Here is a 144,179-nt window from a genome sequence, read left to right on the forward strand (position 1 = left end):
ACTTCGGTCTCTGGACTTGCAGCAGCACAAAAACCAACATTTTAACCATTTATAAAAAATTAATCACTTTCTGGCCATCGGATTTCAGACATGGATATAAAAACATATATTGCAATGGTGATTTTCAAAAGTATTACATCGCTTTGTAAATGTTTATTATAACCATTTGATGAGTCTCACCATACAGCACTTGGACCCGAAAGCCGCTTCGCATGACGTCACACTTAACAAGCGGATTACTTTGTGTGTGGAGTCACATGACCCCACTTTGTTAAGGCTGCTTTATACCTCGACGTCGAACGCACAGGTATGGTCCGATGCAGCCTTCGTGTGGTCGCAAATGCATGCACCTTTCAAAAAAATGTGACTACATGTCGCACATTTGCACTACATTGACGATGTATAAGCTGTGCCACCCTTCATTCAAAAATCTCTCACTTGTAAGATGTGAGCATATTTACTGTACAAAACTTGTCCGTGAACTATGAAGGCAATTTTTTTTTTATAAAAAATAAAACAATCGTTCATTAATCGTAATGAAAATGCTCAATTAATCAAGATTTAGATTTTAGGCCAAATCGCTCAGCCATACTCATATAATTCTGTAATAATTTCTGGGTGAACTATTCTTTTAAAGCAATAGTCCACCCAAAATGCTCAGTTCTGTAACCATTAACTCACCCCAAACCATTTCAAACCTGTTTGCATTTAGTTGTTGTTCATTTCTGTCTGTGTAAAAGAAAAGAAGAGATTTTGAAGAACATTCAAAGCAAAATTTAGCTGTACTTTTATTTATATATATATATATATATATATATATATATATATATATATATATATATATATATATATATATATATATTTATATATTTTATATATATATATATATATATATATATATATATATATATATTTATATATTTATATATATATATATATTTATATATATATATATATATATATATATATATATATATATATATATATATATATATATGAGAGAAAGAAGGAGCAATTGAGGGTAAGTAAAGTTTTGGTGAACTATCACTTCTGCGAGAATGTAAAAAAATCCTGTTACACTTACTGGAATAACTGCACACTATGAATTTGATAAGCATTGACTACATTAATGTACGTTAGTAAGCAGTTTATAACTACAGATACAAATGCTGTATTCTTGACTCATAAGCACAATAAAAATGTGCTTAATGATTGTTCTTTCATACTTTACTGATTAATTTTTCATGACTAAATTATTTATTGCATTATTTACAAATCGTTTGTATTTAAGTATAGTTGGGATTTTAAAGATCAGAGTGAATTAGTAAATGAGTAATAAACTATTTAAATCAACATTTATATATTATTATTCAGGCATATACTGATTGTTAATTTGTATGATAATAAATGCTTTATTAACTCAACTTCATCCAGCATTGTGAACTGTTCTAGTGAGTACAATTTATGCTTTAATAATCCCTAATAAATGACAATTAAAGGCTCAGTATCAATTGATCCATACATCTTTACAATCTTATGTAAAGAGTAAAAATGACTGTAAAGTTTAAACATTGCAAAATAACAGGAGTGTAAAAAATATAACATAAAATTAGAGAAAAAAACAACGATATAATACTTTAACAATATGCAACATTTCTATGTTATTTAGCGATGTTTAAACTTTACAGTAATTTAGTTTATTTAATAGATTTATTGTTAATTTGATGCAGTTTTATTTGTGTATCTTCAAATGAATAGAAATGAATACAGTCACTTAATGTTATTTTTTTCCTGTTTGTTATATAATTGAGCCTTTAATAGTCATTTATAAGGGATTTATAAAGCATAACTAGTCCTAACTTTAGATTAGGTCTCGAAACTGGATGCATTTATTAACATGCAAATTACCTATTAAAATATGCCTGAATAATAAGAATTGTATATGTTAATTTGAATAGTTTATTAATCATTTACTTTCTTATTCTGAATACCTTTTAAAAACAGCAACTTCTCTCAAATAACTGGTTTGTAAATGGTGCAATACTCAATTTAGTAATGAAAAAATAATTATTAACAAAGTATAAAAATACAATCATTAAGCACATTATACATGCACTTATAAGTCAAGAAAACAGCATTTGTATCTGCAGTTATAAACTGCTTACTAACATCTGTTAATGTAGTTAATGCTTATTAGATAATGAATCCAATATTTGCTCATGCTTAATAGATGATTCATAGTGTATATTTATTATAAAGTGTTAACAAAAAACCCTTAAGATGACACAAGTAAATGAAAATGAGGGGATGTGAATTTAAACAGATTTTTGTCTCTTCTGATCAAACAATTAGTGATTTATTCTTATAGTTGTGAGTGTGAGAAGAAATATATGTGTGATGGGTTTCTACAGATAATCTTCATGTCTATATAAAAATAAATCAATCAAGTAGAATCACACAGCAAGTGAATATACTTCCAAGAGTGAGCTTGTGTGCAGGAATGTTATTATACGTGCACATCATCATACCATCAGCCCTCCCTATATCAAAAAAATGCTTGCACGCTAACACTCATACTGTGTGCAGACCCAAAACTGCAATTAAGTAAGGCCAGTTTAAAGGGGACAGGGGAGGGGTGCACTAGTAAACAGGGTATAACATGTCTCTAATGCTAATCTTTAAGGTGGGCTCTGGACAGTGGCTAGCTGACGTGGGCAGTGATGGACTGTCCCCCTTGATTTTTTTTTTTCTTACCATACACGCCTGCACTTAAATGTCTGGTAAGTTTTTTAGCCTTAAGCTACTTAAGCTTTAGCGTGAAGCCTGTTCTTTTCACAAACAACCGTAGGCCAGATATGCTCTGGCTTTATCTTACCCCTGCGATGCACGGATGCAGGCTTGTTTACAGGAGAGGAAAAAGGGCAAGAGGTGTAGGCAGTGGTACATCCTCGAGATCCTGTTCCTTAATGATGTAACATGACCACTTTTTTTCCAGTGAACTCTCCCTCGAAAAGTCATCAGGATAGGCCCCCTGGTCAGATGCCTGGAAAATTCTCCAATGTACATTAGTCTCTGCTTTCTCCAAAGTCCTTGACTAAACTTGGCCTTATTTCCTTTCTTGGACTCTCTTCTGAGTCCAACTCATGACCCTGAGGTCTCAAAGGCCCTTATCAAAAGCGTTGGAATGTCCCCTGTCCCCTTTGGGTCTCCGTGAATTCTCTGAAGCCACATGGTTCTCATGCCCAACACTCGGGCTACTTCCCAGTGGGAATAGACAGTTCTGACCTAGCAGCCTTTGGGCAGCTTCCAAGTGGTTGGTGGCCCCCTGGTAACCACCAAGCCGAGGCTTGGAGCTCAGGCCACCCAGTAGGCGATCTGATGGGCCGCTTTCGCGCAAGTGCTCCTCATCATCTGTGTCGGCATCAATGTACTTGCTGATAGATGCGTCATGAAAAGTAAAGACTGTAGGAGTGAGTACCTTCCTCTCAGGTGTCTTAGGTGGAGTCCTGGTACTGGCTGTTGTGTAGACTGACACTTCTGGGCTTAAGATGGAGTGGTCGGAAAGAATAGAGCTGTCAGACAGAGGGCCACCTGAAGGACTGCTCTCTGCACAATTGCGAGGATTCACCCTAACTGAATGCATTTTCTGAGAGTTTCCAAGCAGACCTTGCTGCCGTGAACCATCAGTGTTGAGAGGTTTAGCACCAGAAAAAGGGGGAGTGAGCATGGTCTCGTGTTCTAAGGTAGTCTGCAGACTTGGATTTGCACTGACTCGACTAGATAGGCCAGAACCGGGGCTGTGGGAAAACCGAGAGCTCTCTGGGAGCGACAGACCCCCTGCCGGACTGTAGTGGAATCGTGGGTTCTCCTGAAAGTCTGTTGCACAGCTGATATAACTGTCAATGCTCGACAGACTTTTCATGTCTACCACCCCTTCACGGCCCCCATTCATTGGGTCGCCTCCTTGACCTGGCAAGGCTCCCAGCTCAATTTCATCCCTTCTATGGCCTGCTCGGGATGAATTTCTGTCTTTGGTGTTTAGGTTGGGCTGTGACTGAGTCTTTGCCATCTGGTTGTACATGTCTTCTAGTTTCTGTGCATTGAGTCTCTGTGGACTAGAAGCTCTTGCCTTGCTTGGGGAACCTTGGTCTGGGTTAAAGGAACGATTAGAACTGGTCTCTGAAGTTCCCCGCTTTGATGACCATTTCCATCGACTGGGTGAGAGATGGTTGTCCTGAGATCTCTCACCCTTATCCATGACTACAACATCCAGAAGATCTGTACCTCGGGAAAAGGCCTCTCTAACATTCATGGAAACTATACTGCCATTGCGTTTAGCCCGCTCTAGAGCCTCACGTCTCTTGATGGCCTTCTCTTGTCGTTTCTGTTCCTTGTAGAATTCAGAGAAGTTGTTGACGATAATAGGAATGGGTAGGGCAATGACTAAAACTCCAGCTATGCAGCAGAGACCACCAACGATCTTGCCCAGAAGCGTCTTAGGGTAAATGTCTCCATATCCAACAGTTGTCATGGTAATAGTGGCCCACCAGAAGGAGGCAGGGATACTCTTGAACTTGGTGTCATCCTCATCCTTCTCCGCGAAGAAAACTAGACTGGAAAAGATCATGATCCCCATTGCTAAGAAGAGGATAAGCAGGCCTAGCTCATTGTAACTCCGACGCAGCGTGAAGCCCAGTGATTGCAACCCAGTGGAGTGACGAGCCAACTTAAGGATGCGCAAAATTCGCATGATACGAAAGATTTGCACCACCCGTCTTACATTCTGGAATTGCAGTACACTTTTGTTGGACTCTGTCAAGAATATGGTGACATAATATGGTAGGATGGCAAGCAGGTCGATGACATTAAGAGGACCTTTAAAGAATTTCCATTTGTTTGGTGAGGAAAGGAAGCGAAGAAGATATTCCATGGTGAACCAAGCAATGCACACTGCCTCCACGTGAGCCAGCTGGGTATTATCAGTAGTTTGACCAAATTCGTCTGTTTCTTGAAGTTCCGGGAGAGTGTTGAGAGACAAAGCGATAGTGGAGAGCACGATGAATAGGATTGATATGATGGCCAAGATCTGAAAGACAAAAATAAACAGAAAGTCCAAAATTAAAGACAAGAAAACCTTAACAATAAAGAAACACTAAGATTTGAAAACCTCTAAAATATAATCATATATACAGTACATACTAGATACTTGTGATATTCTTGTGTAGCTGTGGCTTGACAGATCATTCATACATTTTTCGTCTACTAACCATAAAAGAAATCCTACAATGGTATTTAAATCAAGGCAGCTGCACTAAAAGTCTAATGAAATTCACAGTGGCATGGAATGTAAAATTTCCACTAAGGAGTTTTGTCTTTAGTTTTCTCTATTGGTGCATAGCCAGGATTAATTCCCATGAGACAGACCAACAAAGAGTGAACTTAAAAATGTGGGGAGTAAGGTATAGGTACATCAAGTGACAATACTGTTTTGCTTGCGGCCATGAATAAACTACTGTTAGATTAGTATCTTACCCTTGTGAAAGCACGTTCTATACCAAAAGAAACTGGTTAGACAGTCCCATGCAAGTTGCTACATCGTCAACCAAACCATTTGAATGAATTCCTGGATGCTAAACCTAGGGGTGTAAACCTTCACTGGCCTCACGGTTAGGTTTGGTTACGATTATCATGCCATCGATTCGGTTCTATTCGAAATCATGGTGAATTGATGATGCTTTCCATACACAAAACAATTTGTTATACAATTTTGTACTAATAATGCAGTAATGTATATGAACTTTCCTTTAATTTTACCTGCTCAAAGAAAACATTTGAACTCTATTTAAATGTATCAAACAAAACTTAAATAGCTACAATCACAGAAGATGGCAACATGAGCATTTAAAGCAAATAAAACAATGTAGATATTATTCTGCTTGCTTTTTGAGCGCTGTCGAGCGAGTTTTTAAACACCTATGATTGGTCATTGTGCTCACACGCTCAACAGAAAGGGCTGCGGTTGGCTTTAAAACTGTCAGCGATGTTCATCGATGAGTGGCGCAGGAAGAACATCTGCGGTTACAATCTATATGCGAATAGTATTCTACTACAACACAGCGCATTGGAGATAAATGATGTCAGTGTGTAATAACCGGTTATGATCTATTACTGAACCGATATCGTATTGTCCGCATATGCATCGTGATGCATCGAATATACAATTAATTTTGATACCGCTACTAGACAGTGAAGTAGCCGAACAGCTACAATGTATGTAAAGACATTGCATAATAGCGACTTTAAGTGAAGAAAACAGTAAAAAAGTAGTAGATTAAGTAATACTGAGAGGGCTGGGCAGTTCTGGGAAATACCTAATGTTGCAATAACCAGATTAGATCTTGTCGGCTTTCTAAACACAGCTCACTGTTGAACTTTCCTGAAAGAAAGAAAAACTGTAATGCTACAAATGTACAGAAAAAAAAATCTGTCAAGCTTTAAACCTCCCACAGCACAACATGGTCCATAACAACGAAATGGCAAAAACGTGGCACAATCCTAACACCGCTAAGCCAACTAAGAGGCTTTTGTACCAAATAACTCAATAAGAAAGGCAATTGTCAGAGAAATGAACAGTGAACAAGTAGGCAGAGCTTTCTGGCTGAGATAAGAGAAACTTGGACACAGATACTCTCAAAAATCTTTTCACAGAGGAAGTGGAAAGCAGGAGGACACTTCTGGCAAAAGCCTGGAGCAACTCAGTTTGCTGTAAGCACTGAGACAAAAATATCATGCTGCCTTATATGACTACAGATGAATGTTTTATTGGTCATAAAGCAAAGAATCATTTAGAATTTATCTAAAGAGTCAGTTTTGGGTGTATAAACAAAATTTAAAGTGGGCTATTCTTAATATTGCTGATGGTTTAAGTATATTGCTTTATAAAATATGTTAATTAATGGGAAAACAGGACATTTACATTCAGCAGTTCATGACATGTCAATCCACATGCTGTTAATGGAGAAATCCATCACCTACAGCCTGGCTGTTGTTATGCTGACTTGACAAAAACAGAATTGTAAATCTCAAACTTCATCCTCTATCTCCTGTTTTAGCCTTCTTTGTCAGTATTATCAAATGATTAGCCTTTATATGAATAGGATGGAAAATCATTTGTGACTCACTGCATATGTAGGTGTTTTTCTGTGTGTATTAATGTGTCTAAGAAGAGATGATACCCTGCAGTCACGTGAGTCATGATGGTACCGATGGAAGCGGTAATAAGATTAAAAACAGCCCATAACCCATAAACAGCAAAGATTAGCCTTTATTTATAAGATTGCCAAAGCTTCAACGACATTACTTTTAAACCAGCATCAGCAACCACAATCTCTTCAATGATGCCCCTCCTGATTTATCGTTTATTCTGACAAACGTTTAGGAATTTCTTTCTTCTGTTGAAAACTAAACAAGATAGTACTATGGAAGTCTATACGATGCAGATCAATGGATGTGGCTTTCCAAATTATCTTCTTTTTTTTTTTAATAGAAGAAACTTAAAACAGGTTTGGATGGAACAAGTGGAAGGTGATTAAATCATTTAAATATCTTAAATTAGTAGTTCTCAAACTTTTTTCATCAAGTACCATCTCAGAAAAAAATTCTCTCTCCAAGTACCACCAAAATGAGCAGTATTGAAATACAGTAGCGTAGTAGGCCTAGTAAAGCAGCTACAACTCTGCACAGTTAAAAAACATGGCAGATAACCTCAGAAATATAGCCTATATGCAGGGCTTTACATTAACACCCGCCAAATGCGGGTAGATTTCAGCTTTGGTGGGTAAGACAGCCGCTCCCACTAGCCACTTTGGCAGGTTGGAAATAATTTTGACATTGTAGTTTTTTTAAAGCAGGGTTCGACAATAAGGATGGCCCAATATACTTGCAATTGTGATCTTAGGGTGCTTTCACACCTACACTTTTGTTTCGGAACGGATCTCGTTTGCCCAGTTAGCGCGGTTCGATTGCCATATGTAAACAGGGCAATCGCGCTCTGTTCCGCGCCAAAGTAATCGCTCCGAGATCGCTTGAATGAGGTAGTCTCGGCTCGATTGAAACGAACCCTGGAGCGGTTCGATTGCAGTGAGAAAGCGATCCGATCCGAGCGCGGTTATATCACAGTGTTTTATGGATATGTAATAGGCTTACAGCTATATGAAGAGAGAATTATGAGTAGGGCCGGAAGTTTCGCAAGTCTCCGGATGCCCGCAAACGAGTGATGATCTCCCGATAATCTTGTATCTCCCTCCCGGTCCTCAAATAGGCATCGTCGTGCACCCTTCTCACCCCTCCCCACCGTGTCTCTCCTCAGACATGTCGCGCACGCGCACCGTGTCAATCACCACCAAACCACCACCTCTCCTGACAGCTTAGCGGGACGCTTCAAAATAAACCCTGACACTGACCAATGTGAGGAGAGTTTACTCGCACGTGACGAGTTTTAGCTCTTTTGGTCCGATTAGAAACTTTGCAGTGTGAAAGCAAACCGCTCCAAGAGCAAAGAGCAACAATGTAACATTTGTAATCTCTGTTTCGGAATAACTGAATTGATTCACTGGTGTGAAAGCACCCTTAGAATCGAGAAACAGCATGACTGAAAACAATAACTGTGTTCACGCGAGACAAAGCAGGTGAATACCGTATAAGACGATTAATACTCGCGCGCACAGGTGATGTGATGCGCTCCAGTTTACTTGCGCTTTTTTCTGTTCACTTGCTATCGGTTCTATTTGAAAAAGACTAGACAAAAAACGATGCTCGTGTACCCACAGTCCTGCTGCTTTTAAGAGCTCAAGATTGAAAAATATATATATTTGTAAGCAACAGCAGCAGTCACTGCTTTTGTTTAAATGATTCTCAGGCACCTGATCATCCTTTCATTATCACTCGTAGAATTTTTTTACCTGCTTTCTTTTGCTTACAGTTATTTTTGTTAATATAGTTTAATTATCATCCCTTACAATAACATTTCTTTAATATGAGATTAACCAACCATGTGTGTGTAGTAACTGCTGATCTGGGACAACACAACATCTAAATCAAGTCATTTTAGCATGTCAAAGTCACATTTATTTATATAAAATATATTTTCCAAACAACAAAATTGTGGCTAGTGAAAATGGCAAGTGGCTAGTAATGTTGGAAATCTACTAGCCACAGTGGCTGGTGATCAAAAAAGTTAATGTAAATCCCTGGATATGTCATATATGGCATATTAAATACATCATTTTTGATAAATTTTGAAATATATCTAGCATGTACATGACATATTTCATTCCTCCGTGTACCACTAGAAGAAAATCTGCATACCATTAGTGGTACACGTACCACAGTTTGAGAACCACTGTCTTAAATGATTTTTGAACTACTAAACTATCCTTTTAGCGTTTCTTAAAGATATTTTTTTTAAGGCCAAACTATCTAAGCTATGCTATTCCAACTTAATTTATAGCTCTTAATACCTCCTCCTGTAATTGCAGTGCTTTAAGGCTCCGGTGCCAAGTTGTCTGACCGTATTTAATTTAAAATAAAACATTTGCATTTTTTATTATTTCGCTTAAGGGAAAAAAAACATTAGTTGAAACCTACAAGAAGCCCAACTGACAACTCCATTACGTCCTCTGAGCTATGAAAGAGCAACCTCTACGCAACAACAATTTACTACAGCTCTGAGTGATTCTGAACCCTGGAGGTAAGAAAGAATCCTTTCTAGGTCATTTTCTTGGCCTTTTTATGCATGTGCACATGTGCGTTGCAGAGTATTCTTAATGTTAAAAAGTGAAAAGGGCAACTTAAAAAAGACAGTCCGCTACAGCGTTAATGAATGCTAAATGCTAAATACATTTTTAAAAGGGTTCAGCACAAATTCTCAGTGCACAATTATTTGAGCCAACGAGTGGTAATCTGTAAATAATGTCTGTAAACTCAAGCTGGGGAAGGCATAACAGGGTCAGATCCCTGTGTCGAGATTCACTGGGAGAAATCCTCGCTTTTCTGCATCATCTCAGGTGAGCGACTCATTATCACGTCCTGCAGGGTGCTCCTATGAGCATCTACAAATTATGATCTCTGGAGATCACACAATAAATATACGCATATGCATACAAACACCACACACACACACACACACACACACACACACACACACACACACACACACACACACACACACACACACACGGAGGCTCCAAAAGCTGCTGTGCACAGCAGGGCACCCCATAAAGGGCAATTCAATTGCATGCAATCCCACAGGGGAAAAATCACAAATGAGATGTCTTTAATATCTCTATGATTCTATAGTCTCTTGCTTTTATATGATGTTTTTATAAATGAATACAGAAATATATAGCTTACATAGGCCTACATGTTTATGTAGCACATATAGTGACTCTGCAAAAAATGAATCAAGACAATAGAAAAAAGTAAGCAGGACCAATATTATCTACTCCAAGACTGAGGCAAAGTTGGTTTTATATTAGCACATTCGTTCATTTTTGAGTAGTGACAACTTGTGACATGCTGCCTATATTGTACTTTCAATATTCGGTCTGAAATTGCATGCAAGTATGACTTTAAAACAACATTAGCACTATTTGACTGTGAACAGTGTAGTACTTTGATAGTCATTGGCTGCTTATATGATTTCCCTATTTAGAATTTGTTTCTGAAGTGATATTATTAAGGCAAAAGTCTGAATGTGTCAATATTAAATCAACTGTACATATATATATATATATATATATATATATATATATATATATATATATATATATATATATATATATATATATATATATATATATATATATAGTTGAAGTCAGAATTATTTGACCCCCTGAATTATTCGGCCCCATTTATTTTTCTCGCCAATTTCTGTTTAACGGAGAGATTTTTTTAACACATTTCTGAACATTATAGTTTTAATAACTCATTTCTAATAACTGATTTATTTTATTTGCCATGATGACAGTAAATTATTTTACTAGATATTTTTTTACTTAAAGTGACATTTAAAGGCTTGACTAGGTTAATTAGGTCAACTAGGCAGGTAAGGGTAATTAAGCTAGTAATTGTATGATGGTTTTTCTGTAGACTATTGAAAAAAATATATAACTTAAAGAGGCTAATAATTTTGACCTTAAAATGGATTTGAAAAAAAAACTGCTTTTGTTCTAGCCAAAATAAAAAAGACTTTCTCCAGAAGAAAAACAAATTATCAGACATACTGTGAAAATTCCCTTGCACTGTGAAACATAATTTGGGAAATATTTAAAAATTTACCATTAGTAATGTAATGTATATTTATATAGCGCATTTATTGTATATATATATATATATATATTTTTTTTTTAAATTTTTTTTATGACAACTTTCATTGTCAAAATGTCATTTTCAGTAAATAAATAATTTAAATGCATAGTATTCATATTCACTTGTAACACATACAGCTGAAGTCAGAATTCACGAGAAGTCAACTTTTCGAGGCAAAGAAACTGAATTTAATGACAATTGCCTTTGCATCAGTTTCTCTTGATGCGTTTGATTACGCACAGGCAAGCACCCAGTTCAGGTCGACGCAGGAGGAAGATATGAGGTAAGGCAGATATGAGTTATTGTTCATTTGTCAAATAAATAAATGAATAATTTAGCCTATATGCTCGTCGTTCAAGTTCATTGTTAAAATAAGAATGAAAAAAGCGATTAGAAAATATTGACGGTCAATAATAGGTTATGACGGAATTTTCAATGACAATGTCTAACGGGACCTCTGAGATATGTATGTATATGTATATATATATATATATATATATATACACATACACACACACACACATATATATATATATATATATATATATATATATATATATATCAATCAGTTATTAGAGATGAGTTCTTAAAACTATTATGTTTAGAAATGTGATGAAAATTTTGTTCCCAGTTTAACACAAATTGGGGGAAAAATAAACAGGGGGCTAATAATTCTGACTTCAACTGTATGTATGGTAAACATGGATATGAATCCATAGTGACTTTTAAATACTCTTCTATTTTTTTTTTTTTTTTTGCATTGCTGTGTATTATACTGTACATTATATATTATGCTGCATAGCCCACTTGTTGTGCAGATGTTTCTGCGATTCTTCTGTGAAAACTCCTTCTTTGACCTTGACCGCTGACATTCAACCACTGCTGCAGCATTGTCATAGCAACCTTCTTTAAGCTCGATGGGAGGCAGTCACATGAAGAGGTTTGTTTGAAAAGTGTACAAGTCTCTGTCCCTCTTATCAGCAACATCAGCTCTGTACTCAATGTTGTTTGCTTCTTACAAACATACAGCAGTCTGCTCTCAAGTTGTTTATAGGGAAATGACAGCTGCCGCCTCTACTATTCTATTTTGCCAGTTTAATTCACACTGGATACGTTTGTTAGCTTTTATCTTAAGGTTATGTATTTGCCAGCTTTGGCTGCAAGGTAGGTTTAATAATCTGTGACTTTTTTATTTTAACACGTGGCGATAAAATGGGATGTTTAAGGGAACAGTTTTAGAAAATGTCACAAGCTGCATTTGGTCATGCATTACTTGGCATATTAGAAGAATTTGTAATAACTATTAGGTCAATGGTCGGCACTGTGGCTCAGTGTTTAGCACTGTCACCTCAGAGCAAGAAAGTCACTGGTTCGAGACTGGCTGGATCAGTTGGCCTAGTGTGGCGTTTACATCTTCTCCGTTTGTTTACGTGGGTTTCCTCTGGGCGCTCCGGTTTCCCCCACAGTTCAAAGACATGATCTATAGGTGAATTGGGTAAACTAAATCAGCTAGACTGTATGTGTGTAAATCTGAGTGTATGGGTGTTTCCCAATAGAGATCTGCATGGGACTAGTTTTTGTAGAGGTGTGAACTTATACTGGTCTTGCGGTTCAATTCGGTTTAAGATTATCATGCCATCGATTTGGCTCAATTCAATATCTCGGTGCATTGACCATGCTATCCATCCACAGTGTTGTATTTTGAGGGGTGGTTATAACAAGCTGTCTATATAAACATACACACACATGGACAAGCAGCACCACACTGTCTCTCATTCACACATATACACAAACATTCTCACACGCACACACACGCTTGCTGGCTTGCTCGCTCCATTGCTCACTTGCTCGCTCCATTGCTCGCTCGCTCGGAAGCGATATTGTGAGACCGCCCACTCCTGTTAAAATTACACCAGAGTTACCGACTGCTCCCGCGCTTTATTCGGAAATTTATTCCTGCGCCGCATAAAAATCTGGTCAGGTCCCACGACAATGCACAGGTACAGCCGTGGGAATGCATACAGCCGAGAGGAAAAGAGAGGGGAGGAAAAGTCACACCAGCAGGTGAAATGGGCCACATTGAGAGAGAGAGAAATGGAGTTCACTTTCATTACCTCAATCGAAGAGAAATAGGGGCTTCTGCTGGAAGTGTCAGTAAAAAACTGTTCAAAAATCCCACACATGCAGTAAAACTGTGCACAGTGTCTGCGTTTTTAAGTAGTTGGCGCCTGGAGTATTGTAAATACCCGCACTCTCCTCCCTCGCAACATTGCGCATATGAGATAAATGACGTCAGTACATAATAACCGCTTATGATTATTATTGAACCGATACCGAATTGTCCGCGTCTGCATTGCACCGAAGAAACAATTAATCTTGACACCCCTAAAATTTTGAATCCCGCTTCCGCTAGGTTTTAGTCCGAACCCGAAAGCTCCCGCTTATATTCAGCATTTGTTGTTCCGCCCCACCCCGTTTTCTACCCGCCGCACCCCATCCCACCAAGCTCTCTCTCATTCACACACATAGACAGCAACAATTAAGCTAAACACAGCATCACTCTCTCTCATTCACACACATACATATGCGTGCTCGCTCGCTCGGGAGTCGGAAGCGATATTGTTAGACCGCCCGCTCTCGTTCAAATTACACCAGTTACCGACCGTTCCTGTGCTTTATATGGAAATTTATTTCCACGCCGCAAGAAATCTGGTCGGGTCCAGATTTGCAGACCTCTGTTTCCCAGTAATGGGTTGCAGCTGGAAGGGCATCCGTTGTGTAAAACATATGCAAGAATAGTTGGCAGTTCATTCCGCTGTGGTAAACCCCTGATAAATAAGCGACTAAGCTGATGGAAAATGAATGAATATTAGGCCAATTTTGGCCTCTTTGCTTTTTAAAAAAAAAAATAGTAATACAAATTAGGGCTGCACAATTTGGAGAAAAAATCTAATTGCGAAAATTGTGTTTTAAAATGCGATTTACTATAATTTTTATAAAAGAGCTACAGGCTTGATGTGGTGGTTTTAGCAGCACCAAAGCAATACCTAGCATAATCACAAAGCACACTATGCTACTGTTTATTTAAAATAATTTTTTCCAATAAGTTGTCAGTTGTCATGACAAATTAAGAAAATAGCAACAGTATTTTAAATTCAATTAAATAATTTCTATATAAAATCTTATACATAGATATATAAAGCCTGTAAAACCTTTATAGTTAGACAAAGCTTTCATACACAGTTTAAGATTTTACTTCACAGCACAAGAATTCTTGTATTATAATGTATAATTTATGAATACATTTTTATTTATATATTATTTGTAGGCCTAATACAATGTTGTCCTTTAAAGCAGTCAGATATATGTACTGTACTTTTAAATTTACTTGCTCAAAGAAATACTCTTTGAATGTATCAAACAAAACTCAAGGACATGCACAGAACAACATGAGCATTTAAGGCAAGTAAACAAATGCAAATGTTATCCCACTTGCTTTTTGAGTATTGCCCAGGGTGTTCTTAAACGCCTGTGATTGATGTAACAGTTGTCTGCTTCTTAAGTACTGTTAGTTGGATTGTTTTAATTACTCGCGCTCGCCTCCCTCGCCATAGTAATAATCAAAGTAATCACAGCTTTTGCTATTTGAAAATCGCACCTTTTCAAAACGTGATTCAGTTTAAAATCGATTAATTATGCAGGTCTAATACAAATCCTGGTCACGTCTGAATAATTTATTGAGAGACCAGAAGCTATATTCAGTCCCTTCAGGATTTTACAGAATTTTAAAAATATATCTGTGGTCTAATATTATTGATTTTTAGCATTGTTTGCTTAATGTGTTTTGCTGCATAATACACAAAAGTTAATTTAAAAAAATATCATTTTTGCCTTTACCTCACTAATAGCCAGGCGTCGTATTAAAAAAGGTTAGATGCTCTGGGAAAACTAGTTACTTTTTAAAAGTGGCAATGTTTTATAAGTACTTAAACTCTCTTAAGGTATTGCCTTCCATTTAATAGATGCACTCTCCTTCCTTTTTTAATTTATTTCGTAGTAATTTAATTTGTTTGTTTTATCTAGTACTATTTTATACTGTTTAATTGTAAATATTTACTTTCAACATTGACAATGTATCTGAACATTTGATTGTGATATTTGGTTGTAATTCTTTGTACACTTATTACTCTTGTTTCCATTTTTCTTTTCCTCTTTTGTTATTATCATTATTAATATTTCTCTATTTTATTTTATATATATATATATATATATATATATATATATATATATATATATATATATATATATATATATATATATATATATATATATATATATATTATTTTTTTATTATTATTATATTATTTATTATTATTTTTAATCTCTTTTGTAAAAAAAAGATAATGATATGTAAATATATGTACTGATGTAGTGTTTGTTTTTTCAGAATTAACAATTTAAACAAAAATATATCATTTTTTTTATCTCAACAACTATTGAACTAGCAAAATCCTGGAGTGACTGTACATTACAGAAATGTAAGGGCACACAATTTGTAAATTTTTTGACTGCATGTATGTATATTTATACAACAGTTGTGTTTGGTTCTTGAATCTGATTGGCTGAGAGCCGTGCAATATTCTGCAATAACAGCACTTGTACAGTCTCCTCTCTCTTTTCTTTATTACTCCCCTAACAAAGAGTGACAGCAGATCAATAATCTCACTACAGTTTGACATATTGCAGCTGTTGGACAACATAATGTACTTTTGAGGCTTTTTTAGGTGAGAATGTAGTTGTTTAGATCGGAAGAAAAAATCTGCATATTTTCAATCTACAGCTGATCAAATGATTATAAATCTGATAAGTGACATTCTAAGTGGATCTCTCTCGCTTTTGTATGTTGTAGTGCTGTATTTATACAATAGTAATTGTAGTATATTGAGTGTGAGATGGGACTCGCATATCAGGAATGTATGTGTTTTGTGTTGGCCACTCTTTGTATAACCCTGAGTTACTTTTTGTGTTGGCCATCTGTTTCGTTTTCATTACTGCAGACTAGTTCAGTAAAAAGAAAGAAGAAATGCCTGCATGTGTTTAGCATTTAGTAATCTGGTAGTGTTTGCACTGCTTTGGCTCTTTTGGGGTTAATTATTGTGACCTCCTGATTGCAACAGAGAAATACTGGGAAATCTCTGTAGACTGATGGCATTTCATGCCGTTCAGCCTTATAATCTTAAAAATGTCAGCAAAATCACCTGTTTTGTCATCACTTTAGACAGTACGCTAGAGAATTATTCAAATACAAGCTCTAAAATGATGTTGGTGAATTAGAAAAGGCTTCTGCTGTTCTGACGGCAGCTGCAGATGTGAATGAATGGTGGAAGAAAGTAGTTCCTTATACAAAAGGATTTCAGCTTGTTGATTTTCTTTTTTATATACGCTATTATGCCTGAGTAGCAGTGCGATATGGCTTTATCTTGGCACTGGTGGGACACCAATGCACACCTCCCGTCATACAGCCATTTTGCACTGCCACTAGAGTGATATTGCTCATATATATATATATATATATATATATATATATATATATATATATATATATATATATATATATATATATATATATATATATATATATCAGTGTGCAAGATTTCTGTGCATGATCAAAGTTTTCAGATTGTCTGTGTAAGGTTTGCATTTATAGTAAATACATTTCTGTTTTTGGATGAACTACGCCTTTAAGGCTTGGAGAGGACTCAAGTATAAGATTTCATCATCATATTGACTTGCAACCACCCTAGCAACTGCATTTCAGTGTTTTTGCACTTGCAGCCACCCACAGTGGTCTAGCATCACAGCTAGGAGTTTTTACTTCTTCTTTGTTGCATTCCTTTATAACCATTTACATGGATGCGAGCAAAAAAATACATTTACAACAGTGCAAAGCCAGACTTGCTGCTGTTATGGGTTGACGTAAGGGAGAGAGATGAGCTTCTGATAGTGTTGCCGAACACGCCTTCACGTCCCTCTGAAAGTGACACTGTCACCATGGTTACCAGAGGAGACCAAGTCTTCCACATTTTCCACCAAATGATGGCATGACAAAGCACTCAAACACACATGCACACATGTTCTCATGAATATCAATGCAAAACGAGTCATTTTAAATCCTTCATGAAGTGTATCACAGTCTTTGGAGTCGCCCTTGAAAGAAACTCGTCCTTGTCCTCATGTTCTGTTTCTCTACCGAATTGGCTCTGACCTGAGCTGGAAGACAAGGTTCGCCTGAATCTGCGAAGCCCTTGAGATACACAGGCAACAGCTGTGTCCTCGCCAATGCACACGCAGAGCTAGATGACCCGAGTGACTGGTCCTTGGCAGAGTCCCATTTTTTTCGTTCATTATTCATTTGTCTGCAATGAGAGGGAAAATCCAGTCGCAGGGTCTATATATAACCCTGCCCAGCCCCTGACATAGTTATTAATAGCTCCAGTCGGGCAGCTTTGGGATCCTACAGGAGTGCTCTCTTAGAATACACAAACACACACACACACGCGCCAGAAAATGATCCAGCAGCAGACAGCATGTGGGGATTTCACGCTCCAATTTCCAGGCTTTCATTAGCTTGTTCTGCATTGTAGTCTATTAGATAAATTTTGTTACATTTTTTTTTGTTTTGTTCGAGGGTATTTCTAAGTAGTTGCTATAGGGTGTTCTGGTGGTTGCTAGGCAGCTGCTAATTGTAGCTGTGATGGCTGTTGAAATAACCACATCACTACAGAGATACAGAGATAAACAAATTCCCTTTGAAAACATCTGTTGTTGGAAGCTATATGGGATGTTTTATTTTGTCTCTGTTAAGATGCACAAGGTCACAATTATGAGCCTGTTTGCTTTGAAACCTAATAGCAAATATCTCCTCCACAAATCACATTATTTGAGGTATCATTAATCTCTGTTGCACAAGCAGTCTAGGATTAGTTACACACTTGAAATCTAATATTTAAAGGGACAGTCCACCTACTAGTAATGGCCATCTTTATGGTTTTAGGTCAGGATAGTCTTGAGCTGGATGCTATTTTGTCCTCACTTTAAGATGATGAAAATGTTAAACTTTATGTAATATTAAAATTAGTATGTGTAACCTTTATGTGCTGTTGGGGGTGTTTTCAGCCACTCTGGGGTGAATTTGAGTATTAATTTGGCCATAACTTTTTCTGTGTTTCAGCTAGAATGATTTTTGGTGACATCATATTTTGACACATTTTGAGAAAATGCTTTGAGTAAAAAAAAAATAAAACTCCTCAACAGTACACTCTGCACAAATTTACTAGCCTTTTGGGGAAAACATCCACTAAATTTAACTGCTGTAAAAATACATCAGATAAGCGTTGTTTTTATTTTTTGCATAAATCTGTTAAACAACCTCAGTCCTGATCAAAACTACCAAATTGCTTGGAAAATTACAGGATTTTAACTCTTTAATTGTCAAATTCATAAATTATTTCAGTGATTTGGTAAAAAAAAAAAAAAAAAACACAAAATGATGTATTTTCAATATAAAGCGTAATTACGGACTGTTTTTTTTTTTTAACCTTTTACCACAGTCTTGGACATGTGAAACAACATTGCCTTTGCATTATTTTTGATTGATTTTAATTTTTTTCTCTCCAATTAACTGTTGATGGCTGTTTTTGCTCCATTGACTTCCATTATAACCAAATTTTTTTGGTTGCAAAACATGACACTATATAATCGTGCAATTTTAATTGTTGATGGTTTTCCCTGTTGGGAAGAGGTCAAATTTGTCATTTTTACTGTTGATCATCAGTTGGCACCATTAACCCTTAAAAAAAAGCTTAGTTTCTGGATTTTATATGGAGTATAACAGCAAAATAAAGTGTGTTTGTCTGTGAGAATGTGAGAATGTCTTGCGCACTTACCTTGATGTGCCTGAGAAATCTAAATATGCAATTCAGCTCTCAGAACTACACATAACAAAGACTGTATTTATGCAACATCAAATGTGGTGTTAATGGAGGTCAATGGGGCAAAAACAACTACCAACAGTAAATTAGAAAGAAAAAGAAGTGAAAATCAAAGTCAGTGTTGTTACTAATCGTTAACATGTACAAGACTGTGTTAAAAAAAGATAAAAAAAAATCTGGTCCACAATTACTTTCTATGTTAAAAGATAAGACGAATTGTGTGTTTTTTTCACCAAATCAGTGACATCATTTGTGAACTTGTGAAGTTAAAGTCCTGTCATTTTTTAAAAACATTTAGTATTTTGATCAGGACTGAGGTTGATTAACAGATTTATGCAAAAAAATAAAATAAAAAATTTAATCTGATGCATTTAACAGCAGTATAAGTCAGTGGATGTTAAAGAAAACAAAAGGGCAGTCAATTTGAACAGTGCATAAGGGTTAAGAAACACAATATCACAATTGACAAAAAATAATTCCAACACAGTTCGAGCAGAACCACTGCACCTCCAAACATTTCTGAATCAGTCATTGCTGTAGAATGAATCGTGTGGATCAGTGAATCAGTTACCAATTCATTAAGAAAGTGATTTGCTTTGATCCTCAATAAACAATTCCTGTTGAATGAATAACTCATGGGCAACGCTGTGATGCTGTAGGCAGTGCTGTTGCCTCACAGCAAGAAGATCGCTGGTTCGAGCCTCGGCTTGATCAGTTGTGTGGAGGTGAATTGGGTAGGCTAAATTGTTCGTAGTGTATGAGTGTGAATTAGTGTGTATGGATGTTTTCCAGAGATGGGTTGCAGCTGGAAGGGCATCTGCTGCGTAAAACATATGCCGGATAAGTTGGCTTATTCTCCTGTGGCGAGTTCAGACTGCATGATTTTCAAAGTAGTCGTGTCACGGATGTTTTCACACTGCGTGACTATCTGGGCTAGCGTTTTGCCGCTGCTTTGTTTACAGTGCAAGATGAATCGGCAACAGGGGCTTTCACACTGCATTAATTTACAATAGGAGGAATCGCCGACAACTTCGTCCAAACTACGTCTCGCAGCCAAAAACACATTGTATATCTCTTGTTATTAACAACATTACGAGAAAGAAGCCTTTAATGGGGTAGAAAATGTACATATTTGCTCACCTGGGTTTGAAGGGAATTAGCAATTTCCAGCCTGATCTCACGAGAAAACGTAAGTATTTTACGTTTTGCCAGTTTAGTGGCTAATTCGTACGAGTTCAGTCGTACGAAATGGTACGATTTTAAAAAGGAGGCGTGGCACCTGACCCCACCCCTAACCCCAACCGTCATTGGGGGATAAGCAAATCGTACTAAATTGTACGAATTAGATCGTACGAATTCATACGAATTAGCCACTAAATGAAAAAGTTACAAATTGCCGTGAGATTGTGTTGGCAATTTCTCCTCAACTTTCTTTTTTTAACTCTCTGTATGAAACTTCAAAGAGACACTGGTGTTCCTGTCAAACCTCCACTAGTTTTTCCTTCATTTTTTGGTACTGCGATTGTCTGCGATTTCTCAAAACCTGTCGATGAGTCAAAATCTGGGCTACAATTATGCAGTCTGAACTCGGCATAAGCCATAATGAAAATGAATAAATGAATGAATAACTCATTCACTTGTAATAAAGTGAAAAATTTATTTATATTTTTATTTGTTTATTACAGTTGCATGAATTAGAATTGACATAAATAGGGTCACCATTGTTTAAAACACTTGGCCTGTTTGGAAAGCAATAAATGGAATATTTTTAAAGAATGCTCTCATCCAAACAGTTCTGGTTGCCTTTGACTCTAACCCTACAGTCAAAACATAATGAAAGTCAATGGGCAGTCTAGCTGTTTGATCTTCTTTTGTGTTCTAAAAGCAGTCGTACAGGTTCAGAAGCACAGGAAGGTGAGTGATTATTTACAGAATTTTTCATTTATGAATGAATTGCCCCTTTATCAGCTTTCTCCTCCGTATCCGTCCATGTACATCTCATCTCTCATTTCTGTCATTCAAGAACATTTAACGATTAGAGATTAGAAATCAGACACTTTCATATCTTACACAAATACGCCGTTATGCAGCAGTGACACTCAATTGTCACTCACAGACACACCCAACCGCACAAACACAAACCAAAAAACGAAAGAACACAGCAGTACACAAAGTAAACACACGCACATACACACGCCACTGCTTATCCTGGCAGAGACAGCTGTGAGTTCAAGCGTCGCACAAGACACAGTTGCTATGGTGACAATGACGACACGCTTTTTAGCATTGCAGGGATGGGAGAGAGAAAAGAATGTGTGTGTGTGTGTGTGTGTGTGTGTGTGTGTGTGTGTGTGTGTGTGTGTCAGTGGAAAAGCAGACAGTGGCAAAGGCATTTACAAAAACAAAAACGCAACAAGCTAGAAAAAAGAGCTCAGACAGCAAAAACACATCTAAACGTGGGAGACCAAACCCTTGAAAAGATTTTACAATGTATGAAATTGGAGCACACACACCCAAACGTCAATCAGCAGCCCAACAAATCAAGTAATGTGACTCTTGACATGAATGTTTAAAGTTTAAACGCAGCCACACCATCAAACAAAGAGCCAGAGTTCAGGATTACACTTAGGTCAAGGGAAAAGGTAATTAAGAGAGGTGTACCACAGCAATCACATTACCTTTTAATGTTTCTCAGAGAGAAGTCTCAGTTATTTTCCACATGGAACCTACATTAGTGGTAACACAAGTGTGACAACTACCAGTTGACTTAAGGATACTTCTATTGCTGATTGTTCAATTAATATAATTTAATATTTTACAGCATAGTCATCGTCACATATTTACATGTGGGAATTTAGAATTTGACTGTTAAATCCAGTATTTTTTTTAATACCATTATTAAGTAAAAATTTTGGTTTGGACTCCATAGCAGGTTTCATAAGTCAACTGATAAGGCAATGCTGTCTCATGGCAATTTGTAACTTTTTGATTTAGTGGCTAATTTGTATTATTTTGTACAATCTCATTCATACAATTTAGTATGATTTGCCTATCCCCAATAATGGTTGGGTTTAGGTGTGGGGTTGGGTGCCACTATGCCTCCTTTTAACAATTGTACATTTTTTACCACTGAACTCTTACGAATTTGTCTGAATTAGCCACTAAAAATAAATAGCCACGTAAAACGGATACATTTCCTCATGAGATCAGGCTGGATATGGTTAGGAACTATACTATATGTGTCTGCATTCCTGCAGCTGTACCACAAAAATTACCAAGGTCTGTACTATTGGTCTATTTGAACAGGAGCGGGTGGTCTAACAATATAGTTATAGTCCCAATGTTATTTCGAAACAGCATATCTGTGATTTCATCATTCCTATTGAGCACTGGTACAGCCAGTGCTCACGACTGTTGATGACTGATGATGAAAGCATGACTAGAAGATGCGCTGTCCTTGAAGGACATTCAGCTTGCATTAGAAAATGGTCAGTTTACTGTTAGGAAACCCAGATCAGGCAAGTCTGATGTATGGCAGTCTTTGTCATGCGTCATAGACACAAATAAAAAAAAAAAGACTCTTTGCAGGATGTGAGAACACCTCAAAGTTTTACCTTTTAGCAGTCACAAGACTGGAACCTCAGGTTTTAGGCGGCAATCATGTCTCATCACAAAGAGGCAAACAAAACTGACATTTAGCCTACAATCCTTGATTCCTTACATAGCCTACAGTTTTATTTCTTATCTCTCTCTTTTGGTTGTACCCGATTTAAATGTAAGATCTTGCAAACCAGATCTAAATTTAGCGGGAACAGTTGGGTTGGGTAGAAATAATTGTTATCGGTCAGCTGGTGAACAAAGGCTGAATATACAGCGGGAGTTGGGCGTGAAATAAAACCGGGCAAGAGCAGGACTACAAAACAGTCCCGCTCAGACTTCTTCAACTTTCTATTCTGGTGTACTAATCAAGGAACTGTACTGCCATACAATGGCTGCAGCAGGTGCAGTGATATTGCACAGTGCATGAAAATAGTCCCCAGCTACAGTAGGTATAACAGCACTGCATAATATTAATTAGCCTGTGCGTTGATATTAGGCTTGGACGGTATCCAAATTTTGATACAGTCAAACCTCTATTTTACCTTATACCTATTTTACCCTGGTATCCAGTATTACCGTGCATAATAAAAATGACGTAAGGCTCAGACAGCGTCACCACACTGTTGGCTAGTGCCTAAATCATTAAGAAACTGATACCGTATATGCGACCTTAGGTTCGCAGTCACCTGTTTGTTTTGTTCTTATTGAAGATCTGCGCAGGAAGCTCTCTCATTCACACGCATACGCACGCACGCACGCATACACAGAGAGAGAGAGAGACACAGCACTACACTCTCTCTCTTTCTCTCTCATTCACACACACACACACACAAAGAAACAGCATACACGTGGATGCGTGCGTGGTCGCTCACTCGGGAGCGATATTGTTAGACCGCGTGCTCGCTCCCTTTCAAATTACACCAGAGTTACCCACCGCTCCAGTGCTTTATTCGGAAATTTATTTCCCCACCGCAAGAAATCTTGTCGGCTCCTGCGCTACAGCAGCGGGAATGCAGACCTCTAGTTCGTATTTACCACGTGTCCCTTCCTCGTATGGTCGAAACTGGAAATACTGCCAAACTGCAGGTCACTTGGTGCGCGACTCGCCACCTTACCTCTCCCTCTCTCTCTCTCTCACGTCCACACTGTCCCATGATGACAATCACGCATACGCATTTGTTGGCAATAAATAAATAATATTTATTATTTAATACTTGTCTCCTATTTAAGTACAATTGCTATTTTTATATCCCGCGGTATACCATATTACTGTATAACCGGCCAAGCCTAATTGATATAGTTCCTGTAGCTATATTGACTTTGAAAAATGCAGCTTTTCATTTTCTGTCAGTCTTAATACACTGTGTAACTAAAAAAAGAGTCAAACTTAAAATCAGAAAATGATCAAAACAATTTAAAAAAATTTTTTTAGTAAGGGTCTAATGGCTTAATCTGAGTCAATAATTTATGCTAAGCTAAGCTAAAAGTGCTCTTGTCAGACCTGGAGATTGGCTGAATGGATTTAAATGGTAAAGCTCAACTGTTTTAACTCCTGGAGAGTAATAAAATGAGGCTGTGTTCCTTTAAGGCCAGGTGCAGCAGACCCTTTGTATGGTTTTTCTGGATTTGTGTATCCTCCTGTTGGTGTCTTTTTGTGATTTGTTGGAGCTTTATGTCATAGAATATCTGAAAAGTGACGAGTTGTAATCTGGCAGCTGTCAATGTTTATCATCGTCTGTCAGTGTGGTGTGAATTGTTCTGTAAAGTTGTGAAAATATAAGGCTGACTTCCCAACAATAACAGACTGACATGTAAATCTCTTAAAGGGATTTTAAAGAGATCATGCCATAGAATACACATACTTTTACAACTCACTGCTAATTCTTACAAATGTGACAGCTTTTATTCACACTTGTAGTGTTTCCAGAATTGTGTGCCATCAGATGTCCAGCCTTTGAACTTTGAATAGTTGAGCTGTGATAGTATCTGGTGATATATTAATAGCCTGGCCAAAACAATAGTTGCTGTTTGAATTTTTGTATGCAAACACTTACTTTAAGAGTCAATGGTTGCTTCTTAATTACATAAACAACAGTCAGAAGACGTATCCCATGGTTATATTCCAGGATGACAATGCAAATATTTATCAGGCTCAAATTCTGGAAGCAGGCTTCATTTTCACATATCAGTTGACCGCCAATTGGCCTGAAGCCAACTGAAAGCCTTTGAGATGTGTTGGAGGAGATTTCCACAGTATGAGAGAGTTATCTTTCTTTGGGATGATATTTCATCACATTTGATTCATCGTCACATTTAACTACAATTAAAGTCAGAATTATTACACCCCCCCCCCAATTATTAGCCACCTGCTTAAACGCCTAAATATTAGTTGCCCCAGCTTAAATCGTGTGTCCTGGATTGTGTGCGGTGAAACGTGTGTGGGTCTGCGAGTCTGTAGCTGGATATTATTGCACAAATGAGTAGGATAGACCTTTTATCCCATAAGAAATGCATGTAAACTATGATGGAAGCACATTTACAAAGTAAATTCCAGCATGTACAATACAAAAAGTAATGCGATTTTGTTTTAACAGATCATGTTATAATAAAAATGGACAGCATTGATGGAAAACCAGCAAACCAACCACATTGTAAAACATCCAACATATTTTTTTTGGGTCATTCTAAAATATAATTTCCTCTCAGAACTGTCTTGAGCGGCTGTGCTCACATTCGCACATCCAAAAACTACCGCACCGCAAAGTGGCGTCTTCTACCGCATCAATTTTCTTTTTGGCATTTGCCGCCAGTTTATCAGGACGTGACTATTTTGTTTTTATTGACTCATTGGATGAAAATATTGCTTAAATTGTTGTTTTACGTTTTAATGCCACATTCTAGTTTTGCACATAAACTGTAAAAGGGAAGCCCCTGTTTAGCTAACTAAATGTTTTCCAGCACATCTCAAAGCAGGGTTAAAGTCAGTACAAAGTCCTTTTGCATTCTAAAATATAAAGACGGTTTCCATACGCAAGTGTGGTTCTAGCCTCAGGACGACTTTCTCACTCATGTCTTGTAATCACACATTGCTTTTAATAAACCTTTCCCATCTTTGCAAGCCATTTATTTGTACCCCTAGCCTTTGCTTCTCTGTCAAATCCATTCCAGCGGCAATCCAATCTCTGACACCCAGAAAAGGGTCTGCACTAAAGATGCCCTCCGTGCTTCAGCAGGCCTTGTGTAGTGTGTTTTACGGTCGTGTCTATTGATTGCACCGACTATAACGTAGCACAGTGAGAGCTACCTGTCACTATAAACATGACAAGCCAAGTGGCAGGGACAGAATAAAATAAATAAAATGTTGAACCCTGTTCCTTTCTATTTGTCGTTCCTGTGATTTATTAGCCTGCTGCTCATCCGACTGGAATTTCTATGCAGAAGAATAAGAAATGGAGGGATTTCTTAAACTATACAAACTTAAGAGTCAATTAATTAAAAAATTAGATTATATCAGTTATGAAAAACAATTAGTATCGCTGAAAAATGACTTCGGCAGATTAGTCAAGCATTATAGTATAGACTTTAGAATTCATTTTCTGGTCTTTTATCCATATATGCAGAGATTATTACATATTTAAATAGCCTTATTTTTTTAAATAATGAAATAAATGGTAAGTTGACACCATTTAGTCATTTGAATCCTCTAATTAGAAGTTAGTCTTTCTGTCTCAGTAATATAACACAATGTGCTTGGAATTAGTGTCACGATATGCCGGTTCTAAAATGGTATCGAAGTTCTCAAAATGATACGATTCCTTATTTTACTAGTAACGTTTTTGACTGACAGCTGTACTTCCGAGTGTTCAACAATAGGGGGCAGTGTGGGCACACTAAGGCCCAATCCCAATTCTATTTTTGTGCCCCTGCCCCTACCCCTTCCCCTTGACTCTTGGAACAGAGTGTGAAGGGGAAGGCCTTCAAAATTTACCCCTAGGAAATGGGACAGTACTACAACACCTGCACATGTCATCATATGTTATTGCAAACTCTTACTTCACATGATATTGGCGACTGCTGTAGTTATTCCAGTTGCGTTATTATTTTGGTATTTATCTTCAAAAAATCACTGATAAATATTACGTTATCATAACGATATAATGTGGAAATAAGCTCGTAACTGTTCTGTGTTGTTACATTGTGGCCATATTCATCTGTATGTAGACACATGAAAACAACCTTAACGTTATACCAGACACTGTAAAAAGCCCATTCGTAGCCACTAGACTTTTCTGACAGGGTATTTGAGTGTCAGTTGTAAAAGTATGTTGTGTAACTAGCGAAATTTAGTGGTTTTTATCTTATCATACCTTCCCCTTCATGTGAACAAGCAAAACGAGGGGTAGGGGCAGGGCTTAATTTGTGCCGTAACAAGCTGGTTCCTAATCCGGTACCTCTGATTTTACCGATCCCCCTCCTCACACACATCCTCTCTCGTCACTTTCTTCTGCGACTACCCAACCTACTTTGTTTGCGACAACCGCCCATTAAGCAATCCCCCCACCCGGGTTCTTCAATTTCGTCTAGTAGGTGTAAGGGGAAGGGGTAGAATTTGGATTGGGCCCTAGTCTTTCTGTCTCAGTATAACAAAATGTGCTCTGAATTATTGGTACAGTCACTAAAATGGTATTGCAGTACTCTGGTTCTGAAAATGATACTAATCCTTATTTTATTAGTAACGTTTTGATTGATAGCTGTAGTTCTGAATCTTGTGAAGACCGGTCTGGCCAAGTTAACTTTGAAGAACAAACTTGAGAGACCGCGAGAACAGAACGCTTCCTGTGAGAAATGAGATATGCCTTTTTCCTGATGGTCACATGACCTTCACACGTTTTAATGGAAAATATTTTAAACATTACAGCATTCATACAGTGATTTGTTTGTTTTTTTTCCTTTTCACAATATATACCATTCATAAAGACAAATATACATTGGACAACTGAATAAAACTGATTTTAATACGAATTTCAGCAAATAAACACTCTTAATGTGTTTATGCCTTTATTAAGATTTTTATATTAATGTTTATATTCACCGTTTCATTTAGGGAACTTCCTGAGATAAATAAGTTATATCTCTGAACTTTAATAATTAACCTATATAAAATGCTTCGCTTCCCACCTCCAGTATGATGACTTCTTGGACTTTACGAGCGAATTCAGTGCGGTCAATGCTCACTTGCGGCCTTGAGTATTGAACTGAACCTTGGCAGCTGATGATGACTTAACACGAGGATGCAAGATTGCTGAAGAACGCATATTGAGAAACATCCTGTGATTTTATTTTTCTTCTTTTATTTTCTCTCATTTCAGATGCATTCTCCGGCTGCATAGATAGTGACTGCCCGATATGTGAAGTGAAATATCGATGCGTGAAGTGAAATATGGAACTATTTGTGCATGTTTCTGGCAGTCAGGGCAAGCCCATGGACATCACAAAGCCTGTGGGTATGGACACATGGATTTTATAATTTTTTTTTTTAAACTACAAAGAAACTTTTTTATTTATATTAAAACATTTTGACTATACTGCTATTATATTCATTTTTTTTGGCTTAGTCCTTTTATTAATCAGGGTTCACCACAGTGGAATGAACCACCAACTTATCCAGCATATGTTTTATGGAGCTGATGCCCATAAATCCTTGCATTCACACACCTACACCATGGCCAATTTAGCTTATTCAAATCACCTATAGCGCATGTCTTTAGACTGCGGAGAGAAACCGGGGCACACAGAGGAAACCCATGCGAACACGGGGAGAACATGCAAACTTCACACTGCAATGCCAACTGACCCAGCCGGGGCTCGAACCAGTGACCTTCTAACTGTGAGGTGACAGTGCTAACCACTGATCCACTATGTCACTCCTAGTATTGGTATCAAGATTTTTAATTTAGGTATCGTATCCAAATCCAATTGATATTGTGACAACAACTCGCAATAGCCAATCTATCAATTTTGGCAATGTGAATTCATTTTCAAGACCTTATTACCTCCACATACATACACCTTCCTCTGTTTATCACACACTCACAGTCTGTTCCTGTTTCCGTCAGCTCATGTCTCGATGGAGTATTAACGACCTGGGAAAGACTTCAATAGAATGAGACACCATGTTCCTCTCTGATATGCTGACTGAAACCATCTTTGATTATCTCTCTCTAGATTAGCCTTCTTTTGTATGCCGGAACCTTCTCATCATTTCATAATCGCTTACATACAAGATGTGTCTGCTAATTTAGCCAGAGCTCATATTATAAGAGCTACACAAGAGTTTCAAACCTTGTTATTGTATTGTCATATATCTGGGAGTGGTGGCATTACCAAAAAGCAGACATATATCGGTATTACGTTGGAATTATTAAATCCTATTTTTTTATATCACAGAATTCAGTTATTCACATTTTATTCTGTGACAACATATTTGCATTTTGTTTGTATATGTACAGTTTTGTACATTTTGAGACTTTTCTATTAGATAACTTGATTCCCATATAATGTTTCCCAATTGGAACAGTCCAAATGTACAGTTACTTTTAATGTGTTAAAATGTCCAGTTGAAGGAGATTCTGTTTTAAAAAATAGTTGCCTGATAGACAGCAAGGCATTTTCAAGTGAAGTTGAGCTTTATTGCCATTCTGCTATTTGTGTGGGCATACAGTGAAGCAAAATGTTGTGTCTTGCAGGACCATTAGTAAACATAGTCATAAATAGGCATGGGCTGGTATAAGATTCTGACGGTATGATAACCTTGGATATAAATATCACGGTTTCACAGCATCCCAGTATTGTGATTACTGCTCTAAAATATATTCTTTTTAAATGTCTAAGTAATAAACAAAACCTTTTTCCCCTTTGTACACAATATATTTTAACGGAGTGGCTATTTGCACTAAGTGTAACTAGCCGCCTTGTTGGCAGAGGCCATTACACTAACTCTGTCCACGGTAGGTTTAACCAAGATCAAAACTGTCACGACGTGCCTCAATCGTGGTCAAATGCTGGTCAAATTAGGAGCAAATATTCAAATTTTGCACGAGTGGAATCATGGGATTGATCTGACGTTGGATGCAGTGAAGTGAATTGAAGGAATGCGTTAACCTGCTAATTTCTTGGTAAGTTCTGTTTTTAACTTTATTGCATTTTTTATAGTTCTGTTATATGCTTTTTTAAAAGACCATGGATGTTACAAGTGGTATTATATGTTTAGTTGGTTATTTCCACGTCATGTAGAATTAATGACGTCTCATGTTTTGTAAAGTTATGCTAATAATAGGGATGATAAGAATGGTGATTTGCATTACTGAATTGGCATATCGCTCCGATGTACCATCTCTTGTATAACTGCAGAGTAATACGTTTTAATTCAAAATGCAGTACCTACTGAGTAGTAGGCTGTTTCGGACGCAACCAATGTTTTCTTTTTTTAATAGAATCTCAGTTAAGTCGCTAAAATAAGCTTCATAGTTACCACAAACTTAAGACACTTTCACGTTTTATTCTACGACATAAAACACATCAGTTATATCCCACTCTTGATTTTTTTAATCGGTTATGCTTCTTTTAAAAGACTGTTGCTATCAAGTTGCTAAATGGGATTACAGGCAATGTTAGAGATATTATACATCATCGAGCTGAACTGTCTAGATATAGAATAGCCCACTTTAAATATCCAGCTTGCGTCAGGCATTTGGATTTGCCTTCTATTTGATTAAGTATTTTACAGTTTGTAGTATTTTTCTAATTGGGCATTCATATTGTGTGTAGAAAATGCTTCCACTTGTAGAGACAGATTCATTTGTTGATCGTTTATTTTAATAAAATGATTTTATGTAGATGCTGCTTACCATTGCAGCCTGTCTGTTTCCTGCTCTCAATAATGCAAATGTGTGAATAAATTTGTAAAAATGTATAGATATTTTAACGTCTTCAAAAGACATTTTAACAGTATCGTTTTATATTAATGTACATCTAATGATTTTTCGTCGTCGTTTTGTTCATCTGTCTACATTTGACTGTATTTACACTCCTTAAACTCCTTTACACTCACCTTAAAATTTTTAGCACATGTATTTGGGCGGTTGCTTGCTGTATCTTTGGGAAAAAAAGAATATTTAATGTTGTTCTCTGTCAATAAAGGGACTTGAAGGCATTTGATAGACTTGTACCTCATTTCTGCCGTCTATGAAAAAGAAATAGGGTATTTATAATTGGCAGATATAGCTTTTTTTTCACCACGTTTTTAATTAGGTAGGCAGGCTGTATGCACATGGAAGGTATGATAATAATATTAGGCATATTTATAAAACATACAGTGCGTGTTTTAAAACTTTTACAACAAACGTAAAGCAAATGTATTTCCCACGGGAAACGTATATATGCATGTTTAATAGCTGTAATTACTGTACCTGTAATTATTCTTATTTTGCTTAGTTTTTCTTGGAACAAAAATTCTCAATTTATTCTAAAAAAATGTTCAGTATTTCTCTACTTCTATATGTAGACATATACAATACATTGACCAGATGTAAACAATATAACATTGTTACCTTCGGGTAGTAAAATGAAGGTCAATAAATGAAAGTACTTGATGCATCAACATCACATAGACCTTGTGTCTAATGTCATTTCAAAAGGTTAAGTAAGACGGCAGAACGGGAACATTTTCACCATGCCAGAGAAAGCCCTGTTATTTTGTTGTGGGTCTGCTATTACTTATTCCTCCTGACAGTATTGCAGCTCTTAGAGGCCACAAAAAATGACTCGTCAAATCGTGTTAATTAAAAGCAGTGCTTCTGTATCAGATTTACTGCTTCTGTTTATTTTCATATACGATTTACAAATTATGAAAGGAGCTCTATTATGCATTATGCAAGTGCTCACATTTCTGGAGGTGGCAGATAGTTCTTGTAAGGCAATTAAAGGCGTACGCTGTAGGCGTTTTATTTGGAAAAGCATGCGTAAATTGTCCTTTCCACCTGACAGATCACTAGTTGTGTGTGTCCTGAGAAATCAGACCCGTCCTTGTAACAGCCAAAGGCTTTGTTAACAGAAATAAATTGTCAAGATGTTGATCTGCAGCTTTTTAGCCAATCAAAATCACCCCCTGCCTGTCAATTTCAGCTTTCGAGGTTGTTTACATCAAGGCATATTTTTGGAGGGTACATTTTAGCAAGTGTGGATCTTTTTTTTTTTTGGTAGAACTGTACATTTAGAGAGGGTTTAAATATGCAATGTGCTCATTTGCATCGATCCAGCTGTCGCAGTATAATGCATGTGTTGGAAAGTACATTAGTGATGCAGTGGAAAAGATATGTGTAAAGTTAGCCTTTGAGTGTGAAATGTTAGCTCATGCTTCAAGCAAAATAACAAACAAATGACTGATGCCGTATTATATTTGTTTCCATATTTGGAACTCAACTTTGCTACTCAGCAAATTTCAATAAGAGGGAAAAATCCAGCAGTACTGGAAACGGTCTGGTTAGGTTGTGCTGTCCTTGGGCATTGCGGATGCTAAAAAAGAAAGTGCGAGCCCAGCCCAGTCGACAGAGATAGCGCAGTATTATTGAGACAGCATAGTATTGACGTATTGTCTCCGGAGACGCTGAGCACAGGGCGACCAGGACCGATTGCGAATATGAACCTCTGCCGACTCAGTCTTTCTTAATTTGTTTTGTGTTGGTTTAACAATGCTATAGCACAGTATCAATAACCTGTACATGTGTAACGTGAAAAACTGGTGCAGAAAGAAGTTTCACTCAGTAAATTACACAATTTATTTCAAGAGATCATATTTAGTATGCCAGCATACAGTAGACATGGAGAAACTGAAATATATTGATTAGACTTTTTTTGTGTTTGATGTTAATATGAATGTGCTCTATATTCATTTATTTAGAACAAAAAACTATTTTTATTATTATTTGGGGAATATACACAATTAAAGAAAGTATTTATACGTATATAAAGATCCTCCATAATTTACTTATGCATACAATTTTAAACAGGATATTTCCTTCTACGATTATTGAATATGAGTGTGTGCATATATAATGCCTAGTATGTAAACTTAGCGTCCACTTTATTAGGTACACCTGTCTAACTGCTTGTTCACGCAAATTTCTAATCAGCCTATCACATGGTATCAGCTCAATACTTTTAGGCATGTAGACATGGTCAAGACGATCTGCTGAAGTTTAAACCAAGCATCGTAATAGGGAAGAAAGGTGATTTAAGTGACTTTTTAAACGTGGCATGTTTGTTGGGCCAGACAGGCTGGTCTGAGTATTTCAGAAACTGCTGATTTTCACGCACAACCATCTCTAGGGTTTACAGAGAATGATCTGAAAAAGAGAAAATGTCCAGTGAGTGGCAGTTCTGTGGGCACAAATGCCTTGTTGATGCCAGAGGTTAGAGGAAAATGGCCAGACTGGTTCGAGCTGAGAGGCAACAGTAACTCAAATAACCACTCGTTATAACCGAGGTATGAAGAAAAGCATCTTTGAATGCACAACACGTCCAACCCGGATGGGCTACAGCAGCAGAAGACCATATCAGGTGCCACTTCTATCAGCAAATAACAGAAAACTGAGCCTACAATTCACCAATGCTCACCAAAATTGGACAATAGAAGATTGGCTGGTTGCCTGGTCTGATGAGTCTCAATTTCTTCTGATGGCTACTTCCAGCAGGAAAACGCGCCATGTCATAAAGCGCAAATCTTCTCAGACTGGTTTCTTGAACATGACAATGAGTTCACTGTACTCAAATGGCCTCCATAGTCACCAGAGCTCAATCCAATAGAGCACCTTTGGGATGTGGTGGAAAGGGAGATTGGCAACATGGATGTGCAGCCAACAAATCTGTTGCAACTGCGTGGCGCTGTCATATAAGTATGGCCCAAAATCTCTGAGGAATATTTCCAGTACCTTGTTGAATCTATGCCACTGGATTAAGGCAGTTCTGAAGGCAAAAGGGGTCCAACCTAGTACTAGTAAGGTGTACCTAATAAAGTGGCTGGTGAGTGTACATACAGTATATAATATCATTCATTATAACAGTAATAGTTCATTATCATAGTGCAGCCCCAAATGCTATTTATGTTTCTTTTTGAATATTTTAAACTTTGCCAATACTGTTCCACTAAGAGAATTCGTATTTTGTTTTATAAAGGGCAGAAATCTAATGAGTACATGCTGCTGAACGGAAATCTAGGATGAACCACAGTAAAACTTAATGACATTATATTGATTCCAGTCATCTTCAGAAGGTTAATGACTGTTTAGAAGAAGTCAGTACCTGTATGTGTAATGTATTAATCATTGAGAACAGCAAATAGTGCATTAATATGATTCAGTACCTAAGCATTATGACTACATTGCTAAATGAATCATGAAAAATCTACCAAAAAAAAAAGAGGTTGCTATAGTTTCCCAATTGTTTTAGCTCCTCCTGAAGGCAAGAAACTGCAGGCAGAATTTATTTCCATGCACCTGTCAGTTTTTAAATCATGGGCTTTTTGCCTTACCATAAAGGGGAAGGTAAAGAAAATATAAAAAATAGACTTTTAAGCATTTCTTTTGTCACACTATCTCAGTTTTTGTATCTGTAAAATCCAAATACAACATACATTTGTAAAGGCTGAGTGTTTTTCTCAATCGCTGAGCTCTAAATCTCCACTTCAGCAGCACTTACAGTTTTATTCCTATCTGTATCCTAAAGGTTTTTACAGAGAGACATGATGATCCATAATTCAACTGATTGTAGACAACATTTGTATTTTTTCCTGGCCGTTCACAGTATTTTTGAATTATGTGGTGATAAAAAGGATCCACAAATTCCCTCTGTAAAAGCCATTGTCTACAAAGTCACAAATAAATGACAAAAATTTTGACCCTGACCATCCAGTGTTCTGATTTTTGTGCTAAAATGTATGCAAATATTTACTATAGTTCGAATATGCCTCATTTGCATATATAAACATTTTAGAAAGCATTTAATAAAAACAAAAAATCTGGAATCTTTAATTCTTTTAATCAATCAAATGGGTAAGTGTGCTGAAAACTGTTATTTTTTATCCTATTCCCTGCAGTTTCCTGCCTAACAAGCAAACACTAGACAAACGTGTGACAGTGATATTTCATACACGATGCAGAATTTCTGACTTTTGCTCTAACTCGCAAGTTTCAATTAGGAAATCAATATAAGCTTCATTATGTACTCGCTGCACACTACATACTCTTACTTCAACACAGAGAAACAAGCCATTGCCCTGGAAACCGATGGAGTTTGCCATGGCAACAGAGGCTCTGCTGCCAATTGTGTAGGTGAATGGGAATGCTGTGATTAGGGATGGATTAACACTTACTGTATGTAGACGTTTAGATAGTTAAACTGTTTATGGGAAAATGCATTGTTTTTAACGTGGTATTTGGATACTTTTGCATATGGTTAAACTGTGATAATATAAATAAGCGCTGGTAAAATATAGAAAAGAAACTTAATGAGGGCTTTGATGTGTGAAATCATTTCTAAAAGGAGAATTTCGCTTGCAATGAAGCACAAAAATGTCACAATTCTGCATAGATAAACATGCCAGCATGCTCAATTAAAGAGACGGTTCATCCAGAAATCTAAATTATGTCATCACTCAGAAGGCACACAACATTATAAGATGTTAATACTAGGTTAGATTTACAGATGTCACTACTTCAATTTGTTCCCTTTGCCGCCGTTCATACAGCTGCAGCGGCGGTAATTGGTGCGCCAGCAGCTTTTGACCACTGGGTGGTGCTTTAACCACAGATTTTCAGCTTTGCCTAATGCCTAGTTCAGACTGCGTGATTTTAGCCCCGATTTCGGCTCACCGACAGGTTTTGAGAAATCGCCGACAAATCCCTGAAATCACAGGCAAATCGGTTCTCGTGCACGTGAGTGACAAACACACAGTATGAACTATCAACGACGCGATCTGAGAGAATCACCGATGAGTCGCCGATGCCTGCGAGATATTTGGCGTGCTAAATATCTGGAGCTGTCGGCGATTCAAACTTGTGTGTGTGTGTGTGTGTGTATAACTGCTGCAGGCCAGCGGGAGGCTGGGGGAGAAGTTAAAAGCACTCTTTTTCGGTTTATTTGGACCCACGAAATGGAGGAAAAACCAGTGGAGGTTTGACAGGACACAGGAGCAACCGTGTCTGTTTGACGTTTAATACAGAAAGAAATTAGTTTATTATCAACGTTAAGGAGAAATGGCTAATTCCCTTTAAACCCAGGTGAGCAAATATGTACATGTTCTACCCCATTAAAGGCTTCTTTCTCATTATGTAGTTAATAACAAAAGATATAATACGTGTTTTTGGCTGTGAGACGTAGTTTGGACGACGTTGTCGGCTATTCTTCCTATAGTAAAGTCATGCAATGTGAAAGCCCCTGTCACCGATCCATCTTGCAGTGTAAACAAAGCAGCGGCAAAACGCTAGTCCAGATAGTCATGCAGTGTGAAAACATCCGTGACACTACTACTTTGAAAATCATGCAGTCTGAACTCGGCATAAATAGACGGTTCTGTATGTATACCTTAAGTGATGTAATGTGTTCAATTAAAATATGGTTTTGTTTTAGTTTTCTTAGTAATAAACATGCTTTCTACTACTGTATACTGTATGTTTTAGAAAAGCTACAACACATGGTGAGAAGTATTGCCCTAGGCTGCAAAAAGCAAATATAAGAATTAAGTTCTTTAGCCTTTATAGTGTCCTGCTAAATTGCGTTGGCGTGAAAAGAATGTTTTGGTTTCTTTGACCATCAAGGCGATGTTATTACCTTAAATCTTAAATGTGCACATATGAAAACCGCGGCACAGCACACACTACAAAATAATATTAAGATTATTGTGCATGTGAAGCACATCACCTGACTGTTATATAACTTACTTTATCAGTAGGCTATTTATTATTATTTACAGGCTATGTTACAAGTATTTGACCAACTGGCACTACATGTAAAACACTCTCATGCCATCAGAACTTGTGGCAGTTATGAATTAAATAAATGGACATATTCGCACGCAAAGTGAGCCGCATATTATTTATTGTCTGTTCATTTTCTATGTTCATTTCTCTTTCACGCGCATTCAGAGAAAGAAAAAAATCAGCTTGTTTAAAAAAAGAGCATTATGTCCACTAATGTATAATAATTCTAATAATATTTAGCTAATATATCCATAATGCCGGGATGCGTGGTGCTTTGACAGAATATTTAGGTCAAAAGCAAAATTGTTACCTGTTGCATGACATAGGCTGGCCTACAGTGTGGAAAAATATAATTCACAACCTGGGATGCATTTCCTAAAACCATCGTTAGCCAACTATGGTCGCAAGTTCCGTCATTACTAACATAGTTAGTTAACTTGCCGTTTCCCAAAACCATCGTTTCAACGAACATTCGCAAACTGCCTCGCAAACTTGTGCACTTGCAACCACACCTCTGGAGCTGTAAAAAAAACACAGTTTGGCGGTAATGGCCACATTAAACTCTCACCTACTGTAGGTCATGACATCAGGTGACCAAGATTTAATGTCTAGCCAGCATCTAAGGACAACGCTATTTTAAGGTCCAATAATGTCGTCAAATTATGGTGATATTTGTTTAGTTTTTTTTTTTTTTAGTTTGTGTTGGAATAAAATTAAAATCCAATGTCTGATAGATGTCACAGTGGTAACGTGCACACAACGTCAAGCTGTTTCATCGTTAGACATTGATACTTGGTTGATTTTAAGTTAAATCTAGGTTGGACGTTGGGTTCTGACGACATTGGGGGTACATTGAAGTATAACGCCAATATGACATCATGTTGACGTCCTGTGCCTGCAGGGCCATTCACTCAAATTTATGTCTTTAAACTCATACAGTGGATGGCAAAATGAAAGAAAGATGTGTTTGTGGTTTTCCATGCAACAAGGAAATTTGAACTAGGTCTTCACTGAGCCTTCTGACACTAAATATTATTTTGTGTCAGAAACAGATTGTGATTTAAGTCAGTGTTATGTTCCATCTGATAATGTTACATTTCAGTGAGTCAGTCAGTGCGTTTCATGATTCTGATTCATTTTGGCCACACACACTGCAGCTAAATTCAGTTGTCAGTTCACGTATTCACTTTTAATCCTGCTCTGCACACACATTTCAGTCATTTAGGAGACTGACTACCGCACTCAACAATTTAGCCAATGCTTTTAAAAAAAATCTACAGTACATTGACCTTATTCTTTCACGTTTGAGGGAGCGCAGGCATTGAAACCTTATCGGATCAAGACTTCCAGTCTTATTCACTTCCATTGATTTTTACCCATAAAAAAACAGCTCATTATGCTGCTTGATGGTGCAAACTTGTATTTTCTTATTGCATGATATTCATTTGGTCGCAGAGGCGAACACAATCGCCTCACAGCAAGAGGATCATCTGGGTCAGCCAGCCATCCAGCCTCAACCCATCACTGGTAAACACCCATACACACTCATTCACACACATTTACTACAGATAATTTGGTTTGGTTTGCTGTGAGGCAACAGTACTAACCACTGAGCCACCTTGTCACCCTATCCATGATTAACTACCCTGCAAAATTGAGTTGAAATTGCTGATTTCTTTCCAAAATAGCACTATTAAACCATCTGGTGAAATTGTACCCATATTGCAATATATAAATCACACACAAAAAAAATAACGCAATGTCTGATATTTTTTTATTTTTTATACCGTGCAGCCTTATTTCAAAGTGTAAATGTGGCCTTATAAACTTTCACAAGCATGGCCATAAATGTCTCTAGGGTTAATTAAAACAAAGCTTCAGTGAACTAGAATCATGTGGACCATTTTAGGATGCTGTAACGGTTTATTTTATGTCCATCTCCCAGTTTATATCTGCATAGAAGAGAGTCCAGCACATCCCACATAGCAAAATCTTTCTGGCCCAGCTCTGGCCCACACAATCAGGTTTTGCTTGGCCCACATGCTGCAGTGAATTACGATGCATGACTGGACCAAATATGACTTCCAAACAAGGGCCAAACATGGACCATATCTGGGCCAAGTCTCAGCCAAGTTAATAACCCAATGACACTATGCGCATGCTTTTTCCTCAAAGCAACCTGATTGGTAGAATTTGTTATTTATTCAAAAATTATTTGAATGTATTTTAAGTGTGAGTCAAAACAGGCCAAACTTACATGGCCCACATATCAATTTTTTACATCTGGGCCAAATACTACATTTGACATCCGGCCCAAATCTTGTGTGCCACCTTAAATACGGTGCCACCTCTGCCAAACCCAGGTCATGTTTGGCCCACATCCTGTATGCCAGTGCCGGAAGAATGCCTGCAGTGCCAGCTTTATGTCAAATCTGGGCCAGAATTCTTTGCTACCTGGGATCCTTCAGAATTTTAGTTTTGTATTTCGCAGAAGAAAACACTTACACAGTGTTGCAATGGCATACGGGTGAGCATATGATGACAGAACTTGTATTTTTGGGTGAACTGTTTCTTTAACTGTAGCACAAAACAGTTCTTTAATGTCAAAGCCAGACACGCTGTTCTAGAAAAGTCGCTTCTGTTCATGCCGAGACACTGACATGAGACTCTTGTATTTCTGACTTGCGGCATGTTTTCGGGATAAGTGTGCACAAGAGAGAGAGAGAGAAAAGAGGAGGCTTAAAAACAGCTTTCTGATTCATAACTATTTTGCACAGATATAGGCTGTTGGTGGATGATGGTAAACGTCTCTAGAGCTCTGCAGTCACATTTCATTTCAACAACTTGCGTTGATATGTCTGCATAAAAAATAAAAATCACACTTCTCTATTCATTAGACTCCAAGACTGGCTAGACTCCTAAATGCTACAAATCACCTCCTAATGAGGTTTAATTAAAGAATGATTAATTATATATGCAGAAATATGGGCTGTTATTAATAAGACGGGGCTCAAGCTCCAAAAAAATGTCATCTAGTTATAAAAAGAAAACACCTATATTATTCTTATTGTTTTGGAAATGCATAAACCAAAATGGCACCAGTGTTATCATTTATTAAAAATACATCGAGTCTTTCCCAAACGTGGCTATATTCAACACTGTAAGACACTTTACTGACCCACTTTTAAATAAGATGAATGAGATGTGGAAAAAGTGGAGAGCCTATTGCACAATAACAAGCCACATGGCTGGTAGCGTTTAGATGCAAAGCTCACCAAGCATTAGATGATTCATATCGCACTGTTGTGATTCATGACTACGTGATTCACAATAAAAAGTTCACTTCTTAACTTGTGTGTCACAGGTAATTAAGCTCTCCTAACCGCACAAACCACAGGTTAAGACCCGTGCCACGATGAGCTTCTGTGAAGCAGCTGCCGAGAGCAGAACCTTAACTGCAGGACACCTTCTAATAATGCATGAGTCTTCAAGATACATGCCAAAATAATTAACTGTGGTAGCAAATAACAATGCATAATCACAGGCTGTTTTGCTAAGTGATTTCATATTCATATCACGCATTGTTCAAAACTGCTTACTTAAGTATGGCTAATGTAAATTAAATGCTATTCTTTACATTTCATCTGAGAATTTACATGTTAGAAGTATTATCTAACTAAATCTCAATTCATATCAGCACGGATTAAGAGTCAAATTATTTGTAACTTTATTTTGTATTTTGGGATGAGGAACTTTTAAAGCAGAATACTTAAAATAAAACAAATATAGCGCAGCTTTTACAATGTCTGATCACGTGCTGTAAGTGGGTTTGTTTATTTAGTCTTTCTAAGCCTTTGCAAAGGTCACTGTTCAGGAGCACTTTCTGAGAAACCGGAAAGGACCATAAATGTTGTGAAATTGTGTTATGTTTTCTGAAATGTTACTGGCTTGTGTAGAAACGAGGAAAAAAGTGTCAAACAGAATTTTTGAGAGTGCCTCTGAAAAAATGTTATTATCACCGATTCGGTTCCAATCATTCCCCTCGCTGGCCAGCAGAGGTCACCATCACCGGACTATTGACATTACGTCATCCACATACACTGATTGCAGACACACCTGAATCACATCCCACAATCAATCACCACACACATATAAGCAGCACTCGCATACACCTCATTGTGAAGTCTTGTTCTGCCCTGGCTAACATTACTGCCCGGTCTCATCCTTGCCTGCTTTCGCGGTGTGATTCTGTTTCTGACCATGTCTTGCCTGCCTTGTACTCCAGCCTGAATACCTACTCTGATACTAGCTGCCTGCCCTTGAACTCTAGCCTGCTTACCGACTCTGATACTAGCCGCCAGCCTCTGACCCATGCCTGCATATTCATCCTGTGTTTACCAGCCGCCAGCCCAACGACTACGTACTACTGTGTTTGACGTGAGTTTGCACACACACAACATCTGTGTGCTATGGTTTTTTTAAACGGTGTTTAATAAAAATACTGCAAATGGATCCCTCTGTGTCAGCCACTTCGTTACAGTTATGCTAAAGTTGAATGCTTGAAAATGAGCTTCCATTAAGTTTGTAAAGCGCTAGGTGAATAAAAACTAGCTGAGGTTTAAATCTGTAAGTGCACCATGATTAAAACTATTGATTCTTTAACAAAATAGTCGACTCAGAGTCAAATAAATTAATCATGCTGAGTTCGAATCTTTTGCCTGAACGCATCAATGTCAAAACGGTACATCACCAAATATGTAGTTCCGGTAAAACGTGAACGCGCCTTTCCCTTCAGACACCAGCAGAGAGCGGGGAATTTACGGGGCTGATCATGACACAAAGATAGCAATCACTGACAGATGGAGATTAGGCTGCGGGGAATAAAGGGCTGTTTGCTATTAAAGGAAGGATCAGCAGAGACTACTTAAGTATGGGACTTTGTCGGGACTTTGTCAGTAACTGTTACAATTCATATGAACCAGCTTTTTCATCTTCTGAATCATAACATGTAAGTGTCATTAAAATTGTTGCCTCTTTCTGTAGTTTGCAAAATATGTGTTTAATTGGGTGTTGTAACTTGTAATCGCTCTGCACGGCTTGTAATCACTTATCTATTATAAATCAGTGCTTGTACTGTATCTCAGGTTAAATCTGTATGGGGCTGTTCACACATTGGGTTTTCAAAACCAAGTTGAAAACGTGACGCGTGCTTCTTCCTTTGCCCATTTAAATGCATATCCTCTGCCGATTTCCTTTGCTATGGCCACCCTCAGCCATTCCTCATGCGCGGTGCGGTCAATTTTCAAAATTATGCCACTGTGTGGATTAATTCTGAATGTGTATAGTTATTACTTAGGGTTGTGGTTAAGAATAGAGTATAAGCTGGTGTTTAACTGCATTGCTTTATTGCATTCCTGCATTGGGCTCTCATATACTCTGTGCTTCTTCATAATCATGGTAGATGTTTTTCTCTGTCTCGTGCTGAACCCAGTCAACCAATCACAACAGACTGGGTCATCTGACCAATCAGCGCACATTAGCCTCATGCAAAAAGAGGTTTAGGAACAAATGAATCGCTGAACAAATCATATGGGAGTCGTTGGGATAATTAGGTAAAAATAAATACATATAATCATCATTAAAAGTGTTTTTTGACCTAACATGCACATCAGCCTGTTGTTGGAGACCCCCAAAACCAAAATATGACCTTTCATAATGCAAAGTAGGGGCTCTTTAACACAACACTCACTCTCTTGCTTTCTTTTGGCTTATCCCATTCTTAAACAGGGGTCACCACAGCAAAATGAACTGCCAATTTATATAAAAATGGAAAAATGTCGACAGCAACATTGTCAAAACAACTCGTGTTCATACACATTCACAAAGATAACTAAAAATGCTGCATTATGCTTGCCAGACCAATAATTGGTGATGACATTTTGTAACATTATAATTCTAGTTGTCTACCATTTGTGTTTTGGTTGTGAAGAACTTGCACATGCCAACAGACTGAGCACGGAATATGCGTAATGTCACAGTTTCCAGATAATTGCATTTTTGTACTGACAATATTTCCACTGGCTTCATAAACTTGCTCTTTTAAACACAGTTTATTATGTTTTAGGGCCACAAAACATCATTTTTGTGTAAACGAATGCCTGTAATGTATATAAAAATTATAACATTTTGTCTGAATATTTGACTGCAGCACGGTAAAGGCACTCACAACTCCAGGGCTCATTCAAATATGACTACAAAATGTGACCTTCGTTTTTTAGGCAATGAAGGATACAGAAGATATACCCTTCACTGTCCGGACCACCACGAGATTAATCGTGCACCACAGATTTTGGGACGTTTTTTTTTTTTTTTTAAGAGAAATCATTGGGTTACACTTTTACATGTAACTATTGTGAGAAGGCACTGTGGCTTAGTGGTTAGCACTGTCGCCTCACAGAGAGAAGACTGCTGGTTCACGTCCCGTCTGGCCAGTTGGCATTTCTGTGTGGTGTTTGCATGTTCTCCCCTTGTTGGTGTGGGTTTCCTCCGGGCACTCCGATTTCCCCCACAGTCCAAAGATATGCACTAAATTGGCCAAAGTGGATGAGTGCATGTGTGAATACGAGAGTGTATGGGTGCTTCCCAGTATTGGGTTGCAGCTGGAAGGGCATCAGGTGTGTAAAACATATGCTGGAGCAGTTGGCGGTTCATTCTGCTTTGGTGACCACTGATAAATAAGGGACCAAGCCTTAGGAAAATGAATTAATGTTACTATTGTGTTTCAGTATACTCTAGCATCTGTCTATACATATATTAAATATAAATATTAATATTAAACTTGCAGATGCTATTTCATAGGATATTTTTGTAATGTTTACATAAATGGCAAGGCTCAATCAATGTGTTTAGATTCAAGCTCAATGCTATGTTGTTTTTAAACGGCTTAATATATTTAAAATATTATATTCAGAATATAGCACAGATGCTAATGTTGTTTGTCAATGGGTAGCTGTTAAATTTGCTAGACAACAAGCTCTGTTCTCAGTATGCTAGACTGCCCCATTTAACATTGCTCTGATCAGACACGTCCTCAAAATTTAGGCTCTTTAAAGGAGGCAGCCACAAAATTGGAGCGCAGCTGTTGTGTCTATGTAAGTGTTAATTAGTTAACAGCACTGTTGTCTAGAAGAAAGCAAGCAACTGTTTCTAAAAGTGTTCAGTATTATCATTTCATTCACCTATGATGAAAATCATCTGTTGTTAGCTGTTTGGACAGAACTGTGTGAAAGGTATGGCGTGTCCACTGTCATATTGGAGTAATATAAACCCAACAAGTCTCTTTTTTTTATTTCCTGATGTTAAAATATGACTTATCATTTTAGAAAGGCTTGAATAAACTTCACCAGAAATACATCAAATGAACTTACTTGGTATTTTTGACTTGTGAGCTGTATTTCAGCTTCATCCGAGTCTGTCTTTGTCACTGTGCTGTTTATCTGAAATCTTGCACGTGGATGCGGTGGGCGGGGAGAAGCAGCTCATTTGCATTTAAAGCCACAGGCTGCAAAAACAGCTACAGTATACTCAGCAGAGATGGGAAGTAGTGTATTTAAGTAGATTTTTCTGAGAGTTTACGGACGACATTTTTTACTTTTACTCCTTACATTTTTACACAATTATCTGTACTTTCTACTCCTTTTATTTTTAAAATAGGCTTTTTACTTTTGTTTTAATGTGTTTTGAGGCACAATCTATTTTATTTCTTGTCATTGCACAATTTATTTTTGATCAAGTCAATCTATTTGTCATTGGGCGCCTGCACGTGGCAGTGCGCAGCTTTTACAATGTCTGATCACATGCTGTAAGTGGGCTTGTTTATTTAGCTTACTACCGAAATGGCTAGAATGCCGAACGTGGGTGAGAGACAGAGGGAGTCAGCGATAAACATGGCCGATGTCATGTTTAAACCCGGTATTAAGATGCTTTTTGGTCGATCGAATCAAAGGTAAAACAAGAGACACATTCCTCTTCAAATCTGACATTTAAATGGGGTTGAAGTCTTTTGTCCACCTCAGACTATGGTGTACAGTACCTCTCTGATCTTTTAATCTAATATTTAAAAAAAAAAAAACTTTAACAAATCGTGTTTTTTATTTTTTATTTTTGGCAACGTTTGCTCAGTTATTTAAAAAATAATTAAATACTTTATGAATACGTTTTATGTTGAGATTTATTTCCTTTGTTAGCAACAAGTTCATATTTCCTAGTGCAGAATTTTATAGTTTTAACATGTACAGTTAAAGTCAGAATTATTCGCCCCCTGTTTATTTTTTTCCCCAATTTCTGTTTAACAGAGAGAAGATTCTTTCAACACATTTCTAAATGTAATAGTTTTAATAACTCATTTCTAATAGCTTAAAATATTTTGTTAAATCTTTGCCATGATGACAGTAAATAATATTTGATTAGATATTTTTTAAGAAACTTCTGTACAGCTTAAAGTGACAATTAAAGGCTTAACTAGGTAAATTAGATTATCTTGGCAGGTTAGGGTAATTAGGAAAGTTATTGTACAATTATGGTTTGTTCTTTAGACTATCGGAAAAAAATATAGCTTAAAGGGCTAATAATTTTTACCCTAAAATGTTTTTAAAAAATTAAAAACTGCTTTTATTCTATCTAAAACAAAATAAACAAGACTTTCTCTGTAAGAAAAAATATTATTAGAATTACTGTGAAAATTTCCTTGCTCTGTTAAACATCATTTGGGAAATATTTTAAAAAGAAAAAAAATCAAAGGTGGGCTAATAATTCTGACTTCAACTGTATATACACTGTTGTCTTCATTTTTTTAGAATGTAGGTAGAATTTTTTAGAACACTAAAAGTGTTTGTACTGGGTGATTTATGAAAATAAAGCGATGCCAAGGATCAGGAATTTATCACGTAAACAAAAAGATAATGCAAAAATATATTGACAGCATTAAATGACTATGACAGATCATAAAGAAACCACACAGAGTATTGAAAACCATGGATATGTAAACTTTTGTAAAGTTTTTTTTTTTTTTAAGTTTAAATTTTTGTGTAGTGAACTGTATGTAAACATCTGTCATGTAAAATATCTTACTCGGGACAATACTTAATCAAAAACAGCATGCATTTTGTATGATCTGTTTTATTTTGTTCAAATTATTTAAATTTTCAAGAGTTCACACTTAGCTGATGATTGATTATAAAGCTGGTTTGGCAAACTGTCCTGGGAGAGAGCTCCAAACTCATAAGATCCTCGAGCCCGGGGCTCCCTCTCATTTGCAAGGTGAGAGTAGAGTTTGAGCTCAGAGAACTCCCCTGCTGTAGTAGCTATTGAATAGATAGTGATTGCTCTTAAGAGATAACTACTTGTTAGGTGCATGTCTGGTGGCAATTTGGATTAGTCAATTAACTTAAGTTGCATGTTTTTGGATGGTGGGAGGAAACGGGGGAAACCCATGGGAGCATGGGGAGAATGTGTAAGCCCCACACAGAAACGTTGGCTGGCTTGGTAAGGATTGGAACCAGTGATGTTCTTGCTGTGAGGCTACCATGCCACCCATCTAGGAAAGGAGGAGGAGGGATGGAGGGGGAGATTCTTTAAAATGAAGATGGCTGTTATATTTAAGGTATTTATAATGGCTTAGAAATCGTCTGATTGGTGAATCATAAATTGGATAATGCGGGACCAGCCGCAAGCAATTATAAGCATGTGATCCTCTCGAAATTAGCTTATAAATAAACTTCTCTTAATTCTTTAAGGGGTGTGTAAACTTTTGAGCACAACTGTACATGATGCACGATTAATCATATCGCAATCGCGATGTCAGCCTATGCGATTACATTACAGCAAATCTTGTGATTATATTAAATAAACGAATGCATTTGTGGACGTCACAAGACATTCATTAAGGGTATCAGACACTGAGCAGAAAGAGGTACAGTGCAAAATTTGCCAAACTAAAATTGCTGCATCACGTGGCAACATGACATATTTATATCAGCACCTGAAGCAACACAGAGAAAAGTATGATGAATGCATGGCGATTGTAAAAATATTTAAAAAATGGGTATTTGTTTTATTTATTTGTACATTTTGACTTTTTAATTTTATTTTAAAGTTAATTTAATGTCATTTAATTCAGTAATGTAAAGATGCTACTGTTATTTAATTTTGTACAATTTTGTTTTAATTTGAAAATATTGTTCATTTCTAGTTGTTGCTAGATTGCACTGTATTCTGTGTCTCAGTTGAAAAATAAAAATGTCAGCATTATTAGTAATCTGTGTGCATTTTTCTTGATAGCAAGCAAGTTGAGTCATACCACTTGTTTATCGAATCACAATCGTAAATCGCAATTTTGACCTTAATAATCGCAATGTGATATTTTTCCCAAATCGTGCAGCCCTAATGTACAGTATAGTAACCATCATGAAACTAAAACAGGTAGTAATAATTAATACTTACAGTAAGTACATATTTCAGGCCGTACTTTACTTTTACTTGAGTACTAAAGTGTAGTCAGTACTTCAACTTATCAAAGTCGTTTTAAACATGGCATCTGCACTTCTACTTGAGTAAAGGATGTGTGTACTTTTGCCATCTCTGATACTCAGACACCAAACTGAGCAGATTCTGGAGGCTATAATAAATAATCTAATGGGTATTTTGAGCTGAAACTTTACAGACACATTCTGGAGACACCAAAGGTGTATCTTACATCTTGTGAAAGGGGTAAAATAGGTGCCTTTTAAAAGGTAACTCTGAGTAATAAAAAAGCTAGATTTTTACAGAGTTGTATAGTGAAGTTTACAATTTACCTGTTTTTGTAATGATGTATTAAAAACCTTTTACACATTAACAACACCTTTTCATAAATTACTGAAATTACTCATTCGCCATTGCTGATGACTGTGATTAATGCTCACAAATGGAGATTTAGAATTTGTTAGCAGCGATTTCATATTCGCTTCATCACATCCAGTCCAACAAATTTGCAGAATGAGATCACGTTTACCATATGAACTGGCTAAACTGCAAAGGAATTGATCCCAGCCTTGGTCACAAAAGCAGAGTCTTTCCGTAGTTTTCTATTTTTGGGTCAGCCATCCTGACACTAGACACCTTTACAGGCACTAGTCAGATATCCTCATAAATGTTGCAGTGGGAGGATAGATGGCTTATTATCTGTATCCCTCATAAGAATTAATATCCCTCGAACATAATAGTAATAAAATCGCACTAGAACATGAAGAAAGGTTGTCTCTATCACAATAAACAGGATCACCTTTGGGTATTTTTAACATGCCATGTGATGTATTAGTGTTTAAACTCTCAGATTAGTTATGATAACCATATAGCATTTATTTGATACAGTTTCAGCTCTGAGGTATCGCAGAAGGCTGTACAAACCGGAAGGAAAATGTCAATATTTCAGTGCTGCAAGGGCTTCTGGAGGGGCAGTGGCTGTAGATTGCCACATCCAGTAAGTGATTACTTCCTTTTATATCTAATGGGGGCAGTAAATAAGATCTGTGTTTTGTGACATCTCTGAGAATCATGAAATATCCACATCATCAGGCGCAGGGCCGGGTCAGAGCTGTTGGGTCTTCAATAAATGAGATTGGTTGAAAAGAACATTTGCTAATTACTTTATCTTGACCTAAACGTGCTTAAAGCTTGAACTTACAGCACCACCTTTAATTGGGTTTAATCTGGGATGATTTGTCATTTCTCTGCATTTAGCAAGGATTTTTTTTTTTTTTAACCAGCAGTTTGTCTGTCAATGTACAAATTTCAAGCATTATAATGCATATGTCTAAGGATGTTTAAGATTTGAGGTTGTACAATGTAATAGAGGGTCACACTTTATTTCGATGGTCTGTTTGTTGATTTTAGGTTACATTACAACTAATTCTCATTAGATTATACATAGACTGTTAGGTTAGGGTTAGGGTAGGCTGACATGTACTTGAAAAGTGTCTTATAGTCAGTTAAATGTCTGTTGAAGGAGCAGTATCAGCAGATATTAAGCAGACAGTCTACTAATACTCAAATGGACCATCAAAATAAAGTGTTACCAAATAGAGCTTTCATTTAAACAGTATTTTTCCTCTGTCGCCTCACAGCAAGAAGGTCACTGCTTCGAGTCCCGGATGGGTCAGTTAGCATTTAAGTGTGGAGTTTGCATGTTCTCTCCATGTTTGCTCCGGTTTCGCTCCCCACAGTCCTAACTCATGCGCTATAGGTGAATTGAATCAACTAAATCGGCTGTAGTCTGTGGTGGAAAGAGTACTGAAAAATCATACTCGAGTAAAAGTACCATTACCAGCCTAATGTAGTGCAAGCAGAGTAAAAGTATCTGTTTTAAATATTACTCAAAGTATGAGTAAAAAGTACTCACTTAAAAGTACTTGAGTATTGAGTATTATGCTGTAAAAAGGTGATGCGTTTACATACAATATGTTTCTTGATGTGTGTAAACGTAACATTCTGTAGTGCATTTAGTGATTTTTTTTTAAGGCCATTTGGCAATTTCAGTCATCATACAGTAAACATCTGTCATCTTCCCAGCAATAACATACAGCTAAAACTTGTTTGTAAAGATTTTGGACTTCTTCTTGGATATTTGTAATGCTTACTAACGGTTTTCTGCATTTATTAATCATCCATGTCTTGAGGTTGATCAGTATGATGTGATTTACTTTTCTATGTGCAATTCGATTGGACAGGAATCACAGGACTGATTTTTTTTTACTTTACCAATCCACATAGACAAGACAAAATAAAGTAGTGACTAACAATTAATTTACACCATGAAATCTCAGGCATATTTGATATAAAACTATTTTACTTCACAGAAGATACAGTTAGTACATGCTAATTACTCGTTTTAACATTTAAAATATTATATTAAAAGGTTTTGGTCATTTCTTTTAAAAATATATACGTTTTAATCATTCATAAGTAAAAAACAACAACAAATTATAAAGAATATATTACATTTCTATATTAGAGCTTCTATATGTTACTCTAGTCCAGAGTTGCCCAAATTAGGGCCAGCAGGCCAAACTTGGCCCATGATAACCTGTGATTTAGGCCACAATCCCATCTGGGAAGATAATGAGAATGATGCCTGCCAGGTTTTTTTTTTTTTTTTTTTTTTTTTTTTTTTTATACAGAGATCGTCATTTCTAATTTAATGTAACCTTTTTTTTCTGAGCTACTAAAAAAGCAAACTGAAATGAAATTTATGTAACTAAATCAGATTTTTCAAAATATAAATGCTGATAGGCGGTTCATTCTGCTGTAGCAATTAATGAAGGGACTAAGCCGAAATGAAAATGAATGAATAAATACTGACACTCATCGAATACAGGACAATGCAGCTTAACTAGTATAACTCCATTCTGTTATTTATTTTATTTTTATTTTTTACTGTAAGTTCAATATACATTCATGCATACATTTTCTTTTTGGCTTAGTTCCTTTATTAATCTAGGGTCACCACTGCAGAATGAACCCCCAATTTATCCAGCATATGTTTTACGCAGTGGATGTCCTTCCAGTTGCAATTTATCACTGGTAAACACCCATACACTCTCAATCACACACATGCACCATGTACAGTTTAGCTTACCCAAATCACCTATCCGCATGTGTTTGGACTGTAGGGGAAACCGTGGCACCCGAAGGAAACCCACGCAACATGGAGAAAATGCAAACTCTACACAGAAATGCCAACTGATTCATCTGGGTCTTAAAACAGTGACCTTCTGGCTGTGAGGTGATCGTGCTACCCACTGCACGACCGTGCAGCCCCTAGTACATACTAATTACTCGTTTTAACATTTAAAAAATAATATAAAATTAGTTTTAGCCATTTCTTAAAATAAAAATTAATAATTGGTAAGTAAAAAAAGAATAACAACAAAATATAAAAAAATTATTAAAAATCTTTATAAATAAAGCTTCTATATGTTACTCTAGTCAATTAATCTTGACTAATCTTATTATTTGACTGGGGTGCCACGGTGACTAGCACTGTCTCCAAACAACAAGAAGGTCTCTGATTCGAGTTGGACCAGTTGCGTGTTTTCCCCATGTTTGCTTGGGTTTCCTCAGCGTGCTCCGGTTTCCCACACAGGTTAATTGAATAAACTGAATTGGCTGCAGTTTATGAGTGCGTGTAAATGAGACTGTATCAGTGTTTCCCAGTACTGGGTTACAGCTGGAAGTCTATCCGTTGCATAAAACATATGCTGAAATAGTTAGTGGTTCATTCCACTGTGGCGTCCTCTGAAAGGAAGTTTTAAATTAATAATTTTGACTATTAGAGAACCTCTTGTCTAAAATGTTTTATTCTGCTCTTTTTATAATTAAATTAACTAATTAAAATAAATCATTAATGGATCACGTATTTTATCTTTACATAGTGATGATGCGTCTTTTAAATTCATAGACCATAGATTCACAATCTAGATTTACATTACAGTGCGTCAGTCCTCGTGATAAATGTCCCTGAATCAAGGCAGAATATATTGCATAATAAACTGCATGTATGATTTAATTAAAAACAGCATTGACTGGCTCAGCATTCACACCTCAACCGAAGCGTCACAACGTTCAGCAAAAGGCTTGAATAAAGCAAACTAACACTTCCTATCTCGTAATGCTATTAAATAAAACACTATTAGTATGCATTAAATAGCATGTTTATGCAAGACTAGGGAACACAGGAAAGGTCTAGCTTTGAAATATGACCAGGCGGTAATTTGCAATGATAAGACGACGGTCTGACATAATCTTATTGTGCGGTAGAGCCATGCAGCGAAATCTGATTTGAGGCAGATGTAGACAGAGCCCGTTCCACTGAGAATCAGAGGGGTGGGGAGGGGGGCTCCAAACAGAATGGGACACAAAGTCTCATGGAGGATAATTAATGTGACATTTCCCTGACATTTAGCCAGAGGTGCAGTGAAGGAGCCTGAAAAAAGAGGGAGGGAGAGATGGTAGAGGAAAAAGTCAAAAAAGCAGCACGAGTACGCGCACATGTGCCAAAACAGCGGTCCACTTCAGCCATAAACCACTCAAACACCCTCAAACACTAACTTTGTCCTTTAAAGACTTATAGTGCTTCCTTTCAAAGCGATAGAGTCATCTTTCTGTTGCCTGGTAACTGCAAGGACAGTCTTGCACTCAACTGTCCCTCCCAATCCCATGTGACTACATATCAGCACAGGTACACAATTAAGGAATTAGAGCATGCAAAATAGATGGCCGACACAGAGGGGAAGCAAAAAAGTTTACAGACATCTCTAGCAATGGCATTCTATCAATGCTTTTCTTATTGATTTACGACCCAAGATGTCATCCTTGACGTTATAGGTGTGCACTTGTGATTGACCCATGCAAGCTCTGAGTCTGAACGATTACATGGAAGTACTATGTGTTGAATTATGTGAGAAGCATGAGAGTGCCACTCAGTTGTGATTGATTACGCAACTGCAGCAATTTGGTTCGAGTCCAATGGCTTGAACTGCACTTTTTACATTGCCCTTTTAAGGTAATTGAGTGTTGATGTATGCTTATGAGGACATTGGAGTTTTTTTCTTGGCAGATGGAAGACATTTGACAAGCAATGCTGAAGGCTGTTGTATATAATACATAGTGCTAGTTGGATTGCTTACGATTTGTAGCCCACAACTGAACCAGAAAATGTTAAAAGTAAATCTTCTACAGTAACTAACTCTTTTGATTACTTTCAGATTACTTTTGACCTAAGCTATTTTAGGCCTGTCACGATACTGGAATTTGATCCAATCGGTACTGAAATTTCCTGCTAACATTTGAGTGATGTGGTGCACGTTCTTAAACAGCGCTGATTTGCCATTGTGTTCACATGCTCAACAGAAATTACTGTGATTGGCCGTGAAGGTCATCAGTTCACTGAACTCATCGCTGTTTACTGAGTGTTATCACAGATACAGGGACAATGAGATTGTATGAATTCATATGAATTAGCCACTAAATCAGTTACGTATTGCCATGAGGTTGTGTTGTAATTTCCACCACTTATAAATAGGGTTGCACGGGATACTATGGTAGTATCGCGATACTATGGCAACATATAACAATAACAATAGACCATTTTATTTTAAGTCTGTGGAGCCCTTTAAGGTTGCAAACCTGTGTAGAATTCGCACCCTTTATGGTAGCCTATTGCACATTTTCTAATGCTACAGTTCGAATGCACATCTGAATCGGTGAAATTTTGAATTACTTTGGATGGATACGTGAAGACTGAAAAATAAAATAGATGAAATAACCAAATAGCAACAGGAAACATTGAAACAATTCCTGACTACTTCATACAGCCTAATTTTGTTGGAAAAAAATGCTCTTTTGTTACAAATTGTATTTGGTATAATTTGTATCTTTATCTAATGTATTTTTGTTGGTCAGTTATCTACAAAATACACTAAAAATTATGATTCAATTGTAGGTGAAGTGGGGTGTAAATAATACTTTTTGGCCATAAGGGAATTTTGAATTAAATTCAAGAAGGCCTATAATAACATCTAAAGTATAATATTTCTGACAATTTTCTTTATAATTTCAGGTTTGAATTATAGTATTGCAATACTACTTGGTAGGGTTGCACGGTTTACCGGTGCTATGGTAGTATCGCGATACTATGGCTCCAAAACACTGGCGGTGCCACTGTAGTTTGTGAACGGTAGTATCGTCATTAATGGTTTATCTACAATAGATAATGTTGCATGTGGAAAAGTCACTTAAGTACTCCCATGTTTAAGCAACAATAGACCATTTTATTTCATATAGATTGTGGAGCCCTGTAAGGTTGCAAACCTGTGTAGAATTCGCACCCTTTATAGTAGCCTATTGCACATTTTCTAACGCTTCAGTTCAAACGCACATCTGAATTGGTTCATTTCTGTTCCTGTTCATATGATTTAATAGCTACAGCAGCTGCGAAAATCTCTTAAAAAGAACTCAAATTTTTAATTACTTTGGATTGTTACCTGATAACACTGAAAAAAAAAATTCATGAAACACCCAAAGTTACAACAGGAAACATTGAAACAATTTTTGAGCGCTTCATATAGCCTCATTTTGTCGGTATAATTTGTATCTTTATCTTATGTATTTTTGTTGGTCAGATTTCTACAAAATACACAAAAAAATAGTGAATAAATTGTAGGTGAAGTGGGGTGCAAATAAAACTTTTTGGCCTTAAGGGAGTTATGAATTAAATTCAAGTAGGCCTATTTTAACCTCTAAAGTATAATATTTCTGACAATTTTCTTTATAATTTTAGGTTTGAATTAAAGTATTGCAATACTACTTGGTAGGGTTGCATGGTTTACCGGTGCTATGGTAGTATCGCGATACTATGGCTCCAAAACACTGGCGGTGCCACTGTAGTTTGTGAACGGTAGTATCGTCATTAATGGTTTATCTACAATAGATAATGTTGCATGTGGAAAAATCACTTAAGTACTCCCATGTTTAAGCAACAATAGACCATTTTATTTTATATAGATTGTGGAGCCCTGTAAGGTTGCAAACCTGTGTAGAATTCGCACCCTTTATAGTAGCCTATTGCACATTTTCTAACGCTTCAGTTCGAACGCACATCTGAATCGGTTCATTTCTGTTCCTGTTCATATGATATAATAGCTACAGCAGCTGCGAAAATCTCTTAAAAAGAACTCAAATTTTTAATTACTTTGGATTGTTACCTGATAACACTGAAAAAAAAAATTCATGAAACACCCAAAGTTACAACAGGAAACATTGAAACAATTTTTGAGCGCTTCATATAGCCTCATTTTGTTGGTATAATTTGTATCTTTATCTAATGTATTTTTGTTGGTCAGTTTTCTACAAAACACACAAAAAAATTATGAATAAATTTTAGGTGAAGTGGGGTGCAAATAATACTTTTTGGGCTTAAGGGAATTTTGAATTAAATTCAAGTAGGCCTATAATAACATCTCAAATATAATATTTCTGACAATTTTCTTTATAATTTCAGTCGTGAAGTACAGTATTGCAATACCACTTGGTATCGTGATACTTCAGCTGGTAGAGGATCAAAATATGAATTAATGGTATTGTGACAACCCTACTTATAATACATGTCTGATTATTTATTATTCCCAGAAAGTATTATAATCATAATTTGCTTTTCTTTCCAAGTCTACTGTATGCATCCAGTTATCGACCTTCTAAAGGCCTAAATGTGTGTTTATGTCTGAGTCTGATAAGATGCTATAGTGTATATACTGATGTTTACCTTGGCTGCTACAGACGATCCCGGTTTCTCCAGTAGATCCCATAATTTCTTCCTTTTCTCCGAACAACACGTATTATCGAATTCTTCACCCTCTCGGTCCTTCAGCGTATCAGCTTCTCGCTTGAGCTCCTCGTTCATCTGCTCCTTCTTTTGATGGTATCTGGCCTGGCAGCACGACTCCAAGTAGATCTCATCCACTCCCCAGTAGTCCAGCTCCTGGCTGAAGGACAGGGCGCACATCTCCTCCATCATGTGCAGCTTCCCAGTGCGGTAGAAGTTCAGTATGGAAGTGAAGGCCCCGGGATGCCGGTCAAAAAAGTACTCGTTGTCCTCCAGGTTGTAGTCGTCACATACTTCCATGAGGGATTCGTGGGTTTTGCAGTCTCGCAGCTTGCCCAGTCGCGTGCGCGGCAGTCGGTCCAGGGTTCTCCACAGGACCTCATGCGGCAGACCACCTACGTTCAGTTTGACACGCCGGTAGCAGGACATACTCCGGATTATATCCACAGGCTCCGGGGGCAGAGAGGCTGTCGAGCGAGAGCCAACTTTACTCATTCCTGCCGAGGGTTTCTCCATCTTGTGTGTTTGTGTAGGGCTACACTATGAGTTTGGCCGTGGGACAGGCGGTGTGGATAGTGGTTTTCCGAGCTGTTTCATTCTGTTTGAGCTGTCAAGGAAGAAAGGAAAAAACAAGTTTACTTGGTTGTCTTTTCCTTGTATTGAAGAGTTTATTTTTTATATTTTGTCAATTTTTATTTTATTTTATAATTGTTTTTTTAGGGGTTTTTCACCTTTAATTGAGATAGGACAGTTGAGGTTACAGACAGGAAAGCACTGGGAGCAGAGAGAGGGGTAGGATCGGCAAAGGACATTTAGCCGGGAATCGAACTCGGGTCGCCATGAAAACCATGGTGCCATATGTCAGTGCACTTAACCACTAGGCTATTGGCACCAACAAAACAACCCGTACAATTTATTTTTTAAACACACACACATGTATATATTTGAGAACATGTGTATTTTATTCATTCATTTTCTTTTTAGCTTAGTCCCTTTATTAATCAGGAGTCGCCACAGCGGAATGAACCACCAACTTTTCCAGCATATATTTTTCGCAGCAAATGGCCTTCCAGCTGCAACCCATCAATGGAAAACATCCATACACACTCATTCACACCTATACAGTGAATAAGTCCAGCCGAGGCTCGAACCAGTGACCTTTTTGCTGTGAGGCGATTGTGCTACTCACTGCGTCACCATGATGCCCATTGTGTATTTATAAATTAAATATTTATATCTATACAATTATATCTATACTAAAATAATTTGTATCTATACAAATTAGATACAAATGTGTAAAAATTTGTTTTGTATTTCTTTATTTTTATTAATATATATACACAGTGAGTAGTACACATACATTATGTAAATACAAACTATAATTGTGGATGCAATTAATCCCTATTAATCGTTTTGACAGCACTAGTAATTTCAAATCATTCAAATAAACTAATAGAATATGAACCACAGGCTCATTCCTAAAACGTAGCCCTATATACGTTTCTAAAGATTGCGAATTATGTAGCCATAAGTATGGCTGCATTTCATCTTTAAAATGAACGCTACCGGGCGGTATGTCTGTTCCTTTCAGGTTTACCAGCTGACCAATTGCCTCCATGTGAACAGCTTTCTCGCTGTAACCAGTGTGTCCAGTTATCTCGACATGTGCGTTGACGGACTTGAGACACAGGGAGGAGCTAACAACTACGACGGGGTTTGAGTCAAGCGAAGAACAGTTCCAGAAAGTGGGTAAGACAAAAACAATAGCCAAAAGATAAAATAAACAAGTAAATAACAGGGTGAGAATGTGGTAAAATCTGAAAACATGGTAAGATTAGGCAAGGGCTTTTCTATTTCTGGATTTACGCGAGAACAGCTGACACTAATGGCAATCGCAAGGGAAATTAGAGATCTTAAAAAGCGTAAACAGCGGGCTCTAGTGGATTCGCGGGAACAAAAACTGCAAAAAAAGCATAGCTCCTGGGATGTATTTGGCATTTTCCAGAAATGTATATACAGTAGGGGTACGTTTTCAGAATGAGTTATTGCAATACTCATTTCTCTAATGCATGAACATGTTCTGTGAAATTCTTATGTCTTGACAATCTTACATTTGTGCGATGCATGTCGTTAATTACATAATATACGTACACGCATAATAGTTGAATTAATATTAACTTCAAGTCATGAAATCAAACCTGGTTTATCCTGCTAATCTAGATAGATATTTGCAGATGTTTACTAAAACACTTTATATACAGTATTGGAAGTAAAAGCTTTAATAAGTAAACTTTATTTTATGCATTCATTTTAAAATGGCCTATTAGCTCTACTATAAATTACTGCATTTAGTGTTCATTTGTTCTATTACACACAGATGAATAAATGTATTTTATTTGCATTGTTCATCATTTTTAGCTTGCTTTCTAATTTAGTTGTCATATAAAATTCATTTTCAAAACATTTGAGTTCATTAATACCAACTCAAAATCCCTATAAACCTCACCTCACAGGCAGATATTAAACTCTTATAAGACTTTAAAGTTGAGTCAAACAGGGCCATGAAGCTTATTAAAACATTTAATAAGTAAGCGCTTTACCAAACACAGAATTATTAAGTTAACAAACAGAATTTCTCAGCAAAACAAAGAAAGTTAAATGAAATGTTTCTCACAAACTTCTTTTTTGTTCTTTGATTAGAAATAAAAGTTACTGCAAAACACCTTAGAAACTACATTCTGAATCAGACCATCTAGATGCTGTTCCTGCTGCTGAGAGCAGTGTGTAGATAAATGTAAATATGTGCTGTGCTGTGTGCTCTTTCCTCTCAATAACAAAATAAACACACCTCTAAAATGACTGTGATGAGATGAAAGCAGTTATAAAAGCATCTGATCATAACAATGTGGATGTGTTTGCACAAACTCTGCAGTTCACTGTTGAACATCAGATTTCAACTCGGAAATCTGGGTTTAAGCAGTTTCAGTTTACTAGAACTTCTATGTTAAGCTGCTTTGACAATCCACATTTATAAGCGCTATAGAATGAGATGAATTGAAATTGAATTGAATGACATAATTAAAATAACAGTTACGATAGGTTGATTATGAACTATATTTGAGATTATGACCTATAAATTGAATCATGTGATATCATAATATGAATTTTTGTGTGTGACGTATTTGACTTTTACAGTGCTGAATAGCTCTTTTGGCATTATACTGAGCATTATAAGCATTCGTTTCATGTGTCATAGAGCAGAAGAAAGGTCCACAGGAGTGCACGTTAACATCACATTGATTTTCAATGCAAAAACATCCTGAATCCCTTATATAAAAATCAATCAATAGGTTTTCGTAATTAAGTTCATAAAGAACAAGAAGGTCTCATTTAAGTTTTGTTAGAAGCTGTCCACATGTTGGCAATAAAAAAATATGGTTACTAAGATTCTTATATGGCCTCTTTAGGTGCTCTGCTAAGTTTTATAACTATGCAACTATAAACTACATTACAATATATTATCTCAAATCTATTGTTACCACTACTACTACTAATAATAATTGATTCTTAATCAAACTAGCAGAAGATTTTTTTTTAACAGCAAAACTAGCAGAACCGAATCAATATGCTAGTTAGGATTTAAGGGTTAGGAATTGAACCAGTATAGTTTAGACCCTAAGCGAATTTAGCAATTTCTTTTGCATTGATCTGACTTAGTCACTTTTCAATGAATCCAAAACGTACAGCGATAATCTAGTAACTTGTCTGTCCTCATTTTAATGTGAAAAGTCATTAAATGTCTGTGTAAACTGGACTATAGCCTATTAGAAATATGCCTATACTGAGGGACCAAACCCACTTTTTAAAAAAGGAACACTACATTAAATTAAATTATGTATTACATTGAAAATATCCTGATATTACAACAATTTTTGATTTGATTTAACGCAGGAAGTGCAATACGACTTTTTATAATATTGGGTAACACTATTTAGATGGTCCATTTGAGTATTAGCAAACTGCTTAATATCTGCTGATACTGCTCCTTCAACAGACATTTAACTGACTATAAGGTTCATGTCAACTTAGACTAAACCTTACCCCAACCTACCAATCTACTTATCATCTAATGATAATTAGTTGGCATGTACATGCAATGTAACTTAAATTCAACAAACGGACTATCAACATAAAGTGGGACCCAATATTGAGCTACTAATTGAAATTAAAGTCAAAGAAGCGTCATTCATGGAGCTGTTAAAGGAATCGGAATCGTTAAGATGAATCACACACATTCAATTCCTTACGAGTCCCTAAGCCCGATATGTCGCTGTCCACTGGCGTGGTGCTGAATCGCCTGCTGCTTTCCTGAAGGGAAATATCTGTCGAAGTTAAACGCCTGTTCGTCTCTTGAAACTCCCAAACCATAACAAAAACATTTGACTTCAAATATAAGATACTGAAACGCGCGCGCTCCACCTGTAATCCTCTGAAAGCAACCGGCTAATAATAATCAACATCATTTCAGTACCTCTGCGGTTTGAGAACTCCCCGCAGTTTATAGAAAGACTCCATTACCTATTCAGTAAAAGATTAAAAGGTTATATTGAATTTCAATACCTTGTAACTAAAGAGTTAAGTGTAACGTCGGCTGGAGCCCAACCGTACAGCTGCTGCTGCAGCAACAACAACATGCGAAACAGCAGGAAAACATAATGACATGATGGACATGTCGGCTTAAACTGTATCACACACCGCTAAGCTAATTAAAATAGGTTTTAATAAGCATCGCGCGTCTTTTTTGGCATATAATACTATTAATCGCATCAGGCAGTCATCACTGGCATCAATGTGTCAATGCAGTTGTGCTTATAATATGATTTTCATGCATCATCCAGTAGAAAAAGTGACGCTATACTAGAATATTCTGGGTGTATAACAGAGGTTTAAGTCCAGACATCATAGCAAAGTGTCATCGCTAGACATTAAAATTATTTAAACGCTGTAGGAGTGGCAACCAGTATTGATCCTACATCATGCACAGAAAAAAAAACATCTTCAGACGCCACAAAACAATATCCCAATGGCAGCTGTAGATGTTTGTGTAGTGCACAGAAACTGTGCGAAAATAGTGTTTAGAACAAGCGTATAGCTAATTTGCAGATCATATCACACTTTTCAGAAATTTCCAATTCGATTTATATCACTTAACCACGCGATAAACAGATTTAAAACTGCATATATTTAAAAGCAAAGCTACACAAATGCCCACCTTAATTTGTGGAGACTCATTGCTGACAGCGGCGTGAAATAAAGCGTTTAAATGGAAGAAAGCGCAAGGACGTCACAGTTCAAACACAGCCGGCGCACAGCAGCTCGTGCGTCTCCTCCACACAAACACATACCGCTCCGCTCGTTTCTCGTGGAAAAAAAAGATCAACAAGTCTTGGGGCGAATCCACGCTGTTTTCATTCACTGCTATCTAACGTGTCTTGCGTGAAGTCGACAGCTGCTTTCCTTGCAGATGGCAGGATCTCCATAGTCTCGCCGCCCAATGGCAGAGAGACGGCGCGTTTAACCCTTTTGCCACCCGCACCGAGAGGCTCTTGGAGCAGCTCCTTCTGTGTCGTTACGAGTAACCTGTGTGAAAATGGCGCCTGAAGAGAGGGCAATGCTGAAAACTATATCCCTGCTTTATTTGATATGCGTTAGGGAGGACGGCATCAGCTCCTTGGAGCAGGTCTGAAGCAGCCTCGGTTCAGGCGTCGCTGCAGCTCCTTGAATGTGTGAGATTGATTTAATATTTCGCCGTGATGAATCACAGCAGCTGTACTGAGATGCTCTTTGGTCTCCAATCATCACATTTGAGAAGACCTTCTATTAAATTTGAGCCAACAGAGCAAATAATCTATCCTGATTTACCTTCATGATCTGTTGAGACAGTTTTATAATCAGATCAGGTGCCCCTTTCATAGAAGTAAAAACATAATACTGTATACTTTTTAATTTTAGTATCAGAATTGTTTCATTTCCGCTGCTTAAAACGTGCTGGATAAGTTGGTGGTTCATTCCGCTGTGGCGACCCTTGATAAATAAAGGGACTAAGACGAAGGAAAATGAATGAATGAATTATTTTATGTAACATTTTATGGTATTAATATTTATGATAGTAAATTATGTTTATGCAACAGTTATTATTTATTTATACCTGAAAATTTCATTTGGCGGCATCTTAAATCTTTTAAGGAACAGATGCAAGTTGTGAGACGTCTCTATTTCAGACACTAGAAAGATTATTACATTCTAAGTTATGAAAAGTGCAAGTTTTATATAAAATGTATATTTCCTGAAACATGATTACTAACACATACCTTACACAACATTACCTTACACATACCTTACACATACCTTACACATACCTTACATTACACAACAGATGATTTACTTTAAACTGTAAGAAAATCAAAGAAGGATCTACACTGGAACCCCAACAGTCATCTTCATCAAATGAAATAAGTGTAGTTTACTTAAAATTTACTAAAAAGTTAATTCTACTCATTTGAAAAGAGTTTTGAACTTGGTGTTGAAGGTAATAAGTTAATTAAATACCTCATCACTTTAGCTTAAATGGAGTAAGTTTACAGTACTCATGTAGATACATTTTTTAAACTCATGGATGTTTTTAATCCTCAATGGATTGTGGCAATTGGTTTTCTCAAATGGTTTGTGTTGCCTTAACTTATTAGGTTTTACAGTACTCAACTGAATTGTTCTCTTCATTTTTTGGGTTTAACTGTGCTCAAATTGCTTTGTTTACTCAAATGGATTAAGTTCACAGTACTCATTAGGATCAGTTTTTGAACTTAAATGGTTTGTTGCAATTATTTTCCTCAAGTGGTTTGAGTTGCCTTAACTTTCTGGGTTTTACAGTGTAATAAATCTAAGCAAACTGTCAAAATGTGAGACTTGCACATTAAACAATTAATTAACTGTGGAGAGGGTTGATTTATTACATTTCATTGTAATTACAAAACTTACAATCAACTTCAGATTGAAAATGGTTTCTAAACGTTTTTTAAAATGTAGATGTACACTACTGGTCAAGTTTGGAGTTTTTTTTTGTTTTTTTTTTTAGAAAATGGTTCTGTTCATCAAGGCGACATTTATATAATGTAAAATAATTAAGTATTTATAAAATAAAAATTAAATAACTGCTTACTCATTGTATGTAGTTTTAAATGAAATTATTACTCCAGTCATAATTGCTTTTATTACTATTATATTTAATGATGATACTATTAATAATAATAATAAATATTAGAGTGATTTCTGAAGGATCATGTGTCTCTGAAGATTGGAGTAAATGATAAAAAAAAATGATAAACTACTTTTGGACAGTTTTTTTTTTATAGCAAAATAACATTTCACAATTTTACAATTTGTGCTGTATTTTAGATTAAATAAATGCAGCATTTGTGAGCAGGATAAGCTTTTAAATTTTTAACATTTTAAAATCCTACTGACCCCAGACTTGTGACTGGTAGTGTGTGCAGTAGTAACCTAGAATAACTGGTTATGATAAACTTATAAATGTATTTTTTAGGTTTGAAATGATTTCTCTAAACGTTACTGTTATCATTTTAGGGATTCTCGTTTAAATCACCAACATACTTTATTATACATTTTACATTATATGAATTCAAAACATTGGTTAGTATGCATAACTTTTTTTAAATAATATCTTTCAGGAAACAAGTGGTTAGGACAGTCATGAGGTGGTGCTCGTTGCTGCAGTGTTTTGAGAAAAAAAATCCAAATGCGTTTTGCCCTGGGGTGACCTATGTTCCTTTAACCTAGTCAAAACACTGTAGACAGATCGAAGCTTTAACTTTGTTGTATAACAAAGCAGGCATGCATGTAATGTGACCATTTGCTGTAGTAGTATTCTAACTTTTGTCTTTGACAAACAAAGAATACGACCATAGAAGTAATTTAAAGCATGTTATGAAGTTAAAAGTGCATTAAATGAGAAAACAAAATCATTCATTTTCCTTCAGCTTAGTCTTTATTCACCAGGGGTCGCCACAGCGGAATGAACCGCCAACCTATCCAGCATATGTTTTACACAGCAGATGCCCTTCCAGCTGCAACCCAGTCTGGGAAACATCTGTACACCCTCATATGCACACACATACACTATGGCCAATTTAGTTTATTCAATTCACCGATAGTGCATGTCATTGGACTGTGGGGTAAACCAGAGCGCCCGGAGGAAACCCACGCCAACACGGGAAGAACGTCCAGCGTGCTGCCCCAAAACAGAAGAATGTAAAGAGGGACATCTTTGATGGAAAATCAAAAGCTGATGCTTATACATGTTCTAGAGAATTCTTCAGAAAACCTTAATGAGATCCAGAGAGACAATGATTGACTAAACTAGAGTTTATTAAAAAACAATATTTATTTATTAAATACAATATTTATTTCTGCAAATAGCACGCAGCATGCACTCAAAAAAGGCTTGTTGTTATCTGTACAGTTGTAAATAATAATAATTATTAGTATTTTTATTAATCAGGTTTGGCATATTACCGCTGTCAAAATCTTATTCTGTAGCGTATCTCTAGATCACCCGCTGGTTGGAGAATGCCAAAGCCATATCGACTGGGATCCACCAATGGCACCGTTGCATTCTTGTCACACAGTTCAACATCAAATCGAGTCAGGATGGTGAACACAAGCCTAAAGAGATTAGAAAATGACAAAATAATTCCAAATGTTATTATAGTTGACCATTCATTCATTTTCCTTCGGCTTAGTTCCTTTATTTATCAGGGGTCACCAAAGCGGAATGAACTGCCAACTATTCCGGCAATTTTTTATGCAGCGGATGCCTTTTACACTCCTACTCTTTACGAGAAGTGGGATTTTTAATGACTACAGAGAGTCAGAATCTCAGTTTATCGTCTCATCGAAAGATGGCGCTCACTGACGGTATAGTGTCCCCTTCACTCTACTGGGGCATTAGGATTCACACAGACCACAGGTTGAGCACCCCCTGCTGGCCTCACTAACACCACTTCCAACAGCAACCTAGTCTTCTCATGTGGTCTCCCATCCAGGTACTGACTAAGCTCAGCCCTGCTTAGCATATTACAATTGAGAGATTTCTGAATGAAGGGTGCACCACTTGATTTTAAAATAATGAAGGAAACACACACTACTATCAATGATTATTTATTGTACATCAACATTGATCAACTGAAATTAAAATACACTACTTAAAACCAACAGTCACTTTTTTCTTATAAGAAAGTGAAAATAAATAACTTGCACTTTTGGAAACAAAATCAATGATTTTCAGTTTTGTTTATATTAAAAGTATAAAATAAGGAGGATCTTCTCTAAATAGAATTACTTCTGTAAACAAATATTTTAATGTAAATAAAAATGAAATGCAATGGATAATATGCTATTTCAAGGCATCTCTGACAGCTTTCAATCATTGTCAGGGAAGAGCAATGTAAGGCTCAAGAGTCCATTGTTCTACTTGATCAGAGATCAGATGTGGCTGCAAAGTGGCCAAAGAAGTAGAAATCAGCCACAGCCTTTAACTGTACAGGGACACGTAAGGGAAGTAATTTTAAAAATTGTCCTGGAAAAATTAGATCGATTAAGTTTCTGAATGTCAATATTGATTACTTTTCGATTAATCGCCCAGCCCAATGCTTAACCCCCAACCTAGAGGACCAGGAAAATACACACATACACTGCAGACAATTTAGCTTACCAAATTCACCTATTTTCATGTCTTTGGACTTGTGGGGGAAAATGGAGCACCTAATGGGAACCCACGCCAACATGGGGAGAACACGCAAACTCCACAGAGAAATGCCAACTGACCCAGCTGGGGCTTGAACCAGTGAACTTCCTGCTGTAAAGCGATTGTGCTACCCACTGAGCCACCGTGCTGCCAAGTTTTGATTTCATATAATTTAAAATGTACAATGTAGTATGTTGCAGGTTCAGTTGAGAATCCCTAAAATGATAACAGTAATATTTAGACCAAAGATGCCCAAAGTAGGGCCCATGGTAGCCTTTGATTTGGCCCGCCATCACATCTAAAAGAGAGGGAGTATAATGGGGAGGTGGTGTGTGTGTATGCCTTTGACAGAGATCGTCATTTTGAATTTAACGTAATGCTTATTTCTTTGTTTTATTGCTCGAACCAGCGACCTTCTTGCTGTGAGGTGACAGCGCTACTTTCTGTGCCACCCCCAAACATACATTTAGTAAATCTTTTGTCTATGTTCGTTTGGATTTTGATATACCTTTCATTTTGTTATATTTACAGCTCATTTGAATGCCTTGTTTTGGTAAAAATCTCTTACATTTTGGTAATTTTCAGTCAGTAGTTGGTAATTTGTTGCTGTTTGAGTGGATTTGACTACATCGGTGCTTATACTATAAAACAATGTGATTAAATGCATTTTTAACTAACGCTGGATGTGTTAGAAAGAAAAAAACACACACATTCACATCTAGGCATGGGATGATAACTGTTTTCAAGGTATACTGCGATTTGGAAAAGTCAAGGTTTTAAGACCCCCAAATATTTCTGTGATTTCATTCCTAAGGTATGTGTAAGATTTTTTTATTTACTTTTTTTTGTTTGTTTTTCAGGACAACAGTATCTCCAGCAGAAAAGATATCCAAAGACACCATTTTAAATGGTAATGAAATCTGTTTTTGAAACTAATGAAGACAGCAGAAGTCAATAATTTATTTGAATTATTAAGTCTGACATGTTTACTGCTCCCAAAATATTTTTAAAATAAACATATTGTGTTCAAACACCAGTTATTACAATAGTTAGAACAATACCATGATACTGCGATATTTCTATTCAAGGTTATCATACTATCAGAATCTTATACCGCTCATGCCTATTTGCATCTGTATTTACCATCAACCTCTTGACACTGGATTGACAAAAAACTAAAATCTTAATGCCTGGTGTAAATGAGCCCAAACAAGTGCTATTAATCAGTGTTGGTATAGTAGCAATGTACTGTATATACGTACTGTATATCTGCTAGTTGACATATTGAATCTGAATGGCCAAGTTAAACTTTTCCTCCAACAAAACTCGATTCCAATTGAAATGATTGGATTTTGCCCACAAACTTGTTTCGATGTTTGAAACCATACTCACTCTTTAATTGCATGAACTGCAAAATGGCGTCCTGGACAGAGGTTATCTTCGGTTCCCCAGGGCACAGAGGGATATTTCACCCTTGCCCCATTCTTAAAAAAGTCCTTCTTCTCTGTCCTGTCTGCATTAAGAAAGCGGTCAAACTGGAACATCTGTTGGATTACAAGGAGATAAACATAATTAATGACTGAGTTTTTGATTGGTGTAATGATATTTGTTGTACGCAACAGTCAAAACAGCATCAGATTGTCTAGAGATGAAACATTTGTAAAGCAATGGTATGTTCGCTGATCATTTCACTGTAATCCACATGGAATGATTTAACATGGAAGCTTGGATCAGATCTTCGGTTCTGGGTGCCAATGTACAATGTCAGCATTTTGGCCTATGATATGTTTATGTTGTGTGCGCCTGTTTCTCACAGATAGCAGCAGCAGTGACTATAAAATGTGACCCCTTCCCCCATTTTGTCTTTGTGCCAGTGGCAGCACTTGAATGGCTAATCCCAGATATTTTACTAGATTAGTCCTTTGACCTGTGCAGAATGTAATTCAAGCCTGATTATAATAGTGGATGTCAAAGTTCAATATAAACAGGTTTAGGTTAAGTCAATAATGTGAGGTGCGCTCTAGCCATATAAGAAGCAATTAATCATTGTCAAAAATAACTAAATAACTGAAATTCTATGGATTTACTGAATTTATTAGGTTTAAAGAGCCCATATTATGGGTTTTTGAAAATTCCCCTCCATGTAGTGTGTAACACAGCTCTAAGTGAAGTGAAGTATCCAGCTAAGGCTTAAATCTGTAAGAATACAGTGTTTAAAACGGTTGATTCATCTATAAAAGAGTCGACTCATAGTGCTTCAAACGAGTCGCCTTGATACCGACTCAATAGGCGTTTCGCCATGACGTACGAACGAAACCAAGTTATTCACGTGCACGCGCAAACCCGGGAGATTTCAAACCTGAGGCCCCGCCCTCTGACGCAGAAACCCAGACACACACACACACCCACAAACACACGCACACCCACAACAACACGCACACAAACATGCCGGTCGATTGAAGTAACACTGCAGATGGACATTATATTGAGTCTCTACCCAAAGATGAAACATCAGCATTATAACCAAGCAGTTGGAAACTTCTGGAAGCTACATGCTACAAAGAATACTTCATCTGAGTTTGTTAAAGGAAGGATCAGTAAAGAGTAACTGATGGACGTCAGGATGGGTTTCTTCCATTTCTCAAGTGTAAGTACGTGCGGTTAAAGTTGTTGCCTCGTTTACTCGAGCTTGCAAATGTATTTAGTTGTGATTTGTTACTTGTAACCGCGTGTACTGTATCAGGTTAACTGGATATATTATCTTGTCGCGTGCAAAGTCACGTTAAAAACGCGACGCGTGCTGTTTGTTTATGGAGCTCCGTGCTAGAGTTCTGCTCCCGCGATTTATTCGGAAATTTATTATATTATAAATTTCCGAATAAATCGCGGGAGCGGTCGGTAACGGGTTTAATTTGGGACGGGAGCGGGCTGTCTAGCAATATCACGGATATTGCTATGCGAATTAGAAAGAGAGAGTCTGCGTGGTGCTTGTGTGTGTGTGTTAGTGCGCACGCGCGCGTATGAGAGAGAGCGAGAGAGAGAGAGAGAGAGAGAGAGAGAGAGCGAACGAACGAACGAACGAGCTTTGTGCTGTGTGTGTGTGTTTATACAGACAGCTTGGCTGTCTGGACTGTATACTGGGTGATTTTTGGTTGTGTTCTCCGCTCTAGCGGGACCGGGCGCGGCGGGCAGAAAACGGAGCGGGTTCTCAGGCTAAAACCTGGCGGGTGCGGGCGGAAGCGGGAGCGTTGTCATCCGGAGGTGTGTGTGTGTTTTTGTGTGTGTGTGGTATGGCGAGTACACGACTGTCTCCTTCGTTCGGTTATCCGTGGCACTATCCACTCGCCATAGTGTGGCAGCTAAAATCCACGTCTACACTATCGAGCGTGTATGAACTGTGATTACTTTTTAAATTGCTGATTAGCTATTGGCCATTTCCCTCTCTGACTGAAGGCAGTCGACCAATCGCGACAGACTGTCATCGGTCCAATCAGCGCAGATTAGCTCCGCGCTAAGGAGGGGTTTGGGAACAAATGAATCACTGGACGATTCATACAGGAGTCGCTGGGATAATTAGCTAAAAATAAATGCAGATTATAAGACCATGAAAGTGTTTTTTGACCTTGCATGCATATTAGACTGTTGTTGGAGACCCTTACAACCAGGATATGACCCTATTTCATGTATAATATGGGCTCTTTAAATAATAAATGTTTATATTTGTTGTTTGAAGTTCCTATAAAAGTCTTATTACATTGTTTGCAAATTCCACATAAATATAAATCATGTTTTTTTATTTTATTTAAAATAATCTAATAATACCTAATTAAACCGTGATTCTCTATTTTTAGCCAAAAAGCCTGATAGACTATTGTTGTGCAATGAAATGTATCGTTGCTAACTGATGAGGAAACACGCATGGACGCATGGTGCTTCTTCATAATTCATTCATAGAAAGAACAGCCAGAAGGGGGAAATTGAATTTGTGCCGAATATTAGGATCATTGACCCATAACAATATACTGTACTGTCAGTATGTTTGTGTGCTTTTTATACCGTTTCTATTCTAATTCGCAGTTAAGTGCAAAAAAAAATCAACTTAAGTGCAAATCAAAGTATAAATAGCAGAAGCCAACAAATAGATTTTCCTTACCAGCAAATATTAATCCTAGACCAAATATAAAAGCAGACACTAACCCGCTATAACGTTGTTCTCAATGATTAAAACTACAAAAGACTGACAAAAACATTGTGAATCGTAGTTCTGCCATGGACATGAGGGTTATAAATGACTGAAAAACAGCTGCTGGTGAAGTACAGTATATTGATTGCAAGTGCTCAGATTGTGATCACATCTCGATTATATTCTATTGATATGGATTGCAAATATACATAGCTTGAAACAGATGGAAATATGACTGCTATTAGTATGATTACTATGGCGAGAGCTTAAATGGAGAAGTGCTCATTATATTGAGCGAAAAAAAAAAAAAGAAAAGACAGCTGGGAAACAACCTGCTTTGTATTTTTGTAGGAAACACAGTTTAGATCTTTTTAGGGTAAGATAATTTTGAGTTATTGCCATCTATCACTGAATGTGTCAGAAATATCGAAAACAAAACCAACTTAACTCGCTCTTTCAGCCCCCCTCACAAAGCTTGATCCACGCTGGCATTTCTCCCTTTGGGTTTTAGGTTTTGGAAAGGGAAATAAATTCCACCAACCCGTCCAAACTTTTAGGATACTGGGTATCAGATTTGCACAATCCATATGCACAACGCTTAGGCTTGTTTCCCTTGCTTGAAAACTTGACAGACGATTGGTATGTGGGTGTTTTCGAGTGTGTCTTAGCGAAAGGTTAATAAGTTAAAACAATCTTTTCATTTGATTAAAAAGTTAAAATGTTGACAATGTATACAACCATGTCTGATTAAAAAATAAATAAATATATAAATAAATAAATAAATATATATATATATATATATATATATATATATATATATATATATATATATATATATATATATATATTGTAATTTAACGCTTTAAACTGCATTATTTTATATTAAGATGTATTTCAAAAAACAGTAGCTTACTGAACAACAACAAAAAAAAAAAAAAAAACACCATAAAAACTATAAACTGTAACACCATATATAATTTTAATTTAAAACATCTGGTTGCAGTTCACTTAATGGCTACCAATGTGGATGATAATAACGTTTTTGTATTTCTCTTATAGCTGCTAGAGCCTGAGTCTATTTAAATTGCACCTATTTTTATAAAGTGAAAATCAATACACATTTCAAATTTTTCTAAACTCTTCTCTGGGTAATGAATTGATTTCTCCCCAAGTAATTCTCATCTTTCTGCCTGGTTGATTTTAGTATGAAAGTGCACCTCTGGCTGTTGGTGAATCTGTGGGTCCATTTGCGGGCTGATGAAGGGGAAAACGCACAGCCGATCGCCCCGTCGGAGATGGTATTCTTGCCCATTGCTTAAACGAATCTTTTTGTCCTGCGTCACATCCCTAGTGATGAGGGCAGCTGCAGTTAAACGCAGCGTCTCCCAAAGAACACTATCTGTAAAAACACAACAGTTGCTTTCATTTTAGTGAAATTGGATTTAGTTTCCATCTATCTATCCATCAGTCCGTCCGTCCGTCCTTCTGTCTGTCTGTCTGTCCATCCATATATCTATCTATCTATCTATCTATCTGTCTGTCTGTCTGTCTGTCTGTCTGTCTGTCTGTCTGTCTGTCTGTCTGTCTGTCTGTCTGTCCATATATCTTTCTATCTGTTTGTTTGTCTTTCTATCTATCTATCTGTCCATTTGTTTGTCCATCTGTAGTTTTTGCACTATTATCTATATATCTATCTATGTTTGTCTGTCCATCTGTCTACTTATCTGTCAGTGTGTCCATCTATTTGCCTGTCTGTCTGCCTCTCTATCTATCTATTTATCTGTCTGTCTGTCCGTCTGTCCGTCCGTCCGTCTATCCATTCATATATCTTTCTGTCTGTCTGTCAATCTGTCCGTTTATCCATATATCTATCTGTCAGTCCGTCAATCCGTCTGTCTGTGTATCTATCCATCTATCTGTTCTTTTGTCCGTCCATCCGTAGTTAATGCACTATTATCTATCTGTCTTACTGTCCGTCTGTCCATCTCTACTTATCTTACTGTGTGTCCATCTATGTGTCTGTCTGTCAGCCTGTAATTAATGCACTTCTATCTATCTATCCGTCTGTCCGTCCATACATCTATTTATCTGTGTGTCTCTCCGTCCGTCTGTCTGTCATTTTCTATTTTATGCGGACCTGTTAGGATCATCTTAATTGTGGTCAGTATATTTATTAAATATCTGTGGCTGTATTACAAGAGTTTTATTGTAACCGTCTCACCGAAGTGACCTACCAAAGACTGGAGTGTTTTTCTGTCTTTCTTCCAGACGAAGGTGTTTTCCACCTTGGATTTCCTCTCTTACAGCCCTCAGAGCTTCAGGGTGGGTGAGTAAGTAGCCCATTACCCAGAATGCAGCAGGGCCTGCGTTTCCCTGAGGACATAAGCATACCTTGAATTACTTTCAACCCTTTCAAAAAAAAAAAATCCACACTGAATGTCTAGTTTTACTCTTTAAAGCCTGTAGCATACTTATTTAAATGCCTAAAGTGACCTGACTCATGGTGAGATTTATGATGTTTCTTATAAGCTTTAACATGCAGCATATTGGTTCTCCATAAGCGGTTTTATATCAGCAGTGCTGTCAGTGTGTGTACAGCAACGCTGTTAAACCTGTCATACAGCAATCGCTGGGGTTTAGGGGGATTCCTTGCTGACAGACAAGGTCAGAGAGGGGTGAACACTATGTTAGGTGAATCTGTCTGTCAGTAAACCTGCTGATATCATGATAAAGCACAACGAATGCTTCCTGTGAGGGGAAATTCCCTGTGCTTATGTTACTATTACAATACACGCAATACATCATATTTTAAAATGACATCACATGCTGGATTTATATGACATGACATGTCTTTTTTTACAGCACACGTTTAATAAAGCATCTAGGTTCATGTTTTACTGGGCATTATAAATCACTAAGGTGCAGTTTTGTCATAAAAATAGTATCATTTCAAGCATTTATGTTCATTAAAGTATTATTAGGCATGGGCCGATATAAGATATATAATAACCTTGGATAAAAATATTATTTTTTCTGCTAAAGATGCTGCTGTCCTAAAAACAAAAAAATAAACAACAACAACAACAACAACAACAACAAAAAACACCTAAATAAAAAATTGTACTCATACCTTAGTATTGCAGAAAATTTTGCCGGTTTTAAAACCTTGACTTTTCCAAACCGCGGTATACCTTGAAAATGGTTATCATACCTAAGTAATATGTAGTAATATTTTGAAATATAAATCATTACAATTTTAATACATTATATTATATTACAATTTATAAAATATTACAATTTGTTTAGCATTTTTAAAAACATTAGGTATTATATACCATGCTCAGCATAATTAAGTACACCCCATTTTGAAACTTAATATTTTTATCCATTTCTCAGTGAATATAGTTAATATATTTTGGTGAACAAAAAATGATTTATTAAAAAAATATATTTATTAAAATAATATTTTAGTCGCCAGACATCTTTAGAAATAGATAATACATTTAAATTAATAAATGGATAAACATGGATAAATAAATTACAAACTACAAAATTTCAACAAATTTTCATAAAACTATTTTGTTACATTATGCTCTTTAAAATTGTTATTTATTATTTTTCCCTAACATAAATTTTGGTGTAGTAATTTTGGACTGTTATCATAAGTTTCTTTGTTTAATTGGCTCCAGATTTTACTACGGTACTAACTACTCTAATGTATATGCACATATGTCATTGTAAAGTATCTTATGGAAATATTGTTTAATTGAGATATTTGTGAGGGGTGTACTCACATATGTTGAGCAATGTACATTAGGCAATATGATATTAAGCTAATTATTTTGCAACTGTTACTCATTGTCAAGCACAATGTCCTCATTACAGTCATTAATATTCTAGATTTTATGGTTTTAGTTTATTCTTTAAGTAACATAATTTATTTATTTTTCTTTATAATTTAAATTTTTACTTAGCAATTTAATGCAACTTTACTTACTTAAATAAATAAATAAATAAATAAATAAATAGGGGCAGCACAGTGGTGCAATGGGTAGCACAATCGCATAATATAAATAAATAAATAAATAAATACATAAATAAATTAGGTCAGACTTTATTTTGATGGTCTGTTTGTTGAATTCAAGTTACATTACATTTACATGCCAACCAATTCTCAATAGATCATAAGTAGACTGTTAGGTTGGGGTTAGGGTTAGTGTAAGTTGACATGTACCTTATAGTCAGTTAAATGTCTGCTGAAGGAGCAGTATCAACAGATATTAAGCAGACAGTCAGCTAATTTTCAAATGGACCGTCAAAATAAAGTGTTACCATAAATTCATACACTTCTAAATTAACGGCACACTCCTCAGCAAATTACATTATTCATTAGTAGTATTAGTAAGGTGCAAACAAGCCGATGTAAATATGAGCAGGCATACACTAATAATTATGCAGTGAAGCCTTTTCTCTTCAGTTATACTGCTCCCATGTGGCTAAATTAAAGTATTGCTGCCTGCTGCTGGCTCTGAAAATTAGATCTATGCACAAACTTAAAGAGAAGGAACAGTTTTTATTCCAAAGCCATTTAACTCTGTTCCCATTTGTATATATAAACCACCTTTTAATCTGTCTTTTTAATCTTATTTTTGATGTAACATCACCTTCTGCCTAATATTTTTAAACCTTAGAATTATTGTTGGATGAGCTTTGAATGTTTTCCTTGTGGTGTTTATTTAGATATTTCATGTGTAAATGAATGTGTTAACAAGCTTAATTTGTACGTCTCTAATGTGCACATAATTCTGTCACATACTGTGTTGTAGATTCAAATGAATCATCAACACCTCCTTTGCATAATTTCCTCCTGTAACAATAGAATCATTCAGTGTGTGTTGTTTGTCCTCGGGCTATGGCGTCTCAGGTGTACTTTGGGCAGCCTGTCAGGTTTTGTGTTCATGTACTCTGAGAGAAGTCAGGAACTGAAATCACACACTCCTGCATTCCAGAAGTGACAGGCTCTTTTGTTTACAGTAAGATCACAGGAGTGCAAAACAGCCTATCCCTATGGCAACCTCAAGGTATTAGTGTGTCAGCAGTGTAGTTTTGATTATGATTAAGCATGCTTTCAGACAAAAGGACATTTTTTTGAACGCAGTAGCTCTTTATAATGTTTATAAAAATGAACTTTTGCTTTACTGAGTAGTTCATTTAGTTCAAACCCATGCAAATGCAACAAAAGATGTTCCTACAAGGAAAGTAACTGGTTATTTTTTACTGCAGAGCTCCTAAATGGATAAAAAAGCACTATAAAAAGTATCTATTCATGAAGTCTTTTCAAGCCAAATTAGTTTTTTGTCTATTTTGGGGCCAGGTAATACAAATTATCCACTTTCCTGTTATGTAAAAAAGTACAGAACTGAGGTACACGACCATTCAAAATAATAGGCTTTTTTTTGGATAGAAATCTATTAGGAAAGCCTAGAAAGGATGCATTAAATTGATCAGGTGAGAGTAAATGCATTTATAATTTCATAAAATACTTTATTTTAGAAGTCATTCTAAATGAATCCGTTTCTAGACTTTCAAGGTTGTTTACGGACGAATAGACAGACAGACGGATAGATAGACAGACAGACAAATGGATAGATGGACAGACAGACAGACAGATAAGTAGACAAATAGACAGTGTGTAGACTGATTTTAAAGGAAGGCTTTAACGCTTGTTTTTGTATGGAAAATCAAAAAGATATGACATTAATGTGCTAAAAAAAAAGCTCTTTTTATTCTGACACATAAAATGAATCCTTAGAATGTTCAACGTAATGCCAAAATAGCTGTTTTGTACTGTTATGTCAGTTTGTTATTAAAGTAAACAGGCTTATCCAAAAAACCATCAAATGTAATCTCACTGGCCACTTTATTAGGTACACCTAACTAATACCAGGTTGGGACCTCCTTTTGCCTTCAGAACGGACTTAATCCTTTATGGCATAGATTCAACAAAATACTAAATATTCCTCAGAGATTTTGGTCCATGTTGACATGATGGTGAACTCATTGTCATGTTCAAGAAACCAGTCTGAGATGATTCGTGCTTTTTGACATGGTGCGTTATCCTGCTGAAAATAGCCATCAGAAGATTGGTACACTTTGGTCATACAGGGATGGACAGAAACAATACTCAGGTAGGATGTAGTGTTGACACAATGCTCAATTGGTACTAATAGACCCAAAGTGTGCCAAGAAAATATCCCCCACACCATTACACCACCACCAGCAGCCTGAACCGGTGATACAAGGCAGGATGGATCCATGCTATCATGTTGTTGCCCAATTTTGGTGAGCCTGTGCAAATTGTAGCTTCAGTTTCATGTTCTTAGCTAATAAGAGTGGCACCAAGTGTGGTCTTCTGCTGCTGTAGGCTTAAGGTGTAATGTGTTGTGCATTCAGAGATGCTCTTCTGCATACGTCAGTTGTAACGGGTGGTTATTTGAGTTACTGTTGCTTTTCTATCAGCTTAAACCAGTCTGGCCATTCTCCTCTGACCTCTGGCATCAACAAGGCATTTGCGCCCATAGAACTGACGCTCACTGGATATTTTAACCTTTTCGGACCATTCTCTGTAAACCCTAGAGATGCTTTTGTGTGACAATCCCAGTAGATCAGCAGTTTCTGAAATTTTCAGACCAGCCCGTCTGGCACCAACAACCATGCCACGTTCAAAGTCACTTAAAATACCTTTCTTCCCTGTTCTGATGCTGCAGGTGTACCTAATAAAGTGGCCGGTGACTGTATCTAGCATATAGTCTCAGATAGCTTATTCAATCTTATATAACTTAGTGTATTTTCATGTCCCTGCTGACATGGAAACATATCCATATTTCTACAATCAGACCTGTTGTTTTCTTACTCTCTACGTTTGTTTTGTTTAATTTTGATAAGGTGAGGATATTTGCATTTTCATCTAAAGCTTGACCTCAGCTTTGTGAACGCTGACTGGATGTTCATTATCAGTTAATCGCATAACAGGTCTTTCCAAGTTATTTTTGCTTATAATCAGATAATAAAAAAAAGCATTTTCAGTGGCTGCAGTTCACTTAACAGCCACTGATCAATCATTTTTGCAGTGTATTCAATTTAAATGTCAGTATGTTAAAAGGACAATTAATAGCTTGTTTGGGGGGGGGGAGGGGGGAGGGGGGGGGGTCAACTTTTTCTGTAGCAGTTTGGTAATAACATGGGTAATACATGCTTCAGTGAATCACATTTATGAATGCATTTAAATTACATCTAATTTATTAATAAAATGTAATGTTTTCAGTGTTTTGTGGGATATTTAGAGACTATTTTAGAGGTTACTACAGGTCAAACTATACAAATAATACAAGTTGTTTGTGTATTTTTCTTTTTTGTTAGGTTACATGCAGATATAAACGCCTATTTGTTTTGTGAAAACCTAAGATGTCAATCAGTGCCAATTTCAGACTGTTGAATGATTTTTTTTTAACCCTTGATTGGTGCGATTGAATGCATCACAGTGGTATGAACCGTTATATTACAGATTTTTAATTACTATTATGTAAGAAAGCTGATATTAAAGAAAGTTCTTTCTTACTTTTAAACTGCTGACCCCCATACATCTTGTTTTGATGTCCTTCAGGGGGATCGAACGTTAATTAAGGCGGTCAACCCTCCCCCCCCCCAAATCACACCCTGAGTACAGTACAGTATAGTATGCATTGTTTACTTCCTTTTCCACTGTCAGAGGTACCAAAACAACACCTTCTTTGACACTTTTACTAAGGTTACATAGCACAACAGTACAGTACCATAAAATTAGAGCTAGACCAGAGAATTAATACTTATGTGTGCAACAACTCAAGGGAATGAAAACACAGGAAACACCATTTTTAAATACACAGCGGAAACACAACCCTGTAATGATACAATGACGAGACCCAGCAATAACCCATGGTCGACCTGATCTCAAACAAACCTTGTCGTCTTTTTTTAACAAAAAAACACACGCCAAGTTGCAAGAACACTATCTGCTGAACGTCCTTGGGGCCGTTCACGTGTCTCATCTAAAAACCAATTCCTCACATTTGACACTTATCTACATTTGATAAAAAGAAGTTGAACTTGCATAAGCAATAAGCATATGTGAATAGGCCATGAGGCTTTCTTCTTCAAGCTAAAAATGATGTTGATCTTTACTTTTTTTGGTATATACTTCAGCAACCAAGTAAAGGTACTGTTGGAAGTGGAAATACAAGCTTGATCGGGCTGATCCAAACCGAACTGTACTGTAATAAATCAGTGATGCACAATGATAGACATGGAGGAACTGACCTGTGTGACCCAGAGTTGCAGCAGCATCGCTCTCCTCTGCATCTCAGCATCAATGCCTTCATCTTGAAGTTGCTTTACGTAGCTTCCCAACCATGACTGCTCTCTTGGCTTTCTATCTAAACCTGATGGAGTCAGCCATTTCCACAGTTTTTCTCGTGCTGCACTTGCAATTTGTTTCTCCTCTGTTAAATGCAAACATGGACAACTTGGTGAAATTAAATATGAAATTAAGTTAAAATAATGAAAGAATGAACATTTGTTTCTCTTGGTATTTTTTCAACTGAAACATCATTACCTTTGTTGATTGTAGTTCGAGCAAGTTTAGGCAAAAGCTTGTCGAACCGGCGAAACTCCTCGTAAATTTGGGTTAGAGCTGCACTATCGTTATTCTCTGCGCCAAACACTGTCAGATAGCCAGTCCTGTAGAAATAAAGTCACATAGCATAAAAAAGCAATAAAAAACTTAAGAAGTTGCCCTTAACCCTGTTAAAGTGAATCAAGTTTTTCAAGACTATCAGTGGAACATTTAAGCTTTTAATTTCACCACTGACGCAAAACACCAACTGCCTGTCCTGAAGATGAACGTGAGATAACTTCCACATCTTGGGGAGGCTTGACAACATGACTTATCTGTACAATACAGAGTGATTATTATCATGGCAGCTTTTGGGTGGGACAGTCGATGCTTTTAGCTACAGAATACATTTCGAATCAAGTATTAATAGTCAAGCAGTGCATACGTAAGCTCTTCATGATGGTCTGTTGCTTAACAGAAAATTAAGTGAGGTTTAAACTTTAAGAACCTGCTCTAATAATAACTGTAAATTATGATATGAGGCAACACAGTGGCGCAGTGTGTAGCACATTCGTCTGACAGCAAGAAGGTCACTGGTTCGAGCCTAGGCTGGGTTAGTTGGGCATTTCTGTGTGGAGTTCTCCCTAGTCCCCGGGTGCTCCGGTTTCCCCCAAAGACATGAACTATAGGTGAATTGGGTGAGCTGAATTGTCCGTAGTGTATGTGTGTGAATGAATGTGTATGGATGTTTGCCTGAGGTGGGTTGCTGCTGGAAGGGCATCCACTGCCTAAAACATGCTGGATAAGTTGGTGGTTCATTCCACTGTGGCGACCCCAGATTAATAAAGTGACTAAGCCGAAAAGAAAATGTAATTATAATATGGTTGTCATAGTGGCGTAACAGATCACAAATCTCATGGTTCGGATCACAAAATGCTTTTTTTTAGTTGTGGATCAGACCATTTTCGGATCAGCTCAAAGGGAAAGAGACAAGTGTAATTTGCTTTTCATTTATTACAAAAACAGTACTGCAAGAAACATTTGGTTTTAGCAAACTGAACTTATAAACTGTAATTTTAGTAAAGAGTGACTATTATGGGTTTTAGAAAATGACCTTCCATGCAATATGTAACAGAGCTCTAAGTAAATGAAAACATCCAGCTGAGGTTTAAATCTAAAGCCTCCTTTCCACCGCACAAGACAAACGACAAGCGACAGACCGGAAGTCATTCATCTCCAATGGAGAGTGGTCCGGGAGCTGCGTGGAGTTCCAATCATCCAATATTTTCATGTATGCAAAAAATTCGGATCCGAATTGAGCTGCGGATCCGTTGAAATATTTGAACTCCTGCAACTAGATCCTATGCGACCGGCCGACCGGATGTAATGTATTCCAGTGTTGCTCAAGCAGGTCCGTGTGATGACATGAGAAATAGGAGTTTATTTGGATTTTTTTTTAATCAGAAAAAGTCTATATATATATATATATATAAAAAATTCTATTCATAAATGTAAGTAATAAATAAAAATATAATTTTTTATGTTTAAAAAAATGCATTTTATAAGACAATGAAAGTGTTTTTTTGACCTTGCACGCCTATCAGCATGTTGTCGAAGACCCCCAAAACCAAAACCTTTTTAATGGAAAATAGGGGCTCTTTAAAAACAAAATGAAGAATCAGCTGATTTAAAATTAATTGTAAAATATATTACTGTAACTACTGTTGCTGATAACAATATATAAATCTAACATTTTAATTTATTTATTTTTAGTCTCATTTTCATTCATAAAACTTCATGTTAGTTGTGTCATTTTTGCAGAATTAATCAATGCCATATTTCTGATGGCTGGTTGTCTCCACCTATTCGTTAATGTAGTTGCTGCCTAAAACTTTCATTTTTGAGCGTCGTTAAACCCATATGACGGTGGTTTTAATATTTACCATAAACGTCAGTGGTTAAATCTAAACTATAAACTGTTATTCCAGTACTTCTGTGTTATTTGACTGTTTTAACTTCAGGACTAACTCAAAAGGCTAATGACTCAATCGCTTTCTTGATTTTTGCATTTTCAGATTTGAGTGCAGAGATTCGAAAGATTAATACATATATGCAAATCACAATCATTTATAATTTATGTTGCGTGGGTGTTGAGATCTCGATCTTTCAGTGATTAATCTTGCAGCCTACACCGAATGCACTGATGCAGGCTAAACAAGTATAGTGATAGAAAACACCTTTAATAACCTTAGAAACCCACCACATCCTGAATAACCTAACCACAACTTCTTCCATCATCATTATATTTTACAGGACAGCCTAAATGCTTTAATACATGTGATTTGAATGATTCGAGAGGCGATCTCTCTGTTATCATCACAAATTTTGCAGTAATCTACCAGTAAAAAAATGTATTAATCCGTGGGTCACATGTGTTCTGAACCGTGGGTTGTGATCTATATGAAATAATGATCAACCGTGATCCATAACACTCCTAGTTGTCAGGAAGTGGCCATTAGGTTTTATTGCAGACTAAATGACGAATGAAAGTTTAGATTGTACAGTGTTTGCTAAACATGATAATAACAGCCTGAGTATTGAAATTCTGCTTGCAGCTGTGGTTCAGCTAGATGTGCAAAGCTGTAACCTGTCAATAGTTTCGAAAGGCATGTGGTGAGATGAAAAGCGTGTATAATCTTCGTTGGTTACTGGTATGTTGATTTTAGAGGTTGGCTTACTTGAAGAGCAAGCTGTAGCAAAGATTGAACAGTCCATCTTTTTTCCACTCAGATGTTTTGAGACCCATTTCTGAAGGGGTCATAAGCAGGCGGAGGTTGTTCTGCATTGAGTTGGATAGTTGAGTCAAAGAGGCCCCTTGAAAATGCCTAATCAAACACATTAAGTACATTATTATTTCATCTTTGAAATAAATATTTAACATCTGAACTCATCAAGACAGACATACTCTAACACATTCAAAGAAGATTCCTTGGATTTACAATTTTTTTAAGTTAAGTGGTTGTAAACAATTTTTGGGGGGTTGAATTTAAACAAACAAATTAGGTTGAACATTACTAAATTCAATTTGTTTGTTTAAATTTATTTGCAACAATTTTGCAGACATCTTTTTTTTTCAGTGTAGATGTTATCAGCAACATACATCTCTGCTCGTTTCTTCTCAGATTCAGGGTTGTGACTGGGCAGAATCATGTTGAAGATTCTCTTCATGAGAACCTGAGCATAGCTGGTCTGGTCAAGAGATGCCACATCTGACAGAACGGCATCATAGCAGTTTGAGTCCAGCAGAACGGTGATATATAGTCCAGCTGCACGCACCTGAATCAAATTAGATTGGTGTGGTTAGTGCTAAAAAAAAACAAGCTGACAGAGGAGATGCTGCGAGAGCTCAAGATTGTTATCTAAGAAGCTCTAATACTCAGTTAAAAAGATTTCTAAGAAAACAGCAATCTGAGTACAGGTTATGGGAAAGGCCGTGAGACTTTTGACTGACAGACGCTTCAAAGTGAGAGGCATCTAGGGCACGTACACAAGTATATTTGATTGTCAGTTCATCTTTAAGTGCTTAATCCTGTTCTGTACACACACTGTTCAATAATTTATGGGAGTGTCAACGTGCATTCAACAACCCAATTAACTCCTGAAAAGTGCAAGTATTGAACACATTTGTGAAAAATATGTCCAGTGTGTTTAGAACGGAGTTGAACAGCCAGTTGTTATTGAAGCATTTACAGTAAATAAGCACCCAAGATATTCTGGAAGATGATGACAGGGAACGAGGTATGAGCTTGACTCATTTGTTTTTCTCAATCTTCCTAGAAAATAATAATAATTAAAAAAAAAAAAACAGCCGCAAACAAGAGCAAGCCTATAATATATTTAAAACTAATCCTTAATCTTGGAAATAAATAATCTGCTAAGCATGGGCCGGTATATGTTTCTGATGGTATAATAACCTTGGATAAATATTTTATGTGTGATTAGTGCTCTAAAATAAGTTCTTTTTAAATGTCTGGGGAAAAAAATCCCCATTGAACAAAATACATTTTATTTTAGGAAACATTTATAAAATTTTGGAACAGTAAACATGTCAGGCTAAATAAATAAAATAAATCATTGACTTCTGCTGTCTTCATTAGTTCCAAAAACACAGATTTCATGACAACACATTTAAAAACACATTAAAAAACCCTTTCATATACCTTAGGAATGGTATAACAGATGATTTTAGTGGTATTAAAACCTTCTTAAATCCAAAAACTTTCTTAAATCCAAACTGCGGTAAAACTTAAAACCGGTAAGTAATAATAATACCTTTTATTTATAGGCGCCTTTCAAGGACACCTTACAGCATATCGCAAGCACCTTATAAAAATAAGAGCAGTAAAAAAACTATCAACATTATATTAAACCGGCAAATCATTTAAAGCTATCCTAAACAAAAAAAGTTGCTATCTGAGATTTAAAATTGGAAATGGCGTCCACCTGGCGTATGTGCAAAGGCAGGGAGTTCCATTCAACTAGAAGCCCTGCCACCAAATGACTTCATCTTAAAGTTTGTAACAGATAACAATGCAGCAGAAGATAATCTCAGTGAGCTCAAAGGAGTGTACAAATGAAGAAGACCAGAAAGGTAGTGAGGTGCCAAGTTATGAGCTTTGTATATTAAGAGAAAGATTTGGTATTGTATAGGATAGTGAACCGGGAGCCAGTGCAGGTGAAAGGGAATCAGAAGCATGCGAGCAGGTAATTATCCTTGCTGCTGAATTCTGACTTAACTGTGTCTATAAAGTTGCTTATCAGGTCTATAGTCAAAAAATTAGTCTATAAAATCAGCTCATGCCTATAGTCCACATACCAAAATATCACAACCTGCATCTACATTCTGTATTAAATCTATAATCTGGATCACTTAAGACCACATACACCTAATAAGCATATGACACTGTACGTGAACTTCTGCAATGGTGTGCACTGTGAAGCTGCCTTCCAAACATAACACAAACAGGACACCTTTGTTGAAAAATCACAGACCATGATGAGCCTTTGGTTGCTGTAATAATACTTCAAAAATAGCAGATGCCTAAATACACATGAAACCGGAACGTTGGTTACGACACTGTTAATCACAGCATTTTACGGAAGTGAGTCATGTTTCGCCTATTCATAGTTATAGTTAAAGTTAAATGCTCATGTCAATTTAAAAACATTGCAAGGTGTGTGTGCCCAAAGTGCCCTGACATTCAACATAAGAGCAGCTTCTTATTGTTCTGTTGTCTTTATTAGAATGGGGATGATGCGGTGGCTCAGTAGGTAGTGCTGTCGCCTCACAGCAAGAAAGTCGCTGGTTCGAGCCTCAGCTGGGTCAGTTGGCATTTCTGTGTGGAGTTTGCATGTTCTCCCTGCGTTCGCGTGGGTTTTCTCTGGATGTTCTGTGGGGGGTTTCTCCCACAGTCCAAAGACATGCGTTACAGGTGAATTGGGTAGGCTAAATTGTCTGTAGTGTATGAGTGTGAATGAGTGTGTATGGGTTTTTCACAGAGATGGGTTGCAGCTGGATAAGTTGGCAGTTCATTCAGCTGTGGCGACCCCAGATTAATAAGGGGAATAAGCCGAATAGAAAATGAATGAATAAATAAATATTATAATGTGTAAAATACATGGATCTTTAATAGCTTCTAATTTACTGTTTATATTTGCAACAAAATGTTACATTTGGTAATTAAGATTCTGCAGACCTATCAACCCCATAATCAGCCACATGAGAAGTTGCATTTGTAAAATGTAATGTTATATACTGTAGTAATACAGTGCTCAGCATAAATAAGCACACCCCATTTTAAAAATTAATATTTTAATCTTTTTCTTAGTGAATATGGGTCATATATTTTGCTGCATTTGAATAAAACAGATGTATTAAACAGATATATTTAATAAAATAATATTTTAGTCATAGAACATTTTTAGAAATTAAAAATAATACATTTAAATTCATGCAAAGTATTGCAAAATAATGACAAACTACAACATTTCAATAAAACTTCACACATTTTTTGTTGCTTTTGATTTTTTGCTTTATTTTAAGTTTTTATTTAATTATTTCCCTCACTTTAAATTTGGGCTACACATTTTTGATCCATTATTGTAGGTTATTTTGTCAGATAAGCTCAAGATTTGGCTTAAGTACTGACTAAACTAATATATATGCACTAATATAATATTGTAAAGCATCCTATAGAAAATATTAATTTAAATGAGAGATCTGTGCGGGGTGAACTCATACATGCTGAGCACTGTACAATAACAATTACAATCACAAGACATACAATTGTGTAAGCTTTACTTTCTGGTGTTATGTGTGGAGGAAAGAAAGCAGAAAAGCGTTCATGCAAACATTATTCATTATAAAAATTATAATTATAAAATCATTATAAAAAACTATATTATTCATAATCTTTATGCAATAACTGTGGTAGTTGATTGGGAAATTCATTACTTTTATTTAACATGTTCTACTAAAACACTTACAGTCTTTTTGTTACACATTACACGTGTGTACTACTATAACAACTAGACTAAATTATGCATTATTATGCAGTAAATGTAGAAGAGCTTCATTTTAAAATTGCAAAAACAGTATTGTACGGTATAATAAATTGACAATAAGTGCTTATAGGGTAACTCTAAAACATACAAAACACATGTCATTGTTTCGCAGTATTTCCTTAAATGTATTGTAAATACAGATACAGTAGGGTACATTTAAACTATGTTGCTAGAACTATCATTTTAAACACATTATGTGACGTTTTGTTAGTTGAGTGACTATACGAAATATTCTAACTATTTAAAAACTCAAACTAAAAATGCCGAAACAACAAGAAGAAGGAAACACAGCCTTTTCACTGCACCAAAGCTACGCATGATTCTCCTTATGTCAGCTTCACTTTATGTCGAACAACTACTCTAGCATTATGTCACTGCATCAAAACATAATAACATGACCTTAGAACTCACTGTAAAAATGTCTCCGTGCTTCTCTTTCATCCGTGTCAGAAATTTGGCAGCATCTTTTCCAAACTCGAGCGCGTGACCAAGCCAAGGAATCATTCCTTTATCAAGTGGCGGTTCATTTCTTCGTCTGCAAAATTGATATTAAATGCGTGAATATTATAAGTGCGTGTTTTTAAAGTTCAGTTCTCACTGAAAGTGTCGTCTTTCATATCAGAAAGCTCGTCAGACAGGTCGGGCTCACCTTGTTCGTCTCCCGTACAGTACTATTACCAGAATAGAGAGTCCCACCAGCAGAAGAGCAGTCCACATCATGACAAGTAGCCTATGTTTGTGTTCTTCTGCCCTGGTTTACAGAAGTTAAATACTTACTAACTAACACACGTCACACCCCATTACGAAATCACAACTACAGCCATGGGCGTGTAAATGTCTGAAAATGACGAGACCTGACGAAGCCATCTAGCCTGATAGTTTCAGTGTTTAGTATGTGACGGTTCGTCATGATGATTAGCGATGAAGCATAAACAGACATCGAGTATACTTTCAACGAAACTCGCATCAAAACGATGTCGCCAGTTTGGGAAATATGCAGCGTCGTCCTCCGAGTTGTCAACTCTTAAAATGATATTCTGTAGGGATTTTTCCTGCGGTGACGTTGGTTTCCCTTACTTATTAGTGATTCACTCGTTAGATATGTAAATATATATATTTACATTGTAAATACTGACTCCATCTACTTCTGTTTTGACAAATCTGCCTCATTCTTAAAGGGATAGTTCACCTTACATTTGCGGTGAAATTATTCGATTAAATTGTTTTAACATCAATGTGTTCATCAGTGCTCGGTGGATTCATTCATTCATTCATCAATTCATTTATTTTCCTTCGGCTTTAGTCCTTTTTTTCATCAGGGGTCGCCACAGCAGATTGCACCAACACCTTATCCAGCATGTTTTACACAGTGGATGCCCTTCCAGCTTCAACTGAGTACTGGGAAACAACCTACTCGCTCATTCACACACATACACTACAGCCCGAACACGGGGGGAACATGCAAACTCCACACAGAAATGCCAACTGACCCAGCTGGGACTCGAACCAGCAACCTTCTTGCTGTGAGGCAACAGTGCTAACCACTAAGCCATCTTGTTACCCCATGCTTGATAGATGTTTAACTTTAAAAGTGGGGAAGGGTAATGAATGCAATGATTTTAAGCATTGAAAGAATATTAAGAGGAGTATCATTATCTATATAATTATTGTAATTGTTGTGAACGGGCCTTAACTTGTAACACACTCTTGTAAAGTTGTGACAACAGTAGAAACAAATCAAAAACCTCTGTTATTACATAACATATACTCTTTAAAAAAAAACTGTCTGAAGCTAAATAAAATGCAGAAGTCACTAATATTTAGCAATAATTCCTGACAGTTAATGAATCATCAGCAAATGAGATGTCAAACAAAGGACAACACCCCCACATTAAAACACTTTCCTGTTTTTACAAGTGTTTGATGATACTCAATTGTATTCTGGAATCAGGAGCCTGTGTGTTTGAAGAATCTGAAGATTCAGCTCATGATCTTTGTGTGACTTTTGTGATCTCTTTGGAACTTTGTTTGTCTTGAAACATGTTAAGTGTATCTTTAATTGCTTTGCCATTTTCAGAGATTATGGGTGTGTGCTGTCTTAATGTTCTATATTCACTTCTGATGATAAAGTCTGCATCATTGTACTGTAGAAGTGTGGCAATGCAACTTAATGTGTTCTTTAAACGCAAGAAATGTTGCTTCATGAGCATGGTTTCTACAGGGTTTATAAAAGTAAATCTTAGACTTTTTAAGACGAATGAAAGAAAATGTTTCCTATGATTGATTTTAAAAGGAAATTTATGAAAATGTTCTCTAAATGTGAACTTGTAGGTGCAAAAAATATATAAGCAACACTTTAACATTGGAAAAATATAACTTTCAAAATTTTAATTTCTTTTTGAATAAGTCTTGAATATCAAATAATCTTTTAACCTTAATTTATTTAATATTTAATCATTTTTATGCAAATGCCTAAAGATTCTTAAATCAAGAAAGATTTACTTGAGAACTAAAATGACATGGCATGAGAAGCAGTGTTTTCTATACATTTTATCAAAATTGAATGATTAATGCCAGTGTTGGGGTAACGCATTACAAGTAATGTGAGTTACGTAATGACATTACCTTTCAAAGTAACAAGTAACAAGTTACTTTTTAAAAAATGTAAATAGTGTTACTTTTTAGTTTAGTCAATTCGCTTTTACACCAATGTAGAGGTTAGTGCGTTGACACAAGCACTTTGTTGCTCATGGAGTTTGATTTCCGCCTCGAGGTCCTATGCCGATTGTTCCCGTCTCTTTGCTCACCAGGTCAATACTGTCCTATCCATTAAAGGTGAACAATTTAATTAATTAATCACTGAACTAAGTATAACATTATCTTATATAATTAAAAAAAAATGAACTAAATGAACTTGCTCCCTTGTAAGTTCTGAAACAGATTAAGCCTCAGTCAGGTCAGAAAAAGTAACACAAAAGTAACTCAAATGTAACGTAATGCATTACTTACCACAAAGACTAAATAACATAACTAGTATCTTTTTTAGGGAGTAAATCAATATTGTAATGAATTACTTTCTAAAGTAACTTTCCCCAACACTGTTTATGAACAAACAAGTATTTATCAATATGTTTAACACAAATAAACTCAATTTGAATGGAGAATAAATTTTCGTAACACCTTTGACATAATCACATAGTACATAGTAATTTTATCAGAAAAAAACATTTATTTTTCATCTCAAGTAAATGTATCTAATGCAAAATAACGCAGGTTATTGATTTATTGTATTCATTTGAGTAGATTTTTAAAAATTTTATTTGTTTAGTGCAATGCTATATAAAATGCAGTGATATGGATGTAATAACTCAATAACATAATTATGGAGGGGTGAATTATGGCTTTAAGACCTTCTTAAGTCCCACAGAAACTCATTAATCTATATAGATTTATTAATAGTAATAACAATAGTGTGAATCACAAATCATGCAAACCATTTATTAAAAATACTTACAAAATAGTACAAATATGTCACAATAGTATTACATATATATATATATATATATATATATATATATATATATATATATATATATATATATATATATATATATATATATATATATATGAACAAAGAATAAAAATATATGTTCAGTAAGTACACATTTATTGCAATGGAAACCATCAAAACAAAGTTCCTGACAGTCTATATGTCATGCCTACATCTTAACTAAAGAGACTAAATTCTTTGCCAAGAAGAATATTTGTAGCAAAGCTCATTGTGAGTGAAATCAAAAGCTTTTACTTAAGGATTATGTCCATTCAATTGCTAAGCCTTTAGAACAGAAAAGACAGCTAAGGAGCCTGTACAAAGATTACTGCATGATTCAGTCCATAAGGTGGCGACTGAGTCACACTCACGCTGAGCTTTTTATATCCAGCTTCAGTTCTGTCAATTTTTCCAGAATTTCACTGATTTAATTGCAGTGTGCTTTATGCTATTAAGCTGTATATTTGTACAGTTAAAAGGGGTCTTATAGGGTGAGTATTTTGACAGTTTGTGGTGGAGAGAATTCTTGTTTGTTAGTTACATAACAGGAACAACCTGAACTTTGTGGTATTTTTTTTCAGTAGATAACAGGCACTGAAAAAAGTTGTTTCGTATGCTTGCTGTATTAAATATTTTACACCCTAAGTCTTAAATGCAGAGCGGGCGCTAATGAAGCTTGCTGAATCTTTATTTAAATATCTATACTGTAAAATATCTGTTAATATTAATTCACTTTTTGTGATACATTGATTTTTTTTTTGTGCATTTGCTTTAATTGGATTACAAGACAACAACTGATGTTGAAAAATTTAATAAAGTGACTTTTATTGCCACTCTTAGTAGTTTGAAACTAGTAAAAATGGTTTCTACCAAATAAAACCTAAATTCATCACACCTGCTGTCTTTATACTATTATTATTATTACATATTTTAAAAAATGATGGGAAACTTAACTTTTTTTGTTGTTTTGTGTGTGTGTGTGTGTGTGTGTGTGTGTGTGTGTGTGTTTGTGTGTGTGTGTACACATGTTTTTGTGACATATCAGGGAACAAATCTGTATAATGACACAGGTATTACAAAAAGGAGGTGAAATATGAGGACATTGATGGCGTCCTCATTTCTCAAAAAGTTCAAAAATCACACAGGATGTGTTTAATCAGAAAGTAAAACTGTAAACTGACGCCTGTGATGGTTGGGGTTAGGGGTAGGGTGGGGGCAATACAATATACGGTTTGGACAGTATAAAATATATGGAAACCTATGTAATGTGTTTTTATAACTAAACATTGAGTGATTGTAAAACGTGTCTGGCTCAAATGTGCAAAACTGGTGCAAGTGTCAGTTAAAGAGTCAAAGAGATGAAAAAGTGTATAAAATTATTTTATGGCTTATACCGTATTTTTTAATGGTAAAGTTCTGGAAACCACAACTGCTGTTTGTTTAGCGTTTTACAGTGCAAGTAAATCCTAATTAAATCTCGTCGCTGATTTCCTCCATGTTCACATTATGAAAGTCTCAATTGAATATTTCTCAATAATTCTCTAGTAATTCTGTAACTTTTTCTCAGATAAGTCTGATATGATTTGTAACTCGGCTTACATGCCCAAAATGAAGAGGCCACCCGCATAACACTGGACCCTTGTGTCCTCTGGTCCCTGCAGTTCAAAGGCCACTCAAACTAATGAGGCTTTAAACTTGGCGCTGTGCTAATCGATGTGACAAAGGCTAGGTTTGACTGCCGTGATCTCTTAAAAGGAAAAAAAAAAATTCACCATGAATAAGCTGAAGAAAGCTGAAATCTTGGCAGAGCTTGTGATATTCACGACTTAGTGTCTATATCTATAAGGTCTCAACTTTGTTGCCTCTAAAGGAATTTAGTCACACTTTGAACAGCTTTAGCAACACTTAAAATATGTATACAGTATATGAATGTCACTGAATTCATGACAAAATATCAAGTGCAAAATATGGTTTAAAGATAGTTTTGACAAAAAAGGATGTGCTTTAAAGGGCACCTATTATGCAAAAATGTATTTTATAATGGCTTTAAAAAAAAAAAAAAAAACTACTAACACTTCCCTTCTTAGACTTTACAGACCTGAAACTTGCCTTTAGTACTTATTCATTGTTGCTCTTAGTTGTGTAAATTGCTTCCTTGTCCTCATTTGTAAGTCGCTTTGGATAAAAGCGTCTGCTAAATGACTAAATGTAAATGTAAAATGTAAATGTAAATGCAGTTGTGTGTTTACAGTCTGTGAATCTAACAGTCTGCAGAAACTCTTTGATTGACATTCTTTCTTTGTAGATGACATCAGAGGGGAAAGCCCCACCCATTAGTGACATATAGACTTGTATTTGAATCTGCCACTATGCTGACACAGGCATTTGTAGCTCCGCCCTCTTTTAAAAGTGCACAATCTCATTTGAATTTAAAGACAGTTACCAAAATAGGCACAATTACACTAGGATCATAGCCTAAATGGGGCAGTTTTGAAGAGTTATAAAACAGTATTTGTGTTGTATTTTGAGCTGAAACACAAATTAACACAATCTAGTGACATCAGAGACTTATTTTACATCTTGTAAAAAGGGGAATAATATGTCCCCTTTAATAGACTGTTGGCTGAAAGTGTGTAATGATAGTCAGGAGTGCTTAAATTAATACTGACACAAGCACAAAGACATTACTTAAGAGAAAAGGGAAGTCTTAGGGAAGTTCAAAACTTTAAAGGTCACAAAAACTTTTAACTGAGTCATTGACTCACACTCATGTTATTTTAAACCTTTGCAAAACACAACTGAAACTAAATGAAAGTAAATTAGCACTGGTACAAAAGCATAAAGTAGTCTTTTTTGAACATTAAAGTGCATCCTGTGTAATCAGACGTTTGTAATCGGAATCATTTATACACTGAAATGTTATTTAGTGCAATAATAGTTTACATCAGTGGTTCTCAAACTGTGGTACGCGTACCACTAGTGGTACGCGGGCTTCCTCCTAGTGGTACGCGGAGGAATCGCTGAATAATGAAAGAAACAATTAACACTTTAATCCTTTAATGCGTAATATGACATTGATGTGATCAGCATTGGCTGTTTTGTGAAGCGTACGATCACAGCGCTGTGCTTAGAATGTTTATTTTAGTGCACTGTGTCATAAGCTGCTGAAAATCTGTTTCCGAAGTTTAAGAATTGATTCTGAAGCGTGATTTGACTGACATGAAAAGTGGCCAATCACAGTCGACCTTGTCTAGTTGCGTGAAACGTAAGGGCGGGACAAAGGCTTTCTGTGTTGCAGAGACAGAAAAAACAACTTAAAAACAAATGTTTTGTTGGAATAATGCTTCTCGGATGTTTTCACTATAGAGATGTCTAGCAGAGTAATTAAACGGCGGACATATTTCCTGCCTATTTGATGATCTTCATACACGTTTCGCTCTCCGACAGCCAGTCGACTCGCCTCTGACCTGTCACTCCTCTAAACACATTCTGAATGGCGGAGCGGGAATGAAGGTATTGAGCAATTACTCATTTCTGCAAATGCGGCGAGTGCTTTATTTTAACACGAGAGCGCATTCATGTACGCAAATAGCTAAAACAGATATGTGAGCTCTTAAATAGGCTTTTTTGAAATGAACTGCAAGACCTCTCATGATCGCCTGTGTGCTCAGATAGAATACAATCGCGATCTTTCCACTATTAAAGTAGACATTATTTATCTTTGCTCCTTGACTAAATTTAGTCAAAAGTATTCAAAGTTATCAAATATTTAGAAATAGATTGATACATGATCGATGACAATGCTAATGGTCTTCTTATTTGGCTGTGTTGTGAAGTGAAACTTACTTTTAGCAAAGGTGGAACATTTTTTATTTCTTTACGACAAAATAATTATGCTGGAAATGTTTCTGGATGAGGTATTTGTGTGATTTATACATTTAGCTGTATTCTGATCTGTCCTAAAGCATTACAGGTCAAAGCAATCCATTGTTAGCCTACTTATTGTTTATTTATCACAATTTACAATAAGGCTCTTAAAGCACTGCTTTAATAAATGTAGTGTCGTCATATTTCAAATACCTCAAGTAAAATGAATTCATTTGTTTTATTTTTTTACTGACAGTGTACTTGTATTTTTTTACGTTTCTATTTTAGATTAAGATCAAGTGTAAAATAAAATCTACATGTGATGTACAGCTATTTAAGAAACAAATTTGCCATATTGTAAAGAAAATAGTGTAAAATATGTAAATAAAACGCTAAATTTAAATCTTTTTACCATATACTTTAATTTAACCTTACAAAGCTTAAAAATATATATTTTTAAAAATGGGCAAAAAGTGTCTCTATGGCCTTAAAGATTATTTGGTAGTTTTACCAGTGCTATTGAAAAAGATTAATTGTCATGAAAGGAAAAATTGACTATACTTCCTTTGTTAGTGCAAATTATACATGTAGCTTTGGGATGTAAGCAATCCAACCATTAAATTAGGTTTACACTTAAAAAAAATGTAATTTCATAATGAAAATCAGATTTTTTTTCAAAAATAACCAACTAGTACTTTTTAAAAGAGTAATTTGTACTTTTACCTAATATTAGTATTATTTACTTAAATCTTTGTTATTTTAGCAGTGTGATAGTATTTTTACTTGAGTACAAAAAAGATTTCACAAGCACTTAGTGCAGGTTTATTATACTATTAATATATGATTAATAAATATTATTATTAATGGTTTTTATTTGTATCTATTCCTATGCAATGTTTTATGGGTTGCTGAGAATACATTTCAGGTCTTCAATACATAGCATGTCAGTCTTGAAAAAAAAATAGGTGCTGGAATTGATTTTTATTAGGCTGTGCCTGTATGAACCCTGTCATGTACATTTAACATTTATTTCAAGATTTGTCTGAAAGTGTAGGAATATGACATATAGCCTATATTTATAAGGTCCAAGCAGCATTTCCAGCTTTTGATGAATAGGCTACTATGAATACTTTAGATTTAAGTACAGCAGTTTTCTTTTTACTTTTTAAGAACTTTTAAAAACACATTTTAACTAAAACTTTTTTTTTTTTTATCTGCAAGCACAGTTAATGTTCAGACTATTTCAAATGTTTAAAGTGACTGACAATAATACATATTCTTAATAATAGGATTTAATCTGCATCGTTTTAAAACTGTGCACACCTGTAGCTGCTTAATTAGGCTTACAACGCTATTTTTTAATACTGGTTAAAAAAATAGCGTCGTAAGGTGGTACTTGGAGAGACGATTTTTTTCTAAGGTGGTACTTGGTGAAAAAAGTTTGAGAACCACTGGTTTACATAATTATCTATATATCTTATATAGTTTATATAATAATCAAATAACAATGTCAGACAAGAATCATTTGATGACATATTAGTGCACTTCCAAAATATGAATTATGTTTATTGTAAATGTATGTTTTTTTTTTTAAATTTTTGATACGTTTTAGTCAACAAGACATTTCTAAAACTGTTGAATCTAATACAGTTAGTATGATCTCTTATTATTTTATTCATTCATTCATTCATTTTCTTGTCTGCCTAGTCCCTTTATTAATCCTGGATCGCCACAGCAGAATGAACCGCCAACTTATCCAGGAAGTTTTACGCAGCGGATGCCCTTCCAGCCATAACCCATTTCTGGGAAGCATCCATTAACACACACACTCATACACTACGGACAATTTAGCTTACCCAATTTACCTGTACCGCATGTCTTTGGACTGTGGGGGAAAACCGGAGCACCCGGAGGAAACCCACGCGAAGGCAGGGAGAATATGCAAACTCCAGACAGAAACACCAACTGAGCCGAGGCTCAAACCAGCAACCCAGCGACCTTTTTGCTGTGAGGGGATACTGCGCCACTGCTTCGGCCTTATTATTTTATATATTTTGAAAAGTATAGGTTAGGTTTGGTTTATTTTTTGCATAAAAGTTTCTGTTAAGTAGATAACAACAGAAACTTTATACCATGTTTTGGCATTTTATTTTAAACAAAAGTCATTTGAAACAATAAAGCAGACACCCGCATTATGCTTTCTGTGTGTGTTGTGCATTTAAATTGATGTTGACACCAAAATGAGGTGTCTTGTCACTTTTATATTTTTCTTGTTTGTGTTGTTTATTGTACTTAATTAGCGATTTGCTTGCTTGTTTATTCCAAAGATTTTCTTATCTTTGGATTAAAAGAGGAGGAAGTAATTGACTGAGAAGCTGGCTGAATCCATATCACTTAACCACTGAGCAAAACTGACGAGGCAAGCTGGTGATAAAGAGCAGCAAACTAAAGGTATTTGAGAAATACCTGTACACTTGTATTATTAACATGATGGGACACATTCACAGATTGTGCAAACTGTATCAAAAGACAAGCTCTGACTTGTTGCTTTGTTTTCACTTTAAAAAAAAAAAAAAATCCAGTTATTCTCTCAGCTTTCCACTGAAGCAGTTCCACTGACTCAACATGCTATTTGTAAATGAACAAAATAACATGCAGATATGCAGCTCGTAGATTAGACTATATTTGCATATGTACAATAATCTGTTCTTTAAATGACTACTTTTTGAGCCCTATCCGAATAATTTTGCTACTAAAAGATTGATCTGGTTTCTGATGAAAATGTTTAAAGGATGCATGATTGTCTTTAACCAAAATAGTTAATAGCAAACTTTAAGTTTTCCTAAGAGTTTATTCATTAAGAATTTAGTGATAAATCTATATCAGTTAGTCATGATAACATACGTTTTTAGCTCTTTGTAACTTATAAATGTAAGTTAATCATGTTCTAACTTAATTTTAATAGTTAAAGTTTAACATAATATAAGTTCAGTAGACTCAGTTAATTTGATTCAGCTTAAAAATGTTAGGCAACCAGAATTTTTACAGTGTAGATTTTAAATTTGACTCTTTTACATTTACTTTTAAAAATTTCAGTCCAAACTAATTTAGACATCTAAGTGAAGAGTGACATATTCTAACCATTTATGGTTTACTGTGTAACGTTATTAATACTTTAAACTTTTTTTATTTTGTGTATTTCCCATTTTATCAAGTAATATTTGTTGTATTTTTGTGATTTAATTCTATATTTACTGTGTATATTATTATTATTAGTATTATTATTATTATTATCATTATTATTATCATTATTATTGTTATGTTTTACTTTTGAGTTATTTTAGTACACCAAGTTAACCAAATCAAGAGTGAGAAAAATTTGCTAATTTAAATGTTTTTTTCCAAAAAAAATTTTTTATGTTTATTTCTAGTAACGAAATTAGTTTTAGCTAAATTACTTCATTTTTATTTAGATATGACCTATAAGTTTTTATTCTGAAAACTACAAATAAATAAATAAATAAATAAATAACATACACAAAAGAGATACCCGTACTTTTATTTACTTTAAGTTTTAGCAGTAAGGCAGCATGAATGCTCATTTTGCACATCTTACTGTGAGACAGCTTCATCAGCTCACACGCCACAATAATTAACTCCGATTAAAAACATCATTAGTTTCACCACACTGTGCACTGAAATCAGCATGCAGACAATAAAGCAATCAAATCATTTGCTTCTAAACCTGATGATAGCAGATTATGATAATATCACGCACTGTATTACAAACACCTCCCACATGCTCATGCTTGAACACCTAGGCCTCATCAAACATGAAAGAACATTTCCTCATTAGGTCTCCATATATCAGACGAATACTGGAGGATAAAAGAATAGAGAGAGATGGAGACAGAGACCTGCTCTTCTAATCCTGATAATTGAATCAGTGGATACAAGAAATGGGGGAGAAGGTTTGACCTGACATATTCTGTATAGGAGAACTGAATGTCCTCTTTTATCCTGAATCCACTGTGTATGTACAGTTGAAGTCAGAATTATTAGCCCCCCTGAATTATTAGCCCCCTTGTTTTTTTCGTCCCCAATTTCTGTTTATTGGACAGAAGATTTTTTTCAACACATTTCTAAACATAATAGTTTTAGTAACTCATTTCTAATAGCTGATTTATTTTATCTTTGCCATGATGACAGTAAATAATATTTTACTAGATATTTTTCAAGACACTTCTATACAGATTAAAGTGACATTTAAAGGCTTAACTAGGTTAATTAAGTTAACTAGATAGATTAAAGTAATTAGGCAAGTTATTGTGTAATGATGGTTTGTTCTGTAGACTATCGGAAAAAAATATAGATTAAAGGGGCTAATAATATTGACCTTAAAATGTTTTAAAAAAAATTAAAAACTGCTTTTATTCTAGCCGAAATAAAACTAATAAGACTTTCTCTACAAGAAAAAATATTATCAAACATACTCCGAAAATTGTCTTTCTCTGTTAAACATCATTTGGGAAATATTTAAAAAAGAAAAAAAATCAAAGGTGGGCTAATAATTCTGACTTTAACAGTATATGGATGCAATCTGTATATAAAGAACAACTGGCCATATTGTACTGTAATTTACATGACCTTTACAATATATTGCCTAAAAAATACTCAAATTGTCAATAAAAGTTACTTTGTTAAACTGCAGAGGTACGTTTCCAACATCAGAAGTTTTTGACACTCAAATCAAGGTCCTTCTCAAGCTCCATCCTCAGTTTAAATACATAAAAACAATAAACCATCTCTATATTTCTTGTGTAAGCAAGTACTTTAAAGTACTTTAAAAATACTTAAAAATGTCTCAATGTCAATGTTTTCAAATTGTAACAGTATATTTGATTTACCAAAGTCACACAAGTGTCAATGCCACATCTGTCACATCCATACCAGAGAGGTGTCACATCCATAACCAAGCTTTTTCCTCATCAATGCAAAGATGTCAAATAAAATAAAATAAAATAAATTATTTTTGTTCTATAGAGAGACAGCTATCATCCTTTTGATCAGCATCATTTCTTTTGGGATGTGCAGTTTAATTCACAGAATTTCTACAAAGTGTGACTGTAAACTGGCTAACTTTTTTGGTCACATTCATAACACGTGATTATTTTTCTCATTTAAAATATAAAACAAAGCTTAGATTGATAAGTTTCTGATCACATAACTCTGTGGTTAGCAGATTTGGAAAATATAAACAGATGTTTCAATATAATGTTTACACACTTTCTCTGTTAGTTTATGTTTTGAATTTTTACTGTAAATGTCACATCCATAATGCTGGAATTGATTTATTACATTAAAATTCAAAAGAACAATTACAACATTTCAACAAAATGTAATAATTATTTGTTGTATTTATGCATATTTCAAATAAACAAATTGCAATTTAGAGGAAAGATTACTCAACCTCAGGTCATCTGCAAATGCTTTTTGCATCTGTAGAACATGAAAGTTAAGTAACCTTTATCTTATATTTAATACAGCAAAAAAAAAAAAAAAGTTAAATAAATAAATACCAGCAATTGTTTTTGTATTTATTTATTTGGGTAATCTATTGCTTTAAGACAGTGGTGCTCAACCCTGTTCCTGGACGATCTACCTTTTGCAGAGTTCAGCTCCTGCCCCTGAACCAATTGATTAGAACCTGAACAACACTTCATAATTACAGGCAGGTGTGTTTGATATGGGTTGCAACTGAAATATGCAAGAAGGTATATCTCCAGGAATAGGGTTGGTCACCCCCCCCTTTAAGACTTGCATTGCTGGAGTGATTATGCTAACGTTTATCCATCAATACTTACTCTGCAATTCAGGTCCTTATACATTGATGATTCACTTAATTTTTTAGTTTAAAGTCAACCTATATACATTTTTTGCAACTACTTACCTTAATTTTTTTGTAAACTTATGAATAATTTATTTTCAGTGTAAATCAGTGCATACAGTGAATGCAATTCACCAAAAATTGAATGTGCAAGTAATAAACTGTGTATCATTCATCTTACACACACAAATATAGTTGCAAAATCATTCTGGATCATTCTAGCCCACCCGAAGATGAAGAATTGCATGAAATCCTGAAAATAATTTGTTTTCAGCATAGAGAAAGCCCTGTAACTTCAGCTTATATGGCCAACTTTTACTCATTAGTCATGGATCATGGAGAATTTCATATGTCAGTTATGATCGTGTGAAGGCCTTGTGTGCAACTAACACATGGGTTTAGTTTAACGTATAACGTTAGCAGGGCCCACAATCCATGTTACTGTCTGTTACAGTTATCATTTTCTCTGTTATCAAATGCAGATGACCACACTGTTTTCCCACATCGGAGTGGGAATTCAGTAGGCTTAAAGAAACATTGATTTGTTTGTGTTGATGTCATAGAGGGCTCTTTTCCTGTTTTGCCATTCCTGCGGAGACTGATGATTTGCTGGTCCCAGAGCCTAAAGTTTGTGCATTTTAGCAATCACACACTCAAATCTGCACACACAGATCAAGATGCTGACTTCAATAAGCATGAAGCAAATGTATAAATACACAATATTTAGCCTACAGGTCTTTATCCAATAATATTTAGGCTCATTACAGCATTTGTTCTGAACTTTGACCTCTAGATTTTCCTAATGTACAGTATCTTCTCACAACAACAACAAACAAGAGGAGAACATGCAAACTCCACACAGAAGTGCAAGGCAGTGGGATAGACATTTTAATCTGAATTGCACAATCTTCAATTAGGAAAATAGTAAAAAAAAAAAAATAAATAAAAAACAATGCATTGGAGGAAAATCATGGCATACTTATTGTGGTTTTTCCATTTTTATTTTACAGAACTTTTAAAGCATTGTACTGTACCACTCATTCCTCAGTCAGTGAAGGAAAACCTATGGCTAATGGAAAATAGGACTGTTTGGCTGTGCTGCATAGAACAATTTCAACAAACATTACGTATGATTTAATGCTAAATCTTTCCCAGGTTAAGCTCTGTTGATTACTAGTGGTCAGTATGCAGTAGGGTACACCATCCTCCAAAAATAGCTCACTTGAATTTTGGGTTTATGTTGAGACATTTTCTTTGGTGTGTATTTTCTTTCAAAAAGCATTACAGAATGTTTTATGTTACCCTTCTTCATACATCAGTTTGTGCTTGTGTGGACTGACAATAAACATCCTGTCTATTTCCCTCAGCAGGCCATGTGACAGATTTACATTCCTCCCTGCTGGAATGGAAAAAATCACTGAGCATGTATATAGAGTAATGACATGAAAAAAGACAGAAGCGGTGCGACCACTATGCATAATAACTAGATTTGCAATTCCAGATAAACATATTTGCTTGTCGGACTGCAAACTATGTAGTAGATATTCACAGTCAAGCAAATGAATGCAAGAAAGATTAGCTCTTCGATATAACTATTTCTATTTTAAGTCACAAGTTTAAATGTCTTGTAATAACCCCCAGTATCACTCCAGAGTTTGTAGTGGAATGAGAAATTGATAGGATTAGTAATGAATAGGGAGAATGCATTGGGAATCAGTTTGAGTACATCTTTGCACACAATAGGCAGATTTAAAGGGGTGGTCAACTACAATGTCATATTTTAGACTTTAGTTTATGTGTAATGTAGCTGCGTAAATATAAACAACATCTCTGAATGTAATACACTCAAAGTTCAATGCAAAGCGTAAGAGTTAGCTAAGCAAAGCCTACAGCGAACAAAGTTTGGGGACTACAAAATAATACATCTGGGTGAATGAAATTATAAACACTTCAGGTTATACATAACATGCAGACTTGCGTAGTGAAGGGGCGTGGCCAGAGGCGCTGTAATGTTATAGCAGAGAAAGGTAAACTGCTGTCCAAATGCGTCTATTTCCACATAGATTGTTCTGTTTCTGTATTGGGGCTTTCAAGGGACAGGACACAAAGAGAGAAGTGCTTACAATCTAATTTTAATTATGTTCCAGAGAATTATAAAAAATATATAGCTCTAGCTTTTGACAAAGGACAGCTTCCAGAATCTCTCCCAGTTCAGTGCTTGATTCGGCTAAAGTCTCCTCAAAGAAGGAGCAGTTTAACCATAGAAGCTGTGGATTGTGAGCCACAACCTGTAAGTATTTTTATTTGTTTAAATTGATCTATTACATGCATAGTTTCTAGTGTTAACGGTATGTTGTAACCAGGACCTAAACAAGGATGTAAACAATAAGAAATGCTGTTTTAAAGAGCAGGCATGAGGTTCAGCTGTATACTCTTCATTTTCTATTTGATTCAGGGTCAAACTGATATGGCTACACTGACTATTTACAGAGCAGAGGCACAGCACATGCTTGTCCTGGTGATGTGGAGTGAATCACAGCACATTAGGTTAGTTGACCAATCAGAGCCCCTTGAGGGCAGTTGTTTCAGAGGAAATAGGAAATAGAATGGTCCAGCCTGATCTCATGAGGAAATGTAAGTACTTTACGTTTTGTCAGTTTAGTGGTTAATTCGTAAGAATTCGTACTACTTTAGTTGTATTAAAATGCATGTTTTTAAAAAGGAGACATGGCAGCCATACCCCACCCCTAACCCCAAACGTCATTGATGAGAAAATCATACTAAATTAAATTAGATTGTACGAATTTATATGAATTAGCCGCTAAATTAAAAAGTTACGAATTGCCATGAGATTGCGTTGTATGGTCATTTTCATGTTAGCTGAGTAGCTGTATATAATCAGAGTAAGATATAAGAAAAAATGAAGCACGAGCACACATTGCTTTGTATCTTATAAACACAACCTAGCCTTAAAAATACACTTTGGACCACCCCTTCATGATATAGAAACAAATCATTTAAAATGCTTAGTACCTAGTCACAATGCAAATTCCTATGTATTATAAATGTTTTTAATGACTAGTTATTTATGTCTGTTCTAGGCAGCATAAAGTACCCAGTTAGCCTGATTTTGTTTATAATTTTGTCTGCTTATTAAGGTTTAACTTTGTTAAAAAAAAAAAAAAAAACTATTCACTTAATAATGGGGGTGTATGCACACGGACTTTAATTTCAGACAGCCAGCCCAAGAGCTTCTGGTGAATTGTCATTCCATTCAAAGTTTAAGATCTGATTTCTTAAAAAAAAAAAAAAAAAAAACCATCAATCTTCACATAAAGTTTCACTAGCCTGCTGCTAATGACGGCCCCTTTGTTTAAACGGTCTTTTATTTCATAGTGTATTCAACCAGTTATATTTGAATTACATCACAACATCGATGCCGTAAGAGGAATCTTATGAAATTGAAAATAGTCACATTAAGCTTTTACTGGAAGTTCATTATTGGTTAAAAACATTAGCTGTGCATATAACCCATTGCCAATATAATCAAATTTAGCACTTATGGTAGCAAATTAATATTACATTCTTTTTGTTTAATTATACCTAGCTAAAATGTACATTTTAAAGTAATCTATGCATGTCTTCTCTATTTAACTAGTTGACAAAGTCTTGATTTGTAGCCCCTCCTACACCGTAAACCCACATAACATTGAGCCATCAAACATTGGGGTGAAAAATTTTAAGTTCATAATCGGATATTGATGGGAAATGCGTTAAGATCTGTCCACCCTAATGGTTCATTTGATAATGAATGGCATGAAAATACAGATGTAATCTTCACGTTGTTTACCTGTAATGCGTTGCAAGAACTACACATATAAACGGAGAGAGCTGTACTGTTTGGCTGCCTTTTCAGACTGTGTTGCATCATGTTTTGTTTTTGGAGTGATACTTTTTAAACGATGCACGGTGAAGCTGAAATGATCTAGGTGGAGATTAAACAAGGTCTGTCTGTATAAGTTTCAGTTGTTTTTTTCTTGATAGCGTGCAGGTGTTTCCAAGTCATCCACCCTTGAAGATGTAATTGTTGATCGCTGTTAGCCAGGGTGAAGCTGACAGGTGCGCGCTGAGAAATGACTCACAACCTGCTCCTCTCATTTTCTCCTCACTCCTCTGTCTGTTCGCTTCTGAAACAATCACCCATTTTCAAATTGTTCTCGAATCACCTTCACTTCATCTATTGCTGTTAAATAAGTTGAATCTACCCAAAGTTTTATTGGATTAATCTGTGAGATAGAGGGTTGATGTGTATTGAATTTAGAAACTAGTTTTAAAACCGTTTACCTAAATGTAATACCAATAGATTTTTCTTTTTCGTTTAACTTATTGTCCTACAGGGACAACATCTATGCTATTGCAATATTTCGAATGTAAGAAGGATCTAAACTTTTTTTTTTTTGTGTGTTATAAGTGTCAAGGATAAATGCATTTCTGAATATAAAATAACAATGTAATACTGCTTTCATTTATTTTCACTTTACATTTTAATTTAATTTATTTACTCATTTTCCTTCGGCTTGGTCCCTGATTATCAGGGGTCAGCAAAGCTGAATGAACCACCAATTATTCCGGCATATGTTTTACACCATGGATGCCCTTCCTGCCACAACTCAGTACTGGGAAACACCCATACACTCTCATTCACACTCATATACTATACGGCCAATTTATTTTACCCAATTCACCTACAGCATAGTGCATATCTTTGGACTGTGGGGGAACTAAAGCACTTGAAAGAAACCCACACCAAAATGGGAAGAACATTCCAACTCCAAACATAAAATGCCAAGTGGCCCAGCTAGGACCTGAACCAGCGACCTGCATTTAAATTTGTTCTGTTATATTTTAGCTGAACTAAAATGTAACACCTTTTTTAACGTACTTTTTGATTTACAGAAGACCCTCTCTACAGTCTCACACTCATTACATGCAACAGTAGTTTATACACCAACACAAACTGTCATGCTTACTAAGGGAAAAAATTCTTTGCAAACCTTATAGTAGATAATTACATTAAAGAAAATAGTCACAAATAATGAAGCAAATACTTTTTAAGACTTTCTACAAAATAAAAATAAAAATAGTATATGAAATGCTATATATATATATATATATATATATATATATATATATATATATATATATATATATATATATATATATATATATATATATATATATATATAATTTTTTTCTTACAACAAGTACTTCTATCAAGTAAACCATAAAAAAACATTCCTTTCTTGTATTGAGAACATCACTTTGCACATCTCTCATTTGCATGTGCTTTTATGAATTGATAAGGGGATGGATGGTAACGAGAGGTGAATGGGTCACATTGTTTAAAATCGTCTCAGCCCTTTTTCATTTCCTGTGAGTAAAAGACTCATGGTGTGAAGTGCCAGCGGAGATTGTTTTTCATAGATATGGGCAAAGATAAGGAGAAGATGGTAATATCTGTTTTATTGGATGCCCGAGGCTCATCCAAGATGTCTTGCATTCTAAACAGGGCTTAACTTTGAGTGTTTCTGTGGCAGATAGGCTATCGTGAGTGGTTCGGCTCTCTTGGAAATGTTTATCCGTTGACCTTCACCTTGCATTTAAGCTAATTAATGAAGTGTCAAAATCATTCAACGAGAATGAATCCTTATGGGCCTTTTGGGACAACAGTAGGTGTGATGTATTACAGTGGTTAGCTTTCTGGTGTCGCATAGTAACAAATAGCACATATGCATTAGTAGGAGGTTGTGCATTGGTGTTTTTATGCCAGATCATTGAGTATTCCAGCTCAGAGATAGTATCTGAGTGCGCTGTCATTCTCAGGCCGAGGAGATTGATTGTGGTTTGGTATTGATTTATGTGATACAAACAAAATAGTCTAATATATACACATGTAAACAAACAAAAAACTCGGGTGGCCGGCCATTGTAATGTTCACTGTTTATGGTTAAAATGGCAAATGTGTTTTTGTTCTTCAAGGTCATAATCCATTATTTCTTGACTCCCATGTCACATTTACATTTAGTCATTTAGCAAACACTTTTGTCCAATGCGACTTACAATTAAGGCGGCATTTGGTGATTCAACAAGAAGGGACAATACACTCAAAAAGTCCTACTAGACCTTATTCACACTGATGTCTTTTTATATGCCCATATCGTCAACGCAGTGTACCCTTGAATAAATGGGATACTTCTCTGGAAAAATGTACAACTGAAATTCTTATAATTGCGTGTTGTGATTTAAAACTATAACTATATTGGCAGTGTTGGGCAGTAGCATCGCTACAAGTAATGATGCTACTAGCTTAACTACATTTCTCAGTAGCTTGGCGGTAGCGTCGCTATTTTCTTAATTAAATAACTTTTCTGTGGCTATTTTTTGAGACTTGAACCAGCGACCTTCTTGCTGTGAGGCGACGGCACTACCTACGGCGCCACTGCATTGCTAGCTTAAATCATAAATGCACAATTATTTTTTTTAGTTTATTTGTTTTGTTTTTAGATATGAAGTGATTGAGTGATTAAAGAAAGTGTCTGGTGCAAAACTATTGCAAGTCTTTGTTAAAGTGTCAGAGTGATTAAAGAGTGTTTTCTACAGGTGGTTTGTCAAACCCACTCACCTGTATGAGGCACACTCTTGCATAATGTTTTGAGTTTGTCATATGGGGTGGGGGGTTGTTTACAGGTGTTTACAGAAGAGGATTGTGAAAGTCAATATATATTATTGTTTGAATTTAATAACGTGATTGAGATGTTACATTTAGTATAACTCAATAGTGTCGGTTTAGTGTTGTTTTTGGTCTCATTAACTTTCAGTCTGGACAAAAAAAGTTTATCTAAACTTCAAAATAACATCTTTTCTGATTCACAGAAATAGAAGCTTGTTTGCATAAATAATTGCTGAAGGAAACTTTAATAATTTGAATGACTTTTCCTTTAATCTTATTTTTGCTGGAGATCAGTTACAAAGCTGTATAGACTTTACAGAGCAAATAAGTGGCAAATGTTCTGCATATAAAGTTGAGCTTATAATATAAAAAAGGACATCACCGTAAAACCTTTCACCGATATAATCTTCCTCTCTGTTGGACCTCTCCAATTTAATTCATGCTTCCCTTGATGCCACTATGGCAAACACATTAGTTCTGTCATATAATTACATAGCATATTTGAATAACTTGACCTGAAATGAGATTTTAGCAGAGGGGATTTAGATTTTCTTCTCAAATCTATCATGAGGAAAAAAAAAACTTTCCCATCAGTTGCCGGAAATTATTGGACAGAGGTTAGTGTTATAACTTTTGCATTGCATGTGTGTATTTTTTTTAAAAAGGGACATTAATGACTAATTATTAATGCTGAAAAATAAGACATTTAAAATAACTACTGCTTTAAATCAGTTATTGTTTAAAGTCACTTTCATAATCCATCTTATTTGTCACTGAATACTGTTTTGAATAGATTTAAGTAGATGTTTAATTCACAATCTCTTTTTTTGAGGAGGGAATATGCAGTGGCTGATCTCAAAAAGGTGCTATTTGGAGTAGTTTTCAAAAATAGAATAGTTTTTGGTGAATTTGATATTACAAAACTGATATATGAGGAATGCTTAAATATCTGGAAAATATTGATGAACCGATATGGATGGAATGTGGATCAGGAGTCACAGCAATAAAGATCTAAACATAGGTTCTTACCTGATCCTCTGTCTTATGTGTCTGATAATAAAATATAATTGTGTAGCTTTTTTGGTCAGAAAAGGTGTGTGAATGCATATCAATCAAACACATTGCGCTGTATTGCAAGCGAGCATGCCAGTACTGTAGAGTGTCTGAGGCTTTGTTTCTCTCTCGTCTACCATCTGTCCTGCAATAAGTAGCCGAAGGCAATGGTTTTGGTTCGTAGATTAAATTCACCGCCTTCCCTGTGACTCAATTCAACCTTATATTGACATCCTATCAGGGGGAGAGATGTGGTGAGCAAGACTGATGAGCTCTACACACTGCATTACATTTATCATAATAACACCGAAGACTGCTTGACCCTTCCCTGAGGGAGCCAACACCGCTACATTGCCTTTAACGGGGGTTGTATTTGAATAATACATTTATAGGAATACATTGAATAATGCTATTTAATCTGCACTACGGTGAGCAGATTTATGATATGGATACCGGGGACATTTCTAGTTCAGTGGTCAAAATGGCATTGGAATTTCACTTAGGATTATCTACGAGGTCTCTGGTCATTCTATTACACAGTAGCCATGTATTGGGTACTTCTTGCTTGGACCTCAACTTGTTGCTTTTAAGGCAACTGGTTGACCTACTTTTTAAAGTAAAGTCTGCTTATCGCTTTTTATTGCAACGGGTTTACAGAACTGTTTAAGTAAACTAATCATATTACTTGTAAATCAAGGGGTTTACTCACTTTTTTAAGTAAAGTCAACTTATTGACTTTAATTCAATTGGTTTATTTGCTTTTTAAGTAAAGTCAACTTTACAATTTAAAGACAATGGGTTTACTCTCTTTTTAAGTAAAGTCAACTTATTGCTTTTAAGGCAATGGGTTAACTCACTTTTCGACTAAATTTAGCTTATCGTTTTTTTAATGCAATGGGTTTGCACACTTGTTTAAGTAAACTAATCATATAACTTTTAAGTCAATGGGTTTACTCGCTTTTTAAGTGAAGTCAACTTTTTGATTTTAAGTCAATGGATTTACTTGCTTTTTAAGTGAAGTCTACTTATCACTTTTAAGTCAATGGGTTTACTCGCTTTTTAAGTGAAGTCAACTTTTCGATTTTAAGTCAATGGGTTTACTTGCTTTTCGATTAAATTTAGCTCTTCACTTTTTAATGCAATGGGTTTGCACACTTGTCTAAGTAAACTAATCATATTACTTTTAAGTAAATGGGTTTACTCGCTTTTTAAGTAAAGTCAACTTATCGCTTTTAGGTCAGTGAGTTAACTCACTTTTTAATTAAAGTAAACTTATCGATTTTAAGCCAATGGGTTTACTTGCTTTTTAAGTAAAGTCAGTTTATCGCTTTTTAATGCAACTTGTTTACACACTTGTTTAAGTAAACTAATCGTATTATTTTTAAGTCAACTGTTTACTCACTTTTTAAGTAAAGTCAATTTTTTCAATTTTTAGTCAATGGGTTTACATGCTTTTTAAGTAAAGTCTTCTTTTCGCTTTTAAGTCAATGGGTTTACTCGCTTTTTAAGTAAAATCAGCTTATCGATTTTAAGACAACGGGTTCGCTCACTTTAAGTCAAGTCAGCTTATTGCTTTTAAAGCAATGAGTTTACATACTTTTTGAAGTAAAAGTTAACTTGTTGCTTTTAAGGCAATGGCTTTTGTCGCTTTTTGAGTAAAGTCAACTTATTGCTTTTAATGCAACGGGTTTACATACTTTTTAAGTAAACTTATCTTATCGCTTTTAAGTCAATAGGTTTACTCTCTTTTTAGTAAAATCAGCTTATCGTTTTTAAGTCAATATGTTTACTCACTTTTTAAGTAAAGTCAGCTTATCACTTTTAAGGCAAAGGTTTAACTCGCTTTTTAAGTAAAGTCAGTTTATTATGTTTAATGGAACGAGTTTACTCATTTTTTGAATTAAAGTCAATTTATCGCTTTAAAGGCAACAGGTTTACTTACTTTTTAGGTAAACTTATCTTATTGCTTTTAAGACAATGGGTTACTCACTTTTTAAAGGGCACCTATATTGAAAATCTACTTTTGTAATGTGTTTGGACAGAACTGTGTGTAGGTATAGTGTGTCCACTGTCATATTGGAGTGATATAAACACAACAAGTCTCTTTTTTAAAATGTACTGACATTAAAATAGGAACCAAATCCCAGTGATTTTGTGGCCCACTGCAACGTGACTTAGGAGTGCGTTTTTTTCCCGCCCACCGAATTGATTGACAGGTGCCATATCTCCACAATAACATGTATACACTTGTCCACAAAACATTCTTTTGCAAAGAAACTAGGATTAAATCATATGTTACAACTCTCTGTGATCATCTGTACCTCAATAAGAGAGTAAAATTGCTATTTAATTCTTAACCACTATAACCACCAAGGTCACATGGTGTCAATAAATGCAATATATGTGTGTATACTGCAAACGGAATTTGTGTGTGACTCATTGTTTCAGAAAGGATTGAACAGACTTAAATAAAAACAAAATAAACTTACTTGGTATTTTTGACTAGTGACCCTATTTCAGCTTTATCCATGTCTGTCTCTATCACTGACTGCTGTTTATCTGACGTAACGCATGGTAAGCAAACATACATCTGAGCGGTAGGTGGGGAGAAGCAGCTCATTTGTATTTAAAGCCACAGACTACAAAAACAGCTACACGGTACTAAGACACCAAAATGGGCAGATTGTACTTTATATAAAAATGATCTGATGGGTATTTTGAGCTGAAGCTTTACAGACACATTCTGAAGACACCAAAGTCTTATCTTACATCTTGGAAAAGGGGTAAAATAGCTGCCGTTTAAGTAAACTCAACTTGTTGCTTTTTAAGCAATGGGTTTACTCACTTTTTTAAGTAAACTCAACTTTGTCGCTTTTTAGGCAACAGGTTTACACACTTTAAATAAAGTCAAATTGTCTTCTGTTTGATTTCAGAGCTTGACACTTTTTTCATGACATAAATTCAACAAGAGATTGTGGTGGGAGAGTACCACAAATAAAATAAAAATTGTTGCATTTCAATTTGCTTAAATAACTTGCAACTTTCGACTTTTTTCACAATTTCAAATAAACGCAAAAAAATTGTATGAAACTGAGAACGGCTGCCAGAAGTGAGGGCAATGTCAAATTTACTGTCCCATCCATATACACACTGTATTAGAAACACCTTGCATACGCATTAGCTATGTTTTTGTATTTTGATGCAAATATAATATATTGCAACTGCAAAGTATAGCTTTATAAATGTACATCTGTTTTTTTTTTTTTTTTTTTTTTTAGTAAATGTTAACTTTAAGGATTTAAGATGCTGATGACATTAAATTACATATACATTGACTGTCTTAAAAAAGGGAAACTTAAAAAAAAAATCCTTTTACCTTTGGAGTCAATATTTACTTTGTTTTATTGGCATGGTACTGTCTAAAAAAGAGCCACATCTTGTTTTTTTTTTGTTTTTTTTTGTTTTTACATCAGAAACGGTCCCAATTTTTGGTTTTGTAAACCCTGAATCATTTCAAATCTTTATGTCTGTCCACAAGGAAAGAAACTCTGCCAAACGTTTTTGCTCAATCTCCCCTTTAGAGATGGAAATAGCAGCCCGTCATTGTCTCCCCATGAGAAAAGCTCTGCCTGCTAGTTTCTCATTACACATGAAAATCAATTTCCCAGAAGGTTTAAACTTCATCAAATGTGGTTCACTTGGTCTGTTATTTTCAAAAAGTTTAGTCACGCAAATATGAAGGGCAACTCATTTGTACAAAGCGTGCTTATCGTGACTTCACCTCAGTTTTTTATGTATTCTAACAAGCCAAATATGCTTCTAAAAGTCTCCTAAAATCCCATCTTGATTTAAATTAAATGGAACCCCATGTGAGTGTTGTGTGTTTCGTGGCTTCAAGTTTTCCACAGTTTTCCAATTTTGTATGGTAAGCTATGAAAAGAAGGCAAATCTCATGAAAATGAATTATCAAGTGAAGCGTGGAAACTATTGTCAGATCTGTGGGTCACCACCTCACAGAAGTGGTGCAAGAAGGATCAAAATCTGGTCTGAGGAGAGCTTAGCTTGAAGGAAAAGCCCAACAGTTTATTTAAAAATCTGTGTGCACTCAAAGTGTGTCTAAACGGTGACTGCCGTGTATTATCAATTTGATAGGGTGAGATTAGGATTTTGGGGAACGATGGAAACATTGCTGCTATGTGAGAGAGAGTTTTAAATGTCTTGAGAGGTTTTGGCCATGTTTATGCTTTGAATATTTTGAAAACTTTGCGTTTTTAATATTTTATAGTCTTAAAATATAACTGGGCATTTCAATAAGAAAAATAAGATGTATAAATGCCAATCCTTGTTCATTCTGAAAATGTACCGCTATATACAGTACATTTCTGGAGAGTGCTAAATATGTCCCAGGAGCTACGCTGTTTTTGTAGTTTTGTGTGTAGATGTCAAATTTCTCTCGCGAGTGTCTGACTGACTGACTGACCCACCCTTCTTCTTCCGTAAACCCAACCAATAGTGTTTTCAAAAGCACAAATTTATCCTCCCACCCACGTCCCTAAACCCAACCAACAGCTTTAAAAAGCAATCAGAATGTTTAATGTGAATGACGTAATTTATGAACTTGTAATGGATAGTAAGGAAGATGCCTTCCTGATCAACAACATCCTTATGCTTGGAAAATTTTACATACATAAATCAAAATATTTTAAGGTGAAACCAAAGTTTTGTGCCTTTTATAATGAGATTCCTTATATATAAAATATCTCAAGATAATGAAAACAAGTGCAATCAATCTTCTGCCTGAAAATATAAATATAAATTACAGGAAAACCACTAGTATTTTTTATTTATTAATTATAATTAGTTTTGTATTATTTTACTTATAATTATTTGATTTAACATTTTATTTATGTAAATGTGTTCTTTATTTGCACCTATTTCCATTTTTGTAAAGTTACGTAAAGATTTGTTGTGCCAAGTTGACGTACATTAGCATATGTTAGTATATGTATATGTGCTTGCCTCCATGCAGATGGCTTTTCCGCTGTTATTAGTATGCCCAGTGGCTGGCCGCATACGTCACGGATTAGAAATGCAGATCAAAGTTGACCTTAATAACTAGAATGCTCGATTCCAGTGAAAAACAGCTCCAGAAAGGGGTAAGACAAAAACAAAAGCCAAAAAAATTAAATAAACAAGTAAATAACAGGGTGAGAATGTGGTAAAATCTGAAAAGCAGATTAAAATCAGGCTGCTGCGAGGGCTTTTCTTTTTCTAGATTGCTTTATAAAACATTATCGGTTGGGTTTAGGGAAGGAGGAGGGTAGGGTGGAACAGTAGATCAGTCAGTCAGTCGACAGCAGCCTCTGGTGTATTTACGCAAGAAGTGCAGGTGCAAATGTTACCCGCGAGAGAAATTTAAGATCTCAAAAATTGTACATTTTTGTGAAAACAAAAACTGCAAAAAAAGTACCCGCTGGGACGTATTTGCCGCTCTTCAGAAATGTATATAGAGATGCATAATCTGAATAAGCCTGGGTTGAAAAAAATGGTTTGTAATTAATGCAATACTTAATATAGTCTTGAAAAATTACATAAAAATTATTATTATTGACTATTATCAATTAATGACTATTAAGGTAGGGTTATTGTTTTACAAATTATGAATCCACTATTTGCAAATGCTTAATAAAAAATGAATAATGTGCCCTTATTATGAGGTTTACAGAGTGTTGCTTTAAATCAGGGTTTAATGGGTCATACATCCCAAGGTGCCCACCAAAAATTGTATTAATTATTGTTGACCTTTAAGCCAGTTTGTTCTAATTGCTTATTTTGGTATACTTAAAAAAATCTTCATGCAGTTTTAAAGTTCATAATAAGCACTTGTAATTTAATTCAATATATAACAACGGGAAAATCAAATGATGTCTGCAAGCTACCAAACTAATTTTGTTACAATGACAATAAATCCTCTAACGTCTTAGGTTCCCACTCCACTGTTTCTGATTAAATCATTTTAAACCAGTAAACTCTGGAAACATTTTGAGCATCCAGTAAGTGAATGTATTCAGGCAGTCAGTTAGGAATAAAAATGGCAGATTACATCAGAGATGGCAGAGAGAATAGTGACTTGGGTCCAGGGTATTTATTTCAGTCTGTATTTGGCATTAAAGCATAACCTTTGCCCAAGCCATTTCTCATTGCTCTGTGTGAAATACACACTGAAAGGCATGGCAAAACATATGCATAAAATAATATACAAACTACAATGCTGGATAACGTAAACCAAGTTTGTGCTGATGATAAAGTTTTGAATATTGACAAATTCAGTTTTTATGATATATTTACATAATATCTGTTAATTAACAGTTTCTGTATTTTGAGATTTACAAGTGCCACGAAACATTCTCTGTAGGATTTTGGTTGAAAATTCAACTCTACAGTTCAACAAAATGACTTTTTCTGACATATTAATAGTTTATAAAAATAATATAATTCATAAGAAGTAATATATAAATAAATAAGTCTGTAAAAAAACAGAAAATGCACTGGCAGTTTATTACAAGTTTTTGTACTGTAATATACAATACTAACTCAGACAAAATATCACTTTAAACTATTAAAAATGTTAATAAAAGTCACTTTTTCCAACTTTTTGAGTTTAAGGTCTCTATCATACACCTGGCGCAAGGCTTGACGCAATTGTTGTTTGTTAGTTTTAGCTCGACAAAAGAGTAATTTTGACGTGTTGCACCACACTGTTTAAATAACAAATGCATTTGCGCTCATGTGTGCCCATAGGCGTTCTGGTCTAAAAAAGGAGGTGTTGAGGCGCATTGCTGGCACGTTGCTATTTTTAGGAACTAGAATAGACTGTTCAATACACAAACAAAATTAATTATGTGTAGGCTATAGATGTCTGTGCGTATCTTTCCTTTTCCACGAGAGTGAAAGTGAAAGTAAAGAATGAGGAGGCTCATCTCTAATTCTCGCGCTGTAGATGGTCACTAGTGAAGCGTTCAGTTTTTCCACTTACTTAGTCCGCTATGTAAATAGAAAATGCGCCAAGGCGTGTCGCAACTGACTTATAAAGGGAATGGGAGATGAGACTCTGATTGGTTTATTCTCAAAACAGACCTATAACTCATTAAGAAAATAAGCTCAACCCTGTTACAACATGCGCGACATTGCACTTTGGTGCTCTGCGCTTTGGAATTTGCACCTGGATCGTCAAAATAGAGCCTTAAAAGTTGTTGGAAGAAAGATTAAGGTCCCCAAATGCAATTCTAAAGCATAAATAAACAGGGAAAAACAAAAATAAAATAAATCTTGGTTTTGTGTGTGATTTGAAAATCCTGATATGAATGGGTTCTTTCACTAAATAAAATAGAAATTCAGGTTTTGGAACAAATAATAAAATCTAATACCATTATATTACAATATCTATTTCATATTTTACTTCATGTGTTATTTTCTCTTTCTTTATTTGTGAAATTTATTTCCATTCCTTTTCTACACTGAAAAAAGTTGGCTGCAAAATAGTTGCAAACAATTGATATGAGTTTAATGTAAACAAACAAATAAATTTTAATAATGTTCAACTTAATTTGTTTGTGTAAATAAATTGTTTACAACCATTTTTTTTTAATTGTAAATCTAAGGAATCATCTATCGTGCAGGGGTTGGCGGGATCCATATAATCATGCATTATAATCATGCATCTTTGATTGTTGGTGGTTTTCCCTGTTGGGAAGAAGTCAAATTTTTAATTTTTACTGTTGATCATTAATTGGCACCATCAACCCTTTAGATGCAAAGAAAAGTTTAGTTTCTAGATTTTATATGGAGTATAACAGCAAAATAAACGTGTGCATGTGTGTCTGTGTGTTTGGCACAATTACCTTGATGTGTATGAGAAAATCAAAATATGCATCTCAGCTCTCAGAACTACATGGAGTAAACAGAAACAAAGACTTTGTATTTATGCACCATCATATGTGGTTATAATGGAAGTCAATAGGGCAAAACAACCACCAACAGTAAATTAGAGAGAAAAAATAAAAATCTAAGAATGCATCAATCACTGTGATAAAAGGTAAAAAAAGAAATTGATTAAAAAATCCAGTCCACAACTACTTTTATATTGAAAATACTTCATTTTGTGTGTGTGTTTTTTTTTCATTTGTGAATATGGCAATTAAATAAGTAAAATCCTGTATTTTTATAAAGAATTTAGTAGTTTTACTAATCCTGTAATTTTTTAAATAATTCAGATTATATATTTTTATTACTGATATTAACACTAACTGAATTTACTTTTTGATATAATACAGCATGTAAACTAAGTAATATACATCTTTTAGAGAACTGCAAAGGAGTTTCAAAGCAAAGTTGTAGTTTTAAACTAATTAAAATGTTTTTGGTAAAGCTGAGCAAGGCTGGGGGTGTTTTAGATTCTGAGGCAATCTGTTATTTCAAAGTACAGTGTTCATATACTGTTAACAGATGGAAATGAATGGAGGAGATTTAGCTGAAATGTTCCCTCCAGGGTTTTATGTCAGGGAACAGCTTTTATAACTCCAAAGATATTTTGCTTCAATCATTTGTTTTAAATTGAAATCAAACTGGACTACATAATTCAGTCCCAGACAGCGCACCCCAAAATCAGCTCACAATCCATTTACTGGCAACAAAGAAGATATTTTGATGTTTGAGTGTATCAAGTAAATGATATCCACATTTCAGTCGGTTTCTGTTAAACAATGCTTATTCATTCATTTTGGATAGAGAGAAATCCATATTTTAGATATTCTACACTCATTTACAGATTTTTTTTCAATGTTTGTCTATAGGCGTTCATGAGCCAAGAGTATTGTAGAATTCTTTTCCCTATGCCAGTTTATCATTGGGTTTCATATTGGTGGCTTACTTTAGATTACTTTCTTTTAAGCTATTTTATGCTCGATTTAAGTTAAAAATTGTACTATGAGAAGCCAGTTCTGTGAACATCATCAGTGTGTTCACCCGCCACGTTACATCAGTCGTTCTTTAAGTCACAATAATACATACAAAAAAGCCAATACTTTTTATTTTATCCATGGCACTAAGACAAATTACCCCTCATCTGAACAAATTAATTAAATACAAGCTGGCCGAAGAGGACGTGGATTACATGTTTTAGCAACTATAAAGCCACATGGGTCTGCATTCACACATCTATAAAAAGCTCTGACCTTTTCTGTAACTTTTACATGCCATTTAGCAGAAGCTTTTCATTCCAAACTTATAGCAAACTAATTGCTCTGCTTGAATAAAACTGCAGTTTACTTATTTTATTTTTTTACATTTGCTCTTTCAAAATAACTTTGGTAAGCTAATTGTAACCGACTGTGAGAGAACAAACTTGTGGATGCCACGAATTGGTCATTTTAGCTTGATTTATTTATTTAGCTTATTGGCAATTTCATGCAACAATGATCATGTTTTGGCATCTTAGTATTACTATTCTATCTACTATATCGACCTAATACTGCTTTCATGTATTTATACTCTTTCTCATGATCTTATACTAGGACTGTTTTGGGGGCCCTAATCAATTCCAGGTATGGGGTCCTAGCATTGAAACTCAAAACTTTTTTTTTTTTTTTTGACCGAGATTGCGATTTCGATTTGATTTGTGATTTTAATTTTGTAGTCAAGCTTCAGCTCAATAATCTGTATCAAAGCTTCTTACTGCTAAAGTGAGTGTTAGTTAAAAACAGGAACTAAGAAGATATTAACTTACTTTATTCAAATGCTTTTAAATATTTAGAAATAAAATCCATAAGCACAAATAAAATGACCTTACCTTTCTTTAAACAAGTTGAATTCAAATTAGGGAGGTAATGTTGCTTATTATAAAAACAACAAAATAATTATAAAAATACAGAACACTCAGCAAACTAACATGGGTGAAACAACTCTGAAATTAAAAATTGAGTGTCACTGGAAATACTTTCAGTTGACTTTTTAGCAAGACACTCCACACCTGTGGTGCTTTTTTGCCTACTGGTTGTTGCATTTCCTCTTGCTGTGGCAACAATTCTTACAAATTACCTTGTTTTGTTCATTGTCAGTGACTTTGAAAACAAAATATTCCCATGTTACTGATATCCTGTTTTTCTTTGATATTAATTCATCTATCAATGCTTCTGAAGCAGCAAATGCCACTCGTCCATCTGTTTATTTGTTTGTTTTTAATTGTGGGTGTTCTGCATAGTTTAGTTGTGCAATTCTAGTTGTGCAGAATGAAAGTGTGCTCACTCACTTGGCTAGTAAGACTATCACACACATACGGCAGGCACCCATTTGCTCTGGGTGGGGAAATGAAAATAATGTAATGTATAAATAATACATTATAAATATATTTACAGTATAAATATATTTAATATATTCACACACACACACACACACACATATATATATATATATATATATATATATATATATATATATATATATATATATATATATATATATATATATATATATATATATTCAATGTAAAAGTAAATACAATAAATTAACCAATAAAAAGCAAGCTCCCTATGTACAGTAAATTAGCCATGTTTGTGATTAGATTTTATTATCATGGCAATTCGTAACTTTTTGATTTAGTGGCTAAGTCGTATAATCGTACAGTTTAGTATAATTTGCTTATCCTCCAAAGATGGTTGGATATGGGGCGGAATTGGGTCTCCTTTTTAAAAATGGCACATTTTTATATGACCAGGCTCGGATTTTTATCTGCTTGCACTCTCAGCAGTTGCACTTTTTTTCATTTACAGTATTTATTTATTTGACCATAGCCTCACTCTTTTTATTCATTATTTTGCCCCGTGAGGAAAATGCAGCCTGCAGGGTAATGATGATGTAACTATCAATCCGACCACATAGTTATAACAGCTCCAATGTGGTCCAGTGGTCTGTATGTTGTGTTCCAATGTCGTCGATCTGTGTTCGATCCTCACCTGAGTAAATCTTTTTTTTATTTTTTTATTTTTATTGTTAAGACATATGAAACTGTAAGGTTGTTGAACATTTGAAGTTCTAAAGCAGCTGTTTCTTGAAAAAGACATGATAGTGTAATTAGAAACTGAATTGGAAATGACCTTATTTTAATATAGTCAGTCGTGAACTGAGGTGGGCCGGTCGAATGCTTGAAACTCCAGGGCTGAAAAGGAGTCCCACTCCGGCCCTGCACACGACCATTTTCGTATGAACTTGTATGAGTTAGCCACTAAACCAGCAAAATGTAAAATAGTTACGTTTCCTCATGAGACTAGGCTGACAGTACAGAAGTGAAGGTAGGAAGGTAAAACATTGCACATATTACTAGCAATGCTTGACAGTAGAGAACGAGCGAGAGCAAGCAAGCACACTTCTTTCGCCATTGATTTCAACTACCGATAATGCAAAGGGAATTGGGTAATGCCAAATGTCTGATTTTTAAAAATAATGTATAATTCTGTTTTTTCATAAAAATGAATGTTGTCTTTTGCATTGGACCAAATTCAATTCTAGTACAACAGCCCAAATGCATATTTAGCATTTTAATCAACAGTACATTTAGGACATGTTACCATATGTTTTAGAAAATAATGACATAGGCGTATCTAATAGCTTATATAACATGTTTGTTACTTTTTAGTAAATATTTTGAAGCATGTTTGCAACTTTCCTACTATGATTACTTCTAATGTTTGAGGATAGCGAATTTATTTCAAATTTTGAGACTGGAACATACCCTGGCATCAGATTGAGATTTTATTGCACACCTTTCAGCCAATCAGCATTAAGAATTTCAGCAGACCATAGAATAATCATCATGGTCTAAATGAACGGTGATCACAAGTCTCAGCTGTTTGTCTCATCAGCCGTGATCAGCAACTGGTGTGTGTGACATGGCCTGATGGGATTTGTAGTTCCTTAACATGTCGTTAACCAGCAAAAGGATCTAAGAGTAGCACAATTTCGTGTACATGTGGTTGAATTGACAACAAAGCTGAATTGACTGTTGATCGTGGCACAGAGCTAACTGCATAATAAATACAATAAACACAGAACATGATATAGCTCTAGATTTTGCACATTACATCAGAGGAGTAACAAAATCCTCATAAGACATCTCAATCAAGGGAAACTTTGTCAGTTTTTGAAATTACTTATCTTTGCCTAAATCTGCAGAAATGATTCACAGCTAAATAAATCAGTTTGATGTGATTACTTATGTCTGCTGCAGATAACCATCAGCTGTTTTCTCTCATTTCCCATTGCTCTTCGGTATTCCCAGCATACACTCTGAAATCTCATTATGTGAAAGTTCCGTTACCCTTACCAAACACTTTAATTCTGTATAGACAACATTAGATTATATAGATTATTTCTGCTCAGCTGTTGCACCAGCTTTAATGTCAATTGCAGTAGTCATGAATTGGCCCAAAGCCTTGACCACCATGTAAAGGTCCAGCAGTCTGAGCTCCACAATTCCCTGATAATTGAATCTTCCATATGAATATCTCCATTCCTTCAGTACGATTTGACTTGATTACCTTTATGCACCAATGAAAGAGCGCGTTAAAAGGTCAAGTGTTGGAATTCATTTGGAGATGCAGAGATCAAGCAAAGTCTCTGCTTGCTCAGTTCTCCATGGTTTAAACCACACAAAGTTCTCGTTTGATCTCCACATCACAGAGCATGAACAGATTTCAATGTGTCTGATGGGTTAAAATGGGATTTAAAGTCTAGAAAGCTCCGTGAGCAGCTGGATGCGGTTGAAGTGAATAGCAGATGGGCAGTCAAGGCATTCAGATCTGAATTTGATGTAGTCTGCGTCTAGTTTAAATATTTGAAGCGTGTGCTTCATTACTCTGATTATCTAGAATGAGTTACAGTGCATGGGGTTTACAGTGCTGTCCATCAATTTAAACTGGTGTACAAATAAATGACATGATAAATGGCATGTATTGATGTTTAGTAGTGCCAGGCAGAATCTGCGGATGTTTTTTGCTATTTCTGCTGAGCATTTTGTAAAGAAATCCGTAGATTCATGTGGAAAGATTTTGGGAGTATTGTAACTAAAAACTTAGTTCATGAAATAATAATATAAAAAATGTAAACATTAATACCTTTTTAACTTTTACTTAATGTTTACAATGCAAACCCAATTAGATCCACTTTTTTTGGTAAACAAAGTAAGTCTCTCATATCTACTTAAAGACTTTACAAACTCTATTGTAAATAAATCATAAAAACACTTTCAAATTAGTCAATAATATTAATGAAATGTATTTAAAAACTGGATAAATATAAAGGTACACACTTTTTACACAAGACTCAATGATGGGCTAAAAATCTGCAGAAATCCACGCAGGCTTAATGCATGTTTAGTTAGAAATTCATTAGAGATTTAATTTGTTTCATGCTGCAACAACGTGTTCGTGGGAAATGAAAACGTACCATTTTGCTGGAGCACATTGCTGTTCTTTAGGTAAACAATTAATTTGTGCAAAGCAATCCACTTGAAAAACATGATTTGGTAATCCTCAACCATTTGCTTCCGCATTTGGAGTGGTTGTCCTGCTCTGTTTATGTCAATTTGAGAGCTTCATCCAAAATATTCTTAAAAGTCAAGTGCTATGTTGAGCTTTCCACCTGGATTTTGCCTAGCCATATTAAAAAGATTGCCAAATCCATAAGCAGAGGTATAAATGCAAAAGTTTGCTATCATTTAAAAAAAACTCGTTGAGTTTTCATTAAACACTGTTAAAAGTAATTGAAATAATCATATATGTTGTCTGTTTTAATAAACCTTTTTAAAAAAAGAGGTGCTTCTTTTTTGTAAACTTTAATTTGAAAGTGTAGCTTTTTAGGTTCTGTGTGGGCTAGGTTGCTGTAATTATTTTGGTGGTTCCTGCACATGTATGTAATCATAGGGAAAAGAAAAATGTCTCTATCATAATCTATGTAAAAGTTATTCTATTCCAACTGATGAGAGAACGAAACCACTAGTTGTGGTATTGGACCAGTACAGACCTTTAAAAATTTAAAGAATGCAGAAGTAAATGATGTCACAGTTTATGAGGGTAACCATGTCCTTTCTTAGTTTGCTATGTGGGAATAATGCGCAAAAAGAAAGCACCGCCCCCTACTCAATATTCCATTTCAGTTGGAAGTACATCAACATATTGAAATGAGTCTCAGTAACTTCCAGTTCCTGCAGACTTTATTCACTGTGATAAATTAAAAATAAATTGTGATGAATGAATAATGTAATAATGCTCATGTTTGTTTGTTTTTATTGATAATCTGGGTTGTAGCACAAAATTTCTGAACTTTCTGAAATCAAAACGTTGATGTTGTGTTGTGAAAAATGAATGTATAAATGCACTGCACCTATTTGTTCTTTTAAGCATTAGAATATATTTAAAGGCAGTCATAATTTATTAATTGTAGGTTTTGTTACATTCTGTAAATAACTGATAACATTTCTTCCAAATTCCCAATTTCTTTGTCGTTTAGGCCATGTTTACACTGTCAGGTCTTGATGCCCAATTCCGATTTGTCGCCACTAGCCACGTTGAAAGAAATTGTCTTGCTTTTAGCTCATCGAAATATGTGAAGATCGCCCAACTTTACAATGATTTGATGAGGTGGAGGAGGAGGGAAAGGATATATGGTGTCCTCCATCATTCAGAGGAATTTGAGAGTACGAGAGAGATCTCAGGTCTGGTGGGAGCAAATTGTGGTGCGCTTTAACAAGGAATTAAATTTTAGGATGAGCACACACACGATCTTCCTTCTGCGTCATTTAACTGCAGAGAAGTACCACATTGTCACAAGTTTAAAAAACGGAATGCCTCAATAAATCTGATCTGCCAGTTTACATAATAGTTGCAGTCACATATTTGATTTATATCTGATTTATTTCCACAAAAGAAGGAGGCCTAAAACCGATCTCTGAATGTTCGAATGCATGAGTTTTTTTTTTTTTTTCATGTTTACACAGTCATAGAACAGATCCGATCACATATGAGAAAAAAATCTGAATTGGGTCACATTTAACTGGCCGTGTAAACTGGCCCCGAGACTTTTTTTTTATTGTACACAATACTGAACTTTGACACCAGAGATTTTTAAAAAAGGTTGCAGACTGTTTATATAGTAAGTTAAAGTCATAGTTCACCCTTACCCTGCTGTTGATATAATGCCAAATGCTCTTCTTTCCTTTTTACAACACAAAGAGATTTTCAAGTTAAACTATTTGTAGGGGAATTTCAGTGAACTGTGCTGCTAATATGTCTCATGATCACCAAGAGCAAAGATCAGAATTTTTGTTGAGTAAAGCTTAACATTTTGGTTTGTTTTTCACCAAAGCCTCTCGTAAATCTCTGGAACACTTGAAATATTTTTCGCGTGGGATGATTTTGCAATGTTTTTGTTTTTAGCTTAATGTTGGTTGCTGTTCATTACCATTATGGATGAGTGCAAGCTGGGTTTTTTTCTTTCTTTCTCCTTTTGTGGTCTGAAAAAGAATGAATAGCATATAGCATTGAAAAAAACATAACCCTGACTCATTCTAAAAATGTAACGCTATATACATTTCTGGATAGCGTCAAATACGTCTCAGGAGGTACCTTTTTTTTCTTCACATACATTTTTTTTTTTTTTGCAAAACTACCAGCCTGCTGTGTGCGCTTTTGAGATCTCAAATTTCTCTCACGAGTGCCATTCGCACATGCTGTTCTCGCGTGAATCCACTAGAGGCTGCTGACTGACTGACTGACCCACCCTCCTCTTTTAAATCCAACCAATAGTGTTTTCAAAAGCACCGATTGACCCGCCCACCTACTTCCCTAAACCAAACAGTTTAAAAAACAAAGAAAAGCCCTCGCCTGATTTTTACCATGTTTCCAGATTTTACCACATTCCCACCCTGTTATTATTTGTACATTTTATTTGATTTTTTGCCTCTTGTTTTAGTCTTAGCCAGTTACTGGAACTATTTTTCACTAGATTCGAACCCCGTCGTTATGGTTAACTCCTCTCTGCTTCTCAAGTCCACTGACGAACATAGTGAGCTACTGGACGAACTGGTAACAGCTGCAAATCTGTCCATATGGAGTTAAGAGGTCAGCTGATAATTATAAAAAGAAATGGCGAAATACCGCACCGTAGCATTTCTTTAAAAAGACTAAATGCAGCCATACTTACTTCTGGCTACATAACTTACGATCTCCAGAAATGTTTAGGGCTACGTTTTCAGAATAAGCTTATGCTGCAAAAAGGATGACAAATTTTCATTTCTAGGTAAATTACTGTAACACTCTTACATAAAATCTGCACTTTTATCAGTGGTGTTTCATTAATTCACGTTCAAAAGTGTCTTGCGCCTTTCATTTCTCAATGTGTTATGAAGACAAATGATTACAATAAACTGAGGTAAAGACATTTCTTTCGTTATCAGTCTGATGGATTTTTCTGTATGCCTGTGATCATTTTAATTAGATTTGATAAATGGATGGTGGTTTTATTTTTTGATGAATGAAAACTCAAGCTTTTGTGAACTCACCGTGTTATTTCTTATTAAAATGCAGAACAGGGAGTACGAGGGAGTCGAGCAGGTTGAGAGTGACTTCAAGTTCATGTTTGACAATGCCAAACATGTTCAGACTGTAACGTTCGGATAAGGAAGATGATGATGAGAGGTGAAACAGATCTGTGTTTGCAATACACTTCAAAAATAAAGAAGAAGATTATCTACGGCAAATAAGTTCAGCAGTATGCGGAGCACAAACAACATTAGACAATGAACAGAAACTTTGGACTTAAATGCACAAGGGATAACAGAGGAGGAGACGCAGGTGATATTCTGCCACAAAAACAAACAAGCAGAACGAAAACGGTAACAAGAAAGTAAAACAGGAAACTAGCATAAACTACACTTACAAATGTTCTAAAAATGTAGTGCAATTAGAATAAAAGTATCTGTTGTAAATATTACTCAAAATATAAGTAAAAGTAAAGCCAAAAAAAGTTGTACTTAAGAGTAGTGAGTAGAGAGTATCATGCTGTGAAAAGCTGATGTTTACAAGCAGTTTGTGCAGGGATGTGTAAACGTATTATTCTGTAGTGCATTTGGTGATCCTCCAATATTCGTTCTTTTCTTCCATTAATTGTTTGTTCTGTCCTTCATTCATTCGTTTGTTCCTTCCTCCCTTTCTTCCTTCCTTCCTATATTCCTTCCTTTCTTCCTACCTTTGTTCGTTCCTCCCTTCATTTGTTCGCTTATTTATTTGTTCATTTTTTTTCATTAGTTTGTTCAGTCCTTCCTTCATTAATTTGGTCCTTTCTTCATTCCTACCTTCATTCGTTCGCTCATTGGTTCGTTCGTTTGTTCATTCATTCATTCATTCATTCATCCGTTCCTTCCATCCTTAATTAGATTGTTCAATCCTTCCTAGTATCCTTTTTTCATTTATTTGGTCCTTCCTTCGTTAGTTTGGTCCTTCCCTCGTTTGATCATTCTTTCCATTCCTTGTTCGGTCCTTCCTTCTTTTGGCCCTTTGTTCGTTCATTTGTTCCTTCTTTCCTTCTTTAGTTTGTTCAGTCTTTTCTTGAATCCTTCCTTCATTATTTGGTCCTTCCTTCCTTCATTAGTTTGGTCCTTCTCTCTTTCGATCCTTCCTTCCATTTCTTGTTCAGTCCTTTCTTCGTTTGACCCTTCGTTCTTATGTTAATTTGTTTGTTTGTTCGTACATTTGTTCCATCCATCCTTCCTTAGTTTGTTCAGTCCTTCCTTGAATCTTTCATTCATTCATTTGATCATTTCTTCCTCCGATCATTCGTTCGCTCATTTATTAATTTGATTGTTTATTCATATTTTATTAGGTCCTTTGTTCATTCATTAACTTGTTCGTTCCTTCCTTCAGTAGTTTGTTTAGTCCTTCCTTAAATCTTTTCCTCATTCATTTGATCCTTCCTTCCTTCATTAGTTTGGTCCTTCCCTCATTCATTCCTTCCTTCCATTCCTTGTTCGTTCCTTCCTTCATTGGGCCCTTCCTTCCATTCTTCATTAATTCCATTCAGTGATTGTTTAAGGCTTTTTGGAGATTTCAGTCATCGTACAGTCGACGTCCTTAATTTTCTCAGCGGTGACATGCAGTTTATAAAAAGTCTCAGGTCATTGTGTGTGAAGATTTTGGACACCTTCTTGGACATTTTCAATGGTTTTAAGCTGTTTGCTGCATTTATAAAGCGCCCATGTCTTGAGGTTGTTCAGTATGATGTGATTTACTTTTTATGTGCGATTTGATTGGACAGGACTCGCAGGACTGATTTTTCTGATTTAGCCAATCACCAGAGACAGGAAAGAAATCAAGTAGTGACTGCAGGTTGAAGGAAAAAAGTGGAGTAAAAGTAACGATACTGCACTAAAAATGTACTCAAGGGAAAGTAAAAGTACACATTTATAAAACTACTTGGTAAAGTACAATTCCTAACAAAAACTACTCAATTACAGTAGTTTGAGTATTTGTAATTTATTACTTTACACCACTGGTTATTAATGACATAATTTTTAAGTTTGGGTCAACTGAACTAACCCAGGAATTTTTGGATGCTTGTGGTTTCCTATTGGTAGTCCTGCACCTTGAGTCAGTAAACAAGTCATCAGTGATAAGACGTTGCGAGGAAGCTATTTTTTGATTGAAAAGACTGACATTTTTAAATCATGGTGACTAAAATGCCTTTGAGATTTGTGTAATCATATGATACCCATTTTAAATATTGTTCTTAAAAAACGAAATAAAGGCAAGCAAAGCACCATCCTACAGTATGCTATAAGTGCTTTAGAACGACATGAGTCACATGTTGACAATGTGACTGAAGGTTATGCGTGACGTAAAGTATTTGTGGCTGAGGAAAGATAGGCTCTTGACATTTGAAGATGATTGCTGAACACTCGCATCTCAGGTTAAAATCACTGGTATATTGCCAGAAAAGACAAAGTAAAGAAAAAGCATGAACACTTCAGGAGTCAGAAGAAGCGTTCTTCTCTGAATCACAGCACACAAGGGACAACCAGAAAAAGAGCATGGAATTCATAAATGTATTCACTGAAATTCAGAAATATAGCTAAGATTAAACTATGATGTATTGAGACCCATTATGCAAATGGATTATATAGCTATTGAGGACTATGGAAACTTAGTATGTATGTAGTATGAATAGAAGTAACCCAGGCTCATTCTGGAAATGTGCTGCCATATACAGTACATTTCTGGAGAGCGTCAAATACATCCTAGCAGGTATGTTTTTTTTTTTTTTTTGCAGTTTTTGTTTTCGCAAATTCACCAAAGGACACTGTGTACACTTTTTGAGGTCTCAAATTTCTCTCGCGAGTGCCATTCATGCCTGCTGTTCTTGCATAAATCCACCAGAGGCTGCTGTCGACTGACTGACTGATTGACCGATTGACTGACTCATCCTCCTCCTTCCCTAAACCCAACCAAAAGTGTTTTCAAAACCACCGATTGACCGGCATACCCACTTACCTTAACCCAACTGTCAGTATTCAAAACCAATCCAGAAAAAGAAAAGCCCTCACCTGATTTTTACTATGTTTTCAGATTTTACCAGATTCTCACCCTGTTACTTACTTGTTTATATTATTTTTGGATTTCTATTTTTGTCTTACCTGCTTTCTTGAACCATTCTTCGCCAGACACAAACCCTATCCTCGTGGTCAACTTCTTTTTGCATCTCAAGTCCGCCAGCGTACATGGTGAGCCACTGGAAAAACTGGTAACTGCAGTAAAGCTGTCAATATGTAGGTAAGTGATCAGCTTTTAAGTAACAAAAAAGGAACGGCATCATACCACCTCGTATCACTTGTTTTAAAGAAAAAATGCAGTCATTTTAACTTTTGGCTACATAATTCGAGATCTTTAGTAATGTATATAGTGATACGTTTTCAGAACGAGCCTATGTTAGATGGAAGTCTTAACATTTTGGCTGCCAAAAAGCTTTTTCTACCACTAATACTAAAGCAAATGAACAATTTCATGCAAATGTCAGGAAAAAAATAGCCAAAATAGTGAAACCCTTTTTAAGTCTGTGTTGGCTTGTATTTTACTTTACTGTAAAAATGTCTCTGTCAATGATTTCAAACAATTATATTTGATTTATTTCACCTTTAGATTTATTAACATTCACTGTTTTTGTTTTTCTTCACTAGTGATTTTCTAATTAAGGCAGTAATGCTGGGATTCCCTTGGAAAGATCAGATATGTCTCACTGCCCTCCACTTTGGTGGTACAGTAGTGACAGAATAACAAACAGAAAGGATCGAAAGCTAGGAAGGTTGGTCATGGGCAGTGTTGGCGAAAGTTGAATGCACTTCACAATTTTGAAAGTAATACATTACAATATTTAGTTACTCCCCAAAAAAGTAACTAGTTGTGTTACTTAGTTACTTTTTATCATAAGTAATGTGTTGTGCTGCTTACTTTTGCATTACTTTTTATTACCTGGCTGCAGTGGTTAAAAGAGAACTGAAAAATCACACTTAAGTAAAAGTACCATTACTTGCCTTAAAGTATCTGCTGTAAATATCACTCAAAGTATGAGTAAAACGTAGCCCTTTTAAAAGTACTTGAGTAGTGAGTATTACGCTGTAAAAAGCTGATGCATTTACATGTAATTTGTGAATGTGTGTAAACGTAACATTCTGTAGTGCATCTTGTTATTGCCCAGCAGACACACAACGTCATAAGATGTTAATATTAGGTTAGATTTAGGTCGTGACATCAGGTGACCAAAATTCAATCTCTAGCCAGCGTTCAAGGACAACATTATTTTAATGTCCAACAATTACGTCAAATTACGTTGATATTGGTCGATTTGAGGTTGTTAGAAAGTGATCAAAATCCAACGTTGAGCCAACATCTTAAATCAACGTCATACTGACGTCAAATACTGACATTTATTCATCAGGTATGGCAACCAAAATCCAACATCTGATAGAAGTCAAAGTGGTAACGTCCACTCAACAATAAGCTGTAACATCATTAGACGTTGATATTGGGTTGGTTTTAGGTGGAACATTGATGTTGAGTTCTGACGTCAACCCAATTTTCATTTCCAAACAAAATGCAATGTTCCCATGATGTTAGGGTACACTGTCATTTTGGTCATCATACACTCTCAGAAATAAGGGCACATAAGCTGTCACTGGGGTGGTACCTTTTCAAAAGGTACAAATTTGTGCCTGTAAGGTCCATATTAATACTTCAAGGGTACATATTAGTACCTAAATAGTACAAAAGTGTTCCTTTTAAAATTTCTAGGTACTAATTTATACTTTGAGGTATGGACCCTTCAGATACAAATGTATACCAATTGAAAAGGTACCACCCCAGTGACAGCTCGTGTACCTTTATTTCTGTGAGTGTACAGTAAACATCTGTCATCTTCTCATCATCAACATGCATCTAAACAGTCTCTGAGTCAATGCATGTAAAGATTTTGGACATCTTCTTGGACATTTTGAATGCTTCAAAACAGTTTGCTGCAGTTATAAATCGCCCGTGTCTTGAGGTAGTTCATTATGATGCGATTTTCCTTCTATGTGCGGTTTGATTGGACAGGGATCACAGGACTGATTTTTCTAATCCCATTAGACAGGGAAAATAAAGTGACTGCAGGTTGAAGGAAAGTAGTGGAGTAAAAGTACAGATACTGCACTAAAAATGTACTCAAGCGAATGTAAAAGTACACATCTTTAAAAATACTTAGTAAAGTACAATTGTTTAGAAAAACTACTCAATTACTGTAATTTGAGTATTTGTAATTTGTTACTTTACACCACTGCCTGGCTGAAGCTTGATCTCTTTCAGAACAGAAACAATTATATTTGATTTACCATGAAGTCACACAAGTGTCAATTTCATGTCACATCCATAACGAAGAGGTATCACATCCTTAACCAAGCTTTTTCCTCATAAAGGCAAAAATGTTAAATACAATAGAATCAATCTTTTTTTCTTCTACAGAGAGACAACTCTTATCCTTTTGATTAGCATAATTTCTTTTGGGTTGTGCAGTTTAATTCACAGAATTTCTACAAAGTATGTTGTATACTATAAACTCGTAAACCTTTTTGGTCACATCCATAACACGTTTATTTTTCTCGTTAGCAAAAATGCTTACAGATTGATATGTTTCTGCTCCCATAACTCTGTGGTTAGTAGATTTTGGAAATACTTAACAGATGTTTTAATGCAATGTTAACCTTCTCTGTGTATTTATGTTTGGGTTTTTACTGCAAATGTCACACCCATAATGCTGGAATTGCTCAAATATAAATGTCTTTTTGTGACAACGTGCCTCAGCAGTTGCGCATGCATATCTTAATGAAAACCTGTATGCTTTTTTCTTCTATAAAGCAAGCTGTGTCTTTCCTTTTGAGAGAAGAGCTTCTGCTTCATGTGGGGACATTTTTATTTTTATTTTATCACAGTACATTAACCATTTCAGGCTGTCAGACAGTTGAGGAGTGCATGGATGCCAAATTACAGGTGAAAATGGAAGATGAGTGCCGCATTAGCCACTAGAAGCCCCTTCCATTTGGGTTAAGTAGGATTCTTGTTGCATGTGTGTGCTTGAGAGAGTACATTCAGCGAGTACATCCTGCTGTTTTTCCGTCCATAGCAATATTTCACTTGGTATTTCAAGATCAGCTCAGTGCTAAATGAGTGAAATGATAGACTATGACATCTTTGCTATTAGCTTTTTAAAAACTTGCAAAGTGCAATATGAAGGCTTCTACTTGTTATTTTTGACAGTAAAATGTTAAGAAAGAACCATTTAGGTTGTTAAACAGTTTTAATTATTTTACATATATCTGAAAAAACCCTGTGCTGTATAAAACATATTTAAGTAGTGCATTGAATTAGGCCAACAACTTAATTTCAAGCAGGCTTCTGATAGAGATTCACAGAGAAAGGGAGGCTGTCACTGTGTATGGAATACCAGATCACTTTATCAGCACCTACAAACCAATAACAGCAGCTGCTCTTGGTGGATCAATAGCGGAGTCACCGTATATATGTTTTTTCAAAAACATATGATAGCTTTAATTTGCACATTTTTTGTTTCTCATCACTATTGATTTTCTGATTAAGGCAGTGATGCTGGGATTCCCTTGGAAAGATCAGATATGTCCCACTGCCCTCCACTTTGGTGGTACAGCAGCGATAGAATGTTCATGTGCAGCTTAGAAGCTCAATGAATTTCATCAATGCTGTTTGTGAAAGATTCTAGGTGTAATTGAGGAAATTGATTTTTGGGGCTGCAAAGCAGAAACAAGGCTGAGCCTGTAAAACATGACAACAGACATTCAGAAAAGATGTTTGAGAATGTCAAGGATTTTTCAGACTGGAGTAAGTTTGCTATGCTGTGTGGACACCGTAATAAATAATATGTCAAAAAGTCATCACAACAAAAGCTTTTATGTTTAATTTATTTCAATTTTAATGAGTTATTTGCGTTTTAAGTTATACAAAGTTTAACCAAATATTTGAAACAGTTTGACTGATGTCACTAAAAAAGATTATTTGATTAAACAAAAAATTTAAGGCAATATATATATATATATATATAAAGACAAAATGATTAGCCCTCTTGTGAAATGTAAATTATATTTCAAAGTATTTAATGGAGACAGTGCTTTTTCATCACACTTTAAAACATAATAAGCAGCTAATTTAATTTGTCTCTGCCATGACGATTTTACTAGCTACACCCAGTGTGGCTTGGACGATGAAAAGGGCTAAACATAATTAAGACAACCCAATATTTTTAAAATTCCCCTGAGACGTTAGCTGCTATGGATTGACAGAGACAATGGACGTGGCAAAAAAATGGTTTGCTTTATTTACAATAAAGGTAAGAAAGAAAACAGAATATTTAGTCATTTAAAGTATATTTACAAATGTGTATAATATATGCAAAATTATCAATCAAATCAATTGAGACAAACTTGATAGAGGGAAGTAAAATAAGCAGTGCCAAATCAATGAAAATAACAAATTAAACTAAACCCTCCCCACCTCTAAATAACTAAAGAGAAAGATGAAAATAGAAAAAAGAAAAATATTTTGTGCGTCACATGCCCCTTACTAAAAACTGCACTCCCTAGCAAAAACTTACAAAGGGTAGCACTCGCTTCTGACCTAATGAATTAACAGAGAATCAACTATGTATGTGTGAAATGTAAGGCCCAATCCCAATTCTACCCCTTAGCCCTTCCCCCTAGCCCTCGTTTTGTGAGTTACCGCATATTGGTAAGGGAGTCCCATTTCTCTTTAGCTTAAAGGCGTAGGGCTAAGGGAAAGGGGTAAATACTCCTTCGAACTGAGGTTTTTTTAGGACCACACTCTAAACCAAGGGGTAAGAAAATTTCCCAGAATACACCAGCCACAGCGGCAGGACAGCTGCACCCGGAAGTTACAAGCATGAGATTCCGATGACATATGATGACGTGTGCAGGTGTTGTAGTGCTGTCCCATTTCTTAGGGGTACATTTTGAAGCCCTTCCCCTTCACATTTGGTTTTAAGGGCCAAAGGGAAGGGGAAGGTATACAAAAATAGAATCGGGATTGGGCCTTAGTCACGTGACATACTTCACTTTCACTTCCCTTTTAGTAGATTTAAGCAGATATAGCTTGGACGTATTGAATAGATGTACAACTCAAAAAAAATAAAAGTAAAGTAAACCATTGAACAGGACAGGCACGAAATGCCAAACACAAAGACAGAGCAGTGATAGGGCCCAAGGATCCCCCCAGTTTGGTCCGAGGCGTCACTGAAGTGCTTAAATGACCTCTATCCTCTTCTGATTGGTCCACTCATGAAAACTCCAATCGGAAGACCTAGATTTTAGCAAAACAGCAGATAGAAAATAAAAACGGAAAGGGTGGAGTGAACAACAGAGCAACACCTCCAGGCATGTAACATAGCTATTTTGCAAGATGCTAGTATTGAGCTTAAAGTGCAACTTAAAGGCGTAAGTTTGATCAATTAAAGTTATTAGACAACAGTGGTTTATTTTACAGCCAGTCAAAGTTCTTTTACATTTTCTTTCAAATGTTCTTAAGGAATCTAATACCTTAGCAGTGTATGTATATCCACCCCCCTGATTTACTCACCTGATGCAACAGTGGTGCTTCTTTGGGGCTTCTCCACATCATAACTCTCCCAAATGTGAGAAAGAGGTTGGACTCATCAGAGAACAATAAATGTTTCACAATGTCCATGCACCCAGGGGTATGAATATAAATTTCAGGCTTGGCTGTAAACATTTTTTTTTTTTTTTTTTATTCCAGCGAAAAATATTACTGGAAATTCTGTGATAATATTTTTGCTTTATAAAACATCACTTGGGAAATATTTGAAAAATATTAAAATTTCACAAGAAGACTAATCATTTCATTTTCAACTCTATATTCAAGTGCAAAAATTCTGATTTAGGAGGATAACAACTTAGATAAATTATGTAATACATAAATTGTGCAATGACATGTATCATTATTAAGCATCTCGAGAATGCTCAATAATCCCATAAAGAAAAAATGCAATATGCATTTCTCAGTCCCAGGAAGATAGATAATTCTCTAAAAATATTTTGTTTTCCAAATGTGTTTTTGAAGAATCGCCAGAATAAGATTGCTTTGACTGAAGAAACAAACACATTGAAAGTGGAAGATGGCTTATTAATATTCAGATGATAGTGAAACACATTTGAATAATGACCATGGAGATACATTGTTCAGCTATTCTTGGTGGCCATGAATAATTGAAGCAACACCCTTTTTGGTACAAAGCTGTTAAATAGCTCTATGACCTGCATCTTTGAGTAGTGTGCATTCTAATACACAATTCCATGTGTCTATTTTGATGTTAGTTAAACGATATTGGTTAATACTTTCTTGTATATAATATATTTATTAACAAAACCTTCAAGCATCAAATGAAAGTTTAATTTGTCATGCTTAAGCGATGGGAGCCTAGTGGGAATATGTTAAACATACACATTTTTAATGTGTCTGACCTTTTTAAGTGGTTTTGCTCAGATTGTAACCGTATCTTGCATACAAATGTGCCAATTCACATTTCACTGTCAATTTAAAGTCAAATATTGTAGGATATACTATCAGCTCAGATTCTGTTCTTCATTTTATACAGTGCAGTACTTCTTACGCATAGACTTTACTTGGGCCGCTCAGGTATTCATCTTATTCTCCGCGTCTTTCGGTCTCATTCACTTCCATTCATTTTTAGACGTTAAAAACAGCTTGTTTTGCTGCTTGATGTTGCAAACTGATATTTTCTTATTATATTATTTTGTCTTTATAGTCATGAAGACACTTGTTTGTAAAGCAAGTAGTTTGACCGTTTTCTGCCGTTTATTATTCCTTATTATTTCTCCCATAGGCAACTGAATCGGAAGTTCTAATACAATCGCAAAAAAAGAGCGAACTTCCGCATTGAAGAATAAGGTCAATATTAACGGCCACCTAAGTATATTTAGTGACACATTATTTTTACTTTTATTAACATCCTTTAACACTTTTTTTAACATCCCAATATAACAAAACATCCGCGATTGACTAAGTATTGGAAAATCTTCTCTCGTTTACCAGTTTTGTTCTGTGAGACCTGTCAGCAATTCCACAGCTTTGCAGACCCATAGAAACATGCCTTTTTGGGGCCTAAAAAGTTCGTCCTGCCCGGGTTTTAAAATCTCCTAAATTGTCCAGGATTCAACTTTTGCTTTCACTTTCTAAAGCTCCTGTGCGTTTTTGCATTACTTTCTTATTAAACACTTCTTTTCGTTAGCTTTACTGCTGAAAGTGCGCACAGCCCAACGCAATCTCATGGCATTTCGTAACTTTTTGATTTAGTGGCTAATTGGTATGAATTCGTACGATCTAATTCGTACAATTTAGTACGATTTGCTCATCACCCAATGACGGTTGGGGTTAGGTGCCACGCCTCCTTTTTAAAATCATACATTTTCGTACGACTGAACTCGTACAATTTCATACGAATTAGCCACTAAACTGACAAACCGTAAAATACTTACAATGCCGAGAGAAAAAGTAAATAATAGATTTATTAATCTAAACGATTCAGAAAAACATTACTATATACTCAGAGAGAAGTGACTGCACCCTAGTAGCAAAGAATTCTGGCCCAGATTTGGCAAAAAGCTGGCACAGCAGGCATTCATCCGGCACTGGCATACAGCATGTGGGCCAAACATGGCCCGGATTTGACAGAGGGGGCACCGTTTTTAAGGCGGCACACAAGATTTGGGCCAGATGTAAAACGTAGTATTTGGCCCAGATTTAAATATTTGATAAGTGGGCCATGTGAGTTTGGCCAGTCTTGACCCACATTTAAAATACACTAAAATCATTTTTGAGTAAAGAAAAAAAATTCTACCAATCAGGTCACTTTGAGAAAAAGCGTGCCCATAGTGTGCCTAAAGCGCATCACTCCATGGGTTTATCAATTTTATTGCAATCGTGACACACCAACCTATCTGGCCCAGTTCAGGCCCAGTTGAGAGTTATTAACTTGGCTGAGACTTGGCCCAGATATGGTCTGTGTTTGGCCCTTGTCTGGAAGCCAGATTTGGTCCAGTCATGTACCGTAATTCACTGCGGCATGTGGGCCAAGCAAAACCTGATTGTGTGGGCCAGAGCTGGGCCAGAGAAATTTTGCTATGTGGGTGGTCTAAACCGGCAGCAAAATATTTGTACACTGTTGGTTAAACAGTGCCTTATTTAGGGTGCTTTCACATCTAGACTTTTGTTCGGGAATCTGGCGTGTTTCCCCAGTTAGCACGGTTAAATTGGCATATGTGGATCCAGCAATCGCGCTCTGATCCGCGCCAAAGCCATTGGTCTAAGATTGCCTTATGAATATATTAATTTAAATCTATTATTTTTTTTATTTCTAAAGATGTTTAGTGTCTATAATGTTGTTTTGATAAATAAGTTCATATAATAAATCTGTTTTGTTTAAATGCACCAAAATATATTATTTATATGCACTGAGAAATTAAAAATATTTGTTTTCAAAAGGGGGTGTGCTTAATTATGTTGAGCACTACACATCTTATATTCTGAAGTGTAATAACTAGCATTACAGTCAAATATGAATGTCATATTCTGAGGAAAATGTTTTAGGATAACCCACATATGCACGTTAATGGCACAACTTAATATTTCAGTTTTACTTACATTCCGTTTGGCCATTTTGATGTTGAGATTGCTTCAGGCGATGTCAGTAATGGAGTCATTTATAATCACTGCTGGATTTGAAGCAAAGCATCATGTACTGTTGGACATCGCCTGAAACCAGAGCAATGCATCACGACTGAGTTTCAACTGTAAGACAGCAGCATTTGCATACCTAATGATAACAGCTTCTGTGTGTACTATACTAGATTTCATTTCTGTTTTGTAAGGAGAGACGTAGAATCATTTCTGCGATAAGACACTCTGTCATAATTCTTGTGCTTTATCGCTAATTAAAAATGTCAGTTATGCATGTATAAAAGTTAATAGGAATAGTTGGCAAAATCTCATAAATAAATTAAAGAATGAAAATTAGCTGTGATTATAGTACAAATATGTGACAATAGACCACAAAACCAGTCTATTTTTGCACAGGTATATTTTTTAGAATTAGCCAAAAAACATTGTACATGAAAAAAGTCAAAATTGTACATTGCCAAAAATCATTAGTATATTAAAGATGAAGATTCCTTAAAGATATTTTGTACATTTACTTAAATGAGTCTATCAAAACTTATTTTTTATCTAGTAATATGTGATGATCCCGGAGATATGTATTGCAAAGAATGAAATCTGGACAACTTTAAAAGTATTAGATTTTTTTTTTCTCTGTATGGATATTTTTAAACTAATCCTGATTTTTAAATAGTTGTATCTTATTTAAATGTTGTCTTAACAAACCGTACATCATTGAAAAGCTTTCACACTCAAATTAATCTAAAAAAGTTTAGACAGTAGAGCTGTGCAATTAATCGAAATCGAATCACAATCGCGATGTGAAACATTGCGATTAGTTAATCACAAGAGGCTGCAATATGAAATATATATTACAGCTAATTGAGTGAGCTCATTTCATTCTGCCCAATCAGAATTGCGTATCTGACCTATGTGGAACTCCCACGATAAAAGCAAACAAAACAGGAAAGCATGTACGAGTGGGATAATGGCATCTGCCGCTTCCGATGCATTAATAACAAATTAATATCAAAGAAAACGTCGGTAATATGGGAATATTCTGGTTTCAAAGACACAAACACCAAACAAAAAGCACCACTGGCGGCTATATGAGGAGCGTCTTGCTAAAAATCCAACTAAAAATATTGCCAGTGACACTCAATCTAGTAGCAAGCAAAGTACAATTTGTAAGTTGTTTGCTTATATAAGTTAATATCTTTTCAGTTCTACGCATTTAAGCAGTAAGAATCTACGATACAGATTATTGAGCTGAAGCTTGACTACAAAATTAAAAATTGCAAAATCTGTCAAAAAAATCACAGTTATTTTTCCCAAATCACACAGCTCTATGGGGCAGTATGAAAAATGCAAATAAAAAAGAAAATAGTGATTTCCAAAGTTACTTTAACTTGTATTTCATTGTAGACAAAATAAACAAAATAAATATTTCATGTTTTGTCTGATCAACTTCACTTCATTTGTCAATATACATTCTTTTCTGCCATTCAGAACTGCAACACATTGCAAAAAAATGGGGCAATTTAGGGCTGGTAATCAGGTAAATTGTCCCAACTTTTTCTGAATTAGGATTGTATTCCATTTTAAGACTTTGTAAGTAATTGAGCATCACTAAATGTTTGCACATTAATAAACTAGAAGCATTTTTCTCAGTGTTTTGATGTGCATTTTTCACCTTGCCAGAAAGGTTGAAAAAAGTCTCCAGCAAGTACTTTCTCAAGGAATAAGCCAATTACTGTAAGACACCCTGCATGGAAATGCAAATTTCTAAATATACTATGCTATGTTGCATATGATAACATTTTTTAAATTATCCCTGGACATTATTTTTGCATCATTAATATTCAGCCCCAGTTGTTGACAACGGACCATCTTGGATGATAGCATCTACAGCTGAGACCAATTAGCGAGAACAGAAACATGAGCACTGCGTATATTTCGCAGAGAGGGAGGGTTACATGCAAGGTTATCTTTTCTGAAATATACAAAGGACGAACAGCCTCCAAGGTACACATGATTGCTTGCTCTGCAGCTCTCTGAACCGGTGCTGCTACAAGTCTGCATGTGCTTGTGTTTCATGTGTCAATAATTGTTCTATTCCGGAATTAATACTGGCACCACATGATTTATTGACAAAAAAAAAAAAAAAGAATCTGAATAGTGCATTGAATTATGATTTATGTTCATTTGTTCATATTTTATGATTGATTCTTTACAAGAATTGGTATAATATGATATTGACATAATATTAAAAAAATTATTGATAAGGCTACACGATAAGGGAAAAATATGCTATATGCAATATTTTTGTTGAGTATTGCGATTAATGATATTTCTCACGATATAACTTTTAATAGAAAAATACTATTTTTATTGGCTATGTTTTAAAATAATTTATTATTTATAGATAATAAATATTTATATTTATAGATATTTAAACAAACAGGTAAAATTTATAAATATTAAAACATTTATAGATATTAAAACAAACAGGTAAAATACATTTCAAATTTATTATAATTCATAATAAAAAAAATGTCATGGTGCAAACAGTCTTTAAAATACTATGAACGAGTAAAAACCTCAATATATTCGGACTCTGATTGGCTGTTTTTCCTCTCGGCTCGACTCCTGCAATAAGTATTTGTTTTCAGCTGTGGGTTTACCTTTTGCTTTCATCACCAGCAGGATGGATTACTAGAACGGCCTCCTCACTGGCCTTCCCAAAAAGACAGTCAAACAGTTACAGCTCATCCAGAATGCTGCAGCCAGGATTCTGACCAGAACCAGAAAATCAGAGCACATCACATCTGTCAGGTCTACACTGGCTCACAGTTACATTCAGAATAGATTTTAAAGTATTATTACTTGTTTACAAATCCCTAAATGGCCAAGGAGCTCAATACATTACAGATATGCTCACTGAATACAAACCCAATAGATCACTCAGATCTTTGGGATCAAATAAACTAGAAATTCCAAGAGTTCAGTCAAAGCAGGGTGAATTGGCTTTCAGCCACTGTGCCCCTGGCTGCTGGAATCAGCTTCCAGATTAGATGTGCTCCAACATTAGGCACATTTAAATCAAGACTGAAAACACATCTGTAACTGTGCCTTTACTGAATGAGCACTGCTGTGCTACGTCCGACAGATCGCACTATTATGTCTTTCTTTTCTTTTTTAAAATTCTTTTATAACCTGTTTTAACACATTTAATCTGTTTTTATCATTTTATTGTTTGTTTTTTAATTTCTTATACTTGTATTTTTTATTCTTTTTCATGTAAAGCACTTTGAATTGCCACTGTGTATGAAATATGCTATATAAATAAACTTGACTTGCCTTTGTGTCACTCCAGCCAATAGAAGAGCAGCTACTGGGGGAGGTGGCCCATATGATTGGTCAAATTTAAATAAACAACCAATACATACATATATTGCATATAATATTATTGCGATAATTTTGCGATTCATCGTGCAGCCCTAATTGCAGCGCTAAATTGATGATGTACAATTTTTTTGCTGTACATACACATCTTGCAATGATTACATTTGCAAATGTTATAGCGCCTATTTAAAATCAATCATTCAGCCCAAGACAAGCTTTTAAAGTTATCAAATACTGTGTCACTTTTGAAATTGCTATTACTTGCAGTTGCAATACATACTTTATGATTGCTGAGTTTTAGACTTGAGCTATGCTGTAAACACTGTTTTCGTTGATTGTTTTTCTACATTAATGCAAACCTAAACAGCAGGGAGCTGTTTTTAGTTTTTTTTTTTTTTAAGTGTACGCTAGACGGAGCGGTTGTTAGACTGAAGTCTGTACATCAGAGATAAAAAAAAGCTGATTGTATTACTTAATAGAGATTTGGTCATTAATACTTTGTTTTTTAGAGAGTGAATTGGATAAATAAAACACAAATGTGATGCTCAGGTCAGTAGGTTTAAAAAAAAAGGAGTATGGGAGTGACCTACAGTAGAGTATGGGAAGACATATCAGGGTTTTTCCGTTTTTCTCTTTTGGGAAAAGCATAGAATTTATTGAAAATGAACACTTCAACATGGATTAAGATACTTATTCATGCTTCCTGCCTTTTGTCAGGACTTCTAGGCTGCCTGTGAGAATTGAGGATATTTTTTACATTTTAAACTGTAAGTAAATACAGATTTTTGGACTATGTTTTACAATAAAATGCCCACACTATCAAATGCACATCACCAAGTATTTGCATTATTTTTCTCCAAATGTTTTAAGTGATAGAAATGTATACTTGTTTACGCTATGAGAAGACCAGTAAAAAAGGCCCCTATTAAATACATTTTCATGCTAATTGAATTGTTTTTCTTTTCTATTTGAACTGCTCTTTATTTTAATAGTTAAGGAAATAAATCATGGATGGGCAATTAACTTAAGTAATGAACTGTATTCAGTTTAAACAAATAAACAAAACAAAACAAAACATTCTCAAGTTGACCAAAAAATAAAGCTAAACCAAACACTTTCTTTTGTCATGTTTTAAAGACGCTTCGAGTTTCCATATATCAGTGTTTCCCAACCCTGTTCCTAAAAACACACCAACAGTACACATTTTCAACCTCTCCCTAATCAGACACACCTGAATCAACGTATCAGGACATTAGAAGAGACTCCAAAATTTGAAATGAATAGGTCAAATATGGGTCAGATCAGATATCCAAAATGTACTGTTGGTGTGCCTGCAGGAATCGGGTTGGGAAACACTGTCATATACAGTACGTGGTATGACTATAGCTGTTATAGTGACTGTCAGATCATCTCTGCAGATAATGTTCATGTGTTTAAATCCTCAAATAATAGCTAAGAACACTAAAAGCATTACACATTAAATTAGTGTAGATGTACAGCATTACTATTGCATTTATTTTGTCCGAATAGTAACAAATACGTGACATGCAGCATTTTTACAGTAAATTCTATTTTTATGACTGGATTCTGCAATTTTGTCCACATTTTATACATTGCAGAAATTGCAGGGCTTTATAAAGTAACTTAGTAACTACACACTCACTGGCCACTTTATCAGGTACACCTGTCCAACTGCTCTTTAGCGCAAAGTTTTAATCAGCCAATCACATGGCAGCAACTCAATGCATTTAAGCTGCAGTCACACCAACACAATCTCACAGCAATTCGTAACTTTTTCATTTAGTGGCTAATTCGTATGAATTCGTACGATCTAATTCGTACAATTTAGTACGATTTGCTTTTCCCCCAATGACGGTTGGGGTTAGGGGTGGGGTTAGGTGCCACGCCTCCTTTTTAAAATCGTATCATTTCGTACGACTGAAATCAGAGTGTATAGTAACTGAGATCAGGCTGGTCACACTGGGCTTTTCCTCCCATAGACTTCCACATACGCATGCGAATGCGTCAGACCGAAAAACAACAAGGTCATGCGTCAAGTTTCGCAGCTTGTTGCGGTGCAAAGTTCAAGCTTGGTGAACTCTGACTTGCGAAATCGCATCACTTGACTGCGTAAAACCAATCGAGGATCAAAACATGACCTCTCTGTACAGAAATTAAAAACATGGAGCAATCACTCGCTTTTTTAAATGTCTAATAAGCTTTTTAATCTTATTTAATCCCGCCCCTTTTCGCAGCACCACACGACAGATTATCGCATGCTCACACTCTAATGTGACCGCAGCTTTAGGCATGTAGACATGGCCAAGATGATCTGGTCAAGATAATCTGCTGAAGTTCAAACAGAGCATCAGAATGTCTAAAAAGGTGATTTAAGTGACTTTGAACATGGCATGGTTGGTAGAGCCAAACGGGCTGCTGTGAGTATTTCAGAAATTGTTGATCTACTGGGATTTTCACGTACAACCATCTCTAGGGTTTACAGAGAATGGTCAAAAAAAGAGAAAATATCCAGTGAGCGGCACTTCTGTAGGCACAAATGCCTTGTTGATGCCACAGGTCAAAGGAGAATTGCCAGACTGGTTCCAGTTGATAGAAAGACAACAGTAACTCAAAAAAAAAACACTTGTTAAAACCGATTTATGCAGATGAGCATCTCTGACTGAACTAATGGGACCAATTGAGAATCGTGTCAGTGCCACAGTCTACCTGAGTATTGTTGCAGACCATGTCCATCCCTTTATGACAACGGTGTACCCATCTTCTGATGTCTACTTCCAGCAGGATAACGTCTCAGACTGGTTTCTTGAACATAACAATGTTCAACTGTACACAAATGGCCTCCACAGTCACCAGAACTCAATCCAATAGAGCACCTTTGGGATGTGGTAGAACAGGAGATTCGCTCATGGATGTGCAGCCAACAAATCTGCAGTAACTGTATGATGCTATCATGTCAATATGGGCTAAAATCTCTGAGGAATATTTTCAGATCCTTGTTGAATGTATTCCACGAAGGAGTAAGGCAGTTCTGAAGGCAAAAGGCATAAAGTAGTCTATGAGTGTATAGTAACTCTATAAAGTAACTTATTTTATTTTGTCTGTCATGAGACAATGTGTGCAGTATACAGGATATATCACTCTCTTGTAAATGAACCAGAAATATCTTGTGTTGAAATAAGTTTGGCTTCGTCTGCTTCTTTGTTGACTTTGTGAAGCTTGTCTCATCAGGCAGCGTGAGTCAACACTTCAGAACGGCCTATGGCGATTCACTTGAGGAACTCTATGAATCAAACCCGATGACAAAGACGTTTCAGATAACTTTTAAACAGCTTAAACGTTTGCCCTGAATAAAAACAGTGATATCAATCAGATCTTTTGACACCGATCTCTGCAACACTGTAAATAGTCAGACCGGCATGACCACAATCCCACTGGCAGGCAGCTACGATAAGACTGATTTGTTTTAATTTCAATTTTGACTGCGGGTTGAATTTATGCTGAACATAAAAGGTTCACTTATGGATGAACTATGTTTGGTAGTGAAACCATCGCTATGATGAATGTGGGTGATGTTTGTCTGTATATGTACAATCCTATTGATAAATCCCTTCTATGCATTCTCAGCACAATCTAGTTTTTTTTAAAACTCATTTATTATAAGTATTGCTCTGCCACTGGAAACAAAAAATATAAAATCCCCTTCCTTGTGAAGCCTTCATCTGCCAGGATGTATTTCCCAGGCTCCAGCAGGTCTCAAAATCCATAAAACATCTCAGCCTTTATCCTTTGTAGAGCTTCAAAATATTTATGTATCTTGTTCAAATGGTGCAATTCATCCTCTGCGCTTCAACGCTCCAGTAAATACTCTTGAGTGAGAAGCTCTTTGGTGGGATTTGTAGTTTCAGGTTTTGCTTCTGTGCCTTGATGCAGGCCTCATCTCTGGTCACATGAGGACATCACTGGGTGTCTGGGAATCTCTAAAAAAAAAAAGTGCTGATTTAGTTCAAATGACACTTTGGGGTAGACAGAGTCACACGTGAAAATGATTACGGTTTAATTATTGCCCGCAGTAGACCTTTTATAACATTTAATTTTAAAAAATGTTATATACACTCACCGGCCACTTTATTAGGTACACCTGTCCAACTGCTTGTTAAAGCAAATGTCTAATCAGCCAATCACATGGCAGCAACTTAATGCATTTAGGCATGCGGACATGGTCAAGACGTTCTGCTACAGTTCAAACCAAGCATCAGAATAGGGATGAATGATGATTTAAGTGACTTTGAACGTGGCATGGTTGTTGGTGCCAGACAGGCTGGTCTGAGTATTTCAGAAACTGCTAATCTACTGGGGTTTTCACGCACAACCATCTCTAGGGTTTACAGAGAATGTTCTGTAAAAGAGAGAATATCCAGTGAGTGGCAGTTCTGTGAGCTCAAATGCCTTGTTGATGTCAGAGGTCAGAGGAGAATGGCCAGACTGGTTCATATTTGGAGCACTAGCCTTGATGTTCATTTACAACAGAATCAGAGCATGAGAATGCTCCAGTGGTCTCTTAATTTTTTTTCCATAGCTGTATATATTAATTTGGCTTAATTTGCAACCTGACCTTGAATTTCAACTAACTTTCATCTTATCAACTAATACACATTATACTGTACCAGTGTATCAGATTTCCAGAACACTTTCAACTTTTATTATTATTTGTGAAATAGACAGGCTTTAAAACATTCAAAGAGCAGTCTGTTCAAAGGGAAGTCAGATTATGTGCTTAATTGTATTTTTATCTTGAAGCACACAGTAACTTAACATATGTAAAACTTCCTTTTTGGTCTTAAGTCAAACAACTGCTTTGATTAAGATATCATTAAAACCGCAGCGGTGCTCTTCTTGTGGCTGACAGCTCTCTGAAGGGAATGATGGATGTCGAGTATAGAAATGAAGGAACAAGGAAACATTATTAAACTCATTTGTGAAGTGCTTTGCAAGTTTGAAATATGCTTGTCCAGGACTTTCTGTGCTTTAGGATGAATGATAACTTTTAAACCAGTGTATACCACATCTAAAAATATTTCCCTCCGTCTTTTCTCATTTCAGTTGGACTCTCAATCTGTCTTTTGCTGTTAGTCATTATTCATTCTCATCCCCACTCTGCATACTGAAGATGGATCAGTTCTGTCATTATTTAGATTCAGACAGAATTGCACACGTCTTTATTTAACTGATGAGAGAAAGTGTCTGTGCTTGAAGTCTGCCTGTCTGTCTAAACGTCTGACGCAAATCTCAGCTGATGAATCTTCAAGAAGATCCATTTAATGTCCCTGTAGACAAGTAAGAGAGGATCGATATTAAATTGTGATTTGAGAGGCTTTGCAGGAAATAAGGAGTATTCACGTCTCACTCTTTCTGTAATGCAATCTAATAATGTGGCAAGAAATCTAACTGGTCTGAAGACTGTGGTATGCTGGGTTGTTTGCAATAACTAAATGAGCAAAAAAGATGTTAATAAGCAAAGCAAAAAATAAATAAATAAATAAATGATATATGAAGAGTTCAGATGCAAAAACCTTTAAAAGACATCTGAAATGTTCATCTAAAATTATTTTAGAATAATAAATAATAAATACATAATATCTATTAATGTTTTCTTATGTTTATGTTCAAATATTTCACATTAAAGGCAATGAAAAGAACATATTCTTTGAGATAAAAGTACAATTACTTAGCCTACACACAAAAGCCTGAGAAAAAAAAATGTTTTATATAATAAATGTAAGTTTTAGATCAAAATTTCTAAGGATTTTGCATCTGAACTCTTCATATATAGACACAGACACACACACACACACACACACACACACACACACACACACACACACACACACACACACACACACACACACACACACAAATATAATATATATATATATATATATATATATATATATATATATATATATATATATATATATATAAACCTAATTAGTTAGGTTCAGGCTTCCCTAATCCTAACCCCTCTGTGTTATACAACAAGACAGGAAGCAACCAAATAAAATAAAGATATAATAATAAATAAAACCATAATAATAAATTCAAAAACTATGCACTTAAAAAATAAATAATAAAAGAGACCAAGTATTTATAATGAGTTAAAAGCAAGAGTACGAAGTAGATCTACTTTATATGATATTCATGTTGACATCTGGTCTGTGGCTGGTTTTGAAGCTTGGCCAAACGTTGACTTCGGGACTTTTGGATATTTGCAAGGACTCAAGAGTTTATACTCTGGTGATCTTTAGATAAGTTATTTTCATATGCTTCTCTTCAATATTAGATTCAAGATAACCAGTCCATATCTTTTTGGCTGACCTCTCGGGTTCTCAACCATCATACTAAAGTTATCAAAGTCTGATGGCTTTCCTGAACAAATAATTTCTCTCCAAACAAAAAACCCAGAGAAAAAATGAATACTTCCAGGAGTTTGCTACCAGGAATTGCCAAAGTTATGTGGCATTTTCTAAACACAACTCTAGTGGCAACAATCAGAACTGCAAAAATAATAACTTTTTCCAAACAGGTTTCCTGAATCCCGCTGGCCAGCTTTTATCAGATATGT

At 35.7% G+C, this 144,179-nt stretch overlaps 2 protein-coding genes across 2 annotated transcripts; both read right to left on the reverse strand.

The window, feature by feature from the left end:
* Positions 1 to 1,790: 1,790 nt before the first annotated feature.
* Positions 1,791 to 61,205, reverse strand: kcnb1 (potassium voltage-gated channel, Shab-related subfamily, member 1). Its single transcript, XM_677756.9, has 3 exons — positions 60,679 to 61,205; positions 55,347 to 56,013; positions 1,791 to 5,086 (listed from the first exon to the last, which is right to left on the reverse strand). The coding sequence occupies exons 2-3, from the start codon at positions 55,920 to 55,922 to the stop codon at positions 3,158 to 3,160; spliced, it is 2,505 nt and encodes an 834-aa protein (XP_682848.4). The 5' UTR covers positions 55,923 to 56,013; positions 60,679 to 61,205; the 3' UTR covers positions 1,791 to 3,157.
* Positions 61,206 to 63,997: 2,792 nt separating this feature from the next.
* Positions 63,998 to 85,441, reverse strand: ptgis (prostaglandin I2 (prostacyclin) synthase). Its single transcript, NM_001111160.1, is given in 10 exon segments — positions 63,998 to 64,148; positions 66,622 to 66,773; positions 70,630 to 70,811; positions 71,647 to 71,785; positions 77,768 to 77,949; positions 78,063 to 78,187; positions 80,801 to 80,947; positions 81,223 to 81,398; positions 85,098 to 85,221; positions 85,336 to 85,441. Coding segments are annotated over 10 exon segments (1,443 nt in total). The 5' UTR covers positions 85,407 to 85,441; the 3' UTR covers positions 63,998 to 64,003.
* Between the last annotated feature and the right edge of the window lie 58,738 nt (positions 85,442 to 144,179).

Source organism: Danio rerio, chromosome 6 (genome assembly GCF_049306965.1).
Source record: "Danio rerio strain Tuebingen ecotype United States chromosome 6, GRCz12tu, whole genome shotgun sequence".
NCBI lineage: Eukaryota > Metazoa > Chordata > Actinopteri > Cypriniformes > Danionidae > Danio > Danio rerio.

What these genes read in the sequence shown, in the direction of transcription:
- kcnb1 (XM_677756.9), bottom strand. Translation starts at nt 55,922, where the DNA reads ATGGAGAAACCCTCGGCAGGAATGAGTAAAGTTGGCTCTCGCTCGACA. An exon ending in GATCGTCTGTAGCAGCCAAG is followed by an intron (nt 5,087 to 55,346) that starts GTAAACATCAGT and finishes TTTGTCTTTCAG; the next exon opens with ATCTTGGCCATCATATCAAT.